The 130,789-nt window shown below is 32.1% G+C and overlaps 3 protein-coding genes across 3 annotated transcripts; 1 reads left to right on the top strand and 2 right to left on the bottom strand.

Annotated features, from left to right (window-relative positions):
* Nucleotides 1-56,762: 56,762 nt before the first annotated feature.
* Nucleotides 56,763-101,227, bottom strand: LOC127732096 (gamma-1-syntrophin-like). Its single transcript, XM_052241150.1, has 14 exons — nt 101,140-101,227; nt 97,526-97,669; nt 96,747-96,905; nt 95,223-95,358; nt 86,859-86,896; nt 86,188-86,294; nt 85,498-85,627; nt 83,916-83,954; nt 82,913-83,029; nt 81,979-82,050; nt 78,273-78,425; nt 73,751-73,843; nt 66,651-66,761; nt 56,763-63,792 (listed from the first exon to the last, which is right to left on the bottom strand). Exons 1-14 carry the CDS (start codon nt 101,146-101,148, stop codon nt 63,691-63,693), a joined length of 1,410 nt encoding a protein of 469 aa, XP_052097110.1. The 5' UTR covers nt 101,149-101,227; the 3' UTR covers nt 56,763-63,690.
* A 55-nt stretch (nt 101,228-101,282) lies between these two features.
* LOC127732093 (EF-hand domain-containing protein 1-like) lies at nt 101,283-108,922 on the top strand. Its single transcript, XM_052241146.1, has 11 exons — nt 101,283-101,450; nt 102,398-102,619; nt 102,949-103,099; nt 103,494-103,630; nt 103,986-104,213; nt 104,644-104,985; nt 105,542-105,682; nt 106,646-106,940; nt 107,433-107,517; nt 107,938-108,130; nt 108,678-108,922. The coding sequence occupies exons 1-11, from the start codon at nt 101,403-101,405 to the stop codon at nt 108,753-108,755; spliced, it is 1,920 nt and encodes a 639-aa protein (XP_052097106.1). The 5' UTR covers nt 101,283-101,402; the 3' UTR covers nt 108,756-108,922.
* A 4,967-nt stretch (nt 108,923-113,889) lies between these two features.
* LOC127732100 (dnaJ homolog subfamily C member 27-like) lies at nt 113,890-128,376 on the bottom strand. Its single transcript, XM_052241161.1, has 7 exons — nt 128,045-128,376; nt 125,788-125,870; nt 124,173-124,242; nt 122,284-122,448; nt 119,821-119,937; nt 118,631-118,791; nt 113,890-117,220 (listed from the first exon to the last, which is right to left on the bottom strand). The coding sequence occupies exons 1-7, from the start codon at nt 128,114-128,116 to the stop codon at nt 117,088-117,090; spliced, it is 801 nt and encodes a 266-aa protein (XP_052097121.1). The 5' UTR covers nt 128,117-128,376; the 3' UTR covers nt 113,890-117,087.
* Between the last annotated feature and the right edge of the window lie 2,413 nt (nt 128,377-130,789).

Raw genomic sequence — 130,789 nt, 5'->3', positions numbered from 1 at the left:
TCATAGATTTTTGTACTGAGATGACCGCGTATGTGACATTCGAGGTATAAGTCTAAAAATGAGTTATGGTTCCAATTGATGTGTTGGGGTTCTCTGAACCTAAGACCATGATATGTCACCTTTTTGAGATGTTCATGTTGAATTATGATTAGATCTTCAGTAATAACATAGCCAGATGGGCTGTAAATATGAGGCGAGTGGAAACAGTCACATTGTCAGAGGTTTTCGTATGTATTCTTTTAAATCAAGGTCCTGCAATGGTTGCTAATAGTTGAATTTTTTAGGTGCAATTGTTTTGTTGTAACTGTAGGATACAATAGGAACAGACGGATTTTGAAAAAAAGTAGAATTTTAGATGTTATCTCTTTGTGATGAAGAACGTTGCTGATGATGATAGCATCAATTCCTCTATTAGTGAACTAAACTGCAATACACTTCCTTTTTCCTTATGTAAAAGGTCCGATCTTCCTTTTTTAAAAATACGGAAAAGAGCTACATTACAAATTATACTGACCAGTCTGTTTATTAGAGAAAATGAATGCATGCAGCTCTAGCTTGTCAAGTGCATAATCTCTCAAACATTTAAGAAAAATTAACAGGCAGTGAAAAAAAGAATAAATATAATGTAATGTAACCCTAGCGGGTGATTAAAATGTGAAAGAATGTCATCAAAGTTTCAGCGGGCGATCTAGATTTGTAATTCTTTTTTTTTTTACATTCGACCGATGATAATGTTTTTGCCAATGACTTCGCTGGGGTCTTGTGGTAGTATTAAATAAGCTTATTACATTCACTGCAGTCTGGACATGATAAATTTCCTTATCCTTATAGGTTATCATTGCAACCATATGGCATTGCAGTACCTAGTTCCCTTATCTAGATAGTTTCTATATTTTTTCGTAGAGGAGTACTTAGTATAGGGATGTTGGTGTGGTGATAAATTTGATAGATAAAGAAGGATCATGGTCCGGTTGATTAGAGTGATTATAATAAACCCTAAATTGTGGATATTTATTATCAATCCGGTGTTGATTCCTCCATAAAATCTATTTTTTTTCGAGTTTCACCAACATGAAGTAGCCCATACAAAGTACACTCAATTCCGTAAACGACCTTGTCCGTGGAAAAGTCCAGAGACTCAAAACATTTTGTGTAATAAGTTTCCCCTGTTAAGTAAATTGTGAAATCTACAAAATTGATTAACATATTACATGTCTTACATGTGGTCTCCTTCCTTTTTGACGTTTACAAGTAGACGTTATAGGAGTTGATTTACTAGTAGCGGACGACTTTAAACAGTCGAGAATATTAAAGGTTCATGGTTTTAGTTTATGAAAAGTATCTGAATATCTAAAGTAATAATTTCTAATTACAAACTTCTGGCTGTATATTACCCAAATCAGGAATATCCAAAAATCACATATCAAATTCTACAGTGTCCCGTGTCGCAGAAGAGGACCTTGGTAACCCGGGCGACATTGTAGCCGGTTTGTCCTTTTATTGATATTATTAACTATCCATTAAGCTACCAAGTTAGTAGTTCCCTCGGAGAATAATGCACCAGAAGTGAAGTTTTTTCTAGGAAGAAACTTGTCTTCGACTTAGTTGTTGTAAAAAGTAAAATAACAAAAATACCGAACTCCAAAGGAAATTCAAAACGGAAAGTCCTTGATAAAACGACACAAACAAATTTCAAACACATTAAACTGATAGAAAACAACTCTCTGTCGTATTCATGACTAAGTGCAGGCATTTCCTTATTTAGAAACAACTGGATTTAACCTGGTTTTAAAGCTAGCTTAACCTCTCACTTCTTTGACAGTCGCATAGAATTCCATTTTATTGACAAGATCTACAAATAATTCAACATTGCCGAAATCTTCTGTCTTCTGTCGACTCTTTATTAGAGTTATTCCCCTTTATTGACAATTTTTTATTAATCTTTTGCGTTTGTGCCTCATATCTTTAAAACTAAATAAGACAGATAAAAACTTTAAATAGCAAAACATTATCAGCAAGACAAGATCTACAAATAATTTAAATGATCGAAATTAGTAATCGACTCATTATTGAAGTTATTGCCCATTAATGATGATTTTCCCATGTTCGCCCATTTTCTTGAAAACTGTAATAGAAAAATAGAAACTTTAAAAAAGAATAATATTAGAGAATAAGATCTACAAATATGTCAACATGACTGAAATTATCAGTTAACTCTTTGTAGAGTTATTCTCCTTTAATACTGATTTTTTCTTTCTTAAAAGTAGCCATTGTTGAAGATGCAGGTGAGCGACACAGACTCTTTGGAGCCTCTATAGTTTTAGTAGTTACATGATACTTACTCATACTGAGTATGTATCTCCCAATTGATATTCCCGGGCTTGTATTTCCTATAATGATTTCATTGATAGTGATCTCGATTTGTATTTCCTTTAGGCTTTGCAATTTCTTGACAAAAGCATAATTAATACTTATGTTCACCAGAAAAATAATAATGAGCAATTAACAGTCTTCTTAAAATTTCTTTAAAATTATTCATTATCAGATTACTTTGTTTTATATTTCAAACTTAACTTATTGTTTTAACCATGACAAATTAATCTCCCATTTTGGATATTCATTCTTATTTGTTTTATTTTTTTTCAGTTTGTTTTATCCAAGATATTAAACATCCATTTAGAAAATAATATAATTCTTTTATTAGATAAAACACATTTATAATGCGTATTTCAAGTGTATAACAAATAAAAAACATGACAAATAATGTAAAAGCAGCAAAATACATTTTAAAAGTTATAATAACCATCTTCATGTATATATATTTAAATACTTTAATTTAAAAATAAGAATTTCTGAAGAAAAAAAACCATGGATGAAGCGTCTTAAAGTATGGACGATGTAGTCCTATGGCCGTTACATCTTTTCAATGTACAGCCCATACATCCTATGGACGTCATGGCAGTGTTGGTGTCGTGTCCTGCATCGTCACGAATAACCATTTGACTTCAGACTTGTTAACAACTTGAAAATCAGTCATAAGAACGAGTTTGGATACTTTTTAGTATTTTATCTATTTATCATGTTTATCATTAAAAATTTATGTGTCATAATGACGATGTTACAAGAGCAAGATACAGATATATTATAAATTACTATCAGACACCACTGTTTTTGTCTTGCCTTGACGTAGAAAAAAAGCGAGACATAGGTATGCTGTTTCCGGCGTCGGCATCAACAATGTATTAGTTTGTGAGTAGGTCTATATATAAAAGAAGATGTGGTTTGATTGCCAATTTGATGAGACAACTCTCCACAAGAGACCAAATGAAATGACACAGAAATCAACAACTATAGGTCAACGTACGGCCTTCAACAATGAGCACAGCCCATACCACATAGTCCGCTATAAAAAGCCCCAAAATGACAATTGTAAAACAATTCAAACTAGAAAACTAACAGCCTAATTTATGTACAAAAATTTAAAAGAAAAACAAATATGTAACACATCAACAAACAACAACCACTGAATTACAGGCTTCTGACTTCGAACAGGCACATACATACAGAATGTGGCGGGGTTAAATATCTTAGCGGGATCCCAACCCTCCCCTAACTTGGGACAGTGGTGTATCAGTACAACATAAGAACGAACTATAAAAATCTGACAGTTGAAAAAGGCTTAACTCATCAGATGGATACAAATAGAAATACATCTAACAGAACACAGAGTGGACGTGGCCGGCTACTTGTATATATATCTCAACAACAAAAAGACACTAAGTACTGATCTGAGAGTACTCACAGTTACCGACAGCTAGTTCAAAGCCACTAACAATAGTTTATTGTGAACCACAAGTGGTAAGTCAATGATATTTGGTATGCAGTTGTATAAACATTGGCACATCTCATTTCCATGGAGATTATTTGGCCCTGTCCCCTCAGTCATGGTCTATTGTCTTTTAAACTTTTGCTTAGTTTACATGTATTAGTTTATGATTCCATGTACATTGTAGGTCAGTTCAAGGGGAACAATTAGTGGTAGGCTAATGTTAATTGGTATTCACTTGTATAAGCACTAGTGCATCTCATTTCCATGGAGAATATTTGGCCCGCCCCCTCAGTCATGGTCTGTTGACTTGAAACTTTTGCTTAGTTTATGTTTTAGTTTGTAATTAGATCAGTTTAAGATGAAATGCTAATGTTAAGTAAATGACATTTGGTATGTAAATTTATTGGCATTTGCAAGTATCGTTTCCATGGAGATTATATAACCCCAACCCCTTCATCATGGTTCATTGACTTTGAAACTTTTACATAGTTTACAAGTTAATGTTTGTGTTAAGGTTTGTTTAATTTAGGGAACGACTTATGATAAGTCAATGGTATTTGGATTGCAGTTGTGTTAGCATTGGCACATCTCATTTCCATGGAGATTGTTTAGCCATATACCTCGAGTCATTACCAGGTTCATCGACTTTGAATATTTGTATAAATTGCATGTTATTATTAAAATATTGCTATTTTAATTTCAGCATTTGCATTATCAAAATTACAAAAGGCGAGACATATCTCTGTGATAACAGTTTATAATGTAATGTAAAATGTTGTGTTCAAGTGTATGGATCTCTCTGAAATTGTACTGCAAGGTACCATACCACAAAGGGAAGGCCGGGATTGAGTTTGGGGTGATGAATCATAAGAGGGTTCACAAAATGGGGGGGGGGGTTTCCTTTTTTTTTTCTTTAAAATTTTCCATTTTAAGTTGGTTATTTTTTATTTATATATAAAAGCAAATAATAATGATATGGTTTGATTTGATCAAAAATTGAAATATTAGGGTTCTTTGATATGCTGAATTTAACCGTATATTCAGAGTCTTAATGTTGGTCCCGTTTTCAAATTGGTCTACATTAAGGTCCAAAGGGTCCAAAATTAAGCTTAGTTTGATTTTAACAAATATTGAATTTTTGGGGTTCTTTGATATGCTGAATCTAACCGTGTATGTATTTAGATTTTGGATATTGGACCATAATAGGTAAATTAAAAAATTTTAAGTTCTTAGACCACATTCATTCTGTGTCAGAAACCTATGCTGTGTCAAATATTTAATCACAATCCAAATTCAGAGGTGTATCAAGCTTGAATGTTGTGTTCATACTTGCCCAAACTGTTCAGGGTTCGACCTCTGCTGTCGCATCAAGCTGCGCCCAGCAAAGCATTTTATTATAACTTCCTATTATGCAATTAAACATTTTTGTTTTAGCATTTTTAATGAAAGTACATGTACTTAGAGAAGTAGGAGAAGATAATCAACAGAACAGAAGTCATTAGAGGCAATGCTTTCTAGATTATATAGCAATTGTTATATAGACTAGTAGTGGATTTGAAAATTGCTGTATTGATTCATGTGCAAATAAGGAGTAGCAGCCAACGAAACATTGTGTGATGAAAGGTACATGTCATAAAAGTTATGCCTTTGTTGAAATAATTTTTTTGTTTTCAGACTTACAAGTAAATTTTGAGGTCATAGAGGTGAAAGTTTTCATTCTTGGGTTAGTTTGAAAATTAGCCATGTTAGCAGTGACAAACTATTCATTTTAATTGGTCAGTTTTATATAAAATTGCATTGGAAGCTCTCTTAACACTACATTGCTTGTTCTTTTTAGCTCAACTGGCCAAAAGGGCCAAATGAGCTTTTCTCATTACTTGGTGTCCGTTGTCCATTGTCCTCTGTTATTTTCTACAAAAATCTTCTCCTCTGAAACTACTACAATGTAACCAAATTCAACCAAACTTAGTCACAATCATCATTCGGGTATCTAAATGTAGTTTAAACATTTGTCTGATGACCCCACCTGCCAACCAAGATGGCTGACATGTCTAAAAATAGAACATAAGTGTGAAATGCAAGATTTGTCTATTATTTTGAAAACCGTTATAATAAAGAAAATCTAAACTGTCAAACAACTCCTAATAGGATTTGTCATAATAAAATGTAGATTGAGAGAAACTTTAAATTGAAAAATTATCACCAAGACAAGTTCTAAAAATAATAAACTTGAGAATGGAAATGGGGAATGTGTCAAAGAGACAACAACCCAACCAAACGAAACCAAACGACAGAAAACAGCCGAAGTCCACCAATGAGTCTTCAACACAGCGAGACAATCCTGTACCCGAAGGCTTGCTTCAACTTGCCCCCAAACAAAAAGTGTACTAAGTCTGACAGGAAAAGTGACTTCACGCTAAACTCCAAAACATATAAATGAACTATAATTAAAAAAACATACAAGACTAAATAGAGGCTCTTGATTTGGGACAGGCGCAAAAATCCAGCAGTGTAAATATGTTTTATGAAATCTCAACCCTCCCCCTATATAATACCTTTAGCCAATGTAGAATAAACAAACACATAGTAAAACTCTGTTCAAAAGAGGTCTAAGTCCGATGTCAGGATAAGTACATTTATACCAAAAAGAAACTAAGTAAAATGACAATAAAACATAAATTACTAGCAGTTACTGACATGCCAGCTCCAGACCTCGATTAAACTGATTGAAGATTATGTGTTCATCATATGAAAATCAAGCACAAGTCTAACATTGATGAAAATTTACCAATTTTTCGCATTTTTGCCTCATCTTAAAAATTGTAATCATGGTAATGAAACATTAGTACTGAAAAAAATTTGATCAGCATGACAAGATCTCCAATTTAAAGACAACATGGGGAAAATCATTCAACAACTCCAAGAGAATTATTGCCCTTTAATGCATTTTGTTTTTCCATATATTTTTTTTTAATTTGCCTTATACTATAATAATTATAATAGATAAATACTGGGTAGACACTGTAAATCACAAAATTTTCAGCAATGCAAGATCAACTGCAATGTGGGAGAGTGTCCTTTGTTGAATATGCATTATAGACCTGGCAAGGTTAGCGACACAGGGTCTATAGAGCCTCTAGTTTTTGTCTTGCCATAGCAAAGTCATGAAGGTGAGACGTAGGTATATTGTTTTTGACAGAGGCATAGTCTTCAAGATTTGTTAAAATTCATGATTTGGTCAGTTTAAGGTGATACCAAACACCTTGACTAAAATTAATTTGGCTCGTTTAATTTTAATAAAATTTTGACAAAATATTTACTTTGACCCTTTTTGACAAAAATATAAAAATTTCAAAAAACTTGAACCACACACTTTATCAGAAAAATACCATTGGACATATAGCAGTTTGACAAACACTAATTTTGATCATTGAGAAGCTTAATATTTCCTTAACCATAGAACTTGATTAAAACGTTCAGCTGATTTTTACAGAGTTATCTCCCTGTAGTGTTATGTACTACCTTAAAAGGAATCAAGAAATAACTTATGATAAACTCGTCAATAATACTTGTTATGTAGCTGAAGTAAGATATGCACTTCTGATTTCCATGAAGATTATATTGACCAAGAGAAGCACATCAACCTTGGCCTTGTCCACAGTCAATATGCTTCTCTTGATATAACCCTATATCGACCTCATACAAAGGCTATAATTTTATAATATATGTGTAGTTTTATAAGTTGACTATAAAGTAATCACTTATAAAGACAGGTGATTTTTAACTAATCATAGGGACATAAGATGGGTACATACATGTATAATCCTTAAAATTAAAATCAGTAAATTGTAATAAAATCAATGTTTTAATTTTAGAGGTCATTTCTCCACAAAAACAAGCTAAATGTCAATGGGCCTGATGAAATCTTGGATATTTGGGAGAATTGGAACATATTAGTGATACAGAAAAGAGGGAAATATTACAGTACATGGACATCAGCAAGAGCAAGAAAAGACAAGGTATTATGTTGTAAAGTCTAAACATATATTACTGTTTAAGTTGTGACCTCAACCAATCAAATTATATCACCACTTAATGAAGTGGGTGGTATATAGAATTTACCTTAACCAAATCGACATGTAAACATGTAAAAAAAAACATTGAAAATATGATTTATGTAATCCATCGCACTTCAACATAACTACCATAGCAATTCGGCAAAGCTATCAATAAGAAAGTGTCACAATGCCATCATCGCACTTCGGCTTGATAAAAAATGCACTTAATCGTTAAACCTTTGCACATCAGCATGACATTCGCAGTTCAGAGTCCTACAGGTTGGATAACGATATTACTTTTGAATTTCTGTTCTCTCAACAACAAAATAGAAATAAAATTGAAAACATAAACAGTTATTTTATCATTTTTAGTAGATTATGAGGGAGTTGATATTAAATTAGACAAGACACATGAACATGTACCTATATGCTTTAAAAATGACATGTATAGTATATCAAACAATTAAAACTCGAAAGGTGGCAGTTGAGGATATAAAAAGAAATTGTTTCCTTTATTAATGAGTCATTTGAGACTGTTTAAATATGTATTCTGATATAGTGTGTTTTTTAATGGTTTTTAATAGACATAGACGTTCATGTATCACTGTACGTAATATTAACCTTAGGCTTAACTTAATTATTTTGCTTGTTTTAAAATAAAGATAATTTGATAGTTAGTTGCTGTTAAAATTAACTTTGTATCTTGCTTTATTTCAGAATCTGCCATTGAAAGAAACTAGTTTGAAGAAAAAGAAAAAAGATCAAGAAATTGACTTATTTTTGTTACAATATATTTGAAATGTTATATTTGATTATACACTTTACAAATTTTAAAAATATATTCTTCTACCACAGACAAGAATTTATTATCAATCCTGCAATTTCAAGAAAAACTTGTATGCATAGAAATTAGTTTGAACTTAGGCTGACAGGATTGTTAAGGTGTTCTCAACTTAATAATATAATTTATAAGCGCTCTTAAAAAAATCTTAAAATAACTGAGGGTCAAAGTGCAAATTATATAGCTGTAGATTCTTTATTGATTGAAACATCTGCATTCAGATGAAATGTTCATATGGTGCAATAGAATTGATACCATGAAAGTTTAATTTCAAATGCATAATTCACATAATGACTTATGTTTTTTTCATATATCCTACATGATATTTCTCAAACATACGTTAGACCGCCTCGGTTAGTCTGAGAGTGCTTGCCATGAGTGCAGGAGGTAATTATAGGTTCAAACAGTGGCTGAGTCAATGCAAAGACTTGAAAACTGGTATTAGCTGCGTCTTTGCTACGCAAGCGTCATTAGGTAAGAGCAAAGACTGAATCGACTGGTAGTCAGAATAATGTTTCCAGGTAGGGTGACATGTCTTCCTGAAAACTGTTACTTTGTGAGTTAGCACTTTTAAAGTCTGTCTTAAGGTGTCAGTCTTATACAAAGCAGGGTTAGTTCTCATTTCTCATTATTATGATCTCATAACCTGAATATGCATCTGACCTGCCACTGGAAGTAAAGCAACCATCATCCAAACATATGTTTACCATACGGTTTATGAACATGTGTTTACCATATGTTCTCAGACATATGGTTACCATGAACATGCGTTTACTATATGTTTTCAAACGCATGTTTCACATATAAACATGCGTTTACCATGTGTTTTCAAACGCATGATTCACATAAACGCATGTAAACTATACGTTCCCCAAACATGCGTTAAACGTACGGTGCTCCAAACATGCGTTTCTGACATTTTTAGACACGTACGGTAAATTCTTTGTAAACATGTGTTTACATGCGTTGCATATTTTGCTGTGTAGATGGTTGCTACTCACAAGGAAGCTATTAAACCAAGAGTTCCAAATGGTGAAGTTGAAATCATACCTTCGTAAATTTTACGGACGCCATCACGAGTTGGTTGACCATTATGGAATATTCGTTTCACAGATGATAGCGGATATGTTCCTAATGTCGTAAATACAACCCGTCCCCTTTTTTTACCAATATGACCTACCGAATTAGACTTGTTACCGGGTTTGTACTAACATGAGCAACACGAAGGGTTCCACATGTGGAGCAGGATCTCCCTACCTTTCAGGAGCCCTGAGATCCCCCCCCCCCCCAAATAACAATTGGGGGCAAAGAAACGATCCAAATGTATATACATCCGGTTGGAATCGGACTTTTAATACGACTAATGAGGTATGGACAGTGTTTAATTCTCTTTTCCGAACTTCTGTAATAATTCTTTGAAGATTTGGTATGGAATCTGTTGCAAAGCCATATCTCTTTCCATCCGCAACATACTTTTATTCAAATGGCAATTCAAATTTTCCGTCTTTCTTCACTGATAACCCACATTTCAAAAGCTGTAACTTGATTAATTGTTTATTACATATCGTCCATAATAATCATGAAGCGTTTTCAACTCGACACTCTTTCAGTACTTAACAATCAATCTAAATTATGACCGTTCATAATCAAATTTGAACTCAGTTTGAGATATAATTCGTCATAAATTCATTTTTGTGTTAACAAATGCATTTTTCTAAAGAGAATTGTCGCAAAATATAGTAAACGGATACAATATTGGTCATTTAAGCATATATACATGTTTAACCGTTCATTTTGCGTAGGAAGCCGACAAAAAAGTGGCAATCGCTCCTAGAAATATTGATAATGACCAGAGAATAAGAAAAAGGAAGTTTTCACACAGTCTATTTCGGCTTAAGGTCTGGTATGATTTTGTTACAATGAAAGAAAAGACAACCGTTATCAATTGAAATCAAAAGGATCAATGAGTTTGCATGGATTATATTTAAATTTAGGGGCTCTATAAATATTACCATACACAATGTATTAAGGATGTACACCTCTGAGGAGCCAAAATTTTCTAGAATTAAACGTTACTTCTGAACCTGATTTTTGATTTCATATGACTGTAAAAATATAATTGGTAAAGAAAAAATCATATAGTGGTGCACTTCTTTTTTGCTACAGCCATTTGAAATTTTGATGATTTTACCATTTTTCATCAACTTTTACCCATTTTGGGGCTATTATCATGAAAAAAAATCACAGTTTCACAAATAAACTTTTTTTTTAGAATATACAAAACAAGGATGTACAAATCTTTAGGGAATCGCAGGAGCGAAACCGGATTCGTCGACATGGTCAGCGTCACCAGCCATTTATGCATCACTTCCTGTGGGAATCCAAAATCAGTTAAAATAACACAATAGGAGAAAAGACACAATTTGTTAAAAGTAAAAAAACAAAAAAAACGAACTTCAATGAAAATTGAGAGCAGAATGTCCCAAAACAAATGGTAGTTTCAAAAGCTCACATATCAAACGAAAGGAAACCAACTGTCATACCCTGACTTTGCACAGACATTTCTTCATGAAGACGAATAATGCATTAAACCTGGTTTTACATGTATGACAGTTGCCATTAATTCAATTATATTAACAACAATCTGTGAACAAAACAAACACACATACTAGGTAAAAGTGTCAACAAATAGGATATTGCGGTCATCATTGTGTCATAATCTTAATCACTATAACAACAAACAACAATTTCAACAAAGAGAAACAAAATGGCATGTAGACACTCTTTAGACAAATCACATCAGCAAAAATGAAAGACAAGAATACAAAAATGACCATAGCACAATAACAGAATGGCGGGATATATAAATACCGAGCCACACCAAACGGATAATACCGAAAATGGATTAAAGAGTCAAAGTTGAATATATACATAGACAAATAAAAAGAACACTATAACACGTTATTTAGATGACAACGTCAGTTCCTAGCAGCTTTTCTTCAAGACCATCATGTTTTATTTGTGTAGTTGATACTGAATATTTATCAACAAGGTATTGGTATCTTCTGATAAAATTTATTAACAAAAAGATCGACACGTTCTCTGACATAACCCTGGTTTGTCAATTTTCTGCTCATATACTGGTGACGATTGCATAATCGGATGGACGCACTGAAGGGTTTGCAATCTTGCCTCATCTCTTAGACTAGGAAAATAACAAGTCCATTCTGAAAAGAACTCCTTTTGGCCGTATGGTATGAATAGATACGTGGCACCGTATAGTCGAATATAACCAACAGAAATAAGGTCATTTGGACTTTTACAATCTTCCAGTGAAACAGTGGCTGTCTAAATTTCCCGATCGTGTCAGTCGAACCACTTTGCAGAACCTTATCTGCTTTAATTATTAATTTGTCGTACTCAAAATTCATGTTTCGTCTCTGGGAGGTAAGCAAGCTACCAAAATACTCAATTGATATATCATTTATTCATGTTAATTTTTTGATACTCTATGCTTATGTATTTGTAATTTGATTCCAATCAAAGAGACAAAACAAAGTATATATAATAAGACAAAAAAGAACTTTTTAATTTTACGTTGCTGTGCTTAATAACTTGTCCTTTATGAAGTCAACGGCGTAGGTTAAATATTATCTTTCATCCCAATTAAAACCAGCATCTTACAACATATATCACGTATATCCAAACATAGCATAAACAGTACAGATATGATCACCTCTTTTGTCAGGAAAATTCAAGAGAGCTTTATAATTATGTTTGTGATATTAGAATACAGTCATAAAGAAAAACATGAGACAATCAATGAGTTTTGTGACAGGTGGTGATATTAATGACCATATAACTATACAGGTAATGATTTAATAAACTAACATAATAATCTGCGAACAGACAATAAACAAATGAAATGTAAAGAAATTGCTAGTTTTGTAATTGTGTTGTTTCATTTTTGTCAAATTGACTTAAACCCCACATATACCTTTATTTATATTTAACGTTTGTAGCATGTTGATGTCTCCTACGTTTTATAATTGAATTATACCGCAAGGCAACTATAACTCTTTCTCGGTAAAGTAGCAAATATGCACTCTTAAAACGGCATTAATTTATCAACTCAATTTTTAAAAATGTAGGTCTGCTATCAATCTTGAATGTAACTGCCTGGTCATTCTCGCTACACAAGTTATGAAATATTTGATTCAGTACCAAGAATTCTGTCAGGGTATCAAAAGAATTGACATCCTGTTGGCCTTGGTCAGTATAACTAATGAAGTAGGGATATCATAGTGTCCTGTTTTCTTTCGGTTAGCAACATTTTGCTACTCTTATGAGTTCCGCATGGGATCTTTTGTAAGCCAAATGTTTATCCATTCTATTTTTTTAAAATATGACCGTTTTTTTTCAACAAAAGCTATGATAGATGTTTGGGAAATAGTTTGTCATAAAATCCTTTTTCAAACAAAACAATTAAGTGCCAGTCTTTGTAAGAATCAGACAATTTAAAAAAAAATCATAAAATTGCCGAAATACCCACCAACCTAAATATCATATTTTGAAGTTACTGTCATACTGAGTTAGAAATGGTACATTATAGGTCTTTCGTTTCTGTATGTCTGGTAGTCCGAGAAATCTCTAGATAACGTTTGGTTTGAATGATAGCTAATCACGGAGTTAGCTGCCCTAAATAATTAATTTCTAGTGCATTGAAACCAAATTATATCTTTAACTACAAAAACAGGAAAGGAAACAAATTTTATATTCGTTCACCATTATACATTTTGAGCATAAATTAATGTCAACCGGAGTAGGTTTTTGTTTGTCGTGTTTTCACCACTGCCTGATTCTTAGGTGGATTTGCACTTCAGTGAAAATTGTTCCTAGAAAATATGGCTAGTGATACAGATAACACAGAAAAGAAATTTGTCGTAAGTCTTCCTTTCACGACTCGTCTGATTCAGCTTAAGGTTGGGTCTGATCTTAAAAATAAACATTATCAACAGAAATCAAAAGCATCAATCTGTTCCATCGATCTGAATTAAGGAACTCTATAAACAACATTCCCAGAAAAAAACTGATTTAATACTGATTCTACATGTACGGCCATACTTCCAAACCGAATCTTTTTATCTATGAAACAATTTCGTAAATATTTTAATTAATTTGATGTAGCACAACTTTTGACTTTAAAACTAAACAGTTATGCATAAATCATGTTCATTTAAATCTAAAACGACATCATACACGTACATATCGGAAAAGTTATCTTAAACATTTGATTTAAGGAGCATACTGTCAAGAAAGGGGAAATAAATAATGAGAAACAATGAGAAACGAAGTATAATGTTTTTAGTGTAAATGAACTGAAATATACAAATAACACATGGACTGTTCCCTTAGGTCTATTTTCGCATTAACACTCTTGTTAATTTAAAGCGAAAATATCCACAAGGTTACTGTTTGAATTAATTGTGACACAATGATAAAAAAAAACGGTTGAAAGAGATTCTGAAATGACCGTGGCTGAATTTTTGTCTGAATTTTATCTTAATATTCTCAGAACTTAAAGTAAAACTACTGTATGACTTTGTACTGACATATTCTTTATAGACGTTTTTTTTCCTCAAATTCTTAACATTCTAATCAAATTAATGCTTCTATAGTGTAAGCGAAGCACATGTATAAGCAATATTATAAAATAATTTCTTTTATGCTGCCGATATTCACCTGAAGCGAGCATTTTGAAGTCGTCTGGTAGTTTTCCTGAAACTGATTAATTTCTTTTACACGTTGACGTATTGATAAAAGATAAATTTGTTCTTCAGGTAGATGAGGCACCTTATTTGAAATCCATAGAATTTTTTAATAATCTGCCCAGAATTTAGCTTATATCATTGCTTTTTAAAATATAAAAAAGTAAGATAAACAAAATACCGAACTTCGAGGAAACTTCAAAACAGAAAGTCACTAATCCAATAGCAAAATCGAAAGCTCAAATACATCAAAAGAATAGATAACAACTCTCATATTCCTAACTTGGTACAGGCATTTTCTTTTAAGTAGAAAATGGTGGAAAAAATTGGTTATTAGCTAGCTAAACCTCTCACTTGTATGACAGTCGCATAAAATACCATTATTTTGACTACAATGTGTGAACAAAACAAACAGACATAATAGGTCAAAATGTCAAAAATAGGGGTACAGCAGTCAACATTGTGTTATAATCTTAATCACTTTAAAATCAAACAAATATATCAACAAAGAAAACAAAATGGCAAAGCACAGCAGCAAAAATGAAAGACATGAATGAAAAAAATGACCAAAGCTCAACAACACAATGGCGGGATGCATAAGTACCGAGCCACGCTAAAAAAAAATATTACAAGAAAAGAACTAAACAGTAAAGGTTAATAATTTACAAAGACAAATAAAAGAACATTTTTAATTATTTGTCCTCATCCTCAATCTACGAATGCATGAACAGTTTTCCACTTTCAGTGATTTAAACAAAATCCATCAATTGCTCCACCAATTATTGATGATTTTCCTTCATTTAAAATGATGCAGTCAAAGTTTTAGGTATATACTAGCCATTAAATCAGGTTTAATCCACCATTTTCAACATAAGGAAATGACTGTACCAAGTCAGGAATATGAAAGTTGTTTTCCATTCGTTTGATGTGTTGGAGCTTTTGATTTTGCCACTTGATAAGGGACTTTCCGTTTTGAATTTTCCTTGGAGTTCGGTATATACATTTCCCAACTTTTTCGGTATTCAAGAGCTTGCAGCTGCGACTCAGACTTTAAAAAACGCCACTGGTGTTTGAGCAGAAAGTTGATGGACCGGTGTTATGTCAAATAACGTCTAGTCTTTTTTTTTTAAGTTCATCGTAAGATACCAGAACTTTGTTGGTATATATATGCCGTATCAGTTTCACAAATAATACATGATGGTCTTAAAGTAAAGATTATTAGTACCGACGTTGTTTATTATCTTAATCATGTGTTTTCGTGTTCTTTTTTGGTATATACTTTTGGCGTGGATAGGTTTGTATACATCCCGCCATTGTGTTATTGTGATATTTGTATTCCTGTCTTTTATTTTTTGCTAATGTACTTTGTCTAACTAGTGTCTATATGACATTTTGTTTTTATTTATCTAACTAGTTATCCTTTTTTTTCTATAGTGATTAAGATTATAACACAATGTTGACTGCTGGACCCCAATTTTACTTATTATGTTTGTTTGTTTTGCTCATACATTAATTGTTGTCAATATAATGGAATACAAAATGACTGTCATACATGTGAGAGGTTTAGCTAGCTATAAAATCAGGTTTAATCTACCATTTTTTTATCACATAAGGAAATGCCTGTACCAAGACAGGAATATGACAGTTGATTTCCATTCGTTTGTGTTTTAGCTCTTGATTTAGCCACTTGATAAGACTTATTCCGTTTTAAATTTTTCTTGGAGTACAGTATTTTTTTTTTAACAATTTTATAGGTTTTTGTTAAATTATGTAGTTGTATCGTGAAATTGAAATTAGACAATATAAAAAAAACAAAGATAGAATGACAAAACAGATATTTAGCTGTTGTTTAAAGTGTCTTTATTAATTATGAAAACAATGGTTGAGTACTTTTTATCATATTTATCACCATCTGCATGCCAGAACATATATCAAGGTGATGGAACATGGAATGTTAACAGAGAGTGTTACATTTATGGTTGATCTCAATTAATTAAGTCAAAAAGAAAATACAAACAATAAATGACGATAAAATAATTATTCTCACAGGCGGTGACATGATATGGAAATACAATTAACTTAACCTACAAAACAATAACACATAAGATTTCAAAAAATAACTTAACATTTGACATTGTAATAAAGCTATATTGAAAAGTGTTTGCATGATGATTGTAAAAAAAAACGTTAAGAGAAGCCTCGAGCTCGGTGGTCTGGTGTTAAGGTTTAGGCAGTGCGTGCAGAATGTTTGAATACACCAAAGACTTTAAAATTGATAATTGCTGCTTTCCGTTTCGCAGGTGGCATTCGTGTGTTCGGTTAAGAATAAGAATAATGTGTTCGATTGGGAGCACTGCCTTCATGGTGAGTGTTTAATATCTTGTGAATGAAATGTGAAAATTCCTGTAGATCATGTTGATCTACAACAAACCATGGTACATATTCCTATTCCATTAACATGTTCTCGTCTTGATATGCATGTTATGTTTGCCATTGGACGTTAGACTATGCGGTATAGGCTTTGCTCATTGTTGAAGGCCGTACGGTGACCTATAATTGTTTATTTCTGTGTCATTTGGTCTCTTGTGAGGAGTTGTCTCATTTGCAGTAATACCACATCTTCTTTTTTATAGTTAGACACTGATCTAACAATCAATCATACGTGGAGAATTTGAATGCTGTCTAAAGGCAATCATAACTCTATCCAGGTAGAAAAGATATCTTGGCGTGAAAGAACGTATAAAATATTAATATATAAGAAATTGATTAAGGCCTTATTTTGAATAATAAGAGTGATTAAGAAAATGTTTCTCAAAAGATTTCAAAATATATTGAAAAAAAAACATATTCGGAAAACCAGCCCTTTATCTATATTCTTTCCAAGAAGCCGAAAACACGTATTGGTAAACGTGAAGACCCTAAGAATAAACTACCCTTATATAGTTAAAACATGGCCTCCAGTTCAGTGAGAAGTCCCACGCTCATGAATAGCCCGTTTGGCTATGCGGGAAATACAATTACGCAACCACTGTCGGGTGTAATGGGGATCTAAAACCTTAATCGATTGTTGAGTAAGTGGCACATTTGCTTTGCGTTTAATGATCCCATATATCAGCTTTGTTATTGTCATTTGGTTAACTACATTAAGTTTAAGTTTTGCCACTATTATTTCAGAAAAAATAATGTCTTTTGAAAAAACTACTTTTATGTTATATATATGCATATATAAGTGCATAGGAAACTTTGGATGAGAGCCTTAAATTTTTATAGTGGTCCTGAAAAAAAACAATGAAGCGAATATATTTTACAGTTCAATAATTCAATAGTAGTATACCCCTGTTCAATAGTCATAAATCGATTTAACTGAAACAAAACAGGGTCATAAACCAAAACTGAGGGAAACACATCAACTACAAGAGGAAACAAAACGGAACAATAGAAACACTGAACTGCTACAAAAACAAACGCCAACATTCATAGAAACGGACTATGTGATAACTGCCATATTCTTGACTTGGTACCGGACATTTTAAGAAAAAAAATGGTGGGTTAAACCTGGTTGTATGGCTAGCCAAACGTCCCGCTTATATGGCAATGTTAAAAATACCCTAAATGGCAACATTACGTGACAGGAATACAGTACAAATAAATGCAAGAACATTCAGAACAGAGAAATACATAAACAAATATAACTAAATCTATGTTAAATTATTTTTTTATATGCGATGGCCAATAGAAAAACAAAGAATATGGGGTATCCATCCATGACACAAAATCAGTGCATGCACAGCAAATTATACAAAAAGCAAAGAAACGGCGCTTTTTTTATTTTCCTCATCTCAAAGTCACAGTGAGTCCTTCAACACGGAGAAAAAAGATGACTCTCATCTAACTGCAAATTGTCAATTCGTAAAAAAAGTATTTGTAGACTTTAGTGTAATGAACTTTTGTTTATTTGACCACTGCACTGTATAGTATTATAATTTTAATTTTGATTTAAACTCAGGATACTAGTTTTAAACAATACTTAGATACCACTATTTCATGTACTATTCATCATTTACAAATCTCAAGGATTATGGATACTTGTATTGTTCGTACGTCACAATAAAAAAAATACATTACGCATTTGAACAGTTAACTATTGTTCAGGATGTTTTAACCCATCACAATGTTTTGGTAAACGCTTCTAAAAATATTACCAAAAGATCAAATGTCAATTTAGAAGGTACCTGATAGTAGTAAAGAGAAAGTAGGTCACCGCTATTGTAGTCATCACTGAAACTGATACATATCTAAAAATTGCCGAAATAAAGGAAACAATGAAATAATTTCAAGGGTTCACTAGAGTATAGTTATATGATGAACCTGGATATATTTTGCACTGCCGCAAAACTGATTCTAAATAAAAATTTCGGGAACCGTGATACTATGTTGAAGGATTTATAAATATGAGGCTATGTCTTGCCGGAATGGGGGGTAACATCTGTTGGAAGAATATCATGATGTCTGTACATTCAAGCATTTTTGCAGGGCCAAAGTTTGCTTAATCAACAAAGTACAAATAATCAAAAGTAGGATCGTTTATCAACAAACACTCACTGCATACTCTGGGACGTTTTGGACATAATTCGTAATAAAATCCTTTTTCTTAACAAATGCTTTTCTCACAGGTGGATTTCCGTATAATATTATTAACGGATTCAGAGCTGGTGATCCTAGCATATATAATAAAGTTCCTAATCTCGAAAGAAGTGGATAATCAAAATCAGCCGACAATTTTGTGACAATCGCTCCTAAAAATATGACAATTGATACAGAGAATAAGGAAAGGAAATTCCTCATCATTCTTTTCCAGACTAATCTTTTTCGACCTAAGGTTGGGTCTGATTTTGTTATGATGAAAGAAAAGACAAAAGTCATCAATAAAAATAAGACAGATATACTAAACACAGAGAATTCTATTGTTAGTCGGATACTCATTGAAACTTTTTCTGTTGTCGCAGCATTTTTGAATGAGCTGTAGTAAACATTGCATGTCAATCTGTCAGGTCTGCATGCAACATTATTCAATATAGCAGTTAAACAAGAGAGTATGAATGATAAAACAGTGATAAAGAATAAATACCACAATGTTTTTCTGCCCCCAAAAGCTTTTATGTGTTGATAAACTTTAATAAAGTAGAACATTTTCTCCAGTGATGCCAGGGCTAGATACCAACGCTGTGTTCCGGTGAGAAATAAATCTAAAAGCAGAATGGTTCCTGCTGACAACTTGGATAATCGTACATTTTCAAATAAAGTAAGAAAAACTGTTGTTATTCCAAAGTTCATAACTATCACAATGTCGCTAATCAGAATAAAGCATATGATAACGTTGCCGGGAATACGTAGTTTTGTATTCTTCAGTATTACATATATGATCCGGTAGTTGAATAGTAAAGTGTAAAGAAAAATACATAAAATCAAAATGTATTGTACAAAACGTACAATTACATTTTTATCAATTTCAGATCTCGGATAATTGTCTGTCCTGTTTACTACGAAAAATAATGTCATTGTGAATTCCGAATGACACTGATTTCAGATATTTAATGATTGTCTCTTCTGTTTACTACGAAGAATGAGGTCATTGTGAAATCCGAATGAGACTGATTTCTGATACCGGATGATTGTCTGTCCTGTTTACTACGAAACATAATGTAATTGTGAATTCCGAATGACACTGATTTCAGATATAGAATGATTGTCTGTTCTGTTTATTACGAAGAATAAGGTCATTGTGAATTCCGAATGAAACTGATTTCAAATGTCTGATAATTGTCTGTTCTGTTTACTTCAAGGAATAAGGTCATTGTGAATTCCGAATGACATTGATTGATTTCTTCTGAATGTTCAGTTAATAACTGAAAATCATCTTTTGTAGAGCTGGAAAAAAAACCAAAAGAAACTAAACAAAATTAGTTTTCAGATGACCCCATCTTACAATTCACGTTGGGTATCATATATGTTGAAAAACACTAATCAATATAAAACTGATTTGGGTCGGAAAGAAGCGCATATCTAAAACTCCTCGTCCAATCACTTCTTTGAATTTCCCTTTTAAGTTTCATTAGCCCTTATTAAAACATTCAATTTTACTTCTAAGTTCGTCCAATCACTTCCTTTAATTTCCCTTTTAAGTTTCATTAGCCCTTATTTAAACATTCACATTTACTTCTAAGTTCGTCAAATCATTTCTTTTAATTTCCCTTTTAAGTGCCATTTATTTTATAAAGGATTAAAGGACTTTCCGTTTTGAATATCCCTTGGAGTTCGGTTTTTTTGTTATTTTACTTTTTATACATTTAAATTTACTTCTAAGTTCGTCCAATCACTTCCTTTAATTTCCCTTTTAAATTTCATTAGCCCTTTTTTATACATTCAAATGTACTTCTAAGTTCGTCCAATCATATCCTTGAATTTCCCTTTTAAGTTTCATTAGCCCTTATTTATACATTCAAATTTACTTCTAAGTTCGTCCAATCACTTCCTTGAATTTCCCTTTTAAGTTTCAATAGCCCTTATTTATACATTCAAATTTACTTCTAAGTTCGTCCTATCATATCCTTGAATTTCCCTTTTAAGTATCATTAGCCCTTATTTATACATTCAAATTTACTTCTAAGTTCGTCCTATCATATCCTTGAATTTCCCTTATAAGTTTCAATAGCCCTTATTCATAAATCCTCTTTCAATAAACATTGCATTAAATTTACTTTTAAGTTTCAAAGAACATATTTTCGCTGCACAATTGGTACCACAGGTTACATTTAATTGTAATCAATTAAAGTTATATTGGAATAAATTTGGTATCTAAAATTGAATGAGTCGATTTGATTTGATTTAAACTATTTCGTTTTCACAAAATATGATCATGTAAGACAAATATCTGGTAAATGTTATACAAAGAAAATTATCAAATCAATGCATGCATATTTACTTAACTAAGTTTTATTTACATTTGTGTGCTTCTTAACTTTCGGGTTTTGGTGTCGAAGTTTATCGATCGTAACCTTGATAAACAATTAACACTGAATCATTGTTCTCGAAAAATAAAATGCGTGAGATGATAGAGCGATCTTTATACATTTTTTTTATATTACCATGCGTTCCCATTTGTTATTAAAACTTTGTCATGGCAGTTGTGTAAGGATTTGGTGATTTAACGTTTTTCTTTTAAAATCGATTACTATCTCCTTTCCATGTTTGTTTACCCTTTTTTTCATCACGGTTTTCCCTCATACTTGCGCTGTGCGGCTGCCGAATTTCTAACGAGTTGTGTCATGGAGAAACTGTAGATGAGTTAGTGTACGGGAAAACAATAATTCAATAGTACATTTCGGAGGATTTGGATACAATAAAGTATTTTCTTTTAAGAGAAAGTCTATGTAAAACTTGGTCATTCAAGTTTATGTAAATAAAACAGATTAAACCTTTTTTGTTGAAGGATCATATGATTTAAAGAGAAGAAAACAATAATTCAAGGAAATGATGACGATAATGTCGAAAGCGTTAGATTACTTAAAATGTGTTCTGAGTAATTATAGTCCTATCATTGCAAACACAACCACTAGACTGATAAATGATTTTGTTCGTTGATTCATTCTTTACAATTTTAATTAGTAAATTATCATGCTTGGTATACTTATCTTGTTATCCAAGAAAATGTACATGTACACCTTACAATCATTCCATACACAAAATATAGTTGACCTATTGCTTACAGTTTCTCAGAAACAAACTTAACCAGGGAAATTTAACATTGACCAATGAACCATAAAAATGAGGTCAAGGTCAGACGAACAATGCCAGAACGACATGTACACCTTACAATCAATCTATGCATTAAAAATAAAATTTCAAATCAGGATTTCTTTAACATTATCCTTATATAGCATACCTAAAACAATGACTAGAATGGAAATGGGCCTCTTTTTGGAAATTTACTAATTAGCGTTATTTTCATGACGTTAGAAATTGCACACATTTTCCTCTAACTACAATGAGGTTTGTCATTGGTTTTTAGAACCAGAAATATTCAGCGCATACATGTACGGTGAAAGAAAATATTTTCTTTTTATTTTATTGTTTGTTGTAACAAATGACATATCTGACTTGAATATTTAGTTTGTCGTATACTGCGCTCTATGTTTAAATGGCCTCAATAGGTTGTCATGCGGATGATTGTTACAAAATCAGGCTTTTTTTTGCTTATTTGGGGGTGCAATTATCAACGCTTTGTGAAAAAAGCTCGACACAAATAGTTCTATTTAACTATCTTACATATCTATTCATGAACCTGAAACACATTTGTCTAAATCAATTGGGCCATATGAAAATATTTGAATTATGCGTGAAAAGTCAACCTTATCCGGCATTATTAATTGTTTGCTTGTAAACTTAAATTTGATTTCTTTTCAATTTACTAATATAAATCAATTCAAAGAAAAAAGAAATTGATTTCCCAACAAGAGTAACACCGGTGCATTGACAAGGTTAGCGTCTTCTGTTATGCAAACATTAACTGCTATGCAAATAAACTCATCATAGATACCAGGATTACAATTTTGTACGGCATACACGCGTTTCGTCTACAACAAACTCATCAGTGATGCTCGAATAAAAAAAATCTTGAAAAAAAAAGCTTAAGTATTTGAAAAATACAAAGTTTTGTTAACAGTAAATTAATAATTATGACCATATCAATTATTATCCATGTCAACACAGAAGAGCTGACTACTAGGCTAGGGATACACTCGAGGAGGAAACCTCAATAAGAAGCGGCATCCGTCCAGTGGTTGTAAAAATAAAATTATCATAGATACCAGGATTAAAGTTTTTTGTACGCCACACTTCAAAAGATTTACCAGTGACGCTCGAACTGAAAGGTAAAAAGAAGATTAGGTACGAAGGAAACCTCCACCAGCAGTGACATCGATCCAGTGGTTTTACATAAACTCATCAAGAAATCCACACTTCATATACTAGAAGACGGTAGTAGTATTTTATCACAGGATTTGTACTTACTGGAGGTAGCAACACGCAGTTAGGTATTTAGTTTTGCATTTTGGCCCCAGTGAATTTTTAAGATATGAAAGTTATTATGCAAATTATTGATAGCTGAAGAATAATATTGCCTTCATAGTGGATTTATATGAATATCAAGATTGTTTTTTGCATGTTTTATATATATGTTTTACCGCCTATAGGACAAGAAATTATTGAAGTGTTTTCCAACAAATATTTTACGCTCGAACTTTTCAATTCAAGTATGTTTGGTCATACTGTATTGGCTACCCTTGCTATCGAAGGATTGCATTTTATGTAGCAACCTCAGAATGGAACGCTTTATTTTTTTTTTTTCATGCGACGAAATCAAATTTATATTTTTAGCAAGGTAGAATGTCACATTTTGGTATGAATTAAAACTAAAGTTGTTCCCGCTATTTTAAAATTGATTCAGTATTTGCCAAATTTTAACCAAAGCTTTGGTATGATATACACTACAGAATTGAAATTCTAGAGCTCAAAAATAGCTTCAATTTGTCTACTGTACAATTTATTTTAAGTTTTTAAACATACAAAGACAGAAACAAGGGGAATAGTTTTAGAACTTTTATCATAAATGAGATTTTACACTTTGACTTGCCATTTTGTTTCAATTCAATTTTTTGTCGCATTTCAAGGATTACTGCTAACCTTCATAAAAAATGTATTACTGAACCAAATATTCAAAACTGATTGACAAATTTACTCGTTTTAGCTTACTGAACATAGAAAACCATTAAAAGTGTAAATTGAAAAACAAATGTTTCACCGTAAAATAGCAATAAGAAATTAGGAATTTAGTTTCGCATTTTGGACCCGGTGAATTTAAAAGTACACACGACTAAATAACCCTACTGGTGCCTTATTACTTTCACCGGTCAATGATGCCAGGTGTGAATATTTAATTACTAAAACAACAGGCTCCAATAAATGTTGATATAACAGGAGGGAAAGTAATGAAATTGCTATTTTAAATCCATTCAACTGCGAGACACAAATCTTCCAAATGCAGAAAATATTAGTTTTAATATGTCTAAGTTGTCCATGATGCATGGTTTCCAACCAAAAAAATATATATCAAGGCATACATTTTGATGATAATTCATACCTATGAAAAGTTCCTCCGTTTAAAAAAAATGGTAAATTAAAAACATATCTTTAGCGAACACCTAATTGACTTTTAATCTTGCTTCTTTTTTTTTTCTGCCTTTGGTGCACACCTATAACGTTACTGTAAGAGTGAATGAAATTGATTATTTGATCATCAATAATTCGAAATTTCTACTTTCGATCACTACTATTAGTTTACTTTTATTTGCACAAAACCCGCAGAAAGCTTTTTTAAAATGTATTTTCCGAAGAACTCATATGAATGGTTACAAGCTGATCGGTATTGACTGAAAATCGTCGATGTAGGATTCTTCGGATGAAGAACTAATGTCTTTTTCTTTGTTTTATTCACACTCGATGGCTCAAATTGATGAGATCATTTGTCTTTAGTTTGCCAGTAATCGGAATAAACTGCTGTCAATAGCTACCACCTTGTAGTTGTGCTGAACTGAAAAGTCACCGACATGGTCACGTTTGAGACAGGTTATCACCTTGTAACCAATGACGTAGCCACGATCACGAAACCGTTATCTAATTAAAAATTATTGAGTATGACAAACGCTTGGTTCGTTGACCTTACAAATGACGATTGATTATGTTTTGAGCGGCAAAAGATATAAACATTTTTAAGACTAATATTTACTGATTTAGTAAAAATAAACCGTGTTACGTCTCCTTCAAACATTTAATAAATGTCATAAAGAAAGTAGTTTAGAAATATGTACTTAAATATTTCAAACTTCTCGTAAATTAAGCAGTCTTTTATCATGTTTACAATTGACCGTTTCAAAATCTAAAGGACTATGGGTACTTTTATTGTTTGTACCCCAAAATGAAAATAACGTCACGTCACTGGTTAAATTTCCATTGTTTAGGACTTCTTTAACCAATCACGACGTTTTGGTGTACATGTTTGAAAATATTACCCAGAATGCATTAGATTCTGAAACGGCGAATTTATGACGCAAACTTTGGTTTCAAAGAGATTGTCATGTCCCGAAAGATAGGAATCTAAATAAGAATATAATTGGAATAACAAGCCGTTATTGTTAGCTTGCGCATTTGTCCTTTACATGCGTGTTGTGTTTGTTTCCGTTATATTAAATCATTTCCGAAAGGTGTTACTGCATTGAAGAGCTAAGGGGCATATGCAAATTCATAACTGTAAAAGAAGAGAGGCGAAGGATACCAAAGGGACATTCAAAAAGTCTAATATAAACTGACAACGCCATGGCTAAAAAGAAAAAGACAATCAGACAAACAATGGTACATGAAACACAACATAGAAAACCAAATTGTTAATCTTTAATGTTCAAATTGAGCTTAAGATTGGCACCCATCAAACAGTCTCATCGATGTATGATATATTGATTATTATGCAACTCGAAGGTCCCAAAATAAAGTTGTCTATTTAGGATAAAGCATATATTATTTATAGTACTCAAAGTTCGACTAAATATGATAGAGTTCGCAGAGGTTGACATATGTTCCTGTTAGCTTGGCAATTATATGTAGTTTTAGTAATTTCGTATTGCAAGCTAACGTTATATTGCTGAACATGGGTTTGTATTTTCTTTTTAATTCTAAATGAAAAATTATTCACACACAATTAATGCATGCACTTTAAAAACGAGGGTAATACTTTATAAAGTTCGTGCGTTCGAAGCGCATTTTTTTTTTGGAATTAAGTTATCGGTAACGTTCAAACTTGAACATTTAAAAGCAAAAGTTGTATAAATACAAAAAAAAAACTGTTTGGATCTATAAAAATTAGCCAAATTCATCTGTGATCAACTTTGGCGAAGGGGGCTCCATCATAATTTCTTAATTTATCAACAGACAATTTAAGAAAAGTACATAAGAAAATTTTGTCAGTGCCGTTTTATTAAGAAAGGTTTGATCCTATTATTTAACAAAAAAGTTACTCTGTTTTGTTTAGGTTTGTAGTACAACAATGTATATTTTTTTTACATCACTGGGTCGATACCTCTGCTGGTGGACTATCAGTCCCCGAGGGTATTATCAGCTCAGTAGTCAGTACTTCGGTACTGACATGATTTATAACAAACTTTTCTAAAATTGTCCGTTTATAAATTTTGAAATTATAAAGAAACTAAGGTTTCAACTCCCTCAGGCAAAGTTGACCTTAGATGGATTTGGCTATTTGTTTTCAGGTATTGTTGTCATATAGCTCAACTGTTTCGGTACTTATACATCCCTCGGATTTCAAATGTTTGGCTTTGAGCGTTCCTGATGAAGGTAAATCCAGAAAACGCTTCGGACGCATGAAATTATTAAACGTGTTGTTTTCAGTTTTTTCTATCAAGATTATGATTTTATTATATCAAAACTTGTCAAACATCGACAATGTTTTTGTTTGTTAATTTATCAAAATTTCTCTACAATCAATAATTATATATGGATTATAAATCATTATCAAGTCCATATCAAAGTTTACGAAAATGTTTACAAATATTTTGACGAATATGTTGAATATTTCAAATAAAGTCACTTTTTAAACAAATAAAATAGAATAATAAACTAAGGTATTCCTATGTTACTATTAAATTGAAATCAAATATGCATCTTTACTACCTTGACTGTCAATTTAAGCACTTACTACTTAATTATCTAACTTACTGTATGTGTACATTCTCTCGACTCATCCTAGAAATGTGGAAGCATTTGATTATTTATATTGGTATTGAATCGTTGTCATAGAAACAAACAGAAGACATAACAATAATTTTCAATTCAATGTGAAGTAATTTAAAAATGAGCTGATCTACAAGAATAATTGAATGATATCTAATGATATATTGTTGTAGGATTTTATTTATTATTTTTTATCTTTGATTTGAACAAAAATATGGGCACATCACGCTAACCTACAATCTGTCGTCTGAACCCTCATCGCAACAGGTTTTGTATACTGTTAGAATAATGTCGTATTTTAGATATGTATTTTTTTAAATAATAACACTGAATATATAATTATCATATCGCCTTTTTGCAATTGCTTTTTAAAATTACCGGATGATTATCAGCTTGTATGACATATATGTAGTATAGACATTTTTGCATATACATTTCTTGAGAATGGAAGTATAATCATTCATGTAATGCTCTTGTTCGGGCTTACTTGATGTATAACAGTTGCCAAATTGTACCGAGTACCCAAATTGCACCGAGTACCTTAATTGCACTGAATACCCATATTGCACCGAGTACCAAAATTTCACCGAGTACCCAAATTGCACCATTTACCAAAATTATATCGAGTATCCAGATTGCGACGAATACCCAAATTTAACCGAATAAGCAAATTGCACCGAGTATCAAAACTGCACCGAATACATAAATCGCAAGGAATACCAAAATTGTACCTAGTATCCAAATTGCGCCGAATACCCAAATTGTACCGAATAGTAAATTTTGTTAGAGACTAAACAATTTGTATTTTTATAATTTGCCATTAGGCTCGTCTTTCAACATAGAAAGATATACTTAAATACTAACAAAATGATCATACTATATCAACAGATAAAGTCTCTAGTGAAAATAGTAAAATTTACGGGAACCTTGCAAGCGATGTCTGCAAAAAGTCTGCTTTTAAAAATGAGAAATTAGAATATGTCACAGACATCCATTTCATACAAAACGCATAAAATCATGGACTATCGTCTCATTGTTCCACAAATGTGTAGAAATAAAACAAAACATCAGTTATGCCATTTTTACAGAAGTGTTGTTAATAGGGACACTTTAGGCACTCCTTTATACAGAAAATTTATCATTTGGAAGTCTGTTCAAACCCAGTTTTTATATGTATCCGTATGGATAAAAAACTATATTTGTGGAACTATATAGCAAATAAAGATACATCTACAATAAATACAAAATGGAAACTTTTGTCTTTTTCTTGAATAAATGTATGTAATAAAACTGTCAAAATTGGTGCAATTTTGGTGCCATCACGTTAGATACGTAGCCGTTCGGAATTGGTACGTAAGATACCTAGTATGGTGGGAATGTCACGATTTTGGAACGTTTAAGAACCGTTGCAACATTTCTCTGAAGGATCCGTTAATTGCCAGTTGCAATGCAAAGCATGCTCCTAAAGGCATGCACATGTCCAAATATCCTCATTTGTTCGTAGTCCCAATTTCCCTCCCTTATCCCGGGTGACATCGTCTGTGCAGAGCCTACCTATTTTTTACGTATTTATATCTCGTCTTACATATGCATGCAACCTTTATCACTGGACATTTTTTAAACTGCAATCCACCAATCAATCTTTGATACATTCAATGTGCGGGATCTTATTGTGTTCAGTATCAATTGTCTACTGTTCTGTAAGAAAAACTAATTACTCACCGTGTAACGTTAAATAATGTTCCGATCTTTCATTTGAGAACGTTTACTCATTTATTGTTTAAGGTAGTTTGTATACAAATAAACTGGATATACCAACAGACTATTTATTCCATAACCATGTAAACTGAGCAGGATCTGCTAACATGATGGTCTTGAGATATAGATTCTAGGTAATAACGTTGTTAATCATCTTAATTACATGTTATGTATTTTTTTTTTTATTTGTCTGTGCATTTTTTTAACCTTTACTGTTTAGTCCATATTTGGTAATATATTTTTGATGTGGCTCGGTATTTATACATCCCGCCATTATGTTATTGTGCTATGGTCGTTATTGTTTTCTTGTCTTTCGTTTAAGCTTATGTACTTAGAGTGTCTATATGACGTTTTGTTTCTTTGTTGAAATAGTTACTTGTTTTTATAGTGATTAAGATTATAACACAATGTTGACTGCTGTACCCAAACTTTTAACATTTTTTCCTATTATGTTTGTTTGTTTTGCACACACATTGTTGTCAATAAAATGGAATTCTATGCGACTGTCATACAAGTAAGAGGCTTAGCTAGATATAAAACCAATTTCAATCCACCATTTCTACATCAGGAAATGCCTGTATCAAGTCAGGAATATGACAGTTGTATTCCATTCGTTTGATGTGTTTGAGCTTTTGATATTGCCATTTGATATAGGACCTTCCGTTTTGAATTTTCCTTGGAGTTCAGTATTTTTGTTAGTTTACTTTTTTTCCTTTCCGGAGCACCTGAGATCATCCACGGTTTTTGGAGGGACTCGTGTTGTTTTAGTTTTCTATGTTGTGTTTTGTATACTGTTGTTTGTCTTTTGGTCTTTTTCTTCCTTTTTTTTGCCATGGCGTTGTCAGTTTATTTTCGACTTTTGAATTTGAATGTCCCTTTGGTATCTTTCGACTCTCTGCTGAATCATTATGAAACAATCAAGAGTTATCATCAATGTTTTTCAATTTTTTTCGAACTCCTCCTTACGAGGGTTGTGTCAAGGTTGATAAAGATCGTTGCATTCGTTCCGTTGGTTGGAAAAAGTATAACGGTTGATTTTGTCAGTTTTTATGGATTTTTTTAATTATATTGGAGTTCGGTATTTGTCCTAATACTTTTTGCTACAGATGTTCTATTCAAAAGTCCTGTAAAAATAATTTGACTTTTTTATTTCAGGCACAAAATGTTAAGTTGTATAACATTTTCCATTAAGGTTTTTTAATACGATTACTGGTTCCTGACTTGGATAATGAAGCGATATGAACATACTTGTAAGACTCAACTTTATTCCTAACCAGGGAAATTGCTGTAACAAACCGATATGAAACGAAATGTTACAATCATGTAAAAATGTCTGAAGAAATTACAACAAGACAAACGACATAATGCACCTATCTTTAAGTACTCGCTTTTTCTGAAAGCTATTTAGTGCTCATTTTCAACTAATAAAAACCTACTGAAATATCAATTTTAAATTATCTAAATCTATGGCGGCTTAAGCATTATGAAAATACCCGGACCTTTTTTGCAAAATCAAAATGTAAGTGTTACACAGGACAACATTTTTCCTATATGATTGTTTTACCCTTTGTGGTGCAATTTGTGTAGTCTAACACGCATTGTGGGTAATGTACTTGTATCAGTGGAATTACGATAATCTTGAAGCAGACGGTATCGAGGTTGATACATATAAGTGTATTAATGAACGATTTAACCCTTAAGTTTGCCCAGATTAATTTAAATATGACAGCGTTTAAAGATAATGTTATCATACAAAGCATGAATGCCTTTTTTAAACAGTCTTTGATTTTCATTTCAAACAGATCCATACATATATAGCACCGGAAGTGGCATTATGTAAACAAAAAAGAAGTGAAGCCAATTTTCTCCCATATGTCAAGCTAAAGTACAAAGAAACCATATCGTTTTATTCAGTGTTAAGTAAACTATTGTATCACGTTGGAATGCCTTTTTTAAACTGGAAGAAGCGGACCATTTCCTACTATCATATAACAAACAACATAAGTATTTTAATTAGAGTAAGATAAGCTGTCTTCTGAACTTTAAAGTAACTAAAAATAAACGCTACTTTATTTAAAGAATTTAAAAATCTCGACTTTCGATTAACAAAATAGAAAATGTTGTAATTTTGATTAGAATATTTGTTTATGCATTCAATTGTTAGTTCACTCCTTTTGATAATTAGTTTTGTTGTAAATTTTTCCATTTGTTATTTGCGTTTTTAGCGCACTCAGAACTCTTTGTAAGATTTAATTAGGTTTTGAAAGAATCTGTTCCTAATTTGATAATACGTATAAAACTGCAAGAAACTGAAATATAGTACAAAATATTAGTAAAGTAATGCTGCTGTAACATGAAATTGTTGTAAGGACACATTTTCATGTATCGAAAGAACCATTTTCAATAATACACAACCATAAATAATGCTTGCAGAAGTAGTTGACATGTTGATAACATCGACGACTATCATTTTTTTTCTATGCTTACAAATCATTATAATCAACAAATGATAAGCATTTATCATTCTCATACAATCTAAGAATATTGAGCAGTGATCAAGGATCAAATCTATTTCGCTTCAATATACTGAAACGTCTCACCTTTGTATGATAGAAAAATATACATGAAACATCATATACTATAAAATTGAAATCCACTATATACAGAGTTATGAGAAACGAAAAAAGCTACATACGATAACTTATATACATACGGCGCTGTCAGGATCTGCTTGCCCTTCCGGAGCACCTGGGATCACCCCCGATTTTTGGTGGGGTTCGTGTTGCCATGGACTCCCCCCTTTTTGAATTTACCATGGAGTTTGGTAAGTCTTTTTTTATATATTTCTTTACTCAAAAAAGACCAAATGACCTTAATCTTTATACATTTAGCCTAATAAATAATAAAATGTAGACTTTCTTACACAAATGATAAGTTTTCAAAGGTATAATGAAGGGCAGACTTAACAATTACGTGTAATGCATTTCCCTTTTTACCGTCAACGAACATTAAATCAGATGAAAAAAGTAATTAAATACTAACTTTCCATGCACAGGCAAAACGAATTATTACATTGGTTGCAATGAATTACATTGATTTCCCAGTGAAATAAAAACCGATAATTTCACATGTGAAATAAACGTGGTTATTTCACTCCTCTGACGTCATACAACAATAGGCGTTGTCAAGACGTCGATAACGTCGGATCAAAACAAATTCTGAATGCGTAGAAAAAGATATAGTTCCTTACGTTTTCTACTTTAATTTCATAAAAAAAAGCCATTTGCCAATGTAATAAAAAGAATAACTAATCAAAGAATTCAAATATCGAAAAATATTCAACTCGTGACCGCACAACACTGATAATTAACTCATGCGCTACGCGCATTCGTGAATTAATGTGTTGTTCGGTCACTCGTTGAATATTTTTCTCTATTTGAATTCTTCAATTAGTTATTCTATAAATACTAATTATCGGTATACATTATTATATCAAAGACTAATGCAATCATCACATAGAATAACCTCTTTTCCCCGCTGGTAACTGCTCGTATGCAAGTAACTGTTTGGGAATGTGTACATAGTCAAATATCTCCTTTAAATTTGATGCGCTTTTATACACAGGAAAAATAGTCAACTGTGATCTGAACAAAAGCATTTTCTACCTTATTATTTATTACTTATTATTGTTTTAGCTAACAATGATAAATCCCTAATCCACTTGTCTTTATTCACGTATGAATCTGTTGCCTCGTGTTGTGACCGTGCCACGGTATCTTATGTTACAAAACCTTGTAGCAACTGTTTGTGATGTCAATATGTAGATTCTAGCAAGGAAAAATGTCTTTCCCTATCCAAAGTACCTCAAGTTTCTAAGGTAGTGAAAATGTCTGCCTTATCCCTATCAAAAAAGTGTAACAAGACATATTGAACTCCAAGTGCAATTCACAAACGGAAAGTTTATTAAACACCGATATTCCGATTTTGCAGAATCTCCCTATTGGTGTTTTTCTCTTTTGTTCTCGTCGTGAATACTGTAAAGTAGCCTTTTCCGCGTAGTTTAAAGTTGCGAGTTCAAATTCTTATCGTACTCGGCGAAGGTTTTATTTCTGTGCTTTTCTGGTCTTTAGTTCTCATCTGTCATGAAGATCAACCGAGGGTATCGCCATCCCAGTAGTCAGCACTTCTGTGTTGACAAGAGTTATTATTGATAGTAGTCAGCACCTCTGTGTTGACAAGAGTTATTATTGATATTATCATTTTCAAAAATTAACTGTAAACTTTGAATTGTACGAAATACAAAGGATTGTCCACGCCAGGAATTGATTACCTTATCTGTATTTTGCAAAACCTTTAAGAATTTTTGGCCTTCAATGCTCTTCTACTTCGTTCTATATTTGCTCGATGGGGCACCCTTTTCTTATAATTTAGATTTTAATCAGATATACCTTTCCATATATTGCGTAGGTAAAAATGTAACCTTTTCCCATATTGGTTAAGTTTCGTGTGATGTGTTGGAATAGTGGAATACCAAAGTGTCAAAAGAGGGAAATTGTGTTGATAAAAACACAGCAAGGGAAAGCAAGAAAGATGACAGACGTAAAAAAAATTACAAATATAACAAATAATGTAAAATTTTATTGACCTTATCATATATTTCTGATAGTTTTCCCCATCTAATCACATATTTTCACGCTGGAATATGTGACCTATTCCCGCGGCACCTCCTATCACCTTGTATATATGAAGTGCCCCCCTCGAGTATATTTGGCTTTTTAACATTTTTTATTCGAGCTTCACTGATGAATCTTGTGTAAAAGTAACGTGCGTCTGGCGTACAAAATTATAAGCCTGGTATCTTTGGAGAGTTCTTTGTCATGTGGGAGATATTTTTCGCGATTTGATCTTAATCGCGAAAGTGGACCTCTGTCGAAAATTTTCCACTTTAACGTATGCATGAAACATTTGAAACTAAAGTAAAGCAGACAACCATCAATCCATAATGGTTAATTGTATAATCATTTCTTTCTCCTGTTACGGCTTAACTATATTTTTATCTTTTTATTTCCTAGATAATCTTGACTATCCATCAGTACGATGCATAAAAAGATGTTTAAACTGTCGTTTTCCAAACCCGTGTAAAACAATTCGTTTCACAAACACAACTATCATCATTTCCATTTAATTAACATACAATTTTTGTATTCTTGTTTCACAAAATGTTAATTATATCTTTTGTATATGATATAAAATAGTGATGGGCCTTTGACACTGACAGCCCTTCATGAAGCATTTTTCCTTGTGAGTGTTATCTTCCCAAACGCGGTTTTCCTTGTCAGCGCATCTCGTAGCTCCTTGCGTTTTCACGTTTATATACATCCCTGGCTTTCCATTTTTTTTTGGGGGGGGGGGGGGGAGGGGGAGGGGGGTTTTTCGTTAAGGTTAATCCAGAAAAGATTTTCGAACACACGAAATTTATAAAAGTAAATCTTCATTTCCGTCCTAACTAAAAATGTTATTGACAAACTGATTTAATAAATGTTAGTTATATCCTCATGACACCGAGAAAAATATGGACCGAAGCGTTCTAGTGACAATTTAAAGGAGTTGTCTTCCCTTCACCATATTAGTTAGCGTTTTGATGGTGTAAATAAAAGGCAACAGTAATTTACCGCTATTCAGATCTCATAAATACATCAATCAAGGTTACAAACAATAACAGAGGGAATCACACGATCTTCAAAAGGATAGCGTCATGCCGCATAGACAGGACGAGCGTCTCCGCGCATGTAATTCCCCCATAAGTAATAAACCATAAGATGTAAAGTCCTAGGTTTTTTTATTATAAAAATAGATGTTGGGCCATTACTTGAAAATTAAGTTCAAGCTCAGAGGTCATGGTCATGTTCTAAACTTTGATTTTTGCCTGTAATTTCATCTACTCTGAAATTATCAAAGATAGATACAAAAGAATTGATATACACATACTTTTGGTTATTCAGATGCCGATTTGTCAGGGCGATCCTATTACTTTCGATAGGAGTAATTGACCTTGACATGTGTTAATTTCAGGTTAATTCATTATTACTTCAAAATGGTACATGGAAGGGCTATTTGGCATTTTTGCATAGAGTTGGGAATCATATGACCTTGAAAGGAATCAATCGCAACGGACAATGTTTAAACCGGGGTCAGTAATGTTTTACACTAATACATTGTAAATATACCTAGAATTCTTTTTTTTTTTTTTCAATCAGCATTAAATTATCTCCTTTATATCAAGTTAAAATACATAGAAACCATATTGTTTTAATAAGTGTAAAGTAACCTGTCATATGAAGCCGGAAGGGCATGTTTAACCCAAAGTAGCTAATAATGTCCTAGTACAAACAATGCTTTTCTGGAATTGCAGTAAGATAAACTTTCTTCTGACATTTGAAGTTACAATATTTCATCATCATTTTATAAAAAAAAATTACACACTTCTTTATAAAAGTTCTTTACAACTTTAATTATTAACAAGTGTAAATTCGAAGGTAAAAGACCTTCAATTTTTATCTGAAAAATTGTTTTAATATCATTATCACTATCAATAGTAGCATAATCAGTAAACTTATTGATCAATAACTAAAATTTTCTCCACAGACAACGGGAATTATTTAGTTGAAAATGTATTTAATGCCTTATTTTCTTCTTTTCCTTCTTCGAACTAAATTAAATCTTGAATTTCGAATCATAGTAATTGTTGTACATTTAACCAAACTAAAAACAAAATATCATATTATTACTTTGATACTTCTTTTGTCAATTTGCCTTTTGCGTTTCAGCGCATCTGAAATTCTTCGTAATATTGTACCAATTTTTTGAAAGGGTGTATGTTCAATTCTAATTCTCAGCATATGTTCCTTATTTACAAATACGTATCAAAGTGTTTGAAACTGAAATAAATTACAAAATATAAGTTATGTAGATTTCGTGATTTTTTATTTTCTTTTTTGTACGTGTAATTTTTGTTATGAAAATGAATAACTGTCGACATTGTGTTTATTCAAGAAAAACTTCAATCGATTTCTTTCATGGATGATAACAATTTGATAATGGCAGGTCAATCCTGTCTTTTTTCTAGATGAAATATAGATAATTACAGCGTAATCATTTCGCTTTTTGACCTAAAAAATGTTATTAGTGCTTGATTATTATCAAGAAGTAGTCATTTGTTTTTTTTTTTTTTTTCTACTAATGAGTTTAAATGACCCTTTGCTATCTTTCGCCTCTCTTTTGATGAATAGCATTTATTATTGTTAACCAAATCATTATTATCAACAAAAGCATTTATTAATATTGGAATTATTAAGTATATTTAAATATTGATCATTCTCATACAATCTAAGAATATCGAGCAGTGCTAAAAGATTAAATTTAATTCACTTCAATATATAATAACGTCTCACCTTATACATTATATTAAATATACATAAAACATCATAAACCATAAAATCGAAATCCACTTTATACAGAGATATGAGAAACGATAGAAGCTACATACGATAACTAAGATACAAACGGCGTTGTCAGGATCTGCTTACCCTTCCGGAGCACCTGATATCACCCCGGATTTTGGTGAGGCCATGCACTTCTTCTTTTTTTAATTTACCTTGGAGTTTGGTATTATTGTTTACATTTTTTTGATATATTTCTTTATTCAAAACACTCCAAAACTGAATGACATTAATCTTTATAAATGTAGCCTAATATGATCAGATGTAGACTTTCTAACACAAATGATAAGATGTCAAAAGTTTCACCAAGGGCAGATTTACCTATAACGTGTGATACATTTCCCTTTTTACAGCTGTCAACGATAATTAAATCAGATGAAAAAAGACATCTAATACTAACTTTCCATGCACATGCAAAACGAAATGATAATTATTGTTATATATTATCATATTAAACACTATACAATTATCACAAAGAATAACTCCTTTATCCCGCTGGTAACTGCTCGTATGCAAATAACTGTTTATGAATGTGGACGTAGTGAAATATCTCCTTTAAATTTGATGCGCTGTTTTCTACCTTATTAATTTATTGTTTTAGCTAACAGTGATAAATCCCTGATGCACTTGTCTTTATTCACGTATGAATATGTTGCCTCGTGTTGTGAGCGTGCTACTTTATGGTATGTTACAAAACATTGAAGCAACTGTGTGTGATGTCCATATGTAGATTCTAGCGAGGCAAAATGTCTTTCCATATCCAAAGTACCTCAACTTTATAAGGTGATGGAAATGTCTGCCTATCAAAAAAGTGTAACAAGACATACTGAACTCCAAGGCAATTCAAAAAAGGGAAGTTCATTCAACACCGGTATTCCGATTTTGCTGAATCTCCCTATTGGTGCTTTTTCTCTTTTTGTTCTCGTCGTGAATACTGTAAAGTAGCCTTTTCCGCGTAGTTTAAAGTTGTGAGTTCAAATTCTAATCGTACTCGGCGGAGGCTTTATTTCTGCGCTTTTCTGGTCTTTAGTTCTCATCTGTCATGAAAATCAACCGAGAGTATCACCAGCCCAGAAGTCAGCACTTCTGTGTTGACAAGAGTTATTATTGATATTATCATATGCAAAAATAAACTGTAAACTTTGAATTGTTCGAAATACTAAGGATTTTCCACGCCAGGAAAAGATTACCTCAGCTGTATTTTGCAAAACCTTTAAGAACTTTTGAACTTCAATGCTCTTCAACTTCGTACTATATTTGTTCGGTTGGGCCACTTCAATACTTAATTGATAGGGATGCCGCTTGGGTTCTGTTAACCAACCCTTTTCATATAATTTAGATTTTAAACAGGTATACCTTTCCATATATTGCGAAGGTAAAAATGCAACCTTTTCACATATTGGTCAGGTTTCGTGTGGTGTGTTGTAAAAGAGGAATACCAAAGTGTCAAAAGAGGGAAATTTTGTTGATAAAAACACGGCCGGGAAAAGCAATAAAGATAACAGACGAAGAAGAATTAATAAATTTAACAAATAATGCAAAATTCTATTGACGGTATCATATATTTCTAATTGTTTTCCCCATCTATTAACATATTTTCAAGCTGGAATATGTGGCCTATTCCATCAGCACGTCCTATCACCTTGTATATATCAAGTCCCCCCCCCACCCCCTCACCCACGAGTTTATTTAGCTTTCTAACATTTTTTTTATTCGAGCGTCACTGATGAGTCTTGTGTAGACGTAACGTGCGTCTAGTGTACAAAATTATAAGCCTGGTATCTTTGATGAGTTTTTTTTATGTGGGGGATATTTTCGCGATTTGATCTTTATCGCGAAAGTAAACCCCTGGCAAAATTTTCTCTTTAACGTATGCACGAAACATTTGAACCTGAAAGTAAAGCAAACAACTATCAATCCATGACTATTTATTGCATAATAATTTCTTTCTCCTGATACGGATTAACTATATATTTATCTTTTTAGTTCCTACATCATGTAGATAATTTTGACTATCCATCAGAAAGATGCATAAAAAGATGTGTAAACTGTCTTTTTCCAAACCCGATTAAACAATTCGAGTCACAAACACAATTATCATTATTTCCATTTAATTGATCTGTGTTGAATGTTAGCAACATCCAAATTATTGAAATAAGTAGTAGTGCCCCAGGGATTCAGTGGTTACCTCCTAGCCATTTAAATAAGAGGGCGCTATAATTAGATGGCAAAACGCATCCATGTTCTATGCATCATCATTTTGCCTCTTCGGTAAAAGGGACGGACAGTCTCTGTGTTTATCACCGCTTATCATGAATAAAGTTTCATACTAAGACCATTATTCTAAGTTTTTACAAATGTTGTGAACCATCTCGACTCTAAAGAAAGCTTATTGATTATCAAGTCACTTAAAAGACCTTTCGATTATGTTCTGATAATCATTTTCTTTCCATCATATTTTTTTGTCAGTATTCTTGTTTCACAAAATCTTGTGTATATGATATAGAATATTAATGGGCCTTTGACACTGCAGCCTTTCGTGAATCATTTTTCTTTGTGAGTGTTATCTTTATAAATACGGTTTTTCTTGTGAGTGCATCTCGGAGCTCCTTGCGTTTTCACGTTTATATACATCCCTGGCTTTCCATTGTTTGTTTTTTTTTTGGGGGGGGGGGGGAGGGGGAGAAGGGATTTAGAGTTTTTCGTTAAGGTTAATCCAGAAAAAAAGATTTTCGGACACACGAAATTTATCCGCCCTAACTAAAAATGTTATTGACAAACTGATTTAATAAATGTTAGTTATATCCTAATGACACCGAGAAAAATATGAACCAAAGCGTTCCAGTGACAATTTATAGGAATCGTCTTCCCTTCATTATGTTACTTAGCGTTTTGATGGTGTAAATAAAAGGCATAGACAGGACGAGAGTCTCCGCGGATGTACCACCCGTAAGTAATAAACCATAAACCATAAGATGTAAAGTCCTTGTTTTTTTTATTATAAATCAAGATATTGGGCCGTTACATGAAAATCAAGGTCAAGTTCAGAGGTCACTGTCATGTTCTAAATTTTGATTTTTGCCTGTGATTTCGTCTACTCTAAAATTATCAAAGATAGATACAAAAGAACTGGTACTGTAAACACATATTTTTGGTTATTGAGATGCCGATTGACACATTTATCAGGGCGATCCTATGACTTTAAATAGGAGTAATTGACCTTGATATTTATTGATTTTTAGATTGATTCATTATTACTTCAGACTGGTACATAATAAAGCAAGTAGGCATTTTTGCAAAGAGTTGGGAAACCTATGACCTTGAAATGAGCTGACAATGTTATAATCGGAGTCAGTAATTTTTTACACTTATTTATTGCAAATTTACATAGAATTCATTTTTTCAAATCAACATTAAATAATTTCCCTTATATCAAGTTGAAATACATAGAAACCATATTGTTTTAATCAGTTTCTAGAGTAACCTATCATATGAAGCCGCAAGGGCATTTTATAACCCGAAGTAGCTGATAATGTTCTAGCTCTTTCTACTGCATTTCTGGAATTGGAGTAAGATAAGCTATCTTCTGACATTTGAAGTTACAATATTTCATCATCATTTTATAAAAAAAGTAATAACGCACTTCTTTATTAAAGTTCTTTACAACATGTGTGAATTAGAAGAAAACTTTCAATTTTTCTCTGAACAATTGTTTGTTTATCATTATCATTATCAAAATTATAGTAATTTGTAAACTCATTGATCAAAAACTAAAAGTTTCTCCACAGACAACGGGAATTATTTGGTCAAAAGTTTATTGAATGCCTTATTTTCTTCTTTTCCTTCATCGAAGTAAATTAGATCACGAATTTCGAGTAACGAATCATAGTATTTGTTGTAAATTTAACCAAACTAAAAAAACAATTATCAATTTATTACGTTGAAAGAGTTGGTCCTGCTTTGTTTCATAAAAAAGAATGGCCAACGTAGAAACAAACATCTTGTCTTAGGAACCATTGAATTTTATCTATGAAGAGGTCCAAAACAAATCATATGCATTTCACCTCATTTTTCCATAAAATTGAATTGAAAATTTCGAGGGTCAAATATTTCTTGAAAAACACTACAATAATTTCTAGACTTATGAATGGTACGGATGTGAAAATGCGGACTGTCAAACAGAAAAATGGCCTATAAAACATGAAAAAAAAATCTTGATGGTCATATAACATGTTTGAAGGCTATATTATTCTTCCGCTATCTAAAAATCAATTATATTGCATATTTAAAAAATTCACCATAGCCAAAATGCAAAACTAAACTCATAACTGTGTATTGCTACCTTATCATCGGGTTTGTACTTACATGAGCAACACGATGGGTGCCACATATGGAGCAGGATCTGCTTACACTACTAGAGAACCTGAGAACACCCCAGTTTTTGGGTTCGTGTTGCTCAGTCTTTAGTTTTCTATGTTGTGTTCTGTGTACGATTGTTTGTCTGTGTGCTTTTGCTTTTTTAGCCATGGCGTTGTCAGTTTATTTTCTACTTATGAGTTTGAATGTCCCTTTGGTATCTTTCGCCTCTCTTTTGATAATTCGTTTTATTGTCAATTTTCCATTTGCGTTTCAGCGCATTTGAAATTCTTCGTAATAGTATATCAAATGTTTTAAAGGGTGTGTGTTTAATTCTAATTCTCAGCATGTGTTCCTTATTTACAAATACGTATCAAACTGTTTAAAACTGAAATATACTACAAAAATATAAGTTATGTAGATTTCGTGATTTTCCTTGTTGTAACTGGTGATGTTTCTTATGAAAATGAACATCTGTCGACACTGTGTTAATTATAGAAAGCATTTACCGATTTTATCTATTGATGATGACCTTTTGATAATCCCGTCTTTTTTTTTAGATAAGATATGGATAATTACAGGTTAATCATTTTGCTTTCGGACCTTAAGAATGTAATTAGTGGTTGCTTATTATGAAGAAGTAGTCTAATTTTAATACAAGTTGCTTGTCATTTGTTTTATTTACTAATGAGCTTGAATGACCATTTCGTATCTGTCGCCTCTCTTTTGATGCATAGTATTTACTTTTATTTTGTTAACCCAATCATTATAATAAAATAAAACGTTTTTTTAAGTATTGAAATATTTAGAACATTAAATAAAATGATAATCCCTATCGTCATGGTTAAGTACGCGTGTTAGCGAGAACTCACCCTAAAGAAAGAATTTATCATTCTCTTACAATCTTAGAATATTGCAAAGTGCTCAAGGATCAAATTCAATTCAATTCAATACATTTTAACGTCTCACCTTATGTATGTACGTACATAAAACATTACATACTATAAAATCGAAAGCCGCTATATACAGTTATGAATAAGATAGATACCTAAGATATATAAAATAAGTCATTATATTCTGTTCAATGAGGGTCTGAATGATGTTTACAGAATAGAGAATAATTGGCAAAAAGTGCAGAATAAAGGGCAAAAAAAACATTAAAGAATAGAGATAAAAGAAAACACAAAAAATAAAGAATAGAGAATAATGGGGATGCTCAATCATAAAGAAAAGAGAGTAATGGACAAAATAAATACAGAATAGCGAAAAATGGTATAAAAAATAAGGAATAAAGAATTGAAGGACCACCTATCCAGACCCTCTTAAATATTAAATACCGTTCATATTTGCTTTTAAGAAAAAAAAATATTTCGTAGTCAATGGTCTTTAAAAAAAGGCGGAAAATACCAGGGGGGCATTCAAAACTAGTGAGTCGAAGACAAACTAGCAACGCGAATTTTTATAATTAATGCATGATTATTTTTTTACGGCATTTCAGTTTTGCATTTATCTTTGTGATTTTAAGAAGTCCTCATAGTTTGAGAAATGTTGATAAATTGTGTTGACGACATTGGATGACTTAACAGTGCGATAAAACGGTTTGAATGCCAATAAGGCTATTTATTGTGACTATGGATGTAACTTTAAAGGGGTATTAGCTGTCAAATTCATGTTCACCGATTCGACTCAAATTCTTATATTCGACTTATAACATTCTAAAACGCATATCCAAATTATAAAAGTCTAAAATAAACAATTTACGATGCATAGACTCGGTAGTGTATGTCAGCATTTCGTGTGTATTTTAGTCTAGACGCCATCTAATTAACCATCGAGGTGACCTCCGAAGACTGCCGACGGTCATATAACCCGATACAATCATAAACATAGATATAAATAGATTGCGAACTCGTGCAATTGGATTTTTCTAGGTCTGTTTGATTTCATAATATAGGTTAAAAAAATATGTTAATAATCGTTTTTACCTGTATAAGAATGAGTTTTTCTAGATCGAACCTGTCAACCAAATGGTTTACCCTTGTTTCACTTTCAATGTTTACATTCTATTCCATTTAATAAGTGAACACGCCCAGTTCATGCGTAACCCATCTCTAGCTATAGGGATCAATTAAAGTTCACATGAAAACGGATTCAATGAGGTCGAATTATTCACTTACAAGTGAATAATTCATTAGCAATCTTTCTTTGCTTAATTTGACAAAACTGAACCAAACTGGCTTGTTATAAAGGAAATTATTATTTCACTATTTCATTTTCATTAATGATTGAACAAAAAAAATCATAATTAATTTTTTGTTTTTTTTTTATATCTCGTAGCTAATGCCCCTTTAATGTGTTATAAAGAATTATCCTTATGTTTACTTACAGTTCAGATCAATACTTTTAAATAGAGGCAAACAGTAGTATACCGCTGTTCAATAGTCATAAAAGGATTTAATTGAAACAAATCCGGGTCACAAACCAAAACCGAGGAAAACACGTCAACTTTAAGAGGAAAACAACGGAACAACATAAACACTAAACTGCTACAAAAACAAACACCAACATACATAGAAACGGACTATTTGATAACAACTGCCATATTCCTGACTTGGTACAGGACATTTTAAGAAAAAAAATGGTGGGTTGAAACTGGTTTTATGGCTAGCCAAACCTCCCGCTTATATGGCAATGTTAAAAATACCGCTAAAATGACAACATTACGTGACAGGAATACATTACAACTAAACGCAAGAACACTCAGGACAGAGACATACATAAATAAATAATATAATAGTGCATTACAACATGTAAACCACAGAATTACAACGGACACCTCCCATTTACACCACAATAAAATTATGAACTTTGCGTCACACGAATGTATCAACGCCACAAAAACTGACGTCACAGGTAAATTTCTAACAATAGAATATAACATTGGGATTGAGTTTGTAATGGTGTTATTTTATGTATTTTCTAACCATTACAAGAATGTTAATATAGAATTGTGTTAGTAATGGTGTAATTATTTGTATTTTCTAACCATGTCGGTTTTTCTTCTAAATCAAAACTGTAAAAACAAATAAATCCTGTGCATATAGTAGCTTTAAACTAAAATTCATATAAATGAACTAGCTGATTAATTATCTTAACTTTTACATAGAAAATAAAAATAGAATTCAAACCACAAACGATATGACATAACACAATATCCAACCAGAACTACAAACATCATAGCTAAATACATGAATGTTGGATGTATAAATACCAAGACACGTCTTATAGTAGCAATGCGAATTCATACTCGGGAAAACAGTCATTTTCGGGAATAGGTCGCGTTCGGTACTTAACAGACCAGACGACGTAGATTGTAAACCACAATCTAAAATGTGGTAAAAGTGTCGTTAGTTAGTTTAGACACAGACACATCGTATAGATCAACTAATTCGTGATGGTGTCCATAACATTTACGGATTGTCATTTTTAATCTGTCTTCCTCATAACTCTGTTTGAGATGTTTCTGCGTAAGGAGCACACTTATGTATATGAAGTCCTTATAGTGTGAACATGCACGAGCATAACGTATCAACTGAGATATGTTAACACCATACGATGGGGCAGTAAAACTTTTTAAACAACTACCCTTAACAACACATTATACTGATTAGTATGAAGTTGAGTATAGCGGCTTACATCTACGCCATGTGGATGCTTGTTGTATTGTCAATCATATAACATTTTCTTTTTTTATATAATGCACTAAAATTGAAAAAGAAATCAAAATCAAATTGAGAGAAAAATCTCCTTAATGTCTAATAAGAAATTCAAATGTAATATTACGTTCTGCTTTAGTTGTATTGGACTATTTAAAAATGGATATTTTTACAAAACAGAGTTATCAAATTAAATCAGATATTTTATTGGATAAAGCACACCATACATGTCAAATAATGTAAATAAAACATAATGCATAACATGTGAAAATTAATGATGTGCTATAACCATAATCTATTTTTGTTTTGTATACTACTTCCATAGCTTATGGTGGACCAACTGACACTAAGCGTTATTGTAAACTTCAAAGGCTTGTCTGAAATAATTACATACTTGTTTGGCATAACCAAATTAATTGGATTAAGTAAATATATTACTGATTTGATATCATCATCTTTAAGCATTTTTTTTTAAACTAAACCTCTCTCGAAGGTTTTAACTTTTGGTACAATGTACTTTTTGTTGCAGTTCAGTGTGTCTGTTGTTCCGTTGTTTTCCTCTTATAGTTGATGTGTTTCCCTCGGTTTTACTTCGTTACCCTGATTTGTTTTTCCTTATTCGAATTATGACAATTGAACAGCGATATACTACTGTTGCCTTTGTTTACCTCTAATGATGAAGACAATGCCTAAGTTTTTATGTTCCGTATCAGATTCTAATGGTTGCGGAACAAAATAAAAACAATTTCTGTTTATTAGAGACTTGGGTTTACTACATGTATTAGAGAAAATCTTAATCTTAGTTGTTTTCTTGCCGTTCACGCTAAGACCCGAATCATTACTGAAGGACGGTAAGGCATCCACGCACTGCTGCAAGCCAGTAGGTGTCTCTGATATTAAGACTAAATTATCTGCATAAAGATGAGGATTCTAATATAATTGATTCAAATTAACTAGTTAAAATGGGGGTAAAATAGGAATCAAGGCCATCAACAAAAATATTAAACATGGTAGGAATAAGGCTACCCTCCTGGTTGACCCCTAAATTAGCCTGGAATGATTCACTAATGGAATCATCTGTTTTACAACAATATAATGCTTTACTATACGATACGTATGCTTTGTTAAGTCATAGAATTTTCCGCCTATTCCCTTTTTGAGAAATGTATGCAGTCGTACCTTCCTTATAACACTGACAAATGCTTTTTTTTAAGTCAACAAACCGAATGTAAAGATTTTTCTTACATCTTTTCAAATGCTTTATTAATTAAAGTTTAAGAGTGAATATGTCACTTGTTCTATATCCTTCTCAAAAACTATCCTGATTTACACTGAGTAAATCTTTGGCTCTATGAATATGATAAACTAATGCAGTATCAGATCAGGACCACCAGACTTGGAATCAGGACCACCATTCCTGCCAGATTTGAAATAAGTGACACATTTTTTAACTTCATTACAAGTAAATGTGTTATCCAGAGAACAATGGTTATTTTTCGTGTTGTTGGATTCACCAGAAAAGTTCGGTTCTAAATCTGAGTTTAACAAAGATTTGTAGTGTTCCGCCCATTCCTGCTTTGGTATGAGCTGGGTGCTTATGAAGACACATGTCAATTGTTTTAGACTATTCGTTGTCTTTTTGGGTTATTTTTGTAGTTAGGTTGCAATTCGATTAACGTATACATAAAGCCTCCATTTGTTCATATTCCACATTAAATTTAAAATATATTATTTCTGTGTACCATAATGTTTCAATATCTAGTAACAATAGATACAGAAAAAGTTAGGGCTAAGGTTATGGTTAGGGTTATAGTTAGGATTAGGGTTAGGGTTAGGGGTTAGGGTTAGGGTTAGGGTTAGGGTTAGGGGTTAGGGTTAGGGGTTAGGGTTAGGGTTAGGGTTAGAGTTAGGGTTAGCAATAACGATAACAATAACGATAGCTATATATACTAACTTAGGCACCCTGAGGTGCAACAAGAGCAATAATATACAAAATGTATAAGAAAATAAGTTGGTTTACAGTTTATATAGCTTTTCCTTCCGTACATAAACTCAACATAGATGCCAGGATTAAAATATTGTGCGCCAGACGCGCTTTTCGTCCACATGACTCATCAGTGACGATCCAATCAAAAAAGTTAAAAAGGCCAAATAATGAAAAGCATTGAGGATCCGTTAATTTTCTTTACAAATTTGTTTAACATATAATAGATAGTATGGCTCGAAACAGAAATAGTATATAATTTAAGCAAGATTTCCCTGGACAACGAAAAATTTTGAACTGTAAGGTATTTGAAAACGCATACCCAAGTTACCAAAGTCTCAATTTTTCGCATACATGGGATGAATGTATTAGCATGTGAATTTACGATTAAAAATTTTATAAATACGACGAAATTAATTAGATTGCAAGTGTTTAGTAATATAGATATTCATCTTTTTAGCAAAGTCGTAATTGAAAACAACAGAGTGGTTTAATTCCTGTTCCATCTGATATTTTTTAACATACTTTTCATTAACTATAATTTTGAGGAATTATATATAAAACAGTTTTTTATCGTGTTCATCAAGCTATAAAACAAAAATGCAACAGAAGTTAAGTTGTATTTATTAAGGATGTAGTCATGCCAGGTTTATGAATTTTTGTCAGATGCTCTGACTCCTTAGGTTTTTCCTACGATGCAGGGTATAATATTTTGCCCCATGTCACCCACTTTTCTTTTCTTAAACGACTTCAATAGCTCAAAAAAGGTCATTACCAAAATTCAAGCACTTTCTAGATTTCTATTCTTACGATATCAAACCCAAATAATGCCAATGTTAAATATAAGGTAAAAGTCCGAGTCAGCCTTTTCCCGTCTTTTTTTTTTTTAAAATCAAATATTTCGAAAAAGAGTTCCATAACCTTTTAATATTTAAGCTTATTAAGTTCCTTAACTTACGATCAACTGACTTAGAGTATCAATTTTAACTTCTAGATTTTTTTTAATTTCACCTGACTACATCCATAAGTTGTATTCAGATTTTTAACAACGAATAGTAAACTGTTGTTTTGTATCACTCGATTAGAAATGAAATAATTTAGTGCAGAGTAACATACTCCATGTGTTAAACCAATTATTCGTATATTACTGATAAATCATTATATCTATCTAATGAATTTGAACCAATCACATTACAAATTTGCAATAAAATTCACATATATCTACAAATCAAAATTACCCCTCTTGTGCCCAATCAACTTTAAATTATGGTTAAAATATGCTTTAAAAGCGGAACATTTCTACCAATTGATTCATAAAAAATCATAAGAATTAGCGTGTCAGACGTGAAATCGGAAATGAATTCTTATATTGAAAATGATGCAATAGGATGTGCTGATCTAAGCTTTTCTCAAATATCTAGGTCATCGCAAGTGACGTTAGTTAACATTCGACCATAATTATTAAGCTCTCGTGTAACAGACGACGTTTTGCAATAGTTTATTCTGGTCCAAAGAACGTTCATTAGAGTGCCGCAAAAACCTGGAAGCATTACCCCCTCCATATCTAGAAATTTACTACGCGTATGATGCTTTATAAATTTTAACTCAAGACATGATTTTCATAGATACTGCCGCTTTAAATACAAACAAAATCTTACCTGTCTATAAAAATATATCTTCAAAATGAAAAAAAAAATACCATTAGACTACCTATCTTGGGTATAACGTATATGGAATTAAAAGCTTGACGTGCCGTTTCTCGAATAAATCATATTTCACTAAACATTATAGCTTTATGATGTTAGGAAATCGGATATTATTAGAATTATCAGACATATTAATGTTTTTGATATCAACGTAAACAAAATCATTGCTATTAAGTGATCCATTATATAGTATAATTGCGAATGTCTTATGGCAAATGATAGTTTTGAACTGTTGTATAGTGTTAACAAAAAGATTCAAATTATCCCTCAGATACAAAGCTACTAGCCATAATATGTCTATTGAACCTACTTGTATTTAACCTCTAATTTCGTATATCTAATGTTCGTTATTAGTAAGGGTTGCTATTTCAAAGTCTGATATCTGTATCAATCCGGAATTGGAAATGGTCATTCCGTGTCCAGTTTGATAATTAGTCTCTCTCTTGTTTCTTGTCAATGCGGGTAGCAGACGTTATTTTTATTAAGAGCAAAACATTACAACAAAACTCATTTATTTGGGTTTATTTGCGTCCTTGATATATAGTTTGGAGGATTGATATTTCAACAGACAGTCGGTATTCCAATGGGTACTAATTGTGCACCCCTCTGGCCGATTTGTTTTTGTACTCGTAAGAAGCAGAATTTATTCAGAACCTGCTAAAAGACAAAATGAAAAAGCACTTTGCGAAATTCTTTAATTTTACTTTCAGATATATTGATGATGTCCTATCACTGAATGACCCATATTTCAGTCAGTACTTGCATCTCATATATCCCAGTGAACTTGAAATTAAGGATACTACTGATACTAGAAGGACTGCTTCATACTTGATCTTTTCCTCAATATTGACACAGATGGACGACTTCACACTAAAATCTATGACAAACGTGATGATTTCAACTTCCCAATTATCAATTTCCCATTTCTCAGCAGTAACATACCCTCTGCTCCGTCGTATGGTGTTTACATATCTCAATTGATACGTTATGCTCGTGCCTGTTCACACTATAAGGACTTCATATACAGGAGTGTGCTTCTTACGCAGAAACTGCTCAAACAGAGTTATGAGGAGGAAAGATTAAAAATACACTCCGTAAATTTTATGGACACCGACACGAATTGGTTGATCTATACGATGTGTATGTGTCTAAACTAACAAACGACATTTTTACCACGTCTTAGATTGTGGTTTTCCATCTACGTCGTCTGTCTGCTAAGTACCGAACGTGACCTATTCCCGAATATGACTGTTTTCCCGAGTGTGAATTCGCATTGCTATACGACGTGTCTCGGTATTTATACATCCAACATTCATGTATTTAGTTATGATGTTTCTTTTGTAAGTTCGGTTTGATATTGTGTTATTTCTTATCGTTTGTGATTTGAATTCTGTATTTTCGGTACATTTCACATATGTCTTATTTGTCAGTATAGTCGAGTTAATTTCCATTTTCCATGGATAAAATATTGTGTTAGTCCAAATAACTATGACGTCGTCACAGCATTATTTTAAAGAGCCTTTCAAGACCGTCATAATCATGATAATTATTTGGACTAGTATTGTGAAAATAATTGTGAATTTTTGGATCTCGTTCCATATAATTGTATGAATTTCAAGATTATATATACGCCACAGAAATACGTCACTGTTTGTGGTGTCCTGTGCTGTCGTTAATGGGAGATGTCCGTTTTTATTCTGCGGTTTGCATGTTGTTATGTACTATTATATCATTTATTTGTGCATTTCTCTGTGCTGAGTGTTCTTGCGTTTGTTAGTATTGTATTCCTGTCGCGTAGTGTTGTCATTTTAGAGATTTTGTTTAACATTGCAATATAAGCGGCAGGTTTGGCTAGCCATAAAACCAGGTTCAACCCACCATTTGTCCTGTACCAAGTCAGGAATATTGCAGTTGTTATCAAATAGTCCGTTTCTATGTATGTTGGCGTTTGTTTTTGTTGCAGTTCAGTGTTTATGTTGTTCCGTTGTTTTCCTCTTATAGTTGATGTGTGTCCTCCGGTTTAAGTTTGTAACCCAGATTTGTTTTCTCTTTATCGATTTATGACTTTTGAACAGCGATATACCACTGTTGCCTTTATATATACAAGTCCCCAAGGGTACAGAACTAAATGACATCTCAATGTACCACGTCAACTGATATCGGGTCATTCTACAGATTTTCATTTTATTGCATACTACTAACTGAAATATTTGTAATATATTTCTCTACTTTTCATTTATATATACGAACATTTTGTTAAGGAAAACAAAAAGTTCATTTAAGGAGAAATAAAACAGCTATTAAACTTTTAAAAAAATTTTCTATTAGTTTACACCATTTAAAGTTCTTTTTAACAAAGAATCTTTATATATGTTTTAAAGGGAATTTGCTGTTGACTCCACCGGACAGATGTAACTATGGAAAATAGAGAAATGAGTGCATACGTATTTAATCAACTACATCACACATAGTATCAATTTACATCAGATATATATGAGAAGGTAACTGTATCACCGGGATATTGTTACATGTACAAAATATTGTTCAAACTGAAGAACATGTTTTGTAAATTAAGGAAACAGTAGTCTAACGATGTTAAGATCTCGTAAACTGATTACAGACTAGTCAAGAATACAAACTTAACTGAGGGAATGTCATTAGTTGGTTGAGACACCAACACGTCGTACCAATTCATGATGGTGACCGCAAAAAATTGTATTTTCAATTTCAGTCGTTCTTCCTCAAAACTCTGTTTGATCATTTTTTGTATGTATTAGGAGCTCAATTCTGTAAAAGAAGTCCGAATAGTGTGACCGCTCACGAGCTTAACGTTTAAACTGTGATATGTAGACGCTTTACGATGTAGCAGACGGTATGTTATTGCTGAGAAATGGGAAGTTGAAAATTGGAAATATGACAAACTAGACCTTTGTAATAGATTCTAGTTTGATGTAGTCCATCTGTGTCAATATCGAGGAAAAGATCACGAAATGAAGCAATTCTTCTACTTTCGCTAGTTTCCTTAATCTCAAGTTCACTGGGATATATGAAATATAAGCACTCATTGAAAAATAGGTTATTGAACGATAGAACATCATCAGTATACTTGAAAATAGAATTGAAAAACTTTGCAAGATGCTTCTTCTTTTTTTAGAAGGTACTGTAGGAATTCTGCTTCATATGAGGACAAAAAGAAGTCGGCAAGTACAATTGGTGCACAATAAGTACCCATTGGTATACCAACTGTCTGCTGAAATATCAATCCGCCAAACACAACAAATCTGTTGCCAAAGAAGGACCAGGTTTTGATGACATCAATTTATGTGTATTTGTTGTGGGAATCAGTGTGGATCTTTACAAAATAAGTTTTCATGAACCGAAACAAGGATTTGAATCTACGTTCTCTATTTTTGAGAAAAAGCTCTGTTTAATGAGATGATGTAGTCGATCTTTCAATTGAGAACGGAGAATAGTAGTGTAAAGCGAAGGGGAAAAAAATTGATAATACTGCAAAATTCCTCAATAAAACCAAAATAACAGATGTGGTTTGTGTCCCAATGAGACAACAGTTGACTATCCATCAGAGACCATGGGACGTAGACCTTTTGATCTATGCCTCACAGTGTTAGAAATTATCGAATGAGACATAACCAAATTGTTACTTGCCATGAGCCGACACGAGAGCATGAAGTGGCATCCAAAGTTGTAAAATGATGTGTTTTTTTAACAGACATAAAGTGTGAATGAGTCTTTAGTTTTCTATAAAATTGAGAATGGAAATGGGGAATGTGTCAAAGAGACAACAACCCGACCATAGAGCAGACAACAGCCGAAGGCCACCAATGGGTCTTCAATGTATAGTTTTGTGGACTTGTTTGTCCTTGCTTCCTTTTTGGTGTTTGCCATTAAGTGTCAGTTTTTCTTTGACATATGCGTTTTGAATATACCTTGGTATCTTCCGCCTTTTTCCTCTGTTTTTTTATGAAGTTCGTATTGCTTAATACTTAGCTTTCTGTGTAATGTTTTGCTCACTGTTGTTAATTTTTCAGTTGTTTTTATGATTCCTTCTCTTTTTGCAACGACATATTCAAAGGTTTTTTTCAGGATTTCGTCAGGTCATTTATCTATGTAAAGGATTGAATCAGAAGTAAGGCAAAATGTGAAGTTTATTTGACTGGGAACAGTTAGATGCATGAACATTTTCTATAAATGAAAATAACACTGTAAAACTAAGGCGTTCGAAACACTTTTCTAGATTGACCTTATTCAGTGACGCTCAAGTCCAAAAATGTAAAAGCCAGAGATTTAAAAAATGAAAACAACACTTTATAAATTGCATGCGTCCGAAGCGCTTTTCTAGCTTAATCTTCATCAGGAACGATCAAAGCCAAGGAAGTATAAGAACCGAAACAGTTGAAGAGTGATACGTCCAAAAACGACCTAAAAACTAGCCAAAACCATCTAAGGTCAACTTTGCCTGATGGAATTGAAAGTTTACTAGAATATTCTAATGACTGAGATTTTTTTTTCGGTGGAAAAATGTTCTTCACAATCGGTATTTCTATTTTATTAGGTCTTCTTTCCTACATTTAAGCACCTCATTCTTGTGTTTGTTTGCCAAATATTTGATCAACTAAATTAAATGAAAAACAGATGTGAAGTTTGTGTATATGACACCAGGCAAACATAAAAGACATCAAAATGACACCAGGCAAACATAAAAGACATCAAAATGACAACAGGCAAACATAAAAGACATCAAAATGACACCAGGCAAACATAAAAGACATCAAAAAGTCAACATAAGGGTTTCAGTTTCTCTGTGCTGAGAGTTCTTGCATTTGTTTGTACTGTATTTCTGTTACGTAGTGTTGTCATTTTAGAGATAATTTTTAGCATTGCCATATAAGCTGGAGGTTTGGCTAGCCATAAAACCAGGTTCAACCCACTATTTTTTCTTAAAATGCCCTGTACCAAGTCAGGAATATGGCAGTTGTTATCAAATAGTTCGTTTCTATGTATGTTGGCGTTTGTTTTTGTTGCAGTTCAGTGTTTCTGTTGTTCTGTTGTTTTCCTCTTATAGTTGATGTGTTTCCCTCTGTTTTAGTTTGTAACCAGGATTTGTTTTCTCTTAATCGATTTATGACTTTTTAACTGTGGTATACTACTGTTACCTCTATATTTCACCAAATAAGATGAGGGTTGACAACTGTTGTCAAGTCTCAAATTACCTAGGTCTACCAGAAAAAATTTAAACAAAGACTTCTTCCGTTTCCATATTAACTTTGCATACCAACATGTTGATGCTGACCATTGATTAATGTTGAGGTGAAAATGCATCTTTGTTGTAAAGATCAGATATGGTCAATAGCTGTCCTTAATGGTGTAAATTGGATGATAAAATTGATTCTGATCAAAAAGAAATACTAGTAATTGCATGTAAGAAAAACATCTATTTTCAAAGTCTAATAAAGTTGCTTCAATTTGTGCTATGATTCTTAAATATTTGAAATAAGTTGAAATTTAGAAACAAAATAAAAATAAAATGCTTCGCTGGGCGCAGCTTGATACGACCGCAGAGGTCGAACCCTGAACAGTTGGGGTAAGTATGGACACAACATGCAAGCTTGATACAGCTCTGAATTTGGATTGTTATTAAATATTTGACACAGCATAGGTTTCTTACACAGAAAGAATGTGGTCTAAGAACTTGAATTTTTTTAATTTACCTATTATGGTCCAATGTCCAAAATCAAAATACATGGTTAGATTCAGCATATCAAAGAACCCCATATATTCAATTTTTGTTAAAATCAAACAAAGTTTAATTTTGGACCACAACTTGGACAAACTTGAAAACTGGGCCCATAATCAAATATCTAAACACATGTTTAGATTCAGCATATCAAAGAACCCCAAGAACTCAATTTTTGCTAAAATCAAACTAAGTTTAATTTTGGACCCTTTGGACCTTAATGTAGACCAATTTAAAAAACGACCCAAAATTAAAAATCTAAATACACTGTTAGATTTGGAATATCAAAGAACCCCAATAATTCAATTTTTGATGAAATCAAACAAAGTTTAATTTTGGACCCTTTTGACCTCAATATGAACCAATTTGATAGCTGGGCCCACAAATAAAAAATCTAAATTCATGGTTAGATTCAGCATATCAAAGAACCCCATATATTCAATTTTTGTTAAAATCAAACAAAGTTTAATTTTGGACCACAACTTGGACAAACTTGAAAACTGGGCCCATAATCAAATATCTAAACACATGTTTAGATTCAGCATATCAAAGAACCCAAAGAATTAAATTTTTGTTAAAATCAAACTAAGTTTAATTTTGGACCCTTTGGACCTTAATGAAGACCAATTTAAAAAACGGGACCCAAATTAAAAATCTAAAAACACGGTTAGATATTGCATATCAAAGAACCCCAATAATTCAATTTTTGATGAAATCAAACAAAGTTTAATTTTGGACCCTTTTGACCTCAATATGAACCAATTTGATAGCGGGGCCTACAAATAAAAAATCTAAATACATGGTTAGATTCAGCATATCAAAGAACCCCATATATTCAATTTTTGTTGAAATCAAACAAAGTTTAATTACTGGACCCTATCTTGGACCAACTTGAAAACTGGGCCCATAATCAAAAATCTAAACACATGTTTAGATTCAGCATCTCAAAGAACCCCAAGAATTCAATTTTTGTTAAAATCAAACTAAGTTTAATTTTGGACCCTTTTGACCTTAATGTAGACCAATTTAAAAAACAGGACCCAAAATTAAAAATCTAAATACACGGTTAGATTTGGCATATCAAAGAACCCCAATAATTCAATTTTTGATGAAATCAAACAAAGTTTAATTTTGGACCCTTTTGACCTCAATATGAACCAATTTGATCATGGGGTCCACAAATAAAAAATCTAAATACATGGTTAGATTCAGCATATCAAAGAACCCCATATATTCAATTTTTGTTGAAATCAAACAAAGTTTAATTTTGGACCCCAATTTGGACCAACTTGAAAACTGGGCCAAAAATCCAAAATCTAAATACATGTTTAGATTCAGCATATCAAAGAACCTCATATATTCAATTTTTGCTAAAATCAAACAAAGTTTAATTTTGGACCCTTTGGACCTTAATGTAGACCAATTTGAAAACTGGACCCAAAATTAAAAATCTAAATACAGTTAGATTCGGCATAACAAATAAATAAATGTGATCAAAGATTTTACAAATCTAATGCGCCATACTGTTCAATTAAAGATTACTTCTTGAAATTTTTCAATATTTGAAATTTGAAAAAAAATTATATTTGAAGAATAATTGTTTTTTATTTCTGAAATGAGAAAAAATTGACCCCCCACAATTTCTTTTTATTCCCCCCCCCCCCCCCCCCCCCCCCCTTTTTCCCCCAAAAAATTCTTTCCCTCAAGATATGGTCATAATCTCAATTCAAATTTCCAATGGAGTTGGCAACCATAATTACCCATTTAAATTTACCATAGTGCTAACTTAATCTATTTTATAATAGAATTAAAAATATAGTGTCAAATCTTTCATATGGATTTTTTTGTAAACAAAAAAAAGATGCAACATTTGCAGATATTTTTACTGGTCTTCCTTTATAAATATGCATTTCTTTAAACATAATTTAAAAGCAGTGTAAGGGAAGTAACCAAAACGTTGTATTTGGACTCCCTTACACTGTTTTAAATTATCTTTATTGTTTTCATTAACCATTACTTAATACATAATTAAAAAGCAGTGTAAGGGAGATAATTTCAATGATGTATTTGATTTATCTCCCTTACACTGCTTTAAATTATGTATTTGTCCATTAACCAGGACAACCTTGTTTTTCCCCCTTTTTTGCCCCTAATTCCTAAACGGTTTGAGCCATAACCCCCCCAAAGCAAATCCTAACCATCCCTTTGTGGTATGGAAACTTGTAGTATAATTTCAGAGAGATCCATACACCGTTCCACAGTTATTGTCTGGAAACTAGAAAATGCTTATTTTTGGCCCCTTTTTGGCCCATAATTCCTTAACTGTTTGTACCATAACCCCCAAAATCAATCCCAACCTTCCTTTTGTGGTATTTACCTTATGGTAAAATTTCAAAAAGATCCATTCACTTATACTAAAGGTAGAGTGCGAAAACCAATGTGTCTTCGAACGACGATGCCGGACGACGACGCCAACGTCATACCAATATACAACCACAAAATTTTTTTGCGGTCGTATAATAATTTTGCTACTTAAGTCATCAATTAGCTTTTCACACAAATACTATGATCATTGTTTTTAGGCAGGAAAATGAAGTGAACCCTGTAAATATATATTTCACAAAACAATAAAAGATGTACATGTAAATCTTTATTCATAACATACATTATATCAAATAAAATAACAATATCAGTAACATTATAAAACAAACTGTTTTAAAGCTAAACTTCATATAAAAGCATTAACTATATGATTGTACACAATATATTTATAAATAAATATCATTTGTTATGTTTGTAACTTTGTAAAATGTGTAATATTTGTACTGAATTTATGTACCAATTTATAAGTATTTTGAGAACCTTTAAACATAATTAGGTAAAACAAAAACAGTTTCTTCCATTTAGCTTATCAATGTTATATTAACATGACTGCAAGCTAGTGGGTATATGTTACAGGCATTTTCTTAATTTTGACATTTTGTAAAATGACTGAATTTTCAGGCAATTTACAAAATGCCTAAACTTGACAGGCAATATATAAAAATGCAAATGTATGACTCATTGTTAAAGGCTGTACGGTGACCTATAGTTGTTAATTTCTGTGACATTTGGTCTCTTGTGGAGTTTTGTCTCATTGGCAATCATACCACATCTTCTAATTTTTATACTATATAAAATGACTTAAAATACCTATTCATTTTGTAAAATGACTGGAATTATGAAACAAAATTCAACAAATTGCCTATTCAGTTTCTTTTCAGTTTCATGTAATTTATAGAAAAAGAGTATTATTGAGATATGACAAAAACACAATATCTTGCAAAGAAAATACCTTATGGTTCAGTAAAATAAAGTTTATTCTTCAAATACCAGCTGGGAAAGTTTGTATGTCTTTTATAAGTTCTTTTTAGTGAAACAACGTTAAGTTTGTACTTACTTTGTATTTCAGATAGTAATTTTATGATCTTCTGGTCATGGTGACAAAAGGCCAAATTGTTCTAACAATAAAACAAAATTTACAAACAAATTTTTAGACAGTCTAGATTGAAAACAAAAGTGTGAAATATGAAGCAGAAAAAAAGAAGATGTGATACCCTCGGGGAGAAAGTATCAACCAGCAGTGGCATCGACCTAGTGGTTGTAAAAAAACTCATCATAGATTCCAGGATTAAATTGTTGATGTATTTAAAGTTAAACTGATACAAAGACATCTTGGCTACTTAAAATCTGAGAATAAATATAAATAGATTATGACCAAATCTGGTATCCTCATTTCCAGCTTTATGTCAAAGTGGACAGTGATGAATGGTATGTTGGAGTATATCATTTTTTTTAATAAAAACATCAATTTTGTTCACTCTTTAAGACAGAAAGTCAGGGTCAGACTTATACAAATAGTCTGTACAATTTGAGATTCGTACAAATAGTCTGTACAACTTGTGATTTGCACAAAAAGACTGTACAACTTGTGATGTGTACAAAAAGTCTGTACAACTTGTGATTTGTACAAAAAAAATCTGCACAACTTGTGATTTGTACAAAAAGTCAGCACAACTTGTGATTTGTACAAAAAGTCTGCACAACTTGTGATTTGTACAAAAAGTCTGCACAACTGCTGATTTGTACAAAAAGTCTGTACAACTTGTGATTTTTACAAAAAGTCTGTACAACTTGTGATTTGTACAAAAAGTCTGCACAACTTGTCATTTGTACAAAAAGTCTGCACAACTTGTGATTTGTACAAAAAGTCTGAACAACTTGTGATTTGTACAAAAAGTCTGTACAACTTGTGATTTGTACAAAAAGTCTGCACAACTTGTCATTTGTACAAAAAGTCTAAACAACTTGTGATTTGTACAAAAAGTCTAAACAACTTGTGATTTGTACAAAAAGTCTGTACAACTTGTGATTTGTACAGAATTACAACCTGTTCATAACATAAACATACTGTAAATAAGCAATACTAAAGTTAGTATACTGGTAACAATAATATAAACTCAAACAAGTACATTAATTTTAACATTCTTTTTATATAAGTTATGAAAGTAAACAGTCCTTATTATCAAAACTTTCTTTGGCTTTCATTTACCACCTGTATGACAATCATGTCTTTTTGAACATAAAATAAATTGGATGTTTCAATTAAGGTACTTCATTTTTTATTGATTTCAAATACCTGTTAATTATTGAGCATCATAATTATTTTAACCTTTGGGTGTCTTTGTTTTTTTTTATGTTGTTTGGTTGTTATCTTATGACATATACTTTTTACTTTTCTTTTAAAAGTAATGTGGATGTACTGTGATTGTCTTTGAGTATAAGTTTATAGATTTATAAATATGCTTTAAAGAATGTACTTCATTATAGCATTAAACACATTTTTTAGAGGTTTTTTTATGTGTAAACTGGGTCAAATTAACTCACAAACAGAATAAAAGTCCATTCCCCAAACCATCAGTATTTATATGAGAAGTTATCTCACAGCTGCATCCAGAATGACCTTATCAGGGTTAGTTGTCAAAACAATACAAGGGTATAAATGTAGGATTACAGTAAAATATGTATAAATATTTGTATGAGATTCAAATTATCAGCAAAAAACTACTCTAACTTTAGCAGAAACTGATTCATTACACTTATAAATTGTGTCAATCACACTTATTGCAACCTGAACATACTGTATAGCGGGTTATTTTCGCAGAGTGTAAATTTTCGCTTATGTTCACGGATAGAAAAAAATCGCCAAAATAAATTCTGCCAATTTAAAAGTGCAAATGCAATGGTATTGTATAAAAGTTTTGAATCCGCCAAAATAATAACTGCCAAAATATTTTGTATACCTAATTAAATGTAAATCGCGAAATTTTACACCCGCGAAAAATAACTCCCTATACGGTATTACAAATATCAATTCAAACAAAACTTAACTAAAAAAGCAACAAGCAGAGCTAACAATTTTATAACATTCACTCTGTTAATCTAGTCATTGGTTTAGCTATAGTTACAAATACAATATGACTACCACCATTTGTCATGTTTGAAGATGGGAAACACCCCCAAAAACAGATAAAAAATTAAAATATCAAAATACCATAAATATTTTTCATGAAATATAAAAAGCAAAATGTTAAAATTTAACTCTATATTTCAGAGTACAAATATTATTCAAAACATTTATTATTTCTGCACAAACCAATTGTCAAGAATATATATTAGTAATTATATCGCAATTTTTTTAAACTCTTTAAATACACTGAAAGACATATGTGATTCAGTAGAAAAATAACACAGAAAATAAATAATATTGAAAATCCTCAACCAGAAACTTTTTCCATATGAATACATCAACAAAATTAGAAAATCACAAATATAACTCATCACAAAGTTGGCAAGAAAGGACTTAACAGGAAACAATTATGCATAAAAATAAGTTGGCTTAGAATAACTGTTTCTTCCATTATCTAAAAACAAATGGGTATGTAAGATTTGGTATTCACAAAACCAGTTTAACCGTCCCTGCTATACTGGAAACCAACTAATTCTTTTAGCAATTTTAATATTTATATGGCTCAATAATTTTAACCTTGCCACATGAGGCACTAGTCCTTCACCATATGTCTAATCCTTTTATACTTGTTTTATTTGTTTTTTTCTCATCGATGCTTGGCTATGGTGGTCTACCAGTCTAAGTAGTTCATCTACAGTGAAAACTATCCTGTCAACTCTGAGATTGTTAGTTTCAAACCATGCTCACAGCTGTATGTTTGACTCAGATCTTAATTGACTAAGATTGCTACGTTTCCTGCTGAATGTTGTGGTTCTCTCTGAGTACTCCAACTTCCTTCACCTATTAAAACATGATAGAGCCAGGAGTGATGAAAGTGGTGGTAAACACCAACAATCAATCAATGTTTCCCTGCACCTCCTTTAATTCTAATATTATTAGTTACATAGTGTGCTAGTGACCTAATACGTATATATATGGGGTCAGTAAATTCCATATGGGGTGAAAGCGAAGCTCGAACCCCATATGAAATTTACTGACCCCATATATATCGTATTAGGTCACTTGCACAAAAAGTCTGAACAACTTGTGATTTGTACAAAAAGTCTGTACAACTTGTGATTTGTACAAAAAGTCTGTACAACTTGTGATTTGTACAGAATTACAACATGTTCACAACATAAACATACTGTAAATAAGCAATACTAAAGTTAGTATACAGGTAACAATAATATAAACTCAAACAAGTACATTAATTTTAACATTCTTTTTATATAAGTTATGAAAGTAAACAGTCCTTATTATCAAAACTTTCTTTGGCTTTCATTTACCACCTGTATGACAATCATGTCTTTTTGAACATAAAATAAATTGGATGTTTCAATTAAGGTACTTCATTTTTTATTGATTTCAAATACCTGTTAATTATTGAGCATCATAATTATTTTAACCTTTGGGTGTCTTTGTTTTTTTTTTTATGTTGTTTGGTTGTTATCTTATGACATATACTTTTTACTTTTCTTTTAAAAGTAATGTGGATGTACTGTGATTGTCTTTGAGTATAAGTTTATAGATTTATAAATATGCTTTAAAGAATGTACTTCATTATAGCATTAAACACATTTTTTAGAGGTTTTTTTATGTGTAAACTGGGTCAAATTAACTCACAAACAGAATAAAAGTCCATTCCCCAAACCATCAGTATTTGTATGAGAAGTTATCTCACAGCTGCATCCAGAATGACCTTAGCAGGGTTAGTTGTCAAAACAATACAAGGGTATAAATGTAGGATTACAGTAAAATATATATAAATATTTGTATGAGATTCAAATTATCAGCAAAAAACTACTCTAACTTTAGCAGAAACTGATTCATTACACTTATAAATTGTGTCAATCACACTTATTGCAACCTGAACATACTGTATAGCGGGTTATTTTCGCGGAGAGTAAATTTTCGCTTATGTTCATGGATAGAACAAAATTGCCAAAATAAATTCTGCCAATTTAAAAGTGCAAATGCAATGGTATTGTATAAAAGTTTTGAATCCGCCAAAATAATAACTGCCAAATTATTTTGTATACCTAATTAAATGTAAATCGCGAAATTTTACACCCGCGAAAAATAACTCCCTAAACGGTATTACAAATATCAATTCAAACAAAACTTAACTAAAAAAGCAACAAGCAGAGCTAACAATTTTATAACATTCACTCTGTTAATCTAGTCATTGGTTTAGCTAAAGTTACAAATACAAAATGGCTACCACCATTTGTCATGTTTGAAGATGGGAAACACCCCCAAAAACAGATAAAAAATTAAAATATCAAAATACCATAAATATTTTTCATGAAATATAAAAAGCAAAATGTTAAAATTTAACTCTATATTTCAGAGTACAAATATTATTCAAAACATTTATTATTTCTGCACAAACCAATTGTCAAGAATATATATTAGTAATTATATCGCAATTTTTTTAAACTCTTTAAATACACTGAAAGACATATGTGATTCAGTAGAAAAATAACACAGAAAATAAATAATATTGAAAATCCTCAACCAGAAACTTTTTCCATATGAATACATCAACAAAATTAGAAAATCACAAATATAACTCATCACAAAGTTGGCAAGAAAGGACTTAACAGAAAACAATTATGCATTAAAATAAGTTGGCTTAGAATAACTGTTTCTTCCATTATCTAAAAACAAATGGGTATGTAAGATTTGGTATTCACAAAACCAGTTTAATCATCCCTGCTATACTGGAAACCAACTAATTCTTTTAGCAATTTTAATATTTATATGGCTCAATAATTTTAACCTTGCCACATGAGGCACTAGTCCTTCACCATATGTCTAATCCTTTTATACTTGTTTTATTTGTTTTTTTCTCATCGATGCTTGGCTATGGTGGTCTACCAGTCTAAGTAGTTCATCTACAGTGAAAACTATCCTGTCAACTCTGAGATTGTTAGTTTCAAACCATGCTCACAGCTGTATGTTTGACTCAGATCTTAATTGACTAAGATTGCTACGTTTCCTGCTGAATGTTGTGGTTCTCTCTGAGTACTCCAACTTCCTTCACCTATTAAAACATGATAGAGCCAGGAGTGATGAAAGTGGTGGTAAACACCAACAATCAATCAATGTTTCCCTGCACCTCCTTTAATTCTAATATTATTAGTTACATAGTGTGCTAGTGACCTAATACGTATATATATGGGGTCAGTAAATTCCATATGGGGTGAAAGCGAAGCTCAAACCCCATATGAAATTTACTGACCCCATATATATCGTATTAGGTCACTAGCACACTGTGTAACGAATTTATCTTACCGACTATCTTGGCATGTGGCATTTAGACTAGTGGCCTATCAAAGTGATCAAGTCTTCAATATTAAGAACCTACTTCTATTGGTCTATACAAAAGCAAATGCCAACAATAACAACTTGTTAGCTTTTAATGTATTTTCTGCATTTATTTCAATCGTTTATCATCAAATTCTTCCTCTGTTGAAACCTTTCAGATTTTTCCTCAACACTGTGTTGTTTTTACAAAGGGACGTAACATCACTACTAAACGTGTATTGAAATAAACCACGCCTACTAACCCCATATGAAATATACACAGTCTTCACGCGGTTGCTTTAAACCAATCATATTCCTTGAAATGTATAGGAGGTAAGATAATGATATACATCTGCATATGTGAATACAAATGCAACACGCTATGAATTATGACATGTAACTATCCTGCACACATAACAATCTATGAGATATATTGGAAGATGTAACAGCACTCATCAACAGGAAGCTATGAATTATGGGAAGTTTTGTTTCTCCTGGATCCCCTTACATCACAATTTGATAATATTAATAGCAGTAGATTAATAACTTGATAAGAACGTTGGATCCACAGCAGCCTGTTTGGCTGACAAGAAAGCATTCATTGAGTATAGCCGTGTGTGAATTAATAACTTGATAAGAACGTTGGATCCACAGCAGCCTGTTTGGCTGACAAGAAAGCATTCATTGAGTATAGCCGTGTGTGAATTAATAACTTGATAAGAACGTTGGATCCACAGAAGCCAGTTTGGCTGACAAGAAAGCATTCATTGAGTATAGCAGTGTGTGGAGTCCAGTACATTCTATTTCCTACAATATAAAAAGTGATATCATTTGCATTATTTTGATTTTGACTGGATAAAGGAATAGTTTGATAAGGCCCCAATACACCATTTTGCTATTTATTTCAATCCATCGCAAAAACACAGTTCATCAGTAATGAGCTGAGGGTGGAAAAAGTTTTGAAAGTGAACATTTTAAAAATATTTTATAGATTATGATCCAATTTTTTGAAACACAAATTAAAGTATTAAAAATCCTTAGTCTGAAGTGTTTACTATGGTTTAGACATGTCTCTTTGAAAATTTGTATGCACAATACATTGTTTAAACAGGGCCCAGATAGCTTCAACTGGTTTGTGACGTACTGGAAAAGTGTGTAATTTCAGAACTTATCCAGATTAGAATAGATAAAGATAAGGTGTATATGGTCCCTATTTCTCTCTAAATTTCAAATTAGGAATTAATGGCTATTATCACAATGAATCATAGTTAAAACAATGATAAGATAGAAATATGTTTTTTTTTATTTTTATATCTGCTTTCTTTCGATCGATGACTCCATAATAAGCATCATATTCATTTTTCCACCAAACACAAAAAAAAGGTCAATTTCCATTGGTTTTAAGTATTAGAAACATATAACACATGTGTGGACACAAATATAAATCTAACGTCACAGTACCCAAATTGCACCGAGTACCCAAATTGCATCTATTCAGCAAAAATAGCAGCAGAAATCTTACAAGTTTTCTTTGAGACTAAACAATTTGTATTTCTATGATTTGACATTAAACACGTCTTGCAACATAGGTAAATATATTCAAATATACACAAAACGTTCACAGTATATATCAACAGATGAAGTATTCACTGGAAAAAGTAAAATCTACGGAAACGTTGCCATGCGACGTCCACAAAAAGTCATCTTTTAATAAACTGTTAACACAGAGATATGTCTCGCCTATTTGTTATTTTGATAATGCAAATGTTGAAATTAAAATAGCAATACTTTAACATGTAAGTTATGCAAATATTCAAAGTCAATGAACCATGACTGAAGGTACAGGGCTAAACAATCTCCATGGAAATGAGATGTGCCAATGCTAATACAACTGCAAACCAAATACCATTGACTTGTCATAAGTCATTCCCTTTAAACAAACCTTAACACAAACATTAACTAGTAAACTATGTAAAAGTTTCAAAGTCAATGAACCATAATTAGGGGGTGGGGTTATATAATCTCCATGGAAATGAAACTTGCAAATGCCAATACATTTGCATACCCAATATCATTGACTTAACATTAGTGGTTCAGCTTAAACTGACCTAATCACAAACTAATACATGTAAACTAAGCAAAAGTTTCAAAGTCAATAGACCATGACTGAGGGGTAGGGACCAAATATTCTCCATTGAAATGAGATGTGCTAATGCTTATACAACTGCATACCAATTATCATTGACCTACCACTAACGGTTCCCCTTAAACTGACCTAATCACAAACTAATGCATGAAAACTAAGCAAAAGTTTCAAAGTCAATAGACCATGAATGAGGGGGCAGGGCCAAATAATCTCCATGGAAATGAGATATGCCAATGCTTATACAACTGCATACCAAATATCATTGACTTACCGCTAGTGGTTCCCCATAAACTGACCTAATCACAAAGAAATACATGTAAACTAAGCAAAGTTTCAAAGTCAATAGACCTTGACTAAGGGGGCGGGGCAAAATAATCTTCATGGTAATGAGATGTGCCAATGCTAATACAACTGCATACCAAATATCATTGATCTACCACTAGTGGTTCACCATGAACTAGACCTATTCACAAACTAATACATTGTGACGCTGCCATCGCCACCGCCGCCGCCACGGATGACGGAAACAGCATACCTATGTCTCGCTTTTTGACTCCGTCAAGGCGAGACAAAAATGAGCAAATAAAATATGTTACATGCATCCAATTCTTAAAAAATGAATACTAAGCATAGACTAATGTCAAATTGTTCTAAATATTTGAAAGAATATAACAAAATATCTGTTATTCTATTTTTAAGGATGTGAATTTAAGCATGAATGCAATTCGGGTACTCCTCATTATAGAATCATGGATCGTTTGGAGGTCGGTTCAAACTCATTTTTCTATGATTCAATATGGATTCAAAATTAAATAATGTAACTATGTAGAGAAAAAGGATACATCTACAAAATAAACACAGAATGGAAACTTTTGTCTGGATCATAAATAAACATAGGTGAAAAAACTGCCAAAATAAGTGCTATTTGGGTATTGTCACGTGAGCAACATTATGCTTGTTATAACAAATAACATATCTACCTAAAATATTAGGGTTGTAGAACCATGTGCTCTATGTTTTCTTACCCTAAATTTGGTGTAACTATAGAAGATTATGTCATATTTCACAAAAATCTCTATTCATGGCCTATTTGGGGTGTAAATGTCAACATTTCATTCAAAAATTTCGAAAAAAAATCATTTGCATATGTTCATTAATGAACTTTATAAACACTTCTTTTTTATGGGATATAAAAGTTCTGAATGTGTACAGTGGTTCATTCAATTTCATTTAATAATAAGCAAGAGAAAATGGTTGTTTAATTATAAGTCATTATGTCCATGTGACATCAAACATCCAAAATAGCATGCAAAATGGGTAGTACCAAGGGAGACAACTACACTTTTCATTGTTGAAGGCTGTACATTAACCTATAAGTAACCCCTTGAAAATACTATACCACATCTCCTCATTTTTAGTTTGTATAGTCATACTTTTACCCATTTCTATAGCAAAAAAGAGACAAATAGATATATATAGTCATTTCTATAGCAATAAGGGAGACAACTCATACTCTTACCCTTATTTCAATAGAACCAGGTGGATCACAGTTAAAGTGGAGTTTAAGTCGTGTCTTCCCATCATCTGATGATCCCCGCAGCTGGGAAAATCTGTATGTCCATTGAAAGTTCTGTTAAACATAAGACAAATATAGCTGTATATCAAAATTTGTATTCCTTTATTTTTTTCTTTTTATTTTATTATGACTAACATATTTTTATTGCACTCTATTTCTGTCAACAATTTACTTAGTTTACAGCATTGCACTAAGCATCCCAGATATATTAGTTATTAGATATCCAGGGAGAATATCTAATAAAAGTAAATTAATATATTACATTACAATATTAATGATTTCATGTTTACCGGAGTAGTTCATTTCCATCCGTAAATGGTTTTTCATATAAGTGAATTTATCCATTTTTCCTTTCTTGTTTTTTACTTAAATCCTGACACTGTTTTTCTTGTTTAAATTGTTTTACATTTTGTCTGTAGAGACCTTTTATAGCATCCTATATGGTAGATTTGTACAGTGACCTATAGTTACTTTCATCTATTTATTCGGTCTCAGCTGGATAGGTTTAATGAAACAGTTTTTGTGTGACACATTACTGGACAATAAAAGTAGATTTTAATAGTGTTATTGTTATGCAAAATGGCAAGGTTGAAATCATCCAGATTCTATAAAAGTTGTAAATAAACTAATAAGAAACAATCAAAGATCAGTCTTTCACATCCAATTCTCCTTATGGGCAAAGTCAAAATAAATGGTTCCTTGCATATAAAGCAATATTTATCAAACATGCTGATCATTTGATTGAATAAATTAATTTCAAATGATGTGGCTTGATGTGAAGAATATTCCTGCAAAACATCTTTGGAAAATTTAAAGTATTAAAAAAATGACGTTAAAAAAAGATGCCAAAATTGTCAGGAGTGCAACACTTTTTTGTGACATTTTGAAAAAATACTTTTTTATTAAGACACAGCAAATTGTTGTAAGTAGGAATGTGCCTTAAATTCTTATTTATATTACAACTATTATATCTTAGTGATGGTTTCAGCTCAGAATGAAGGTTTTCCATTGAACCGTTTTGATACAGATGCGTTTTGAAAAAAAGTTGTGCCATGTCAGGAGTGCAACACAAAAATTAGTATTACTGAGGAATAGAATGATTTTTGCTTAAATGACTCAAACCTAAACATAAACAAAAGTCAATCCTGTAAAACAAATATGTCCTTTCCAGAATAAATAGTTCATTTACCTGATTATTGATATAAATAATGTGTGAGAGTCAAGTATATAAGGCCTCCCAATAAGTGTCAGGAGTGCAACTTTGAAGTTTAAAGACTCGCACTGAAAAAATACAAAAGCCATTATATGGTTCTGTTTTATTTTTCAAAAGATACTATACTAGATACAAGATTGCACCCAAAGAGTAGCCTGATAGACAAGGAATTTTTCTTTTAGAACCATTTTTTTTATGTCAGGAGTGCAACAGTTTTAAAATGGCATTTTCTTGGACTTACGTTTTAAGATAATCTCAGCTCCTAGTGACTTATTTGCATCTAAACATGTTTTCTAACTATTTAGGTTACATGTATGAGTTATAATAAATTCTTAAAGGTAAATTTCAAAGCAGGACTTTGATCCAAGAATTATTGTTTGTCACAAGCAAAAATATTTGAATGTTAAATTTTCATATTATTTTCAAATTATGGAAGCTAATTGTCTTAAACTTTGTCTTTTGATAAGGAAATAACCATATTTCAATTTAAAAGTTTTATAATGGTTTCATGTAATACTAATTAAATTATTATAATTGTTATAACAAACAATTAATTTTGTTGCACTCCTGACATGAATTATCCATAACAAGCCGTTTTGCACATTTTGAGTTCATATTTAAGACCCAACCTTTGAATGAATGAAAGATGGGAAAGATGGTTGTGAAACTATAATTTAGAATAAAATCAGACAGGCTAAGTGCATACAAACACACTATCAAAGTCAACAACAACTTCAACTTTGAGGAGTAGAAAATTGAGAAAAACACTGAAATAAGATCCAAATCTGAAGGACATACTAGACAAATATAAACAAAGAAAGAACAAAGAAAACAAAACAATGTAAAACTAAATTCAAAAGACTTAGACCAGAATTAAAACACATATGAGAAAATGAAAACAAAACAGAGAAAGTGGCAACAGAAGGGAAGAAGAAAATTGACACAAGCTAAAAAAAGTTGCAAACCAGCAGAAAAGTACAGATGCATATACAATACCTAGAGAAATCAGAAAGAGAAGTCAAAGAATAAGACATTATCTTCCTGATCATCCCAAATCTTGGGCTTAAACAATTGAGCACATCATATCCACAGCTACACCAAGGTGGTTGTCAGAGGATATGAGAACTGATATCAGCTGTGTGCAAGAAATTGATGAGCCTTGAACATGTTGAAGTATAAACAAAGTTGAGGAACCCCTAAAAGATCTGAAAACTGTTGAAAAGAAAATGGCATTTTCAAAGAGTCCCTAAGTTCAAACATTTTCAGGTAGCCTCTATTCTTTTTGAAAATGCCAGTTTCTTTTCAACAGTTTCCAGATCTATTAAGGGTCTCTCAATTTTGTTTCCACTTCGGCACCCATTAATTTCTAGCACACTTTCATCAGTACTGATTAGTTCTTATAACTGCCTTGGTTTAGCTGTGGATATGATGTATTCAATTGTTTTAGGGCAAGGTTTGGGTTGGTCAGGAAGAATTTTCCCTATACTTTGTCTTCTCTTTCTGATTTCTCTAGATAGTGTATCTGCACCTGTACTTTTGCTTCTCGACTGGACATTTTTCTGTGGGTTTGCAACTTTTTTGGCTTGTGTCAATTTTCTTCTTCTCTGTTGCCAATCTCTTTGTTTTGTTTTTTTCATTTTCTCCATCTGTGTTTTTGTATTCAGGTTAAGTCTTTATAATTAAGTTTTACATTGTTTTGTTTTCTTTGTTCTTTCTTTGCTTATATTTGTCTAGTGTGTCCTTTAGGTAGATCTTCTTTCAGAGTTTTTCTCAATTTTCTGCTCATCAAAGTTATAGTCGATGTTGACTTTGATGGTGTGTTTTGATCCCTTAGTCTGTCTGATTTTCTTCTCAAGTTATATCAGTTTGATCAACTATCTTTCCCATCTTTCATTCATTCAAAGGTTGGATCTGCAAGATGAACTCCAAATGTGTGAGACTTTAATAAAATAAAAATATTGAATCTGTGCAAAACTGCTTGTTATGGTAAATTCATGTCAGGAGTTCAACAAAATTAATTGTTTGTTATTACAGTTATAATAATTTAATTAGTATTACATGAAACCATTATAAAACTTTTAAATTGAAATATGGTTATTTCCTAATCAAACGACACAGTTTATGACAATTAGCTTCCTAAATTCTAAAATTATATATAAAATCATCATTCAGATATAATTGCTTGTGACAAACAATAATTTTTGGATCGAAGTCCTGTTTTGAAACTCACCTCTAGGAATATATCATACATGTAGCCTAAATAGTAAGAACACATATTTGATGGCAAATAAGTCATAAGAAGCTGAGATTATCTTAAAATGTAAGTCCAAGAAAATAACATTTTAAAACTGTTGTACTCCTGACATCAAAGAATTGGTTCTAAAAAACCAATCCTTGTCTATCAGGCTACTCTTTGGGTGCAATCTTGTATCTAGTATAGTATCTTTTGAAAAATAAAACAGAACAATATATTGGCTTTTGTATTTATTAAGTGTGAGTTTTTTAACTTCAAAGTTGCACTCCTGACACTTATAGGGAGGCCTTATATACTTGACTATCACACATTTATATCAATAATCATGTTAATAAAGTATTTATTCTGGAAAGGACACATCTTTTTTACAGGGTTGACTTTTGTTTATGTTTAGGTGTGATTCATATATTCAAAAATCATTCTATTTACACAACTGTACTAATTATTGTGTTGCACTCCTGACAGGGCAATACTTTTTTTCAAAACACATCTGTATCAAAACGGTTTAATGGACAAACTTCATTTGTAGCTAAAATCATCACTAAGACATAATAGTTGTAATATAAATAAGAATCTATGGCACATATCATCATATTACAAGTTGCTGTGTCTTTATAGAAAAAGTATTTTTTCAAAATGTCACAAAAAAGTGTTGCACTCCTGACATTTTTTGCATCTTGTTTTATCGTAATTTTTTTAATACTTGAGATTTTCCAAAGATATTTTGCAGGATTATTCTACACATCAAGCCACAAAATTCAGCCCATTTTAACATTGCAAAGACTGCCATTTAAAAAAAATAGAAGCGAAATGTGATGAGACATGAACTTATGTATACAATAAGTGATATGTATGATATAGTTCAAAAATATTGTTTAAATGAAATTAAAATGTTAAATCTGAAAGGTATATACACTTAAATCTAGAAATCATGGGCTTTTTTGAGGATGTATAACTGTTTTGATATGATATATATTGAATGTCAGGAGTGCAACAAAATAGGAGGAATAAAGTTCCTTATATAGGTAATAATTTAAAAAAATAATAATAGTTCAGAAAAACTTTGAAGAATGCAGATCTCTTTTTAAGTTGTCAAACAACAATTCTACTGAATATTTAATAGAATTTAGTTCATAGTTTGGTAACTTAACCTCATTTTTATAATAATATGTCAGAAAAATCAATTTAAATATGATCTGAAGTGCATAAGATGCATAAGTTAAAATAGAAATAACATTTCAGATTTAGGTCTTTATAAACCAGCAATGATTACAAATTTTAAAAAATCATGAGTATTTTGTTCTAGTTTCTGCCTTTTTTATTTGGTGTATAATATGTCAGGAGTGCAACAAAAACAGGGGAAATTGGATGTATTTTCTTTTTGATATTTCTTCTTTATTAAAAGATTTATCTATCAATTTTTTTTTCTCAGTGAATTTGAAAAAGGTTTAATTTTAATATGGAGAAGCTTTTTTATCTAATAATTGATGAATTATTAATAATCAAAACTTTTTCAATCAACTTTAAATGAATTGATACAAAAAATAGCCAAAAACATAAAAAAAAAATGATAATCAAAGAGGAGATTAATAATCTATGCATCAAAAGTTATGTTTGGATCTCTGCAATCAATAGGGGTGAAAAAAATATAAATATTTGATAGTGTTTGTCTGAAATAATATTCCAAAAAGGTATACTTGATTTAAATTTGTTTTATTGGTTTATGTCATTTAAGTTTCAGAACTTTTTTATTTCTTTATACTTTTTTATATCCTTTTGGATTTATTAACTTAAATGTATATGTATCAAGATACAACAAAAGAAAATGCACCAAAACAATGTTGAAATTTGGTAAAAAAAATTTAATTTGGACCATTTATTTTGACTTTGCCCTTATAACAAAATACCATAAAGATATGACATAGATATAGGAAGATGTGGTATGAGTGCCAATGAGACAACTCTCCATCCAAGTTACAATTTATAAAAGTAAACCATTATAGGTCAAGGTACGGCCTTCAACACGGAGCATTGGCTCACACCGAACAGCAAGCTATAAAGGGCCCCAAAAAAAATATTAGTGTAAAACCATTCAAACGGAAAAACCAACGGTCTAATCTATATAAAAACGGGAAACGAGAAACATGTATGAACTACATAAACAGACGACAACTACTGTAATCAGATTCCTGACTTAGGACAGGTGCAATCATTTGCAGCGGGATTAAACAATTTAATGGTACCAAACCTTCTCCCTTTTCTGAAACAATAGTATAACATTAGGACATATCTATATTCATTATAATAAAAATGAATAAAATGAAGAATATATTTTAATGAACTTGACTACACCTTACATCTTCTTTTATTCATATCAAGACTCATAGCTGTCAACTGACCCTGCGGGTCACACCCGAGAATTTCCCCCTTCGCCAGGATTTTTTAAATACCTGCCGAGTATTCAAATAACCCGGGATTCTTTCTATTTGTCTTCCTCCTGTGTATAGGAGCACATTATAATTAGCTATAATAGATTTCTAAATTACATGTAAAGCTTGGGTTTATGACATTCATTAATAAAAAGAAGTAAACTAGTGTGAATAAAACAATAAGAGGGCATTGCTTTAGAAAGATATTTAATTAATGATAAATATTTATATACTAAACAAATACAAAAGTGATTATTTTTAGGAAACTTAGTGGTACATGTATATGTTATAGTGTGTAAAAAAAACTCTCAATACTAAAATTGGACCGATAAAGTTTGTACGCGTTATGACCTGACATTTTCTTCTTCAATGCAGGTCATTTTCAGTTTTAGAGGTTGACAGGTATGAAGACTGGAAAATGAAATTCTCATTGACAAAAATTACATTTCTGTATTTCTACAAGCTGCTATGATAAGGCTTTACATGTAAATACTAAGTAAGGTCACTTCGAACTGACCTTTGATATCAAACTTTGAGTTAATGAAGCATAAAATGACAATCAGTGACCATACTGAAGGAACACTGCTCAAGTATCCTAGTAACAAAGTTAAATGATTTATAGGTCAATTTATGGTAAAAATGTGGTAAAAGCTGCATTCAGTTTATCTGATTGAATGTTGAAAGAAACTTTTAAACATGGAGGTTTAACATAGTTAAATTTGACCCTGATGTTGAACAGTTGAAAACACTGAATGATCATGTGACTTCCTTATCTGATACATGATCAAAGAAGAATTTGCACAAGTTACAAGCTTGTTTGTCAATCAGTTTCTGAGGACTCACTTTAAAAGAAAAAATAAATAACATTGTTAACTTAGATACTCTAGTTTATAAAGAACTATTAAGCGTCTTGATGTTTGATTAATTCTTATATGCTACCATCTACAAGAGGGTGCAGGTAGAAATGTCTTACCTGCTATACTAATCATGATTGAATTGTATGTTGAAAGCCTTTAAGATTTTTAAGGTTTTACTGCATGTATCAAATAATATCATTTTCAGTAGATTAATAGTATCTTTGTAACCAACTTAAATGTTATTGATGGTAGCCCTTATTTCTATTTGTCAGCTATTTTAATCTACATACTTTAGTACTGTTATCATACAGAGAAAATCCTGAGTCCAGATCTAATGTCAGTCCACATAAATTTCCTCTCCATGTACAACCAAATGTCTTGTGCTGGAAAAAAGGAAAATTTTGAAATATTTTTAATATAGAACTTCTTAATTATCAACTATAGTTCAGATGAACTTAATACAAGCCAAAAAATTAAGATCAAAAGGTCAAGTTCAGTTAGTTAACTTAAAGCTCTTTCAAACAGGGTTTAAAAATAAGATTAAACTTGTGGAACCAGAATAGTAAAAAGCTGAGAAATCAAAAGGATGAATTTAAAGATGAATAAATGCTTAAAGAAAATAATTAAAAGAATGGCCAAAACCTTCCAAGCTTACTTTAGCTTCAGTGAAATGAAATCTTAACATGAATCCATAGGTGAGGGTGTGGATGGGGGTTTACAGAACAGAGAAAAATGGGCAAAAAATACAAAGAATAGAGAAAAATGGATAAAAAAAAACAAAGAATAGAGAAAAATAAACAAAGAAAATAAAGAATAGAGAAAAATAAACAAAAAAAAAATAAAGAATAGAGAAAAATGGACCAAAAAAACTAGACATGGACAATGCCCCCCCCTCCCCCCCCCCCCCCCCCCCCCCCTTTTTTGCTCTGCCATATGCATGAGTATATTTCCACATATTCTAGATTTGACAAACAGTGATGTTGGCATACAACTTGAAATTGTTACGCTGTCTGTAAGACACAAATGATGCCCCGCCTTACCAAAACTAGAGGCTCTCAAGAGCCTGTGTCGCTCACCTGATTCTACTTTGGTTTTGGAAATCATGTAAAAATAGATTAAAATCATAACAGATACCCTAATAATGAGTGAGGCCAAATTTGGTTTAATATTGGTCCTGTAATTTAATAAAAAATCCTGGTGGCCATCTTGAACAGTAAATCAGCAACAAAGTAGCAACACTTAATCAGCACCTCATAAGAAACATTTATGCCATGTTTTGGTTTCATTCCATTCAGTGCACCTCTAGAAGAAGCATTTGTATGTATTTCCCATAGGGTCTTATGTTAAAGGAAGTCCCCCCATTGGCGGCCATCATGGATGAAGGATCAGCTTCAAAGTAACAAAAATTAGTCAGCACCTCATAAGGAACATTCATGCCATGTTTGGTTCAATCCATTCAGTATGTGGTTCTCTAAAAGAAGACATTTGTATGTATTGTCCATAGGGTCCTTTGTTAAACATTGTCCCCATCTGGCAGCCATCATAGATGAAGGATCAGCTTCAAAGTAACAACACTTGGTCAGCACCTCGAAAGGAACATGCATGCCATGTTTGGTTTCATTCCATTCAATGGTTCTCTAAAAGAAAACATTTGTACGTATTTCTCATAGGGTCCTATGTTAAACTAAGTCCTCCGCTGGCGGCCATCTTAGATTATGGATCGGCTTCATAGTAACAACACTTGGTCAGCACCTCATAAGGAACATTCATGCCATGTTTGGTTTCATTCCATTCAGTGGTTCTCTAAAAGAAAACATTTGTATGTATTTCCCATAGGATCCTATGTTAAACTAAGTCCCCATCTGGCTGCCATCTTGGATGATGGATCGGCTTCAAAGTAACAACACTTGGTCAGCACCTCATAAGGAACATTCTTGCCATGTTTGGTTTCATTCCATTCAGTGGTTCTCTAAAAGAAGACGTTTGTATGTATTTCCCATAGGGTCCCATGTTAAACTAAGTCCCCCGCTGGCGGCCATCTTGGATTATGGATCGGCTTCAAAGTAACAACACTCGGTCAGCACCTCATAAGGAACATTCATGCCATGTTTGGTTTCATTGCATTCAGTGGTTCTCTAAAAGAAAACATTTGTATGTATTTCCCATAGGATCCTATGTTAAACTAAGTCCCATGCTGGTTGCCATCTTGGATGATGGATCGGCTTCAAAGTAACAACACTTGGTCAGCACCTCATAAGGAACATTCTTGCCATGTTTGGTTTCATTCCATTCAGTGGTTCTCTAAAAGAAGACATTTGTATGTATTTCTCATAGGGTCCTATGTTAAACTAAGTCCCTCACTGGCGGCCATTTTGGATGATGGAACGGCTACAAAGTAACAACACTTGGTCAGCACCTTGTAAGTAACATTCATGCTATGTTTTGTTTCATTCCATTCAGTGGTTCTCTAAAAGAAGTCATTTGTATGCATTTCCCATAGGGTCCTATGTTAAACTAAGTCCCCCGCTGGCGGCCATCTTGGTGATGGATCGGCTACAAAGTAACAACACTTGGTCAGCACCTCCTAATGAACATTCATGCTATGTTTTGTTTCATTCCATTCAGTGGTTCTCTAAAAGAAGTCATTTGTATGCCTTTCCCATAGGGTCCTATGTTAAACTATGTCCCTCGCTGGCGGCCATTTTGGATGATGGAATGGCTACAAAGTAACAACACTTGGTCAGCACCTTGTAAGGAACATTCATGCTATGTTTTGTTTCATTCCATTCAGTGGTTCTCTAAAAGAAGTCATTTGTATGCATTTCCCATAGGGTCCTATGTTAAACTAAGTCCCCTGCTGGCAGCCATCTTGGATGATGGATCAACTACAAAGTAACAACACTTGGTCAGCACCTCCTAATGAACATTCATGCTATGTTTTGTTTCATTCCATTCAGTGGTTCTCTAAAAGAAGACATTTGTATGCATTTCCCATAGGGTCCTATGTTAAACTAAGTCCCCCGCTGGCTGCCATCTTGGATTATGGATCGGCTTCAAAGTAACAACACTCGGTCAGCACCTCATAAGAAACATTCATGCCATGTTTGGTTTCATTCCATTCAGTGGTTCTCTAAAAGAAGTCATTTGTATGCATTTCCCATAGGGTCCTATGTTAAACTAAGTCCCCCGCTGGCGGCCATCTTGGATGATGGATCGGCTACAAAGTAACAACACTTGGTCAGCACCTCATAAGGAACATTCATGCCATGTTTGGTTTCATTCCATTCAGTGGTTCTCTAGAAGAAGTTCAAAATGTAAAAAGTTTACGCCGACGACGGACGACGCCGGACGACGCCGGACGCCAAGTGATGAGAAAAGCTCACTTGGCCCTTCGGGCCAGGTGAGCTAAAAAAGACTAAGTCTTACTACCTGTCATTTTCAGATTATTTGAAAAAAAAATCAAAATCCTGTAGCCATGCACACCTCCATTATGTGTTTGAACATCCTACAAAATATTAAAGCTGTAGCTCCAAAACTGTAGGAGGAGATAGCCAGACAAACCATGATCTCTTTATGCAGCTTGTACCAAAAAAAATGAAGAAGTCCAACTACCTGTCATTTTCAGAATATTTAAAAGAAATCAAAATCCTGTTGCCATGCACACCTTCATTATGTGTATGAACATCCTACAAAATATTAAAGCTGTACCTCCAAAACTGTAGGAGAAGATAGCCGGACAAACAATGTATCCTAATCAGGACGGACAGAAGTTTGACAAATCTGAAATAACAACTCAATGCCAACCTGCAGACTCAATATGAAGTTGCTATTTAGGAATTAACAAATGCGTGTCTAAACATTTTAAGTTCATTCATCATAATGAAAAATTCTAAATATCAGCAAACAGGAAATAGATGAAATATAGATTCAAAAAGTGCCCACACATCACAATTCATCAATGTCCAGCTGCTGACCAAAAATGAAGTCATTCTGTTCTGTTGTGGCTGAGGAAAGTGTGACAGAAACATTTGTTGGAAGAACAGAAAAAAGGCCAATCAAGGTGAATGCAATAAAGCTCCAAGCCTAGAATGCAGGTATAACAATTACACTTCCATGTTAAAACTGAACATTATCGAGCTTCAAACTGAACATCTAATAAAACAAAAGTGAACAACACTTAAAAAAAATAATTTTGTAAAAGATGAGAATGTCAAGTTCTCAAGGTACTAATAAAAACAGAAAGACCTGAAAAATGGCTTATACAATAACCCAATCAAGATCCACACAAAATATAAAATTATCGATTTTCATACACCAAGAAAATTCAAGCATAAAAACCCCACAAAATGGGTATATATACAGCACATATAAATTGTTGAAGTGACGTGACTTAAGTCTACAACCATCTTTAATATACAGTTGTGTTAATAATACTAGATAAAAAGGAAAAATCACACCTTTTAAAAACTGTGTGCAAGAGCTCCTCAACAAAAGGCATCAAGAGCATAACTCTGTGTAAATGGTTTGTTTCTTAGTGTTAAAGCAAGTTTCAGCTGCCCTAACCATATCATGGAGCCTAGTGTTTTTAATGGTGAAGGAAGCCTGAGTACACAGAGAAAACAACCAAACTTCATCAGGAAAACCGGAAACCGTTGTCAATTAAAATTAGAGTCAAACACACCTTGCCATGACACTTGCTTGAACTTACAACCTGAGAGATGACAGGCTAGTAATCCCTATAGATGAACTACTAAGCTAGGCCTCCTAGGTCCCTGCGTTTATCATAGTTCATTAGTAAAGCAAAATACATACCTTTAATCTAGTTATACTACTATGATTAGTTCTGTACCAAGCCTTCTCAAGGTGTAATAATTCTGCACGACTTTCTGTACTGAGGTAAAGTTTTTCTCCGGTTCCAGCCAGTATATTACAACAGTGCTGTCTATCATCTAATAATTCCTTATCCTTAAAAATATTTTGAGGAAAAAGCATAAGATAGGGATTTCCAGTCTTGTACTTATATGTGCTTTTTGGCTTTTTGCTTTGCATTTTTTCTGTTAGCTTTTCGAAATTCATAACCTTGGACAGGTAGAAAAAACAATTTTGATAAAACGTAAGAACCCTTTCATTTTTTTTAAATGATTGTTCTTTTTAATTTGGAAATAAATTTCTTATTGGAACTGTATTTGCAAGCTGTGGACAATCAAAGGCATTTTTCTTCTTCACCTGCAAATTACAATAAAATGCTTCACAGAGCGCAGCCTGATACGACCGCAGAGGTCGAACCTTGACCAGTTGGGGCAAGTTTGGACACAATATTCAAGCTTGATACTGTCTGAATTTGGATTGTGATCAAATTTTTGACATAATATAGGTTTCTGACACAAAATAAATGTGGTCAAAGAGCTTAAAAATTTGAAATGGGACATTCATTTTACCTAGAATGGTCTGATATCCAAAATCTAACAACATGGTTAGATTCAGCATATAAAAAAACACCAAAAATTTTTATTTTAGTTGAAATCAATCAAAAGTTTAATTTTGGACCCTTCAAACCTTAATATGGACTAATTTGAAAACAGGGCCCAAAATAAAAAATCTAAATACACAATAAGATTCAGCATATCATACAGCTGCAATCATTCAGTTTTTGATGAAATCAAACAAAGTTTAATTTTGGACCCTTTTGACCTCAATGTAGACCAATTTAAAAATGGGGCCCAATATCCAAAAAAGTAATACAAGGTAAGAGCCCCCAAAAATTAAAGACTTTAAATGAATCCCATTGAAATTGGTTAAAAGATTTGTATTTATTTTCAATTGAAGATTTCTTGCTATTGCACAATACTGTGCAATTGTAGATTTCTTGCTATTGCGCAATACTGTGTAATTGAAGATTTCTTGCTATTGCGCAATACTGTGCTATTGTGCAATACTGTGCTATTGCGCAATACTGTGTTGTTGCGCAATACTGTGCAATTAAAGATTTCTTGCTTTTGCGCAATACTATGCAATTGAAGATTTTTTGCTATTGCCCAATACTGTGAAATTGCGCAATACTGTGCAATTGGAGATTTCTTGTTATTGCGCAATACTGTGCAACTGAAGATTACAAAAACTTTGAAGAAAAAAAATATGAACCCCAAAAAATTGGGGAAAAAAATCCCCCCCCCCCCCCCCCCCCCAGTACAATTTTAGAGAGATCCATACACTTACACACAAGTTATTGTCTGGAAACTAGAAAAAATGCAATGAAGTTTATTAACTAAAGTTATTGGCAAATTTCCAATGAAATTTATTAAAAATAAAGTTTTTGGTAAATTTCCAAAGAAGTTCATTAAACTAAAGTTATTGGCAAATTTCCAATGGAATTTATTAATAATAAAGTTTTTGGCAAATTTCCAATATACATAATTTAAAAGCAGTTTAGGTGAGATATTGAAATGAGTTTCAATTACCAACCTTACACTGCCTTTTAAATTATGTTTTGTACTTAAGTAATTGTCCATTAACCTGGAAACCCTTTTCCCCCCTTTTTTGCACCTTATTCCTTAACGGTTTGAGCCATAACTCCCAAAGACAATTCTTACCATCCCTTTGTGGTATTCCAATATCCAAAATCTAAATCTATGGTTAGATTCAGCATATCAAAGAACCCCAAGAATTCAATTTTGGATGAAATCAAATAAAGTTCAATTTTGGACCCTTTAAACCTCAATGTGAACCGATTTGATAACCGGGCCCAAATATCAAAAATCTAAATATATGGTTAGATTCAGCATATCAAAGAACCCCTTATATTCAATTTTTGTTGAAATCAAACAAAGCTTAATTTTGGACCCCGATTTGGACCAACTTGAATACTGGGCCCATAATAAAAAAACTAAGTACATGTTTAGATTCAGCATATCAAAGAACCCCAAGAATTCAATTTTTGTTAAAATCAAACTAAGTTTAATTTTGGATCCTTTGGACCTTAATGTAGACCAATTTGAAAACAGGACCAAAAATTAAGAATATAAATACACGGTTAGATTAGGCAATTACCCCCAAAATCAATCCCAGCCTTCCCTTTGTGGTATGGTACCTTGCAGTACAATTTCAGAGAGATCCATACACTTGAACACAAGTTATTGTCTGGAAACTAGAAAAATGCTTATTTTTGGACCCCTTTTAGCCCCTTATTCCTAAACGTTTTGGGCAATTACACCCAAACTCAATTCCAGCTTTCCCTTTGTGATATGGAACCTTGTAGTACAATTTCAGAAAGATCCATACACTTACACACAAGTTATTGTCATGAAACTGGAAAAATGCTTGTTTTTTGCCCCTTTTTTGGCCCCTAATTCCTAATATTTTGAGGCAATTACCCCCAAAATCAATCCCAGCATTCCCTGTGTGATATGGATACTTGTGGTACAATTTCACAGAGATCCATACACTTGAACATAAGTTATTGTCTGGAAACTAGAAAAATGATTATTTTTGGACCCTTTTTGGCCCCTTATTCCTAAACGTTTTGGGCTATTACCCCCAAACTCAATTCCAGCTTTCCCTTTGTGATATGGAACCTTGTAGTACAATTTCAGAAAGATCCATACACTTACACACAAGTTATTGTCATGAAACTGGAAAAATGCTTGTTTTTTGCCCCTTTTTTGGCCCCTAATTCCTAATATTTTTAGGCAATTACCCCCAAAATCAATCCCAGCATTCCCTGTGTGATATGGAACCTTGTGGTACAATGTCAGAGAGATTCATACACTAACACACAAGTTATGTCTGGAAGTTACAAAAATGCTTATTTTTGGCCCCTTTTTGGCCCCTAATTCCTTAACTGTTGGTACCATAACCCCCAAAATCAATCCCAACCTTCCTTTTGTGGTATTGAACCTTTGGGTAAAATTTCATAGAGATTCATTCACTTAAACTAAAGTTAGAGTGCGAAAACCAATGTGTCTTCGGACGACGCCGGACAACGCCAGACGACGACGACGACGACGACGACGACGCCAACGTCATACCAATATACGACCGCAAAAATTTTTTGCAGTCGTATAAAAATTATTGTGGTTGTTAATTTGAGCGGTCAAACATTAATCAGATATTAGTATTAATAAAAACTATTTTACACTGTAATCAATACACAGCAAGAAGAACTTGTTACATGTATGTTGAATGAAAAATTTAACTCCAAAAATCTCAAAATATTATATATGTTGTAATAAAACCAGTATTTACTTTAACTCTTTAAAATTCAACAAAATGTTATTTTTAAGGTAGAATCTTTACTGAATCTGTGTATAGTTACTTCTGGAATGGAATAAATAAGCAGGATATTTGAACATTTAAATATTTAAATATTTACACATTTTGTTACCTCATGCAGACTGTCAATATTAAGCAGAATTTTAAACAATCAATTAGCATCAGAATTAGAATCTTTCCAATTATTAGAATTTTTTTAAATCTATAGCGACAGAAAAGTAGAAACAACTTTTCCCCTGATCAACTGTACCTTACAAATCTGCAGCATACATTCATAAACTTTGAACACTGTGTCACATCTAACCCAGTCTCTGGTTTGCATCTGAAAATTTATAACGTAAATCTTTACGGCAATTAATAGTATAGGTCTTTAAATCAACTCATTTTTTGCTATAGAAACTGCATTTTGTGAGGACCTACATATTCTGGTAAGCTATATTTCGTTACTAGAGGTTTATAACTTGACTATGGCAAGTTTTTTTTTGTATCATCTTCTAGTGGTTTGGGAGACCTCCTTCAGATAAAAATTTGCCGCAATTACTTTTAAAACCATCAACATATCCCTTTTCTAAAACTTATCTATATCAAACAGACAATTGTAGATGCTAAAGGATATCTATGTCTTTAGAAAGTCATAATTGGAACCCTCCAACAAACAAGAAGAAATGCCTCTTAACTTCTATCTATTTTTCAGTCTTTTTTCAGAATATAATGAATATTTTGCATACAGATACTGTTTACGAAAATTTAACTATCTAAAAAGTGTAACTGTTTTTATTAAAGAATTTAAAGAATTTGTTCTGTATAGCTACAAGAGTAAATAAATACGAAATTAAAAAGTAATTCAAAAATTGGTACTAGGAAACAAGAGCAGTGCTCTTGTATAAATACGTCCTCCTGAATTGATTTTTTTAAATGATCAGTGTGTTGTTTTTTCAGTACTTTTAAACATAAAAAATATTCTCCTTTCTTTTCAAATTCTAAGTTTCAGCAGTTTCAAAAATAAAAAGACAATCAAGCATGTCAAAGGATTAATTTAACAAAAAAATAGAAGTTCTTTTATGATTCTTAACAAATATTTCTGAACCTTGCAGGGTTTATCCTACTTGCAGATTTTCAATTTTAACTCTTCTACCCCATACTAGTTTTTTTTTTTTTATTTTAAAGATTCTGATGTAACTTACTGGTGGATAGTCAAAGAGATAAATATCTGGTCCTTTTAAAGCTACAAATTTAGGTTTCCATGCTGGTCTGTGTAATGATGGTGAAACTCGTTCATGCATCCAATTCATCATCAGTATCTAAAAATAGAAAACATGTTTATACAGTCGCAATACTATTTTTTAATTTATTTTTTTTGTTTTGTGGGAAAAAAATCATTCCTTTGGTGGTTTATAACTTCCTGGTTTAAAGAACAAAAGACTGTACAATAAGGATGTAAAAACATTGGAGTTATAAAACGTTTGTAAAGAACTGAATTTACAGATAATTCAATTTTGCGAGAGAAAAAAAGGGACGTTTTGCTTGCCAAAGCCTCTTCACATTGGGCCTTTGGGGTTTCACAATACGTGAAAATTTAATTGCACTTCATACCCCGAAATATTTAACATCAACTGTGAAAACTTCAAAATGAGCCGTCATACCTGTCCAACCATACCATATGGACAAAAGTATGGAAGAAAAGGCTACCATTATCGCCTACCTGAATCATCCAGTTGTTACATATTTTTTTTACTATCACAAATAGGAATTACATTCAGGGTATTTTGAGTGGCAGGTGTGGTAAAAAAGTACTGAAAATTTACCTTAATTTCAAGTATGGTGAATTTGGGTTAATATTAAAATAAGAAGATGTGGTATGATTGCCAATGAGACAACTCTCATCTAGAGACCAAATGACTAAGAAGTAATCAACTATAGGTCACCATACAGCCTTCAACATTGAGCAAAACCAATTCCACATAACAAGCTTTAAAAGGTCATAAAATTACAAATGTTAATCAATTCAAACTAGAAAACTAACGGCCTGATTTATGAACAAAACAATAACATGAATAAATGAAAAACAAATCTAATATACAGCAACAAATGACAACCACTGAATTACCGGCTCCTGACTTGGAACAGGCACATACAGAAAGTTGAGGGGTTAAACATGTTTGCAGGCACCTAAGTTTTTCTACCAACCTGTTCTTCTGGTATCAGCAGTCTGTTACTCATCCTTATCTGGAATTAAAAAAAAACAATGTATTTATCAAATCATAACATTCTTTAGTAATGCATTTTAAAGGGAACATATACTTTAAACAAGAGTACACACACCGAAATGTCTCGCCTGCTTTACTAACCGTTGGTTTTATGTTGATAGTCCTAAATATAAAGTTTTAATACAAGTATCACATTAACATAAACAAAACTGATACAAGAAAATGAGGTCAGATAAACCAAGCTGGAAATACATGTACACTTCACAATCATTTCATACACAGAATATTGTTGACCTATTGCTAATAGTACACAAGAAACGGACCAAACCATGAAAGCTCTTTACTGACCAATGAACCATAAGAAACAAACTTAACCAGGAAAACTTATACCTGCCAGACAGACATATACACCTTACAATCATTCCATACACCAAATATAGATGACCTATTGCTTATAGTTTAACAAAAAAACAGAACAAAACACAAAAACTTAACATTGAGCAATGAACCGTGAAAATGAGGTCAAGGTCAAATAAAACCTGCCAGACTGACATGTACATCATAAAATATTTCAATACACCAAATATAGACAACCTATTGCATACAGTATAAGAAAAACAGACAGACACAAAAACTTAACTTTGACCATTGAACCATGAAAATGAGGTCAAGGTCAGAAAACACCTGCCAGTTGGACATGTACACTTTACAATTCTTCCATACACCAAATATAGTAGACCTATTGCTTAAAGTATCTGAGGTATGGACATGAAAACTTTACCTTGTTCAGTGATCCATGAAATGAGGTCGAAGTCAAGTGAAAACTGTCTGACAGGCATGAGGACCTTGCATGGTACGCACATACATATAGTTATCCTATTACTCTAAATAAGAGAGAAATTAACATTACGAAAAATCTTAACTTTTTTTTCAAGTAGTCACTGAACCATGAAAACAAGGTCAAGGACAATGAACATATGACAGACCGTAACTTCATATCACGAGGCATCTATATACAAAGTATGAAGCATCCAGGTCTTCTACTTTCTGAAATATTAAGCTTTTAAGTAGTTCGTTAACGCCGCCTGATCACTTTCCGCATGTCTCGCTTTCTGCGACAGAAGTTGCAGACTAGACAAAAACTATTTTCAGACATTTTAGCTACTGACAGCATTCAGCTTTTTTTCACATGAGTCGCCAATACAGTACATTTACCAGTTATACAATGCCACCTTTTTATAATGTCACATTAATGTGAAACTTTACATCAACGTAGATTTAAATGTATAACATCTCAAAGTTGACTTTAATAAAATATAGGGCTTGACTTTTTTATATCAGAGCTTAGAACTGATTAAAAAAAATCCATCCTTGCACAGGCTGAAATGATGAAAAATAATTTTTACACAATATGTATGAAAAAAAAAATTGTCAGGAAATGCCATATTCAAATATTCCTATCAAAAGACAGGACAGGTTCAGTGATTATTATATGGGATTCCTCCCAATGTTCACTGGGTCTAGGACACAATTGTATATGGGTTCTATGAAATACCACTTACCATTTTTGAAATGAGAAATGAAATATTACTGGATATTGCTCTGATCCAATCAGCTAATGAATGACTGTCATCACAATGAATGACACCTGTCGATGAACCATCCACACCAATCACTTCAAAAGCATTAGTTCTGAAATAAAAGAAACAATCTTTTGCTAAATCTATGGGTTAATTTTTCTATATGATTCACAATAACAAACAATAATTCAAATCAAACAATAAACATGTTAATCAAAAAAGGTTCAACAAGAAATTCCAAGCATCATCTTGTTCACATTTATTCAAAGATTTTTTTAAGCTCATCTATGTTTCTCAAGTCTTTTTTGCTTGAGCTCTTTTGGACTCAAAAGAAATCATGAGACACATGAACAATAACATAGTTTTGAGGATTAAAGACTGCAAATGGAAATCAAAAGTGTAATTAGGTCAAGACAAACTTGAGTTTTTGAAAGAAGTATATGCTTACATTTTTATAATTAAAGCTAAGTCCCATAAATCTGCAAAAATTACTCTGAGAATCATTAAAATCAGAGGGTATGTTGTCATTATATATCTTTAACACAGTATGAACATTTCATAATGATTCAGGAAGAAATACTTGAGTTATATTAAGAAATATATATTAAATTCTTTATCCTTCTTAAAAACATTTCCCAAGAAGAAAAGAATTTGTTCAAATATTTAACTTACCTTAGTTTATCTGTACCAGGGCAGAATCTTGTCAAATAGGCAAACAATAACTGTATTGAAACATAGACACGCCATTGTCTCTCCAAACCAGGAAACATTTCTCTAGACTAAAATATATTATAAAATAATGTAATCAACTATAATTTCACTTTTGAAAGACATATTATGAGATGTCAACAAACTAGTTTAACCCTGCCAAATTCTGCATGTGCCTGTCCCAGGTCAGGAGCCTGTAATTCAGTTGTTGTGCTGTATATCATATTTGTTTTTTCGTTCATTGTTTAGTATATATAAATCAGGCCATTAGTTTTCTCATTTGAAATGTTTTACATTTGTCGTTGGGGCCTTTTATAGCTGACAATGCGATATGGGTTTTGCTCATTGTTGAAGGTAGTATGATGGCCTATAGTTGTATATATATGTCATTTGGTCTCTGGTGATAAGTTGTCTCATTGGCAATCATACCACATCTTTTTATTTTATACTTATTGGGCCAGGTCAGAGATTTTGACCTTAAAAAAAGATCACCAACGACATGAATGAATGACCTTGAACTTGTAGATCCCATACAGATTCCTCCTTTGGAAGGGTCTTTCTGCGAGAAAATGCCAGTCCAGGCAGCCATATTTTGATACCAAAGTTACTCTTTTGAACATAGAAATTTAACTCACCTGACTATTGCTGTCTTGATTGTTGTAACTTGGACTATCTGTAAAGAGTAAGAATAATGTAGACCCATTCAGTGTAATTTGGACTATCTGTAAAGAGTAAAAATAATGTAGACCCATTCAGTGTAATTTGGACTATCTGTAAAGAGTAAAAATAACGTAGACCCATTCAGTGTAATTTGGACTATCTGTAAAGAGTAAGAATAATGTAGACCCATTCAGTGTAATTTGGACTATCTGTAAAGAGTAAAAATAATGTAGACCCATTCAGTGTAATTTGGACTATCTGTAAAGAGTAAGAATAACGTAGACCCATTCAGTGTAATTTGGACTATCTGTAAAGAGTAAAAATAATGTAGACCCATTCAGTGTTATTTGGACTATCTGTATAGAGTTAGAATAACGTAGACCCATTCAGTGTAATTTGGACTATCTGTAAAGAGTAAGAATAATGTAGACCCATTCAGTGTAATTTGGACTATCTGTAAAGAGTAAAAATAATGTAGACCCATTCAGTGTAATTTGGACTATCTGTATAGAGTTAGAATAACGTAGACCCATTCAGTGTAATTTGGACTATCTGTAAAGAGTAAGAATAATGTAGACCCATTCAGTGTAATTTGGACTATCTGTATAGAGTAAGAATAACGTAGACCCATTCAGTGTAATTTGGACTATCTGTATAGAGTTAGAATAACGTAGACCCATTCAGTGTAATTTGGACTATCTGTAAAGAGTAAGACTAATGTAGACCCATTCAGTGTAATTTGGACTATCTGTAAAGAGTAAGAATAACGTAGACCCATTCAGTGTAATTTGGACTATCTGTAAAGAGTTAGAATAACGTAGACCCATTCAGTGTAATTTGGACTATCTGTAAAGAGTAAGAATAACGTAGACCCATTCAGTGTTATTTGGACTATCTGTAAAGAGTTAGAATAACGTAGACCCATTCAGTGTAATTTGGACTATCTGTAAAGAGTTAGAATAACGTAGACCCATTCAGTGTAATTTGGACTATCTGTAAAGAGTAAGAATAATGTAGACCCATTCAGTGTAATTTGGACTATCTGTAAAGAGTAAAAATAATGTAGACCCATTCAGTGTAATTTGGACTATCTGTAAAGAGTAAGAATAACGTAGACCCATTCAGTGTAATTTGGACTATCTGTCAAGAGTAAGAATAACATAGACCCATTCAGTGTAATTTGGACTATCTGTAAAGAGTAAAAATAATGTAGACCCATTAAGTGTAATTTGGACTATCTGTAAAGAGTAAAAATAATGTAGACCCATTCAGTGTAATTTGGACTATCTGTAAAGAGTAAGAATAACGTAGACCCATTCAGTGTAATTTGGACTATCTGTAAAGAGTAAAAATAACGTAGACCCATTCAGTGTAATTTGTAATTTGGACAATCTGTAAAGAGTAAGAATAACGTAGACCCATTCAGTGCAATTTGGACTAATTTGGACTATCTTTAAAGAGTAAAAATAATGTCGACCCATTCAGTGTAATATGGACTATCTGTAAAGAGTAAGAATAATGTAGACCCATTCAGTGTAATTTGGACTATCTGTAAAGAGTAAGAATAACGTAGACCCATTCAGTGTAATTTGGACTATCTGTAAAGAGTAAAAATAATGTAGACCTATTCAGTGTAATTTGGACTATCTGTAAAGAGTAAGAATAACGTAGACCCATTCAGTGTAATTTGGACTATCTGTTAAGAGTAAGAATAATGTAGACCCATTAAGTGTAATTTGGACTATCTGTAAAGAGTAAAAATAATGTAGACCCATTCAGTGTAATTTGGACTATCTGTAAAGAGTAAGAATAACGTAGACCCATTCAGTGTAATTTGGACTATCTGTAAAGAGTTAGAATAACGTAGACCCATTCAGTGTAATTTGGACTAATTTGGACTATCTGTAAAGAGTAAGAATAATGTAGACCCATTCAGTGTAATTTGGACTATCTGTAAAGAGTAAGAATAACGTAGACCCATTCAGTGTAATTTGGACTATCTGTAAAGAGTAAAAATAACGTAGACCCATTCAGTGTAATTTGTAATTTGGACAATCTGTAAAGAGTAAGAATAACGTAGACCCATTCAGTGTAATTTGGACTAATTTGGACTATCTGTAAAGAATAAAAATAATGTAGACCCATTAAGTGTAATTTGGACTATCTGTAAAGAGTAAGAATAATGTAGACCCATTCAGTGTAATTTGGACTATCTGTAAAGAGTTAGAATAACGTACACCCATTCAGTGTAATTTGGATTAATTTGGACTATCTGTAAATAGTAAGAATAACGTAGACCCATTCAGTGTAATTTGGACTATCTGTAAAGAGTAAAAATAATGTAGACCCATTAAGTGTAATTTGGACTATCTGTAAAGAGTAAGACTAATGTAGACCCATTCAGTGTAATTTGGACTATCTGTAAAGAGTAAGAATAATGTAGACCCATTAAGTGTAATTTGGACTATCTGTAAAGAGTTAGAATAACGTAGACCCATTCAGTGTAATTTGGACTATCTGTAAAGAGTAAGAATAACGTAGACCCATTCAGTGTAATTTGGACTATCTGTAAAGAGTAAGAATAACGTAGACCCATTCAGTGTAATTTGGACTATCTGTAAAGAGTTAGAATAATGTAGACCCATTCAGTGTAATTTGGACTATCTGTAAAGAGTAAGAATAACATAGACCCATTCTGTGCAATTTGGACTATCTGTTAAGAGTAAGAATAACGTAGACCCATTAAGTGTAATTTGGACTATCTGTAAAGAGTAAAAATAATGTAGACCCATTCAGTGTAATTTGGACTATCTGTAAAGAGTAAGAATAACGTAGACCCATTCAGTGTAATTTGTAATTTGGACTATCTGTAAAGAGTAAGAATAACGTAGACCCATTCAGTGTAATTTGGACTATCTGTAAAGAGTAAAAATAATGTAGACCCATTCAGTGTAATTTGGACAATCTGTAAAGAGTAAGAATAACGTAGACCCATTCAGTGTAATTTGGACTATCTGTAAAGAGTTAGAATAATGTAGACCCATTCAGTGTAATTTGGACTATCTGTAAAGAGTAAGAATAATGTAGACCCATTCAGTGTAATTTGGACTATCTGTAAAGAGTAAAAATAATGTAGACCCATTCAGTGTAATTTGGACTATCTGTAAAGAGTAAAAATAATGTAGACCCATTCAGTGTAATTTGGACTATCTGTAAAGAGTAAGAATAACGTAGACCCATTCAGTGTAATTTGGACTATCTGTAAAGAGTAAAAATAATGTAGACCCATTCAGTGTAATTTGGACTATCTGTATAGAGTTAGAATAACGTAGACCCATTCAGTGTAATTTGGACTATCTGTAAAGAGTAAGAATAATGTAGACCCATTCAGTGTAATTTGGACTATCTGTAAAGAGTAAAAATAATGTAGACCCATTCAGTGTAATTTGGACTATCTGTAAAGAGTAAAAATAATGTAGACCCATTCAGTGTAATTTGGACTATCTGTAAAGAGTAGGAATAACGTAGACCCATTCAGTGTAATTTGGACTATCTGTAAAGAGTAAAAATAATGTAGACCCATTCAGTGTAATTTGGACTATCTGTATAGAGTTAGAATAACGTAGACCCATTCAGTGTAATTTGGACTATCTGTAAAGAGTAAGAATAATGTAGACCCATTCAGTGTAATTTGGACTATCTGTAAAGAGTAAAAATAATGTAGACCCATTCAGTGTAATTTGGACTATCTGTATAGAGTTAGAATAATGTAGACCCATTCAGTGTAATTTGGACTATCTGTATAGAGTAAGAATAACGTAGACCCATTCAGTGTAATTTGGACTATCTGTATAGAGTTAGAATAACGTAGACCCATTCAGTGTAATTTGGACTATCTGTAAAGAGTAAGACTAATGTAGACCCATTCAGTGTAATTTGGACTATCTGTAAAGAGTAAGAATAACGTAGACCCATTCAGTGTAATTTGGACTATCTGTAAAGAGTTAGAATAACGTAGATCCATTCAGTGTAATTTGGACTATCTGTAAAGAGTAAGAATAACGTAGACCCATTCAGTGTTATTTGGACTATCTGTAAAGAGTTAGAATAACGTAGACCCATTCAGTGTAATTTGGACTAATTTGGACTATCTGTAAAGAGTAAGAATAACGTAGACCCATTCAGTGTAATTTGGACTATCTGTAAAGAGTAAGAATAACGTAGACCCATTCAGTGTAATTTGGACTATCTGTAAAGAGTTAGAATAACGTAGACCCATTCAGTGTAATTTGGACTATCTGTAAAGAGTAAAAATAATGTAGACCCATTCAGTGTAATTTGGACTATCTGTAAAGAGTAAGAATAACGTAGACCCATTCAGTGTAATTTGGACTATCTGTCAAGAGTAAGAATAACATAGACCCATTCAGTGTAATTTGGACTATCTGTAAAGAGTAAAAATAATGTAGACCCATTAAGTGTAATTTGGACTATCTGTAAAGAGTAAAAATAATGTAGACCCATTCAGTGTAATTTGGACTATCTGTAAAGAGTAAGAATAACGTAGACCCATTCAGTGTAATTTGGACTATCTGTAAAGAGTAAAAATAACGTAGACCCATTCAGTGTAATTTGTAATTTGGACAATCTGTAAAGAGTAAGAATAACGTAGACCCATTCAGTGCAATTTGGACTAATTTGGACTATCTATAAAGAGTAAAAATAATGTAGACCTATTCAGTGTAATTTGGACTATCTGTAAAGAGTAAGAATAACGTAGACCCATTAAGTGTAATTTGGACTATCTGTAAAGAGTAAAAATAATGTAGACCTATTCAGTGTAATTTGGACTATCTGTAAAGAGTAAGAATAACGTAGACCCATTCAGTGTAATTTGGACTATCTGTTAAGAGTAAGAATAACGTAGACCCATTCAGTGTAATTTGGACTATCTGTTAAGAGTAAGAATAATGTAGACCCATTAAGTGTAATTTGGACTATCTGTAAAGAGTAAAAATAATGTAGACCCATTCAGTGTAATTTGGACTATCTGTAAAGAGTAAGAATAACGTATACCCATTCAGTGTAATTTGGACTATCTGTAAAGAGTAAAAATAACGTAGACCCATTCAGTGTAATTTGTAATTTGGACAATCTGTAAAGAGTAAGAATAAGTAGACCCATTCAGTGTAATTTGGACTAATTTGGACTATCTGTAAAGAATAAAAATAATGTAGACCCATTAAGTGTAATTTGGACTATCTGTAAAGAGTAAGAATAATGTAGACCCATTCAGTGTAATTTGGACTATCTGTAAAGAGTTAGAATAACGTACACCCATTCAGTGTAATTTGGATTAATTTGGACTATCTGTAAATAGTAAGAATAACGTAGACCCATTCAGTGTAATTTGGACTATCTGTAAAGAGTAAAAATAATGTAGACCCATTCAGTGTAATTTGGACTATCTGTAAAGAGTAAGAATAATGTAGACCCATTAAGTGTAATTTGGACTATCTGTAAAGAGTTAGAATAACGTAGACCCATTCAGTGTAATTTGGACTATCTGTAAAGAGTAAGAATAACGTAGACCCATTCAGTGTAATTTGGACTATCTGTAAAGAGTAAGAATAACGTAGACCCATTCAGCGTAATTTGGACTATCTGTAAAGAGTTAGAATAATGTAGACCCATTCAGTGTAATTTGGACTATCTGTAAAGAGTAAGAATAACATAGACCCATTCTGTGCAATTTGGACTATCTGTTAAGAGTAAGAATAACGTAGACCCATTAAGTGTAATTTGGACTATCTGTAAAGAGTAAAAATAATGTAGACCCATTCAGTGTAATTTGGACTATCTGTAAAGAGTAAGAATAACGTAGACCCATTCAGTGTAATTTGTAATTTGGACTATCTGTAAAGAGTAAGAATAACGTAGACCCATTCAGTGTAATTTGGACTATCTGTAAAGAGTAAAAATAATGTAGACCCATTCAGTGTAATTTGGACAATCTGTAAAGAGTAAGAATAACGTAGACCCATTCAGTGTAATTTGGACTATCTGTAAAGAGTTAGAATAATGTAGACCCATTCAGTGTAATTTGGACTATCTGTAAAGAGTAAGAATAATGTAGACCCATTCAGTGTAATTTGGACTATCTGTAAAGAGTAAAAATAATGTAGACCCATTCAGTGTAATTTGGACTATCTGTAAAGAGTAAGAATAACGTAGACCCATTCAGTGTAATTTGGACTATCTTTAAAGAGTAAAAATAACGTAGACCCATTCTGTGCAATTTGGACTATCTGTAAAGAGTAAGAATAACGTAGACCCATTAAGTGTAATTTGGACTATCTGTAAAGAGTAAAAATAATGTAGACCCATTCAGTGTAATTTGGACTATCTGTAAAGAGTAAGAATAACGTAGACCCATTCAGTGCAATTTGGACTATCTGTAAAGAGTAAAAATAATGTAGACCCATTCTGTGCAATTTGGACTATCTGTAAAGAGTAAGAATAACGTAGACCCATTAAGTGTTATTTGGACTAATTTGGACTATCTGTAAAGAGTAAAAATAATGTAGACCCATTAAGTGTAATTTGGACTATCTGTAAAGAGTAAAAATAATGTAGACCCATTAAGTGTAATTTGGACTATCTGTAAAGAGTAAAAATAATGTAGACCCATTCAGTGTAATTTGGACTATCTGTAAAGAGTAAGAATAACGTAGACCCATTCAGTGTAATTTGGACTAATTTGGACTATCTGTAAAGAGTAAAAATAATGTAGACCCATTAAGTGTAATTTGGACTATCTGTAAAGAGTAAAAATAATGTAGACCCATTAAGTGTAATTTGGACTATCTGTAAAGAGTAAAAATAATGTAGACCCATTCAGTGTAATTTGGACTATCTGTAAAGAGTAAGAATAACGTAGACCCATTCAGTGTAATTTGGACTAATTTGGACTATCTGTAAAGAGTAAAAATAATGTAGACCCATTAAGTGTAATTTGGACTATCTGTAAAGAGTAAAAATAATGTAGACCCATTCAGTGTAATTTGGACTATCTGTAAAGAGTAAGAATAACGTAGACCCATTCAGTGTAATTTGGACTATCTGTAAAGAGTAAAAATAACGTAGACCCATTCAGTGTAATTTGTAATTTGGACAATCTGTAAAGAGTAAGAATAACGTAGACCCATTCAGTGTAATTTGGACTAATTTGGACTATCTGTAAAGAGTAAAAATAATGTAGACCCATTAAGTGTAATTTGGACTATCTGTAAAGAGTAAAAATAATGTAGACCCATTCAGTGTAATTTGGACTATCTATAAAGAGTAAAAATAATGTAGACCCATTCAGTGAAGAAAAATGCTGATTCATTAATATTTGGAATACATAGGAATAATTTGGTCTCAGATAGCCTGTGATATCACGGCAATTACATAAGAATAATTTGGTCTCCGATAGCCTTTGTTATCGTGGTAATTAGTAAATTACATAGTAATAGTTAGGTTTCAGATAGCCTCTGATATAATGGCAATTGCATAAGATAAATATCTCCATTTTACTGCATTGTTATTTTCACAGGCAGAATATGTAGGTCAAAGTGACAAAATTTTGGCATGAGGTTTAACAAAATTGATAATATTCTATTATATAATTTGCTGACTACCTGCCACATTTTTCTTCAAAAACAAGATACTGATAAGTACTACTAAAAGTCAATTCTAGGTTTGTTTATATCTTGTCCAAAAGTGTGTGATCATATTTGGTAGATTTATTCTTCACTGACATCTTTCAAGTAACCTTCCTCAAGATAAAGAACAGAGTGTAAAGGGCTGGAAATCTTATTTTCCCATTATTTGCTAAAACATTGTATTTCATAAGACTAGTGTCAGAATCATATCCTCCCATTTAGGTTCTATTCTATTGCCAACATACTGTAAACCAACTCATTTTCACATATACTTTTTTCTTGCTTAGCTCTATCTAGCCAGGTTTACAGCAAATTATTTTCACATTTTTTTTAACTTATTTAGATAAGGGAAGTTCCAAGTTTAACTATTCTCCTGGGTTAACTAATAATTGGAAAAATTTCTGGAAGTGTTAATTTTTACTAATTTCACAATGAAGATAAAACTGTAAAAATATCCCCTTGCATAAATCTGACATTTAAGAAAGATCAGATTCAGGGTCTGGAAAAACCATGGAAAAAAAATCCTTGTAATTTTTGCAAAAATAACCCACTTGAGTCAGTATATTCTCATCATTTTTCGAAACAAAAAAAGGCATAAAAATCTGTTGGATTACAATAGATTGTTAATCATACCAGGTGTCATCTGCTTGTTCAAGAATGGAGCTGCTGGTTTAAAATATTTAACAGTTAGGGTGACGGTAGATCCAGCATTCTTTAGAGTTGTCATCACATCACTGTGTGTCATCTTATCACATGTCTCTCCATTTATCTGAAACATATACAGAAACATACATCACATATTAGTGTAAATAGAACCTTCTGCAAGGCCAAGAAAATGTGTTTGTCTAGGATTTCATCCTTAAGGAATTGTGTGTTGGTAGAACTTTTTTGGCTCAATTTCATATTTGAGTATCATTTTGGGAGACCTGGATTTTTCACAATTAACTTCTTTATGTGTCAATAAAACCTTTAGAATAGACATTTTTAGGCATAAAAATAGGTTTTATTGAAAATTTAGTTCTGCATTTCCTTCAATATGAGTTCTAATAGACACATAAGCATACAAATTAATTGTCAACAATAAAATAATCTACTTTCCATATAATCATGTCGTTATATAGAAATCAGAAATGTGTATATCTGTTACACTGAAGTAATTGTTCTTTAGCATTGTTTAATAGATATAAGAAGATGTGGTATGAGTGCCAATGAGACAACTCTCCATCCAAGTCAAAATTTACAAAAGTAAACCCCTATAGGTCACAGTACGGTCAACCATTCAAACGGGAAAACCAACGGTCTAATCTATATAAAAAACGAGAAACGAGAAACACCTACGAACCACATCAACAAACGACAACTATTGAACATCAGATTCCTGACCTAGGACAGGTGCAAACAAATGCAGCGGGTTTAAACGTTTTAATGGTACCAAACCTTCACCCTTTTTCTGAAACAATAGTGTAACATCACAACATAGAAAGACACACTATAAAATATCAACTGAAATAGCTTAACTCAATCAAAGGACATATTAACACCATTGAACATACACTGAACAAATAAATTTGACCTATGATACAATGTAAATACAAAATAAATAAACTAAGGGAAGAATAATAAAAGTAACATGTTATATCGGTATGAAATGTTAACAATATGCTCGAACAAAAATATCATCCATTTGCATTTAACCATGTTTTATTTTTCGTCATAAAGAAGACTGTTTTTGCTTTAAAAGAAAAATATTTTCGGTTTTTGTATGGAAAAGACTTTCTTCTAATTGTACATCTTAAAAAGAAAAATTTGATTGACATATATTTAGGAGATAACTGTATTGTATTTTAAGCTCCGACGGCATCAATTGGTGATTTGATGCCGTCAAGACTTAAAATACAATATTGTTATCTCCATTCTAATGAAACTGACAGAAAACAACATCAAATCATACATTTAAAATCTGTCATACGTCGTCTGTGCTTGCATGAACATATTCATAGCATCAATTGTGAATTGCTGCCATGAAGATTGGTGACGTTATCCAATCAAAATGAACGTTACAAAGGATGTTGCATTAGAATTAGGGTTATTGGTACTTTATTTGTCATGTTTGCAGGGAAAGCTCATTTCTCATGTTAATTACTATAAATGTCTTACTTTCATGATTGCATCTCCAACAAACAACTGTTCTGTCTTAGCTGCTGGTGAGTCTGGTAATAATTTAGAAATCAGGGGAGGTAAATTATGGTCTGCTCCTCCCTTTATACTTAATCCTAATCCAGAGTTGTCTTCTCTTAGGATACTAACTTCTCTAACCTATGAAAAAATTATATTTAGTTATATACAATTATGCCATGCAGTTAAATTCAAACAAGGTCATGTAAAATTTCTTTTGTATTCTCTAGTTTCATATAACTTGGTTTTTTTTCATTTTAAAGGGCTCTGTGGGTGGTTATTTAATTTTTATTTTCATTTGCCAACAATTTTTGAATTGAGATGAGAGTGAAACATGCCATTCCCCATTTCCATTGTCAATTTCATTATATTTTCTTCCTACAAAGACATTAACGTTTTAGTGTTTCTATTTATTTTCCGTATTTCACACATGAAACAGTCAAAGACTTTGTATTGCTAAAGTGCAAATGCTAAAACTACAAAGATAATAAGTTTCCATTTCTATAAGTTTTTAGCAGTATCCCTGATGATCCTTTTGTGTTTTTTTTTTGGAATATGGCATTAAATATCTTTTAATATATATAAAGTAGCATTGTAAGGACTCATTTTTACCAATTTGAATGCACCTCTTCTCTTCTCTTCTCTTCTATGTTTAGTTTTGATTAAATTTGTGAAATAAAGGGTCAAAATGAATGACTTCAAGATAAAGTATGTATTTTAATGGTCTAAAAACTGTTTATCCTATCAATTAAATTAATTACCGAATCTTTCATTTGGTTTCCTGATTCCTGTGAAATGGGAACCAGTTCCTCCTTCAGTAATATCAAGGCATCATTTGTAAGATGCAATTTGATTGGCTGGGGCCTTGACTTCCCATCATGCAAAGAAACCATTCCACTCTTGACCTATGAATAAAAGGAATACAAAAATGCTTCTGTGGAACCCGCCATTGATGCTGTCAGAGTAAGAGTGTAATGTTGACTGCCAAAAAGTAATTCCATTTATCAGTAAAATATAGAAAATAAAAGAAATAAAACATTCTGCATGTAGACTAAGGTGTCTGACGGATCAAAAAACCCAAACACATTAAACTAGTTTCTGAGAAAAAAGTGTGTAAGAAATATTTGTTGAACAAAAAGATGAATGGAAGGAAGGACAAGGTGTTGTACAATTGTTATATCCATTCAGTTTGATAAGAACAAAGATGATATATAATTGCTGTCCAGACTGTATAGAGCCAAGATGAGCTTTTAAACTGAATATCATCTCCAACACTCAAGTAGGATATGTACATAAATTTTAAACACAATAGCCTCATAGCTAGCCTAAGGCCTAAAATAAAATATTGTTTGTTTCCCCAATCCCTACCGACCCTGCAAAAACGGGTCCGACTCATAAAATTTTATTGTCAAAACTAAGTCAAATATTATTTTATTCAGTTCCAATTTTCAGGCTTGCCAGATCGACCAATATTGTTCCAGCTTTTTGGAAAAAATAAAATTATTTCCCTACCTACCTACCCACACCTGGCTTGGTAGGGTCGGGATTGGGGAAACAAACAATATATTAATTTAGGCCTAAGGGCTGTTTCAAAACAGATGTTTTGTGGTTGGTGATGGGAGGCACTCAAATTAAGGAATTGTTAGTGGTTGCATTTTCCTTAGAATTATGTGTGAATTATAAATACAATGAAAATTTTATATTATGGGTGAGTGGGCCTTATTAAAAATGTGCCTCCCATATGCTCCCAATTGTTTAACTTCTGGTACAGCCCTAATGAAGATATATCTGTGTTTTAAAGTTATGATTTAAAACTTCAACTAAAAACTTTAAATTTGGTTATTTCCCACCTAATCAAGACACATAACTCTGTATGAAACAAAAGCATCATGTATTAATATTCATAATTTTTACTGAAGTTTTTCCTAGAGCTGTAATTATTTTTGGAATACATGTAGTAAAATGATTGAACTTTCCTTATAAAATGTTTCCTTTTTTGTTTCTTGTATTCAAATTTTGCAAAAATTTACTTTAGACAATGTACATCATTCACATACAAATTTCTGACAATTTTATATTTAAATACATATCTTTGAAAATAACAATTTCAATTCAGAATTTATCCTTTTCTTTAAGGTTCAATTTCAAATGTATTTTATCAAATTAAACTATTTTTATTGATGTATTATATAATTTTATCATTAACGAGTCATTATTTCAGTACAAATGTGTTTTTTTTATTATTATTGATTCATTATTTTATCAAAAATATATTTTTTAATCGTTTTTGATTAGAAAATATCCTTTAGTAAAACTTCTAATTTTTTATAAATGATTAAGGCCGATTGCAATGCCCTATTAATCTAAATAAACATGTTTAACATGGATGAAAATTAAGAATTTCCATATAGTAGCCGAGTCCATATTTTGGGAAGCCCAGTGTTATATGAGCAACTAAAAAGTGTGCAAATATTTAGTAGCCCAGTGCAAATTTAAGGGTCCATGGGCGACTGGGCCCCTGCTAATTTTCATCCCTGTTTAATCAAGAATTTTTTAATATTCATATTTTTGTTTGTGTCACGAAATTTGAGGCTACTTAAAACCCTATGTGTGCAACATATTTAAGATTTTTTCTAAAAAGTTGCAAGAATATACATATGGGCTTTGCTCATTGTTGAAGGTCATACGGTGACCTATAGTTGTTAATTTCAGTGTCATTTGGTCTCTTTTGGAGAGTTGTCTCATTGGCAATCATACCATATTTTCTTTTTATATTAATATATATGCAATATTGAAAGTATTTTCTGACTTTAAATCAATGCTTGATGTCATTTTGTACAGTGATAATCATAGGTGTTGTTTATCATCTCTACTGTTCAGAGTGATTGTCCCCATTTTAAAACTACAGGTAAAAAAGGAAAGAAATTATGTCAGACAATTGGGAAAATTAAATGTTGGACAATCAGGAATTGTTTTGATAGTAATTTATTTGGGTCTCAGGTAATTAATTAATGTAATTTATAAAATTAACAAATTAAATTACAGGTTAAATTAGCTCAGTGAAATAAGTGGTAATTAGACAATAAATTTATACATGTACATGTCAGACATGTGTACAAATGTATGTCCAAACGGATTATAATGCTTCTTAATTGATTTAATTGATCTTTGTCCCTTTCTATTTATATGACTTGTTTTAGGGTAGCTAGGGTGTTGATAGTCTTAATACATCCAAACCCTTCAGAGTGAAAATTTCATATTTTCTCTCAATTATAATTGGTTAACTAAAGCTGTAAATCTGTCATCTGATGCTGATAAAAGGACAGATAATATTACTTAACAAACGGATGTTTAAAACAAAAACTGAGTTTGTAATAACAGTAGAGATGATAATACACAATGTGTCCAGTTTCTGATATTACCATTCCAGGACAGGAACAATGAAATTAAATGAAATTTTGATTATTTTAACAATTTTATAACTAATCATGGAAATTAAATATTAAATAGGATTAGGGAAAGTTTGTGATGTTATATTTCCCTACACATTAAAAAACAAATGAAATTTTTATTTGTCTTCCTATAATTTTTAATTTGTATTAATCATGTTAATCAAATGTTTACATTTGTAATTAACTAAATATAATATAAATATGAAAATTGTGCAGTTTAGAATTATGTCTGCAATATTGCAGTGTTTGAATATCTTGTTATTTTGCATTGTTTTGAGATGTGGGTACATTTCAACAAGACAGCATTGAAACAACCTAACAAGCATAACCAAAATACATCATGAGGTCTGGTACGTCTAATTCTGTACATTTCAATATTCAGGGAACCCTCTAAAGTAGTATTAAGTATGTAGAGTTAAAAAGATTATTTACATTTGTATCCAAATATGTCTGCTACTTCTTAAAATTACTCAGCGTCTCAAGTCAGATAATATGACGTCATAATTTAAAAGTGATTGTTGCATAACATAAGGAAGTTATAAAGATAGGGTCATTAATAGCAAATTTAGTTAAATACACAAAAAATGTAAATATATAGATTAAGATCAACTATTTGTAACATAAATAAAACGAAAACAATGAAAAAAGTGCACATATTAAGATTATTGTATTATATGATTGCTTCTGTCAACAGATATAATTAAGAACTAGTTTATGACGATTGACGGACATTAAGGGTTGAGACAAGCTCACACTGGCTTCTGTTTAATTTTGGCAGACAAACATAAACATTTATGAATGAGCTTGAAAAAAATTGGTCTAAACATTTTACGATTACCCATCCAGTGTTTCATTTTTGTAAATAACGCACAAGAAAATCTTTCATTTAAAACATTCAAATGTCAAATTTAAATAACAATGACCTCTTCCATAGCATGTAATCATGGGGTATTCAAATATTCAAAATTTATGCCAGACTTTCATTTTCGGTAAACTCTTCAAATATGAGACGAGAAAGGTTGGCTACCGATAGATGTCGCGACAACTGGTCGTTCTCGTAAAATCTCACGAGTTGTATGTTTGCGTAGCAACCACAAGCAACAGTGTCTGAATGTGTACGGTTGTTGTGAGAAACCAAATAGAATTAGCATTGCACTTTGCAATTTAACAACAACCAACAAATAAGATGGAAGGACTACCATTCCTCCCTGGAAATAACTTCAGAGATCCAACGGTAAGACTCTTTTAAGTTTTATAATATTATGTACTGAAAAGTGAGATCAGGGGATGAAAAAAAGTGATGATACACAAGACAACTTTCCTGCCATCACCACTACACATAATTTGCAGTTAAAGATATATATCAAATGCCAAAGGTCTCATCACAATACGATGGGACTCTAATTGGTGATCATGCGAGATTTCGTATCTAAAATGGATTTTTTTTAGGGAAATCATATACTTCATTTGTATTTTCTTTCTTTTGTATAACTAAAGCTTCCTATCTTACATGTAGGAACACCCCTTATTGAGTAAAAAATTACCGTCAGATACAAATTCTTTGTATGCTTCTCTTTTGAGGTTATTCAAAATTCCTGAAAAGAAACAAAAACTGGAGAGTTTTATTGCCTGCCTTGTGGTGTATTAAAGATCTTTCACTACCTTAGTGGTATATAAACCCAAAATAACTCATCTACCCTTTTTGCTCCCTTAGTAAGCATAATAATCTTACTCTAAACCTAAGTACCTCAAGCAAACAATCAATCAATCTAAAACAAACCATTTGTTATAACCCCAACCCATAAGTACAGTCCTGATCCTCTCAAGTAAAAGAAGTGCATGTTTTTGCAAAACTTGACCTGTGCACTTCAAATACAAATCACTTTTTGTGCTGCATTTTTCAGACTGATCGTCCAGCAGACACACCACCATGTAACTACTATATTGGAATATTAATTATTTTTATTGTAAATAAAAACAACCAAATATTTAGAAGTTTTCAATAATTTTAAATGATTCAAGGGGGTGAAGGGTTTATATCTATCAGACGGGAACCCAACAACATCTTGAGGGCAACACTATCTTCATTATTGACAATAGGCAGGTATCTATACACTATGTCCACTGTAGCTAAAAAATATAGACCAATTTATCATTGATTTTATTTATCATATTTTACAGAAATGGAAATATCACAGAAGTCACACACTGAACTACAAGAATGGTTATTCAATCCCAGGCAGACCAGAAGTGGGAATTGGTGGAGAACCAATTGTCTACAACCAATTGTCTGAACAGGAACTTGATGATTTGGCCAACTACAGTCCAACACTCACTTATGGTCAAGCCAAACAAGCACCACCAGAAGACTTTGTTCCTGGTCATGTTGCTTGGGACAAAAAGGTACAGTTAAAACTGAAAAAGTATTCTTCACACATAAAACAACTAGAACAGTGATGGATGAATTTTTAAGATAGAATGGTGGGATAGATGTTCTTATTTTTGTAAAGAAATAATTTATAATTTCTTTTCAAGTTTTAATGTCCTTCATTCTTGAATGTGAGAATGAAAATAATTTCAAAGTAAAAGTAAAAAAAAAAATCTGAAACATGTATTTATTTATTTTTATGTGTGTAAATTTTGTAAAAAAAAAACAAAAAAACTCAAATTAAACAGTACTAGTATAATTTTAGTACAAGTCTCTAATATATACTATGCATTTATTTTTTTAGGTCCTGAGATTCAATGCTTATTTCAAGCAGACAGTCCATGAATCTCCAGATGAGTACTTTAGAGTTCGTCCAGTAGATATTTTTTATTATCTAGAAGATGATAGTATATCAGTAGTCGAGCCACATGTAGAAAACTCAGGAATGCCACAAGGTATGTAAAAACATTTTTAAAATTTGCTAGAAAGGGGTTATTATTAAAGATCGACATTTAAAACTGCTACCGAATAAAAAATTACTTATGAAAACAAGACAACCTTTACAGGGGGAAAAAAACAGTTATTGAAATTCAATAAATAGACTTTCCTGATTCTCCTGTCGTAACTCCTCGGAGTTCTTGTTAACAGACCTATAGTTCACTTATCTTTAAACTGAAATAAACATATTTTAACATAGTGGACTGTTTATTAGTTTTAATAGTATTTTATTGTACAAGGGTTAACATGGTGAAATATATATTTACAATATAATGAATGTTAAAATTATCAGACATTAACACTTTTATGTTAACCAAGTAGACATAAATAGATTTGATTTTAACATTCCAGGAAAACTGATAAAGAGACAGAGGCTACCAAAGAATGATCAGGGTGATAATTGGCATTGGAAGGATTTGAACAATGGTATGAATGTCACATTTTATGGGAAAATATTCCGCATTGTTAACTGTGACCAATTTACACAGGTAAGGACTAAACAACTGCTTAATGTGATTTTATAATAGCATTGTGATAAATTTTAGGGGAACAATTCCATTGCAAATTTTATTTACATTTTATTAACTGTATTTTAAATAACAAAAAAATGGTTGAAATATAGAAAATTGAATGTATAGAAAGATCTCGAGATGTTGAAAAAAGATCAATGAGACTGCAATCAATCCACACTTATTAACAAAAAGGTCATCTGAGGTCACCAAACAGTCTCCTTTTATTGACAAGTACACACAACACATGAGAGGCTATGAAACAGCAAACATTTTCCATTATATTCTTGTAAATAAGCAGAAAATCTGATATTGTAGTTATCTCCCCTTTCAGAATTTCCTAGAAAGTGAAGGTTTAGATGTGAACCCAGGAGAGGGTCTGCCCACAGATCCATACATTGAGAGAAGGAAGGAGAAAGCTGCACTTAGAACTTACACTACTGCCTCTGCATTTGATGCCAAGAAACAGTTCTTAGAACTGGACAGAAAAGTCCTACGATTGTATGTTGTTTGGGATGATACAAATCAGATGTTTGGTGAAATGAGACCATTTGTTATCCATGTAAGTTTGTGATATCATTATAAATACTGATAAATTCTTTATTCCTTGCCAGTATTTTAAGATATTTTAGTTTTTGTTTAAATTATTTGACTTGAGATTTTCTTAAAATCCAAATTTTGGAAACTTTATGCACATTTTAATGATGTTGAAGTTTCTTTAGTTTTCTTCTAAAATCAAAAACTTAATTGAAGAAAAATAATGAAGCAAAGACTCATATGTATATTTTTCTGCAAGCTATTTCATTTATTAAAAACTAAACAAGGTTTTTCTGTTCTATTTATCAAGACCTTCTTTTAAATGTAACAAACGGTGTTATTACAAAATAAATGAAAATAATTATGAATCAGGATTGCTCTTTTTCTTTAATATCCATTGGAACAAATATTTCTTTTTGTTTTATATCAATAATTTTGCTTTCTTTCTTTAACAGTACTATTTAGTGGATGATACTCTAGAAGTCAGAGAAGTACACAATGCCAATGATGGCCGAGATCCATTCCCAGTTTTAATAGGAAGACACAAAGTTCCTAAAAATAGATATAACGTAGAATCATCTTTCCCTGCTGTTGTAATGGAGTTATCAGACCATGAAATCAAACAATATTATACACCTAAAGACTTCAAAATCGGTGAAACTGTCACTGTGTACGGAAGAAGGTTTTTGGTCTATGACTGTGATAATTTTACAAAGGCATTTTATTATCAAAACTTTGGAATTACAGACTTTAATACTGTAGATGTGCAAGAAAAAGTGAAAAATCTACCAAAAATGGTATGTATCCATTAAATGCGTAAGCTTTCTTTAAATGTTTTAAGATACTGATAGTATGAAAAATTGTAGAGCAGATTTAAATTATTTTAAATATATATCCTAAAAGAATATTTCATTTCAAGAAACAAATAGAACTAGCAGGGATTTTGAAATAAAAGATTTACTGGTAAATGTTAAAGTAAAATATTGCATACCATCTCCCCCTAATCAATTGAATTGTTAGTGTTTTCGTGTTTCCACAAGAAATTACAGTTCGTCATGAAAATGATAGATTAATAAAATCATTACGACATTAGCAGAGTGGTTTATTTTTACTTAAACAATTTGGCTCTTGAAAGGACATTATTCAGTGTGCTATTAAAGTGCAAAATATAAGAAAAGGGAAGTTAGTAAAAAACAATTGATTGACAAAGAACAAATAATGGAACATAAAAAATACAAAACAAAAATGTGTCTAAATAACTCCTCTTCTTGATAAATCATCCTAGGAATATTTACTGCTCAATAATGTCTGCGAGTCATCTGCGTTTGTTATAATTCCATTTGTTTTTTGCAGGAAATTCCACCATACAATAACTTTGGTTCACTAGAAGATTCTTTACAATCATGCTTATCACTTATACCACAACCACCTAAGAAAGATTTCATCAAAATGTTGGAAAATGATCATAAAGTACTAAGATTTGAAGCCACGATGGTAAGTTAATCTGTTTATTTATATAATAATGTGAAAGAGAACTGTTATTTTTTATTTTGTTTCAAAACAGTATTTTCAAAGACTTTAGTTTAATTTGATTTAATTTTGATTTAAACGGTATTGAATTATACATCTACACAATATGAATAAAAGGAGATTATTGGTATGTACATGATACAACTAAAACAGTAAATCAACAACTGAAAGTAGTGAGGTGAAATTAAAAAAATCTAGAAAAATCTTAAAATTGATACTATAAGTCAGAAGAGCTTTAGTTAAGGAACAAAATAAGCTATTAATATTGGTAGGTTATGGAACTCCTTTTTGAGATATTTAATTTAAAAAAAAATGGCTGGAAAAGGGTGACTAGGACCTTTACCTTATATTTAGCATTAGCATTATTTCGGTCTCAAATCGTAAGAAAAAAATCTAGAATCTGCTTACATTTTGGTAATGACCTTTTTATGAGCTGATGAAGTCTTCTATGAAAAGAAAAGTGAGTGATATGGGGCAAAATATTTTAGCCTGTATCGTAGGAAAAAACCAAAGGAGTCCTAACATTTGACAAAAATTCATAAACCTGATCCAAGTACATCCTTAAGTATATAAAAAATTAACTAAACTGAATTGTCAGGTCACAAAGTACATTTTTTTGGTAAAATTTTAATATATGATTTCCTTGACAATGATGCTACAGTTCAGATGGTTTTTTAAATTTCCACCAATCCACTGTGAACAAACTACTCCTACACTTAAACTATGTAGATATTATTGAAAACCAAAGCCAAACTAAATTTTTAAAAGATATCATGGGATTGCATGTTCAAATCTAATGACTAAATGACAGTGTGGGGAAAAAGGACCATGTACCAGCTTTGTTCCAACTCCCACTGACAACCAAATTACTACTAAATTGTAATGTAAAGCAAATTAAAATTGATATGTTCCCTTTTTTTAATTTAGGATTCAGTACGACCAGAAGACAGAGGAAGGAGATTCATCGTTTCATATCGTTTAGCAGACGACATGATGACAATCTATGAACCACCAGTACGAAATTCTGGAATCATTGGTGGAAAGTTTTTGGAGAGGACACGAGTGGCCAAGCCAGGCTGTGCACCTGGTCAACCAGTATTCTATGGTCCACAGGACTTTTACATTGGTGCTGTTATTGATGTATTTAAGCACCGATTTGTCATCACAAACGCAGACGAATATGTGCTCAAATATATGGAGGACCATTCTGCACAATTCCCGGGTAAAGAACAATTACTTTTGATGACATAAAAAGATTGTTAGGTTTAAATGCACTTGGTTTACTGTAAACCAACTTGTTTTTGTGGTTGTTTAACCTTGTTGATGTATTTTTTTAAGATTAACTATTTGTATTCATGTTATTTTTCTAACTCACGAAAGCTGTGAATATAAATTGCTCAGGAAAATTTAATTTACAGTATACTTGTATTCTTAAAATACTTTTACAAAACCATAGTAATATGTTGACTAGCAATACACTACCAGAGCCATGTCCAATATTATACTTGATAAACATAACTTGTTTTTTCTTTTCTAAATGGACTTGCATATGACAGATCTATGGCCCCTTTTTTTCATCTCATAACTTTTTTTTGCATTTCTTATTTGCATTGATTTTATATATATATATATATTTTCGTGTACTTTAAGATTACTGAAGAGCATATATATAATTATTTCCATTTGTCCTGACATCTTATTTTTTATATTTCAGCTGAAACAGTTCAGACACTGAGAGAAAGACTGACAACACGTCCAATGGAAACAGTCAAAGGCGGACCAATGAAAGTCATGAGAAGGTGTGTGTACATATTTTGTGGATTTCCCCCTCCCATAAAAGCGTTTTCATTAATATTTTTAAAAAATTACGATACATGAACTTTGGAAAACTGCTCAATAAAGGTCAGTTACTACTTCTCTTCTTTGCTTTGGCATGTAATTCTAAATTTCAATCAAGTTTTATAATGAATACATGTAATACTACTGATATTAAATTTTTTCCCATTAATATACAAAAAATTCTATAGTCTTTTCAAAACAAGTATGGTATTTATTTGATGATATTTTTTTTTTTGTTTAACTTATATCTCAAATTCAAAATAGCAAAATTGACAATAAAATGTGAAAATTATTTAATATACTCCCATTTAAGTTAGAGCATTAACTTAATCACTACAAGAAAGATATACAATTCAAACAATTATCTTTTTTTTTTCCAGTCCTGGTGATCTAGAAATCTTAGTTAGACAAGTACGAGCTCAACTAAAAAAGATTGCTATAACAGACAAGGCAAGAGTTGACACAATGTTCCTACGATACAACAAAGATAGAACAGGATATATTGGTGCAGATGATATGACAGCACTATGCCGAAGCTTACAACTGCCAGTAGATGATGATGTTATCAATGAAGTAAGTTATCTCCCCTAGAATAGCAAACAATAGGTATCTCTCTTTTATCATATAGTGATAAACATGGATTTGAACAACTGTGTTAAAGATTTAAAAAAAAGCAGAGAAAAGAACCAGTTTTGAAAGGCTATTGCATTATGGGAATGCTATTATTTTAAACATTTCTGATTGGTTGAAGCATCACTTGCAAGGATGTTGAAAATCACAACATAGTTAATGCACAAAGAAGTTGAATTTCTGAATAGAACTTTAAATAAATCCATGAAGGTGTGGATGGGGTTTATAGAATAGAGAATAATGGGCAAAAAGTGCAGAATAAATGGCCAAAAATATAAAGAAGAGAGAAAAGTAATCCAAAAAAATCAAGAATGGAGAATAATCGGGGGCTAAAAGACAAAGAATAGAGAATATCAGGCAAAATTTATAAAGAATAGAGAAAAATGGCTTAAAAAATTAAAGAATACAGAAATGAAGAACCCCCCATCCTGTCACTCATCCATGAATAATGTATCTTCCTGTATTGTAATTTAAATTCTTTCTATTTCAGCTTGTTAGACAGTGCACATCAAATCCAGAAGGCAAAATATCATTAGAAGATTTCAGAAGATTCATTGAATGCTCATGAAGAAAACCTGGCTATTTTTAGAACTGTGATACAATTTTAAAGCAATTTCTGTACGATTTGTACATGGACCAAATTTTATTGATCTTGAAACTTTTATAAAAAAATTATGTATATTGTATATTATTGTAAAAAACAATACATGTGAAAAGAATACACCTAACTTATTATATTTGTTTATTTTTGTTGATACCTAGATTTAATATTAAAAATGCAACAAAAAAGACTTATACCCACAAATGCAGTCCTTAAAGAGATTTGAAATGAGAAAGCTGCATAGAAGACAAATATACAAGTTATGAAAATGTTATTTTGCTCAAAATCAGCAAGAACTACTAATAAATTTCAAATCAGCAACTTCTGAAGGTGAAATTGATGTGTGAGGACTTCTCAATGGGAACAAATTTTAGCTGCTGATCTTAATTACTGTCTGTTTTGGTTATTCACACAATTTTTTCAACATGACAGGACTACAAACAACTGTCATACAAGTGAGATTTAGACTATAACAACAGGTTTAACCAACCATTTGTTTTGAAAAATGCCTGTCCCAAGTCAGGAATATAACAGTTGTTTCCCATTGGTTCCATTGGTTAATATAGTCAAGCATTTGGTTTTGTCTGGTTTTATGGACCCCCTTTTTTTTTGTAATTTACGTTGGATTTGTGTATTTAAACTTTTGTGTCATATAGAATTAAAAATCATTGTATATTTTGTGACTAGTCTGTGTGTCCTTTGAACATTTGATACTTATTACTTCAACATATTGTTAGGTGGTGGTGAATTATACCAAGTATAATCACTCATTTCTACGTGGTTAAAATCAGATATAGAGACAATCCTGCTACTAGTCTCAGATCAAGGTCTATGATAACTGTCTGATCAACTATTAACTTCATATCATGGAAAATGAAATAATTTATTAAAAAAATGGAAAAGAAAGAATAAGGCTCATTAAGTCATGACACAAAATCATTACTTATACTTGATAACTCCAAAAGAAATGGAGCAGAGTTAATATTACAACTCTTCATCTCAAAGTCAACAGTGAGGACTTTTAAATTGGGAGCAAATGCTCACACCTCCTTGCAAGTTTATGAATGCCCAAAGCATCAGCTTGAGTGGAATTGTTTGCTTGGCATGGGAGGAACAAAGTGAATACCACTGAAACACCACATCTCTTTCTATATTTAGTAAAACAATTTTATATATATATAGTTAAAATTGAGAATGGAAATGGGGAATGTGTCAAAGAGACAACAACACGACCAAAGAGCAGAAAACAGCCGAAGGCCACCAATGGGTCTTCAACACAGCGATAAAATCCCGCACCCGGAGGTGGGCTAAGCTGGCCCCTAAACAAAAATGTGTACTAGTTCAATGAAAATGGATGTCACACTAAACTCCAAAACATATGAATGAACCAAAATTAAAAAACATACAAGACTAACAAAGGCCAGAGGCTCCTGACTTGGGACAGGCTAAAAATAAGGCGGGGTTAACCATGTTTTGTGAGATCTCAATCCTCCCCCAATACCTCTAGCCAATGTAGAATAAACAACACACAGCAATATGCACAGTAAAACCCAGTTTAAAAGAAGTCCGAGTCCGACATCAAAATAGGTAACAAAAGAAACTAAGCAAAATTACAATGATACTTAAATTAACAAAGGACTACTAGCAGTTACTGACATGCCAGCTCAAGACCTCAATTAAACTGATTGAAAGATTATGTCTTCATCATATGAAAATCAAGCACAATCCCTCCCTTTAGGGGTTTAGTATCATACCATCATAAAATATATGAGAACAAAACCCGTATCATGCCAACAACTGGTTTTAGAATAAATGTGTTTATTTCCGATGCAAAGACCCTATGAGTGAATCAATAATAATACCAAAATATGCCATCTTTAATGACCTGACAACAGTATCATAACTTTATCCCTTCTGAATAAGACTGTTTAAAGGTTTGGTTAGCTTTTTAGGTGAATGTCGACATTTTTGTGCTTTGTATAGAATATTACCATAAAAGATTGGATGTGAAAATACCTGAACGTATAAGATGTCTACATGTTGATTTATATTCACGAATGATGTCCTTGTACCGATGATAAAATTCAATAAATGTTTTGACCAGTTTGTGATATCGATAACCCTGGTGTAATAATTTTCCAGTAATACAGAGATTTCTTTTGTTAAAATCTAATACGTTGTTACATACATGAGCGAATCGAACAAGTTGAGATATATATATATGTTTAACCCCACAAAATTATTCATGTGCCGTCTCAAGTCGAGAGCCTGTAATTCAATGGTTGTATGTTGCTGTATCATATTATATTTGTTTTTCGTTTATTGATTTTAACTTAAATCAGGCCATTAGTTTTCTTGTTTGAATTGTTTTACATTTGTCCTTTCTGGTCTTTTATTGCTTACTATGTGGTATGGGTTTTACTCATTGTTGAAGGCTGTACAGTGACCTATAGTAGGTTTAAACTTTTATGCCAATCAGTCTCTAGTGGAGAGAAGTCTCATTAGCAATCATACCACATATTCTTATTTTCATGAGCAACATGCTCTTTAGAGCCTCTAGTTTATCCAATAGTGAAATCAGAAAAATCCACAAAAATAAACTGTTATCACAGAGATATGTCTCGCCTTTTTGTAAATTAAATAATGCAAATGTTGAAATTAAAATAGCAATATTTTAACATGTTAGTTATGCAAATATTCAAAGTCAATAAACCATGACTGAAGGTACATGCATGGCTAAACAACCTCCATGGAAATGAGATGTGCCAATGATAATACAACTGCATACCAAATACCATTGACTTATCATACATGTAAGTTGTTCCCTTTAAATAAACCTAAACACAAACATTAACTTGTAAACTATGTAAAAGTTTCAAAGTCAATGAACCATGATAAGGCGTTGGGGCTATATAATCTCCATGGAAACAAGACTTGCAAATGCCAATACATTTGCATACCAAATCATTAGTGGTTCATCTTAAACTGATCTAATCACAAACTAATACATGTAAACTAAGCAAAAGTTTCAAAGTCAATAGACCATGACTGAGGGGGCAGGGCCAAATAGTCTCCATGGGAGATGTACCAATGCTAATACAACTGCATACCAAATATAATTGATCTACCACTAGTGGTTCACCACAAACATGACCTAAATACAAACTAATACATTGTTGACGCCTCCGCCGCCGATGCAGGAAACAGCATACCTATGTCTCGCTTTTTGAATCCATCAAGGTGAGAAAAAATTATGTCATATTTGAATTTTGACCAATGAAGAACTCAGACCAAGCAAACCACATATTGATTAAAATACAAATAATCAACTGTTATTGAAATATAAGAATTAGAATAACCATTGTTTTACACCAGCAACAGGTAGGACGTCATTCTAATTGGAACAGAGTTGCAAGAAGTGAAATGATATATGTTTTCTAAGATCTCTAATCAGATGATCAACTTTCAAAAAAGCAAGAACCCTTTTACCCTTGAACTTTACATAAACATCTATAAATCAAACAATCAGAGTAAAAAAATTGTTCTGAAATAAACTACTTGCCGGAAACAAAAATCAATTAACCGTTCTATGTAAATATTAAGAGGGACAATCAAAACCTTATATCTAAAGATAAATAAAATGCTCCGCTGGGCGCAGCTTGATACGACCGCAGAGGTCGAACCCTGAACAGTTGGGGCAAGTATGGACACAACATTCAAGCTTGATACAGCACTGAATTTGGATTGTGATTAAATATTTGACACAGCATAGGTTTCTGACACAGAATAAATGAGGTCTAAGAACTTAAAAAAAAAATTTAATTTACCTATTTAAACCATATCATTATTACTTGCTTTTATATATAAATCAGAAATAACCAATTTAAAATGGAAAATTTTAAAGAAAAAAAAGGGGAAAAAAAATCCCCCTCAAATTTTTTGAACCCCCTTATGATTCATCACCCCTAAACTTAATCCCAGCCTTTCCTTTGAGGTATAGTACCTTGCAGTACAATTTCAGAGAGATCCGTACACTTGAACACAAGTTATTGTCTGGAAACTAGAAAAATGCTCGTTTTTTTACCCCTTTTTGGCCCCAAATTCCTAAACATTTAGGGCAATTACCCCCAAACTCAAACCCAGCTTTCCCTTTATGATATGGAACCTTGTAGTACAATTTCATAAAGATCCATACACTAACACACAAGTTATTGTCCTGAAACTATAAAAATGCTTGTTTTTTTGCCTTTTTTGGCCCCTAATTCCTAAAATTTTGAGGCAATTACCCCCAAAATCCATCCCAGCCTTCCCTTTGTGGTATGGTACCTTGCAGTACAATTTCAGAGAGATCCGTACACTTGAACACAAGTTATTGTCATGAAACTTGAAAATGCTTGTTTTTTTGCCCCTTTTTTGGCCCCTAATTCCTACAATTTGGAGGCAATTACCCCCAAAATCAATCCCAGCATTCCCTTTGTGATATGAAAACTTGTGGTACAATGTCAGAGAGATACATACACTAACACACAAGTTATGTTTGGAAGTTACAAAAATGCTTATTCCTGGCCCCTTTTTGGCCCCTAATTCCTTAACTGTTGGTACCATAACCCCCAAAATCAATCCCAACCTTCCTTTTGTGGTATTGAACCTTATGGTAAAATTTCATAGATATCCATTCACTTAAACTAAAGTTAGAGTGCGAAAACCAATGTGTCTTCGGACGACGACGCCGGACGACGACAGCGACGATGACGACGACGCCAATGTAATACCAATATACTACCACAAAAATTTTTTGCGGTCGTATAAAAACAGGGTCAAAAGAAAAACACAATTAGTTTATTACTGCATAAGTTCCTTTTAAGATATATTTAACTGATATCTATTAATAGAAGGGTGCTAGAGGGTAACTTCATCTTAGCAAAAACCACCAAGAAAATAGCTAGGATTTTCTAAAATTACAAAGATGTCTGCATTGAGGAAAGACCAAACCCATGTGACTCCATTCTTTTTTCAGAATTGCAACTATCAAATCACAATATTACTGCTATGCTTCTCTGAAACAAATATATCTTTCCATGGTAATAGAAAAATCAATTCATAAAATAATTCATTTTTATTTTGCTTTTAAAAACATTACAATAAATAAAATTCAAAACTTAAACAAAGTAGCATCTAATCTCAAGTTATAGTAATGAAGTACATCTAACTTAATATTTACTACTGATCTGTATGAAATGTGACCCCTTATGGGATCTCTTCAGACCTTTCTTACTGTGACAAACAAGTTTAAAGAAAAGAGTGAAAGATTTTTAATAATCAGATTGATACAGATCTTTTTTTAAATCAAATCAGTGGAATAACCAAGGTTTAAGTGACTAAGGTCCTGTAAATTCAGAAATTATTGCAAGTTTTTTATGAATGGGAATAATGCGACTGAATGGGTATCGCAATAAGAAGTTGCATTATGATATCTGATACATATGTCTGTAGGCAGCTTTTCCAAGAATCATAATAATTAATCTCCCATTTTCATCCATTCTTCAAAAATAGCAATAATAAATGCATGCATTCATTTCTGAATTTACAGTAATAACTAAATGGTTAGCATTGTATTTGTATGGACGATGATCCTATATAATGTTACCTTTACCAATTATAAATACAGGTAACTTATTTTTGTGGGAATGTTGAAAATTTACCTTGTCCTACACTATAGGTGAAACTAATTTGCAATACTTTGTATGAATAGATAATTTATCAATTAATACAGTTTGAGTTGGAGTTATTTCCCTTGTCTGCCATGCTGGAGAGTAAAATGGTTAAGTTCTTATTTGACTAATCAAATTAAAACATATAGTACAAGCAAATCTGATAAGAGATCCTAGCGATGTGGTAGTTATGAATTATACAAGGCTTAATCAAATTAAAATTGTTCAGAAAACAACTTTTTGCAAGAGGCTAGACTCTAGCAGCATTGTACAACAAAATAAATTTGGTTGATTTATGAAGGAAACTGTACACTTTGACCTTCAACTTAATGGCAAAGGGACATAAATCTGGCTCAAATTAGGTAAAATTATCTATATGAAGTGGCATTTAGCACCTAAAATTTAACAAAATAGGTCATTACATTGAATACAATTTTGACCTCATGAGAAAAATTATTACAATTATTTGATAATTTTAAATATCACACTTTTCAAATAATGATGAACAGAATTCAACTGATAAACTGTCAGTCAACAATATATCCTTTAATTATAAAGAAAAATCATGTTTAATACATTAAAAACAGTGCAACACCAAAACAAAGTTAAATTAATTAGTATTGCAATTTTTTTCATTAAATACGACAAAGACAAAAGTTACTTCGATTAGAGAAGACAGTATTATATTTATGGATTCCTATCTTCATACTCTGGGCTCATTATTATTCCTGGGATACCAATTTTCACAGATTTTATGGTTATATGTTAACCAAGAAGTTAAATGTCTAACTAAGTACAATTCTTCCATAGGTCTGTATTGAGACTTTGGCAAAACCACCAAATCAAATATCCATGAAAAAACTATTTTTCCCAATCCACAAAAATTGGTATTCACAAAAATTTATAAATCTATAGTAGTTTTAAGAAACTTTTAGAAAACTACACTTCGTATATGATGTATTTTTTAATAGATACCATATAATGCATCAAAGTTATAGAAAAAAAATACCCTGTGTAAGCATTAACCAAATTTATTTCTACAAATTATCAGGGATTGATATCAGCAACAATCAATGAATCTTAATTGCCATTGAACAATATCCAAGCAAAAAAAACAACATGTAGGTTAATTTAGAAAGCTTGTAATGAATATAAAATATGTAGCATTTCTTTATTCAAATAAGGCAATAAACTCAACTTGCAAGCTGTAGTAAATAAATCCATTTATCACTCATGTTAAAGTATGGTATACATCAAAACAAATACAATTTTGTTTTGCCTGACAAAAATCACTTTGAATTATTATCAAGAAAACACACTTTACTATTTAATGGAAAACATACAATGAAACAAATTCTAATTTAACGATACACTCAAATTAAAGGTTCAAATAAAATGCATAACATTACACATTAATTCTTTTACGTCCATTTAGAAGTTTAGTTAAATTTGCACAAATACATACAAATACACTTTCATTTCATTTGTTACAGTAATTTATTGCAAATATTGTAATTGTGGTTTTGTATAGCTAATACTCAGTCATAAAATTAGCAATTTAAAAACAAAAATGTCTATTGAAATATAACAAATTTTCATGGATATATGGAAACTTTTTTGTGAATGCAATTGAAAGGATTGCCATTACTTCTAGAGCAATGTAGGAATTGTTTAAGGAATTATATTTTGTATTGGGCTTATTCCTAAATGATCTTATACAAAGCTTAACTAGAAATCCATAACGGAGAGAAATTTTGTAAATATTATGATAATTTAATACAGAAAACAAACAGTTTTAGCAATAATACATTTTTAAAAGCTTTGGTTTTACAAGTAAAGAGAAGTTTTTGTTCATTTTCCTCTCTAGATGCCATAGGGTTACATTACAGAAATATTTTTAAAGTAAAAATTTGTGATAGGACTAGACAATATTTGTGAAGATACTGGGGATATGCAGTGAAATTTGACATCATTTCTAAATCGATTAAGGTGGTACCCAACACCTTGACTAAAATTAATTTGGCTCGTTTAATTTTCATAAAATGTTTACAAAATATTTACTTTGACCCTTTGAAAAAAATATAAAAATTTCAAAGAACTTGAACCTATCACTTTCTTGGAAAAATTTCATTGGATATATAGCAGTTTGATAAACACTAATTTTAATCATTGAGAAGCTTAATATTTCCTTAACAATACAACGTAATTAAAACGTTTAGCTGATTTTACAGAGTTATCTCCCTGTAGTGTTAGGTACCACCTTAAGTACTGGTTTAATCAATCTGACTAAAATACAGATCATGTGTCCACGCTTCGGTTACAAGGATATGAAAACCTTCCATTCTACTTTCTGTTTGAACGGCCTTTCAGGATCCTCAGGTTTTGTTGTAATGATACACACCTTTACAAATTTGGAAGCAGACATTTTATTGGTTGATATAAAAGTTATCAGAACAGAAAGTGGGACAGGGTGTTGTCAGATCTCTGTAAGCGAAACGTGGATATAGGATTTGTATTTTAATCAGATTGAGGTTGAATGACTGTGTGACCTAGAAATAAAATAATCAACAACTAATATTGAATGTGTGTTATGAACATTTCTTTAACAAAGTAGTTCTTGCTGCCACCAAAAGTTTGAAAGCTTCTTCACTTCCTGGTGCTACACTTTTATCTGGATGTAATAATACTGCTAATTTTCTGTAAGCTTTGTTCACCTCGTCCCTAAAAAAAAAAATTGTTATAAGTGATTTTTATTTCTTTAATACTATAATAAATGACAACATCCTCATAATTGTAGAATAGGGCCATAACTTATCCTTCAATCAATACAAAGTCATAAAATTAATATGTTGAAATGTTTTTTGCTCGCTCCTACAATTTGTTGATGAAATTTAAAACTTTAATTTCAATTTATCGCTTTATTCAATCTTTTTTTTATTAAATTTAGAATTCAAAAATAAAAGCCCTCTCAATCAAAATAAAAAAAATAAAAGGCCTTTCCTCAGCACATATGTTTGTTCAACGAGTGCAATTCTGCATCCATTCATCTCTGGTAAAAACTCATTATTTATTACTAACCCACAGTAATTTTGAATAAAAGAATGGATTATCTTCTCATTGTTGAAGTTATATTGTGACCCATACATGGTCAATGTTTTTTTATTACCTTGGCTTGTTGAATTGCTGCTGACTAAACTCATTTAAATATAAAATTTATCCAGTCAGAGTTCAGATAATATAGACACAGAATTGTATAATGTATGTTCTTTTATGTATGTTTTATTAATCTACTAATCATGATTAAAAAGGGAGCGGGTTGGGTTCTCAGGAACCGCATCAGTAGTTGTCATATAACATATCTTAAATCTTTCCATCTAAATCATTTACAAATTCGTATTTGTAAATGTTCTTATGTTGTACTTTTACACCACTGTTCCAGGTTAGGGGAGGGTTGGGATCCCGCTAACATGTTTAACCCCGCCACATTCTATATGTGCCTGTCCCAAGTCAGGAGCCTGTAATTGAGTGGTTGTTGCTGTTGATCATATGCGTAATTTGTTTATTGTTTTGTACAGTTGTTGTAGTGTTTTGTTGCACCACTGACCCAGGATTAGGGGGAGGGTTGGGATCCCGCTAACATGTTTAACCCCACCACATTCTTTATGTATGTGCCTGTCCCAAGTCAGGAGCCTGTAATTCAGTGGTTGTCGTTTGTTTGTATGTTACATATTTGTTTTTCGTTCATTTTTTGTACATAAATTAGGCCGTTAGTTTTCTCGTTTGAATTGTTTTACATTGTCATTTCGGGGCCTTTTATAGCTGACTGTGCTGTATGGGCTTTGCTCATTGTTGAAGGCCGTACGGTGACCTATAGTTGTTAATTTCTGTGTCATTTGGTCTCTTGTGGAGAGTTGTCTCATTGGCAATCATACCACATCTTCTTTTTTATATTTATACAGAATTGATATGATTTAGAGATTACATAATGTATAAACACCTGTCCTTTGTTGAAAACTCTGTGCTGCCCTTAAGAGGCTTTTTGGTTATTTCTCTATCTATTTGACATATACCTCACATCTACTTTTATTCTTACATATAAGGAGTTTACACAATATAACATATTTCACATACTTTGATGCTCCTAGTTGAACACCTAGCCTCTCATAATCACTCCTTGCTGCTTTAAGCTTCTGTATAGCTTCGACTTGATCCTTGGAGTATCCTAACTGCGTCGTGAAAGGTGCTTTCTTTCCACCATTCTCTACTGCTGATACAACACCCTCAAATAAGTTCTGTAAATACAAATAGATTATAATATGTTGTGCTGTAACACCACTGTCAAAGGTTAGGGAAGGCTGAGTCCTCACAAACATGTTTCACCAAGTTACTTTCTTTACGGTACTGCTGCCCTTCTGTCATAATGATGTTTAAAATTTGGGGCACAATTTCAAAAAAAAAAGTTGAAAAATGCATATTTACAATAGTCATTAGCCTGTAATTCAGTGGCTGTCGTTGGTTGTGGTCTGTCATATTTGTTTTTTTTTGTTTATTATCATGACATAAATCAGGTTGTTGGTTTTCTTGTTTGAATCGTTTCGCATTTTGTCAAGTTGGTTTACTATGCAATATGGGTTTTGCTAATTGTTGAAGGCTGTACGGTGACCTATAGTTGCTCACATCCACATCAGTTAGACTTTAGTGGATAGTTGTCTTATATGTTTGCAGGTTGCTCTAGTCAATTTAAGATCCCTCTCATTTGAAAACCCATCAATAAGGTATTTGATCTGTACCTCTATGGAAATATCCTAATCAAGTTTGAGATACTATGTAACAATGATTTTAAGCAAAAAAAATGATTCTCATGTATCTTTTCTGGATCATCCTTGTGGAACAATTTGCCAATATCAGTACAAAATATTACAAATTTTAATTCTTTCAAATACAAATTAACAGATCATTTATTGAAATCAACAAATTGAAAAAAAATAAAATATCAATTATTTTTTTATCATGATTATATTTTCATAACATGTTATGCAGTTATATTGAACATTGATCATTATACTTGACTTTTATACTAATGTATTCCATGTATATGTTTGCATTTTTGTTTATGCTTTTTCTATGATGAGGACCTCAGTGAAGATTAGTTGTATAGCTAAATGTGTAACCCTCTTAAAATAAAGTATTGTTGTTGTTGTTGTTATTATAAGCATGAAATGATTATCATGTAATTCATACTGGTACCATAAAGCTTATCTCTTTCAGCTGAATTGTTGTCTCAAACTTTTTTAGCGTCTATCGATATTTTTAGTTTTTACCTGAAACATTTCTGTGACACCTTCCCCTGTTTGTGCTGATGTTTCAAAGTAATGATAACCTCTTGTGTCTGCCCATATCCGACCTTCAGACTCGTCAACAACTCTCTTCTTATCAGTCTAAAAATAAAATCAGAAACATTTTAATTATGAATGAGAAAACAATATCAATTTACAAAATGTATAGTAATTCAATTATAAATAATTTGAGAATGTGTATATGGGCCACAGAAGCCCCCGCTTGCAAAATATGCATGAGTAAACTTCCACATCCAGATGCAGGATTCACGTAGTTAAGACCATTTTGTGATTATAAGCATGAGTTTCATATCGTTTTGTTGAGGCAAAGTAAAATTGGAATACGGAAACGAAAAATTCACCAATTTTAATGTTTATAAAAGGGCATAACTCATGAACGGTAAAAGTGACACCACCCAATTTCCAACTTGATCTGTGTTTTGTGGTCATAAGCGTTGTGTATAAGTTTCATAACATTTGGTTGAGGCTAACTAAAGTTAGACAACGGAAACCAATTCTGGGGACGGGACGGACAAGGGTAACACTTAATACCCCCTCCGCTACGGCGGTAGTGTTTCCCCCAAGCATGTTTAGCATGGATAGACGCCATGCCCTTTATAAATGACGCCATGCCCTTTTTTCACCTCTTTGGATGACACCATTCTCAAAAATGCCCTTTCTTCCTGTATTCATGTTTCTGACATTTTTATGACCCTCAGCTAATTAACATTTACAACAGGTGTTATAAAGTTGTGATTACAGTTAATCCGCTTATCGACATCGGATGGGTCACTAATCCGTTAATTATTAATAAACCTCATAATTGACCACCATAATAATTTTCCCCAGTAAAATCAGTCAGTCGGCATTTTAATATCAATATTTCTCAAGGCCAACGACCACAATTTGCAGTTCGTTTGTCGTAGTTTCGTCATATGAACAAAATTGTTTTTTCCCCGGACAGTTCGCTTTTTAATTTCAGTATTTCTAAAACGATCACAATTGGCAGTTTGTTTGTCAAAGTTTTGTCAAATGATCGTATTTTTTGTGATCTTTGGTTTAAAATGTTCAATTTCAATTAAAAAGATAGAACTTCATTCAAAACATTCAGAAAAGTTTTCACGAGTCAAACAGGTGCTTCCTTTACTGTTTATGATATACTGGGCATGCATGAAAGTATTCATATGAATTTATAGACACTAAAACGTAAAATATGAAATAAATTTAGTTTAAAATAAATGAGAGAGACAAATATAGTTCTTACTAAGCAAATCATATTCAAAAAATGATAATTTACTGCCTTTTTTTAAAAACGAACCAATCCGTAGATGAATCCGGATTCATTCTGAATTTATTATCTACTTGTCACTTCCTGTTTACATTTCATTTGTAAATCGAAAGTAAACGTGATCAATTCTCGAATAATTTACAATTTATAGTTATTAGAATCGTTCCAATAAGAATTTGTACAATTCCTTGGTTCCAACTTTATAGAAATGAATTCTAAATATCGATCTAAACGTTTTATAAGGATATTGATTATGCAGTGTAATAGTCTTACAAAGTTCTACAAGTTCATTTATACTGTGAATCCTGGTTTAAAAAAAAGGGGCCCAACTTTTGTTGATCAGGACAGTCCCCTGAAACTAATTGAAGTGAACTTTTTAACTAGATTTTCAGATCTTATATCCTAATCTTCATATTTAAGTGCCACATCAGTCAAATCATGTAATTACTGCCTAGTAAATTTATGCCTTAGTCCTTCAAAGTCTGACAAAGATGTATAGCTAGTAATATACATACATCCTTGGTCCCTTGCTCTTACCCCAAATAATGTTGATTTTCATCTATATTTAAAGATGCATATACAATATTATTTTGAAACAATACACTTGCTATCTTGAGTTCTGATTCCATCAACAACTGCCAGTCCATACTTTACCAATGCAATATGACAATTTATTGCCTTTCTTGTTTTCAGCATACTGTAGGTGCCCTTTTGTTAATTTTCCATACACTGTAGGTGCCCTTTTTATAAATTTTTGCACGCTCTAGATGCCCTTTTTCAATTAAGTTACCATGCCCTTTTTGTGTGATAGGGGAAACACTACGGCGGGGGCATAAAATATAAATACAACAGACCATACTGACATATAAGGGACTCATCTGACAGAACAATATTGAAACAAAAAGTTAAAAATATGCATTGAAAGCACTCATATTTTGTCGATTCCTATAGTTACCACACATATATATGTTAATGCAAATGCATTGTTTCAATTGTTTTATTTGATTAACTTTACTTTGTAAAGTCAGAGACTTATACTACATTATTGTCTGGTTAAATTTAAATATGATAATAAATAATGGTCTCTGGCTTATAACTGATTTATGTGGACAGACATCCAAAAATCATCCAAAAATAATGACAAATGCAAGGGAGATTACCTTGTTAGCACAAACACAGACTGCAATGTTATCTACTTCTGACTGGTTCCCTACTTCATTCTGAAGTTCCAATAACCAAGAATCCAGTGCCTCAAAACTATTCCTGTCTGATACATCAAATACAATAATGGCTCCCTGAGTGTCCTTGTAAAATTCATTTCTTACCTGAAAAAGACATCATAAAATTTCATGTTTCAAAATATTCACTCATTCCAACATTGTCTTATGTGACTAGTGTCAAGTTAGTTTCACCACTTTTTTAAAGACAAATTGTCATTTTTCAATTTCCTGAAATTATCACAATTACTTTTTGTGATTATGTTTTCATGGTATTCCTCTAATGACCAACAACTAAATCATGTTGTGCATAAGATGTTGTCTCATTTACATCAACCTACACACATTTTATGAATTTTTCATGTTAAATATATGATGGATATAAGATCATGGTTAATGGCCGAATTTAACTTGTCACAAGAGTTATATTTTACATCTGTATATAAATATTAAGACATTTTATAAATTTCAAGTGTGAGATTTTCTTTCAGAGAAAATTTATAAATAAAAATTCGTAAGGGTTCCACGGAACCCAGTGTCTCGCCTACTTTTTCTGTTAATCGCAGGCTCAACAAAAATGAGGAAGTAAATCAATAAAAATATTCCTCTTGATACTATCTTTCGATTGTAAGAAGCTTCTGTCCAAGTTTGGTAAAAATCCAGGATAGTTTATTAATCTAATAAATGTTTAAAAACTTTAACTGCAGACTGAATGTTATGTTAACTGGAAGAAAACAAAATTTCCTTCTAGATACTAGCATTTGATCATAAACAAGCTTCTGTCCAAGTTTGGTACAAATCCTAAATAGTATAAGAAAGTTATTAAAATTTTAAAAACTTTAACCACAGAGTGAATTTGTTGTTTCCTGGCAGAAAATCTAAGTCCATTTAAAAGTAAAATACAGAAAAAAATGATTTATTTTTTTACAAAATTTCCTTCTAGATACTAGCTTTTGATCATAAACAAGCTTCTGTCCAAGTTGGTACAAATCCAAAATAGTATAAGAAAGTTATTAAAATTTTAAAAACTTTAACCACAGAGTGAATTTGTTGTTTCCTGGCAGAAAATCTAAGTCCATTTATAAGTAAAATACGGAAAAAATGGAATTTTATTTTTACAAAATTTACTTCTGAATACTATCTTATGATCATAAACAAGCTTCTGTCCAAGTTTGGTAGAAACCCAGGATAGTTTAAGAAAGTTATTAAAATTTTAAAAACTTTAACCACAGAGTGAATGTAATATTTCCCGGCAGAAAAACTAAGTCCATTTATAAGTAAAATACGGAAAAAATTGAATTTTATTTTTACAAAATTTACTTCTGGATACTATCTTATGATCATAAACAAGCTTCTGTCCAAGTTTGGTAGAAATCCAGGATAGTTTAAGAAAGTTATTAAAATTTCAAAAACTTTAACCACAGAGTGAATATTTGTGGACGCCGCCGACGACGACGCCGACGGAATGTAGGATCGCTATGTCTCGCTTTTTCGACTAAAGTCGAAGGCTCGACAAAAATGGTGAGTCTCTCTTTATAAAGTTAGTAAATAAAAGTGCTAGTTCACAAGTTCTGACTCCGAGCTGACCAGTCTTTGCTCTTACTTCTTAATGCTGCATGCTTAGCAGAGAAGCAGCAAATACCAATTTTAAAGTCTTTGGTTTGACACAGACAGGGTTTGAACCCAAGATTTCCCACACTTGAGGTGAACACGCTACCAAGAGACAACCGAGGCAGTCCTTGTAATACATAACAAGAGGCTCACCTGATGAAAAAGTGTCAGTCTGTTAATGAAGAATCTACTTATACTTTTTGTAGCTGACATAAACTTACCTCATAAAATATAGGATGTCCGGCCATGTCAAATATATTAACTTTAACCTCTTTATCTCTTATGTTGACTCTGTAAAGGTGAGAAAAAAAATTAATTTCTTTCATTTCAAATTAAATGACAATTGGAGAAAAATTCATAAAACTTTTAAAAGTCCTCCAGGATAGCAGCTAAGGGTACTTTAGACCTCATCACTGCCCGTCTTTAATACAAAAGATTCTTAAAGAAAAAGGTGGCTCTACGTCTATTATTAAAACATCGTTGCCATTGACTGGACATTAAAAAAGAAAATGTAATTGCGCTAAAACTTTTTTTTTTCATTTTACTTGCAATATTTTGGCATTAACCATGTTAACAGTATGATGTTGGACATTTAATGCTTTTAATTCCCAGCAACCCTAAGAAATACATTATGCCTGTAATATAAATATAACTCATCTGTGTAGCAGCATTTTCCTGAAATTCAATGCATTATTTTAGCATGTTAAAACATTATCACAAAATGATTACACATTGTGTTATATAAAAAAAAAAAGACAATCGAAACTGTCCTTGAAATGTTGTTTGTGCAAATAATTTTGCAGAACGAAACCTATGTTAAAAACCCATTACAATAAGTTCATATTTCTTTTTGTCATAATTCCGTAAGATTTTTCCTTTCTTGGGACATACCCCCCTTTTTCAAACTTATAAGAAGATGGCATGCATTGTATGTTTAAAACCACTAAGCAATAATATTTGGATCTAGATGATGACAAAAAAGCATACGCAAAATATTGTTGGTATTAAAGCTGAAAGATATATTTTTTATATACATATTTATGTTTTAAGATAAGAATAAGAAGCTGCTGAACCAACGCCTTTGTGGTGAAGTGAAGGTAGAGTCACTAAAGAGGATACCCGATGGTATGCAGGGTTGTCAATAAAAATAAATAAATAAAATACCGCTAGATTGACAACAACACTTTAGTGAACTGCAAGTTTTATTGTGTCGACTAGTTTCGCAGATTAGATCGGCGTCTTCAGGACAAATTATATAGAAATTACAATCCCTAAGTATAAAAAAATGGTATCTAAATTTTAACGTCATAATGTGTTTACTCCATTGTCTTTGTTGTTCCTGGTTACCAATGTATGAATGAAATGAAAAAATAATTTCTAGGCAATTTCGGGATGGTATCTCTGTTTTTACATTTATTTAAATAATTTTGGTGTTGCTGGCACTTAACTAATTTAACATTTAATTTTCTGAAGGCACGGAATGATGGTACATTTATTTCTCGAATCCTTTGCGGCTCTTCTTTGTCCTGAAGACGCCGATCAAATCGGCGAAACTAGTCGACACAATAAAACTTGCAGTTCACTAAAGTGTTGTTGTCAATCCAGCGGTATTATATTTATGTTTTGTAAGATTTTTTTTCTTTTTTTTTCCAACAAACCGACCCGACTTTTTACATAAAATTCTGTAAAAGAACAAATTAAAAAACCCTGGCCTTGAGACTGAATGTGACCTTCTCTACAAATGTTTTGAATGAATTAAAAACAGTGCCATTTGGTTCCAACAATTAAAGACACCAATCTTTAATGTAAAACTACAGAAATATAACATTTACATACTTCGTAACACCATAATCAATTCCAATGGTTGCCAGATATTTGTGGACAAATCTTTTCTCACAATATCTTTTTATGATACAACTCTGAAATAAAAGAGATCATATCATAAAGCAAATTATGTAGGTTCTCAAAAATTGAAAATGTACAATATCAGGGCTTCAAATTAGCAGTGGTCCAAGGTCTGTGACCTTCCATTTTAGCGTTCTAACCTTCCCGCTGGTAGTCAGTTACAACGGATGGACTTTTGTATTTTGCAGGTTAAATAAATTCAAAAAAGCATGAAATCTATAAATGAGTGCTATGGAAGGATAAGCATTTTCTGTTTTTAAATGATTTAAACAGTGTACCTAACAAAAGTTATCCCAGAAATATGTGTCTGTGTATGGAAATCATTTTTGTTATCCCAGAAATATGTCTGTGTATGGAAATCATTTTTGTTATCCCAGAAATATGTGTCTGTGTATGGAAATCATTTTTGTTATCCCAGAAATATGTGTCTGTGTATGGAAATCATATCAATTATATTTCCAATCACACTTGAACTCAGGTCTGAACAAAATGTCATTGTAAAGAAATTTTTCAAGCTAAATTGAATATTTCTGTGCCACTTTTAGATCTGTACATTTAATCAAAATAAAATGTGAAACTCAGATAGGTGCAGTTTGATTTGTAATTTTGTAACCTATTGCATACATTCATTTCAAACTGTGTTAATTCCAGACTTGGGGTCAATTACATGCCAAGCAATTAATTATGATTCAATTACATATTGTACATACGGATTTCTTTAAATCTAAATTATAATTACATTTGTTTTTAAATGTAATTGATTACATATAATTACTTTGGTGCTAACTTTCAAAAACTTTATCACATAGAACATAAACATAGGAACCAGCTAGTATGAGGCTTTTTATATGCGCTGATTAACACTGAAATGTTTGTAGACCCATCGTTTTACTCTTTTACATTTTATATTTCTTTTAAACAGTTAATCAGCATCTGTAATTTGAGTTTACCTCACACAAGATTTATTGTATTCCATGTCTTTCTTAAAACCTAGTGTTACATCTTTTCGACTTTTGTCCCCCCAACCAGAACACACGAAAATTGTTAGTTATAATCGACACAGTAGGGAAGGGCTTTCACTCCCACAGTCTTACAAGAACTTCAAAAGCAAGATCATAGTCAGACTGTCTCTGCACTTCTCAAGGCTCTACTGTGTTTACCTGCTAAAGTATGTACTGGTCGACACCTCCCTTATTCGGAGCTCCTCTCAAAAGTTGTGAGAGAACAGTAGTATTTGTGTACACTCCCTAACAGGATTAATGGAGATGTGTCACTAACTTCTGTACAACCCACCACCAAGGGCGTGTAAGGACAGTGGGCGGTCTGTTATTATGGTGGGGGAAGCTGAAGTACTTGGAGAGAACCACCAAGCAACTCTGCTGGAACTGACAACCTGAAGAAATATCTCAAATTTATCTCCAGAGTCCTGGTCAAAGTAGGGGCCACTTTAACCAACCAAGGCCCCCAAAGTACCCATTCTAGTTTAAACTCCGGCCTTGGTACCAGAGATGTATGTGGGAGGGTTAAAATCACCCTTCTAATGTACTGAAATTTCCAGCGTACTGAGACGGGATCAAACCCGGGACCTTCAGCACTGTAGCCATCTTTCTTAACCACTAGATGATGATGATGGATGGTTGCTTAACGTCCAGCGGCAAATTATTATGCATGTCTTCAGGATGAGAACACGTTAATGTAATATGAATATTATCCCTGCTTTGTACTAGACCAACACGCTGAGCCGGATTTTTAAAGTGCTTGTCCACAAGTTAACTACAGTCCGCAGGAAGACATGTAACCTTACCAGGTTTTACATTACTCTGACTCCGAGCCAACCAGTCTTTGTTCTTACTACTTAATGCCACTTGCTTAATGGAGAAGCAGCATATACCAATCTTAAAGTCTTTGGTTTGACCTGACCTGTGTTCAAACCAATGTTCATCCGCGCTTGAGGCGAACACAGTACCACAAGACCATTGAGGCGGTTCTTAACCACTAGACAATGAACCTATAATAAAAATTATTACAAATAATACAAAAGTTTTATTTTGTTAGGTTTACATATTATGATATAACAGTACATATGCTTTGATCTTGCTTAGGAGTAGACAATATATGGTAGAGTAAAGGGCTCCATGAACAAGAAGCAGCTCTGACATAAAACTAAATGACAGTAACAGTTAACTACCTTTCCGACTTCAGCATTTCCCATGCTGATGATTTTTATACGTAATGATTTTTTCATTTTGCCCATTTCCATATGATCTGGATTTTACAGCATAATTGTCATTGCAGTCCAAAAATTGATTGAACCTGGTGAACCGGTTTTTTACTTTTCACTTTTCAGTACAGTTTCTTTTTTGACTACTTTTACTAATAAATCACACTGGTTTTTCGTTATTCATCATAACATATTGTGGTTAATTAATTAAATATCTTAAAAGTGTGTGTTGTCTTTTCTTTAATCTTGTTCCAGGTCACATTTTTCTTAGGAATGTTTAATAAAGCGTCGATGGCAACTCCAACCGGAAGTTGATATAAAACCGAACAAAACAGAAACGTGATTTTTCATTGGTTATCTTCATTGAGGCAGTCAAGAGGGATTTCTATTATATTACCGTAAATGACATTAATACCACCGATAAACGCATAGTACTTCAAGGATTTGTATAGTAAGACTATACAAATCCTTGAGTACTTGTATAATTTATTCATTTGTCATTAAGTGTTTGTTCAATCAATTGTTAAAAATTATTCAAACAATTTATAACCTTTTGTCGACAGTATTGCAGAATTGAAATAAAACTTGTTATATTATGTCTATTCTATTCCTTGGATTAAAACTAAAAAGCACTGTATCTGAGCACAGGTGTGAGACTGTGTGTCTGTGGGGACATTTGGACTTCTTTCAATGACATTTAGAGTTTCTTTGCTTTTCTTTTCTTTTTTTTTTACCTTTACTTACTTAATGATACTTAATGATGTTTTCCGGTACAGGATCCTCACGGTACAGGATACTCACGGTTCCTCTTCACCAGACTCATATACCTTTGAAACTTATTCAACAAGGAAAATGCAAACCTAAACAATCTCCAGAATTAAAATTTGAATTTCAAAGGGAAGTTCACTTTTTTTTTAATAAAACGGTTATAAAAAAATAGTAGCCGTGTTCTTTTTTTTCTTTATTTCCAGGTCATCGTTTAAAATTGGCAGCTTCATTTGATGACGACCATATACTCTCTTTTGAAATATCAAATGACCCTCTCACTCTTGCTTCAACATATTTTTTCCGCGTGACAATGAAAGTCAAATATTCTTCTTGTAGGTAAGGAACCGGATTAACTTAATACTATGACATCAAGATATTGAAAATTCAGCGAAGTTATAGAATTAAAGAATTGTGGTGTTTGTATGGTCTGGGGATAGTATAAAGCCAATATATCACATGATATTATTTCCCAGGAATGGTCGATATTTCTTTTTTTTTTAGGTGATTACAAGTAAATCTAAATGATTTCTTGATAGAGTATTGAAGGGATTGTTATTTTATTTTTTTTTGTGATTTCTAAAAAATAAGATCTTAATTTTTAGCGTATTTCTCCGATTTAACGAGATAAAAACGGTTCGTGGCCGTAACAACCATGTGATTATATTTTTAAAGGTTATCTGTGTACTTAAAAGATATCAACCCATCTTTTCTGAATTTAATGCATCATATACATCAGGTCTAACCAACTCTTTTTATTCCTAATTAAATGATCTATTTAGAGCATATAAATCACAAAGTTCATACAATACCCAAACATACATCACATACAATCTAACATATATGTACTGATCGAGTGAATGAGTGAAACTGATAACAAGAACAAATATACAGGGAAGCGAGAACAAAAACATAGAGGAATATAAGACAATTTGTCAAATCGCCATTGTCAGAATGTCTGCGTTATAGAGTTACAACATGACAATTTAAGTGACATTTTGTAATGGGACCAAAAACGGCCTATAATGGTTTACTTTTATAAATTTTGACTTGGATGGAGAGTTGTCTCATTGGCACTCATACCACATCTTCTTATATCTATTTATCGTTCCTTGTCCAATTTTGATATATTTTTTCTAAATCAGAGGAAAATTGAGACGAAATGAAACTGCCTCCCAAATTATAAAACTGTATATAAGTAAAACCATACTAAATAAAACGTTCAAACTTTGTAAAATGGCTATCGTATTACAATCTTCAAGAGTTGAAAATAATGTTAATAAAATAGCAATTAAACAAAGCTGTCGGCTAATGTGACGCACATAAGACTTTGAGTGTGTGATGATAGAAATACTAATCTCCGAATGTTAATTGTCAGGGTGAAATCAGGATACTTACTTACTTGTTTAACGTTATGTCATTTTCTAAAAACAATCGTACTATTCATTTAAATGGTCATATCAAGAACGTAACCCATCTCCCTTTTCCTTTTTCAAAATCAGGTAGTAGTCTAATTTGACACACCTGTTTGATCTATCAATGTTTTTGATAAGCTACATCTACGTGTATTAATGATTAATATTCAAGGACAAGAAATATTGACTTTCTAAATTAAAAAATCTGTCATTGGGAGTAAATATTATCGCATGGTCGGCTATTGCCACTTTAGCCAATACTGAAATTTCTTGCATGAAGGCCAGACAAACAAATTTCTTTCAGTTGGAAACAGCACCAGCAGTTCTTTTCCAGCTCATTTCAAACCTATACAAATGACTCCTGTAATATTCTTTATTTTGAATAAAATATACCCACTGCGCAACAAAAGCAGACACATCTGCTAACTTTGCTGTACACTCACCCTAACCCTAACATCTCGTTATTGTTATATCGAGCTGTATCAAACCAATATACATATTAATGCAGCGAATAAGCCCAATAAACTTTTGG

Source organism: Mytilus californianus, unplaced genomic scaffold (genome assembly GCF_021869535.1).
Source record: "Mytilus californianus isolate M0D057914Y unplaced genomic scaffold, xbMytCali1.0.p SCAF_22, whole genome shotgun sequence".
Lineage (NCBI taxonomy): Eukaryota > Metazoa > Mollusca > Bivalvia > Mytilida > Mytilidae > Mytilus > Mytilus californianus.
This window is presented reverse-complemented; position numbering and strand designations above follow the sequence as displayed.

Excerpts from the sequence above, each read along its gene's own strand:
- LOC127732096 (XM_052241150.1), bottom strand. Across the intron at positions 86,295-86,858 it reads ATCAAGACAGCAATAGTCAG|TCTAGAGAAATGTTTCCTGG; the intron begins GTGAGTTAAATT and ends AATATATTTTAG. Across the intron at positions 82,051-82,912 it reads ATCTCTTTGACTATCCACCA|ATGCAAACCAGAGACTGGGT; the intron begins GTAAGTTACATC and ends ATAAATTTTCAG.
- LOC127732093 (XM_052241146.1), top strand. The coding sequence starts at position 101,403 with ATGGAAGGACTACCATTCCTCCCTGGAAATAACTTCAGAGATCCAACG. Across the intron at positions 102,620-102,948 it reads ATGTTGCTTGGGACAAAAAG|GTCCTGAGATTCAATGCTTA; the intron begins GTACAGTTAAAA and ends TTATTTTTTTAG. Across the intron at positions 103,100-103,493 it reads AAACTCAGGAATGCCACAAG|GAAAACTGATAAAGAGACAG; the intron begins GTATGTAAAAAC and ends TTAACATTCCAG.
- LOC127732100 (XM_052241161.1), bottom strand. The coding sequence starts at position 128,116 with ATGGAAATGGGCAAAATGAAAAAATCATTACGTATAAAAATCATCAGC. Across the intron at positions 125,871-128,044 it reads GAAATGCTGAAGTCGGAAAG|AGTTGTATCATAAAAAGATA; the intron begins GTAGTTAACTGT and ends CTTTTATTTCAG. Across the intron at positions 119,938-122,283 it reads TCTGTGTTTGTGCTAACAAG|ACTGATAAGAAGAGAGTTGT; the intron begins GTAATCTCCCTT and ends TTTTATTTTTAG.